The 144,179-nt window shown below is 28.2% G+C and overlaps 4 protein-coding genes across 14 annotated transcripts in view; 2 read left to right on the top strand and 2 right to left on the bottom strand.

Moving 5' to 3' along the window:
* Nucleotides 1-23,707, top strand: part of LOC107438548 (mucin-3A) — a 138,190-nt gene extending 114,483 nt beyond the window's left edge. For 4 of the 5 annotated variants that reach the window (XM_071177640.1, XM_043039615.2, XM_043039616.2 and 1 more), the window contains 13 exons: nt 393-509; nt 1,328-1,447; nt 3,031-3,153; nt 4,652-4,883; nt 5,905-6,065; nt 7,659-7,842; nt 8,601-8,884; nt 9,541-9,686; nt 10,921-13,429; nt 14,577-14,760; nt 17,248-17,519; nt 19,704-19,846; nt 20,911-23,707. In XM_071177640.1, the coding sequence (XP_071033741.1) occupies nt 393-509; nt 1,328-1,447; nt 3,031-3,153; nt 4,652-4,883; nt 5,905-6,065; nt 7,659-7,842; nt 8,601-8,884; nt 9,541-9,686; nt 10,921-13,429; nt 14,577-14,760; nt 17,248-17,519; nt 19,704-19,846; nt 20,911-21,075 (4,640 nt within the window). In that variant the 3' untranslated portion in view covers nt 21,076-23,707. The remainder of the gene's footprint in view (nt 1-392; nt 510-1,327; nt 1,448-3,030; nt 3,154-4,651; nt 4,884-5,904; nt 6,066-7,658; nt 7,843-8,600; nt 8,885-9,540; nt 9,687-10,920; nt 13,430-14,576; nt 14,761-17,247; nt 17,520-19,703; nt 19,847-20,910) is intronic. The other variant, XM_043039613.2, reaches the window with a different exon arrangement.
* Nucleotides 23,708-26,969: 3,262 nt separating this feature from the next.
* On the bottom strand, nt 26,970-52,879 carry LOC107438549 (ras-related protein Rab-20). Its single transcript, XM_016050861.3, has 6 exons — nt 52,322-52,879; nt 35,942-36,035; nt 34,118-34,174; nt 32,272-32,384; nt 29,904-30,000; nt 26,970-27,681 (listed from the first exon to the last, which is right to left on the bottom strand). The coding sequence occupies exons 1-6, from the start codon at nt 52,348-52,350 to the stop codon at nt 27,430-27,432; spliced, it is 642 nt and encodes a 213-aa protein (XP_015906347.1). The 5' UTR covers nt 52,351-52,879; the 3' UTR covers nt 26,970-27,429.
* A 4,138-nt stretch (nt 52,880-57,017) lies between these two features.
* On the bottom strand, nt 57,018-105,556 carry LOC107438550 (PAS kinase). 7 transcript variants are annotated; one of them, XM_043039604.2, is made up of 19 exons: nt 105,418-105,556; nt 100,611-100,676; nt 86,446-86,698; nt 82,194-82,396; nt 78,834-78,992; nt 77,621-77,761; nt 75,572-75,715; nt 72,094-72,202; nt 71,763-71,926; nt 70,678-70,838; nt 68,632-69,452; nt 67,500-67,660; nt 65,607-65,756; nt 63,951-64,079; nt 61,964-62,098; nt 60,675-60,871; nt 59,723-59,856; nt 58,838-58,975; nt 57,018-57,816 (listed from the first exon to the last, which is right to left on the bottom strand). In XM_043039604.2, exons 2-19 carry the CDS (start codon nt 100,656-100,658, stop codon nt 57,647-57,649), a joined length of 3,417 nt encoding a protein of 1,138 aa, XP_042895538.1. In that variant the 5' UTR covers nt 100,659-100,676; nt 105,418-105,556; the 3' UTR covers nt 57,018-57,646. The 7 variants fall into 7 exon arrangements, with proteins under 7 accessions (XP_042895538.1, XP_042895539.1, XP_042895544.1 ...); XM_043039605.2 differs by having other exon boundaries at nt 105,315-105,553; XM_043039610.2 differs by lacking the exon at nt 86,446-86,698 and having other exon boundaries at nt 105,418-105,528.
* Nucleotides 105,557-105,766: 210 nt separating this feature from the next.
* On the top strand, nt 105,767-141,557 carry LOC107447890 (germ line transcription factor 1). The gene is made up of 24 exons (XM_043039602.2): nt 105,767-105,973; nt 106,081-106,185; nt 108,896-108,938; nt 110,825-110,863; nt 110,977-111,125; nt 111,251-111,331; nt 112,991-113,051; nt 114,922-115,031; nt 115,758-115,865; nt 118,397-118,576; nt 119,098-119,397; nt 122,985-123,207; nt 125,287-125,387; nt 125,468-125,582; nt 126,093-126,181; nt 127,593-127,730; nt 128,970-129,065; nt 129,231-129,329; nt 130,659-130,810; nt 133,166-133,283; nt 133,540-133,685; nt 137,320-137,533; nt 139,155-139,334; nt 141,396-141,557. The coding sequence occupies exons 1-24, from the start codon at nt 105,971-105,973 to the stop codon at nt 141,492-141,494; spliced, it is 2,949 nt and encodes a 982-aa protein (XP_042895536.1). The 5' UTR covers nt 105,767-105,970; the 3' UTR covers nt 141,495-141,557.
* The last annotated feature ends 2,622 nt before the right edge of the window (nt 141,558-144,179 follow it).

The raw sequence follows: 144,179 nt of genomic DNA, 5'->3' as shown, positions 1-144,179 counted from the left end.
TTCATTCTATTATTATTATTCTATTTATTCTATTATTATTCTTCTATTTATTCTATTATTCTTCTATTTATTCCATTATTCTTCTATTTTATTCAATTATTATTCTATTTATTCTATTATTATTATTCTATTTATTCTATTATTATTATTCTATTCATTCTATTATTCTTCTTCTATTCATTCTATTATTATTATTCTATTTATTCCATTATTATTATTCTATTCATTCTATTATTATTATTCTATTCATTCTATTATTATTCTTCTATTTATTCTATTCTTCTTCTTTTTATTCCATTATTCTTCTATTTTATTCTATTATTATTCTATTGTTGGCATTCTAGTATCTGCTAAGCATACTATGTACTAATATTATTTATTTGACATAACAGGCCAAGATAGTTGCCATTCGAATTTCATGTGCTCGAACTCAAGCACGTGTATTATGAGTGAGGCACGTTGCGATGGAATATGGGATTGTGACAATGGAACAGATGAAGAGAATTGCAGTATGTAAAATTATTTTCTATCAGGTTTTTCTTTTTATATTTCTAATTATAATTCCGGAAATCATGGGTTAGAATCTCCTTGCCGTCGAGCTAACCGTGGGAGGTTTTCGTTGATTTCCTTTTCATGAAACGCAAGTTAGCTCCCTCGAAAAGTCCTCCAGGAAGGCTAGTTTGTTCCAATACTAAATCCAGAAGCTGCCTTGTCTTCTAGATTGTGTTCAAAATTACAAGGCTACGAAGTTGAATTTAAAAAATCGCAAACTCAGAATTGGGTCGGCACAACCCAATTAAAAGATTAAATAAAACAAAATATTTCCATCATAACTTAGATTGTTAACTCTAAAGCACTAACATTATATTTGAAGCAACCTATGTTTAATAAGAACACCTAATGAGTTCAAATTTATTAATAGAATATTATTAATTAATAGTATTTTATTTATTTTGTGTCGATTGGATATATTCGGTGTCACGTGCTAATTCCACTGCTGTAGATAGATTTCTTTCATTCATTCTTATAAATGAGTAGTATAACTGGGTGCGTTTCTTAAAATTAAAATTCACGAATTTCGTTGTTGTAGATAGTTCATTCATTCTTATAGATGAGTAGTATAACTGAGTGCGTTTCTTAAAATTAAAATTCATTTATTTCACTGTTGTGGATAGATGATTTCTTTCATTCATTCTTATAGATGGGTAGTATAACTGTGTACGTTTCTTAAAATTAAAACAAATTGCGAAAGTATTCTGCTTATTCATTCTATTTATATTGCTCAGTTATGCATATAATGACTCTTTTTGCACTACACAATTTGCAGGACCAGCAGAGTGTGCCAAACATGAAGTTATGTGCTCGGATGGAAGTAAATGTATTAAACCTGTAGACATTTGTGACTGGAAGTATGACTGTAAAGACAGAAGTGATGAAGTTGGATGTGGTATGAATCAGTGCTAACGTATTATTTATGAAAAATATTAGGGTTATTTTATTTATCATAAATTAAGTTATAATTCATCATAATTATTATTTATAAAATTACGTGTGTTATGCAATCATTAATTTATGTGTGTCAGTAATGTATTTTACTATTTATTTTACGCATAAAAAATTGTTGGGGCAGTTTGTTCATATTATACGTATGTATGCTGCATCAATCTCTAACAAGGTCGAATGAATTGGTATTTGCATACATAAAGCACATATCTTTATGAAACAAATTATATAAGAATATTATTATTATCAGAATTTGAGAATGTTTGTTGAAATTTAAATGACTACGATTAGAGCTTGTCTTACGACACCTCATTTTAGCTACCACTTTATTCTTAGACAAATATACATTTCAACACTGTAACTTTAGGGATTTTTATCATCAAAAACTTTTTTGATACAAAAAAAAATATCTTAATCTCTTTTTCAAACTTTGAAACTAAAAATTTATGACAGATCTGTCAAGATAATTTGTTGAAATTCACTTCTGTGTGAAAATAAGTTTCAAAATTTTAGTTTTCTGGAAAAATTGCATAATTCACAATTTTTTCTCCCACAGAAAAAAATTTCAAGATTATAACAATTCCGGTGGCTTCTTCGCGGAATTTATTTAATAACTCTCTAAAATAAGATTTCAAATCTGAATTTCCCAAAAACTGCCAACAAACTGTTTCCTTTCATTTACAATTTTATTCTTTTTCAGACAAGCTTTTTTTAACTAAGTTTTGTGAGTAATAAAGGTAGAAATTTCAGAACACTATTGCAATATTATAGGAAGAAAAGTACACGAATAAGCTGTAACATTTTACATGCATAATAATGTTAAGAACCGATATTCTCAATCTATTCAATATTTATATTTTTTAAAACTTGTCAAAAATAAAGTTTATAAAAACAAAGGCTGCTCATCGAAGGTTGCAAATTAATATTTAAGCTATCGAATCGCTAGTGAGAGAAGCAAGGTAAAATCATTAAAACCAGTTTGATTGCCAGATGAAACTGAGAGGGGTTTTTCTTCAGTGTCGAATTCCTTACCAGTGATTCGATAGCATTTTTGTCTTATCTGCTCTTAAATATTAATGAGCGTGCTAATATTAATGCCCCTAATGTACATACGTTTTTTACTTAATTTTTGATAAAAAAAAACTCTCAAAATATGTATTAAGAGCGGTCATTACGAAATACCCAGTAAGCATGTGATATAGATAAGGGTCTTTAAAACGAGTTTGAATAGTTGATTTAGCATTTCATTTGCATCATTTTAAACTAATTTGGTTGCATACATCAAAAATAAATAGAAATAACTGGAAAAAAATTTAAATAAAAATCCTTTTATGTGAAATTTATCAATTTAAATGACATAAATTTTTCGTTGAATAAAATGAAAGTAATGTTATTTGAAATAAATTATAAATTTCAATAAAATAAAATTTTCAAGATGTTCGTAGATTATTTGAATTTGAATAACTCGAATTGAATTATTTTTTTATTTAATTTCATTTGAATTGAATTATCTTTTATTAATTTCAGTGGAGAGGACGACTTGTGAATCGAACGGAAAATTCTTCTGTGACGATGGACTTTGCATTCCTTGGTCTCTGAAATGCGATGGCGAATTTGACTGTAAAGACAAAGAGGATGAAGGAAATTGCAGTACGTAAATGATTTATTAATAAAGGTTCATCTCGAAAATGTAGTGTTAAGGCACAAAACTAGGAGAAATAATACAAAAATAATCATTTCTCAATTATTTACAAATTTGAATAAATTTATAAACCCGTGTTATTGCTGGTAAAGAGAATCCTTGGTTGGTATGTCAGTTAACAGCGCAACCTATAATTTAATGTCTTCTAATACTATGAATTACTATTCATTTTGTTAAGAAATTTAATATTAGGTTACTTTTTTAGGATTAAAAAATTGTTTAGTTCTAAGGAGGTGCCCAAGGTTCGAATTCCAGAGGTGGGTAGTTGATACGAATTCTACTAACGGCTCATACCGACCACAATGCAATACCGGCCACAATGTAAAATATCTTTGTTCTCATTCTAGCAACAAAGTCACTGTAGTACCAAGATTGCGCTCATTACACGTAGCTGTGTTTGTGTAAGGAGTTAAGGGGCAGGGAGTCATCAAACATACCCTTTGAGACGTGATGGCTCAGGGGATAGAGCGTTCGCCTTTCAATGAGGTAAACCGGGTTCGAATCCCGGTGATGGCTGGTCGATACGAATTCAACACCCGGCTTGCACCGACCACAGTGGTGACGTAAAATATCCTCGGTAATAGACGGATTATGGGTTAAAGTGCCCTTGCGGTCAGGTTAACCGTGGGAGGTTTTCGTGGCTTCCCTCTCCATGAAGCACAAATGCGGGTTCCATCAAAAAGTCCTCCACGAAGGCAAATTTCCCCTATTACTTGATACAGGAGCTGCCTTGTTTTCTAGATTGTGTTTAAAATTACAAGGTTACGAAGTTGAACATTGAAAATCGCAAACTCAGAATTGGGTTACGTGATTTCCCTCTCCATGTACAAACTACAAATGTGGTTTAGCTACATCAAAAGGTCCTGCACGAAAGCAAATTTATCCCAATACTCGATCCAGAAGTTTCCTCGTCTTCTGGATTGGGTTCAAAATTACAAGGCTACGGAGTTGAACATTGGTAGTCTTAAACCCGAAATTGGGTCAGCTGTTCAACGACGGTTATAAAATAAAATAAAAACATACTCTTTGTAAAGAGAGTAGGCCCCTCGAGGTTACTTGATTTCTCCACAATCCACACTTTTCCCCTCACCGTTACCATGGTTTCCTTAAATGCTCCCCCCCCCGTCCCAAATGTACTCCAACTTCTTACAGAAACATTCTATCGTGGGAAAAATAACAAAATTTGCTAAAATCATGGATACAGAAGTGGGGAAGAGCGTGAAGAGGGAAAACCTTTAGACCTGAAACCTTTAGTATATTGAGGGGAAGAAGCATTTCCCTGATTAAAATGCACTTTTTCTTGTTTGGAATTTTCTGTTGTATCACCACCCTGTGCGTTTCGCTTCAGGTGTAGCGAAAATAACTTTTTCTTTTTTAGTTCACTTCGAAAACATTTTATGTATTCGAAATCTTTCTTATCAATCATGATCTATTTTTTTCCACCAGCTTGTTTGAATGACGAGTTCCAATGTAGTGATGGTAAATGCTTGAAGAGTTCAAGTCGATGCGATGGACACAGGGATTGTCATGATGGAGACGACGAGATGGGCTGTGTCAATGTAGATGCGCAACACATGGTTACTACATATGAACCTTACTCTGGAACGTGGGCCATGCTCTGCGCAGAGGACTTCAATCTCGATGATGGACATTATCTTTGTCAAGAACTTGGTTTTGGGTAAGCGAACTAAAGTTACAATTTTTTTTTTAAATATACGTTTTATAACTAATTTTTATCGATTTGTTTCTTTCATTTTTAATTAAGAACTTGAATAAAGATGTTTTAATAATGACATACAGTATGTTCTATAATCATCGCTGTTAATATATATTTTCAAATTGCTTGCTAAATAGGAAGCATAAAAAAAAGGCAATTTCTTAATGCATGTGAAAATATCGCGTATGCGAATCCGGAGGTACAAACAAGCACATGACCACATGACTAATAACATACATATATTCCCAGGGAAAAGCAAAATCTAACAATACTACTGATGAAGACTGAAAACCTACTTGACCAATAGTCAAACAATAGAAAGACGAATGTTAGAAACATTTTTAAAGTTCATCTGTCAATGAACTGTTTTTGAGATTTTTCGAACCGCCTTTCTCACTAATTATTTGGTGAACTTTGTCGTGGCGGCTCAGATGATAGAGCATTCGCCTTCCAATAAGGTACTCCAGGTTCGGATCCCAGCGGTGGCTGGTTGATACGAATTTTTCTTCCGGCTCGCACAAACTACAGTGCTAACATAAAATATCCTCAGAAGTAGACGGATCATTGGTTAGAATCCCCTTACCACCGGTCTAACCATGGAAGGTTTTCGTGATTTTCCTCACCATGTAACGCAAATGAAGATTAGTTACATCAAAAAGACCTGCATGAAGGCTCATTTATTCCACTTCAAGTGTTCTCTAGTCTTCGAGGCTGGGTTCAAAATTATAAGAGTACGGAGTGGAACATTGATAATCGTAAACTCAGAATTGGGTCAACTGTTCAACGCCGATTATAAAATAAAACCTTGCCAGATTTTTTTTCCTTTCAAATATTGATTTGACATCTTATGTGCATACTTTTGCTTAACAATGATTCTAAAGGTATAAATTAAAGGCAGAAATCACGGTATAGATATATAAATAAAATAAATTTCAACACATCTTAGAATGAGATTTAAAAAAGAAAACATTTTGTATTGCAGGCATGCTCTGAAGGTAGATAAACTGCATGTATCATTTAACGGTACTTGGATGGCTATGAGGAGAGAAAATTTAACGGATGCATCCCTTTGGACTGAGAGAGTGTCTTTTGTAGAAAGCTGTACAAGCAGTTTAGCTGCCGAAGTGGAATGCCAAAAATTTGGTACTGTTTTAAATATTACTCATATGATTTTATTTTTTTTACTGCAGAGTTCTATACATTGAATATTTTAGATTTTCGCTCCTGATTTAATCACAAAAGTTATATCAATATTTGTAGTTGAAATTAATCAACAAAAGAATTTGAAATTTTCTTTTTATGATTTTAGTTCAAAATATATTTTCCTCATAACATTTTGCCTTCATTTTTATAACATTCTAATTACGTAAACAAATTTATTTAAAAGCTTAATTAGACGATTTTTAGTTTTTTAGAGTTTTTTTCCTTCTTTTTGATGCTACTTTCTTAAATTTTGTTGAAAGCAATTCTTAAAAGCTTTTCTTAAAGGCAATTTAAAACGTACGAAAAAATCCTGTATCTATAATATATATGATCTATTTTTTAAGAATTGTTTTAAAGCTAAACTGCGTGACTTTTGTATTACATTCTAGACCTCAGATGTGTTTATTTGTTTAAGTTTTTTCCTTCATATAGACATTTTGTATAGTTTTATTAATATTAAATTTACCACGATATATACACTTTACCTTCATTAAGTGATTAAACAATAGAAAATTATATTAAATAAGAATTTTTATGATAATGTTTAAAAAATATACAAAAAATGGCATAATTTTATTATAAATTTACCCAAAGAAATAAATGAGATATTCACAAGAGATTTGTAATTTTAAACATCTTTCACTCAAAGAAAAGTACTGGATACGATTTATAACTACAGTAAAATGACAGACGAGTTAAAAGCTGTTATGCTTCTCTAAAATCAATTTAGACCACAAATAATACATAAGAAAATAGTTTCTAAAGGAAAGTATATTTATAACTCCGGTAGCAGAAATGCTTCAGCACGGCAACGAGCACTGTAGATTATGAGAGCATGTGCAAATCATTTTTCAAGTTTTTAATTTAATATTTTTTTTATTAAGCCAAACCTAAAGAAAATCATTTTTAACTTCTAAATAATTAATTCGCGTTGTTTTTAATACATAACAAAATGTATTTGAAAATCTGCAGGAATAGACGCAATCGAAATATGATGACTCAAAATTTCCAACTAATTGACTTTAATTCGCTAGATTTTCGAAAAATAGAGAATTCAAATGACAAGAGAAAAACTTAATTTTCAATTTTTCCATTCATTTAAAATAGTCTAAAAGATTTTAATAAAAATAACAAATTTTTGACAGCATTTTTGTTTTTTGCGTACAATTTTTATCTTCTCAATATGCTCTAATATTGCAGTACACATGTTAGGTTAAGTCTAATTTTTACACTTATAATCTCTGTCTGACTGTGTTAGGGTCGGAGAAGAATTTAACTTTAAGATTGTACAGCAGGTTAGTTACGCAAATTCTGCTGCGGGGGTGATAACGAAACCAAATGGTGCTAGAATCTATACGCAAAACAAAGCGGAAAAAAAGGAACAGGAAAACAAAATTAAAAGTAATACTCTCCATGGCACCTAAGCATTCCGTCTCCTTTATTTATCTAATTTATACTCATATTAATTTATTAAAATAAAAAGATATGCATGTCTCTTATACAAATTGATGTGAACTGAATTTCAAATTTCAGCTTGTGGTGAATATACTGGTCTTCTTCACCGAAGAAAAAAGAGAGATATTCTTAGTTCCTCCACATCTAGTCAATGGCCATTTATTGGATATACATCAACATTCCGTTCTAATCGCGGATGCTTGTCTGAAATTCTCACACCGATTTGGCTTCTCACCTCAGCCGACTGTCTCCTGTCAATAAGGTATTCTTATTACTCTATTCTGACACAATATGCTAGTTTCCGAGAAGTGTATTTATATAATTAAATAAATAAATTATAAACGAATTCTGATAATATTATTAAGAATAAAAGAAACTACAACCTGAAGTTACTTGTGCTCGGATTCTAGGAAATAAAATCAGTAGATGCAAAATTTCTGAATATTTTTTTTGACTCTGTATCTTTTTCAATGTGAGTTTTTGCCTTGCGTAATTTTAAACAAGTACTTCACGTTTCTTTTTTCTCCAACAATTTCAAAATGTTGTTAGAAACTCAATTTAAGATAACCAAATATTTTAAATACAAATAAGTGAATTGTTTTATTATTTTGCTGCGGAATTTGCTTTATTAACGATCAATTTTGCAGAAAACCGCATTCCCACAACAGCCCCCGTTTTTGATCAGGCGTCATTGGAAGATTAAAGCTCCCCAATTCCAAGACCAACGGCAAGATGATCACAAAATTTGGTCACCTTTTGCGTACTTGCGGCCTTCTCTCCCCGATAAGCTTGTACCCATCGATCTGTATCTGGGCTGGATTCAAGTCGCCATCAAAAATAACTGAGAGTAAACTGAAACCTCAATTTCCAATTCTAATGAAGTACCCCACTTCTCAAAATGGCAAAACCCAGGAATATCGCAATTGTCACTTTTAGAATCCTAATTCTGCGGAATTTCCATTTTACATTTTTAAAAAAAAATTAATATTTATTTATTTATTTTATTTTATTTTTTTGCAGCAAAAACCCGTTCAACGGATCTGACTGGTACGTTCGAACTAACATCGGACAAAATACAGAATCAGGTTTAGCTCAGAACCATGAAGTTCTCAGAATGATACTGCATCCTCACTCCTCAAAATTCAGATCCCTCATCTTGAGAGATTACGATGTAGCTTTGGTTCGACTCAAGCATGCTCTCGTTTTTGTAAGCGATAAAATCGGAGCTATATGTCCCCCTGAAGAACAAGTTCCACCTGGAATTACTTGCTTTTCAGGAGTTTTGGGAACAGAAAAACCACGAGGTGAGTACATACCTTGCCTGCTCCACTAAAGCAGATACCATAATATTAGTACTTTAAACCATAATACGATACGGTGAAACTTAGTTGCAACCTTAATGAATTGCTAAACTGAACCATGTTTTCATTCTCATTCAAGTTGAACCATAAAATCGTATAATCAAAGTGGGGAAAAAAAGTGATTTTTAGGTAAACCTAGAATAAACCATGAGGTTTCGAATACCAAAGTTATTATTTTTTTCTTCAAAATATTGCGCAAACAAATAATGGTAATAAGATCACTCAGGATTACGCAGGGAAAAAGTAATCCAGTCATAATTACTTCACATTTTAATATTTTTCAAACATTTTTCCAGCATTTAAAACTTTATGGTTTACTCTAGTTTAACTTGGACTCACTTTTTCTTTTCCTTAAATTTCAAAATGCCAATGTAGATGAAACCAAATTCACCATAAAGAGTTTATCCCGCTGCATAGCTCCCTCTTAATAATACCGCTTGGATATTGTAATATCTGTCTGATATTGTATGATATCATTATATGGATATTAGTATTCTTTTGGTTAGCACGATCTAGGTTATAGTGCATTTGAACGAAAAAATGCTAGAAAAAAAAGAGAGTTAAACATGCATTTTGTTTAATGAAATTTTCTTTTTCAGCTCTTCCACCACCTGTCTTGTCCATCAATAGTTTGGCCCTGCAGATAATAGACAGGAAAAACTGCAATACCTTTGATCATTACAACAACTCAGTGAATCAAAGAATGCTCTGTACACAAAGCAGCGAAGGACATACCATTTGCGACGTAAGTCATTTCACTAATTATTCGTTACCTGTCTCGCAAAATTACACAAATCGATCGTTCTAAGTTAAGAGGCCTCTTCTCACACGACTAAACTCACCCGTGAGCGAGGTATCGACGGTAGAAGATAATGTCAAACATACTTTTGACCGACCTTTTTTGTCGATGGACTTGTTGTTTTGCAGATAAAAAAAAATGTTGTTTTTTTTTTAATTTATATATATATATATATATATAAACCTTTGTTTGTTATTTTTTACTTATTATTCTCCCCTCCCCCCTTTTTTTNTATATATATATATGTCACACGCCAAAGCCCGAAGCTCGGCCACTTCGCGAATTGGCCGGCCAGATCTGCCAAAGTGCGAAATAATTGATCGGCCATTTCGCGAAGTGGCCACGATGTTCAGGCCAAAACGCGATGTGCTCATTCAAGAATGCCCGGGCAAATGTATATCGGGCAGTGGCACTTAACTAGACCTAGTATATATTTCGGACATTTACCAAAGGTCTAGTCATACTAGGTCTAGTTAGGAGCCACTGCCCGGTATATCCTACACTGATGCTTTTTGAAGGTCAAGTGTCACTGCCCGGTATGAGCTACACTGATGTTTTTTAGGGTTCAGTGCCACTGTCCGGTATACCCTACACTGATATTTTAAGATTCAGTGCCACTGCCTGGTATATCCTACACTGATGTTTTTTTAAGGTTCAGTGTCACTGCACGGTATGCATTTGCCAGGTATTTATCTTTTAGTCTATCGTCAGTAAGCATTAAAATATCGAATAAATGAAATCTATCGTCAATAAGTATTAAAATATTGAATAAATGTAGTCTATCGTTAGTAAGTATTAAAATATCGAATAAATGTAATTATATCATCGAATAAATGTAATTATATCCGGCCAATTCCTGAAATCAAGAAACGATCGGTCATTGGCCAGCCACCCTCGGCCAATTCGCGATCTGGCCGACTTCGGGCTTTGGCCGTAACATAAGTAAGTAGGCATTGAGCAAGGTTCTTGTTTTTGAACCGAAACTTTAGTGTGTCAATTACTTTCATTTACGTTTAATTCACGTTTTTTTCACATCATCTAAGTAAAACATAAAATCAACGTACTTATATAACTTAAATAGTAATTTTATTATAATAAAAGCTTGCATTAAACTATGTTTTCATTTAAATAAATTTTACAAAATATATATTAATATGTTTATTTTTTATATATTATTTAGAATGATGAAGGTACTCCACTAATGTGCTTAACTGGCATCAACAAATGGTTCCTCGCTGGTATGCTTACATATCAAAGATACTGTGAGGTATACAGTAAACATCCAGCTGTCTTCTCTAACCTTTTCTCTATGAGGAAATATATTGATCAAGTGACAGGGCAAAAGCAGTACGAAATTCCATATGATAGTAATATTTATGTTATCATACCACCCACTACCCCAAGTCCAACCATACCTGAAACAACTACGGTTATATACACAACGACAGAAGCTCTCACAACTACAGAATTCCCAGAAACTGTTGCCATGAACGATACAGAAGATTACAACACAACCGAATCAGAAATTCCCACTGATTTTACCACATTATCTGAATTAAATGCAACTGAAACATTCTTTGAGAATGTAACAATGTTAACTCCAACATTTATTGAAGAAGTGAGAGGAGAAGAAGTTTTCACGCCACCAACTCACACTCTTGAAGTGAATGAGACTAACGAAACCCATACGACAATTTCAGATGAGGCGTTCAAATCGGAAGTTGAAGAGATGACAACTTTATCCCCACAAGTATTAAAAGAAGAATACGCGGTTGCCACACACAGTAACTTCAGTGAAAATACCACTTTGATGGATGAGTTTGAAAAAACTAACACGTCAGAAAGCGAATTTTTTGAAAATGTAACGCAGACTCTTACAGCTGAAGCCACAACTCTTCCTGCTGAAACAGAAACGACTGAAATCACTCACAATAACACAGGCGCATTAGTACTAGAGGCTGAAACTACTGAATTCCCAACCGATATGGAATCTATCACTGCCACAGAACCCGTAGAAACTGAATTCGATGCTAATTTTACAAGTAATAATTTTACAGAGGTGCCTTTCGCGAAAGTTCTAGAGCTACCTACGCTTAACAAGACCGTAACAGCTGAAATGAACTCTACAACTTTATCATCATCTTCCAACAATACATTGACCACTATATCCGATTTCACTGAAATGAATGTTGAGTCTACCACTTTAAATACTAATTATTCAGACATGTTAGAAGAATCTACCACGCTTATTGATACAGATATGACAACAACTGAAGCATCGGAGACTGAAACATTCATCTTCGATGTAGAACCAGATGAGGACTTAGCTATTGATGTGTTTACAAGCAAAGATGGCATTCGCGTAGAGTCTCCTGCTCGCATTGCCAATCTAGAAAGCACTGCTGTCTATAAAGAGCATTTATCACGAAGCAGAAATTTAGATGAATCTCATAATATATCTGACATAATTTATGATGTAAGGACAAGCCCAGTTACGGAAGTCACAATCAATGATGGCAATTTGACAGACTTAACACCACCAATGACAGAAAAACTAAATACTGGCGAAGGCTATGCCATTAAAGAGCATACAACAACACAGGGAAATGAAAATGAAAAACCTGAAGAAGCAACAACAATACCAGGTATTGGTGAAACAGATAAAACCACTACACCAGAAATTTACAAACATACACCACAATCATATCATGCCACAACTTTAAGCGAAGCAAAAACAACTAGCCTTCCTTATGATAAAGAAACGACATTCGTACCCCAGTTTGAAACCACTACAAATATGAATGAAATGGAAGCCGAAACAACAGTTTATGACACAGTGACTAATCCGACTATTTTACCGATGTTTGACACAACTGAAGTTACAAAGAAAGTTTCTCAACCTACACTCACTACAGTAGAATCTTTGCAAGGAAATGAAAGAAAACAAACACCAACTGAGATAACAAGTGCTGCTGAGACTCAGGTTAATGCTGTTACTTCTCCAAATACAGAAATTTCAACTTCTGCTGATAATTTTACGACATTAAGCGAAGGAATCGAAACAACAGTGGGTGTTTTGGAATCAGAAACACATCCAGTGACAGATTATGAAACCACTGTAGCAGGAACGCATGCAGTAACAGATTATGAGACAACTGTAGCAGAAACGCATACCGTTTCAAATTATGAAATTACTGTAACAGAAAAGAATCATTATGGCCGCCAGCCCGAATTTGCAAGGCTACTAAATGAAACAGAGACTCAATTAGGAGAAACAACTTTACCAACAACAGAATCACCCAATGAGACAGATTTTACAACCACACAGCTTATTGAAGGAAACTTTTCAATGATTGGAAGAGAAACAACAAGAAGTAATGATTCGTTAAGAAATGGGGAAACAACTGTAGCAGATACCAAAGAAAGTACTGTTACAGAAGAAAAAACACAGATAACTACATTTGTAAATATAGTCCGAAATATAACTACTCCTTCTCCGTTGATCACTTTTACAGAGATGCCAATAAATAATTTCCAAGAAAATAAATCCATCTTGACAACATCGAATCCAATAACTATTCCAGACATTGAATACATCGATAAAGCAATGCCAAGGAGTAATAATGAATCATTATTACTTCATTTACTCTCTGAAAAACTAACGATAGATGAAGAAGAAAGTGAAACAAGTAAGTTCTTCATTTAAAATATTAAATTATTTTTTTTTTATCATTTTTGGTTTATTAGAATAGTAATAATCATTTCAGATAAATAGTTTTATATCAGTATCTTGTAAAACAGTTGCACTTTCTCTTAGAACATAAACTAAAGGTATTTCCTCTTTCCAAGAAGAAGCTAATGTTCTTAAACTCTTATTCTTCTTGAACGCTTATTTATGACTGGACAATGTCTGTTCATAACGCTTTTTGTCTAGTATATGGATATAGAAATGTCCAGTTGTGGTTTTTTTGAATTAGAATAAGTCGCTCTATCGGTTTAAATCATATAGCATTATATATTCTTCATTGCAAATAATCACATCAAATAATACAAACTATAATTGTATATAGAGTATTAGTCAATATAAATCTATAGTTAGTATACTCAAAGGTAGGTACTTAATTTACGTCGTACTAGAGCTGCACAATGGGCTATTGGCGCCGGTTTGGGAAACATCCCTGAGGATGATTCGAAGACATGCCAACGCAATTTTGATCCTCTGTAGAGGGGATGGCTCCCCTGCTTTGGTAGCCCGACGACCTGCGCGTGAAGTCGAGCACTTTACAGTAGAACAGTTTAACGAGGACCGATACCACGCACCTTCGGTCCCTACGCAGGCTGATCAAAGTGGTCACCCACCCACTTACTGACCGCAGCTAGTGATGTTTGACTTCGGTGTTCTACCGGGAACCGTCTCTTTACGATCAGCCCACTGCGGAACAAAATTAATCGACTCGAATCAAAATTAATCTGATTAGCGAAAACTTAACCAAATAGAGATACATGGTTAATTTTATGAATAAAAAATAAATGTTCTATAAAATATGCTTCCTAATAGTAATTTTATCGAACTATTCACATAACAAGAATAAAATAGGTAAATTAAAAACAAAAAATATTGCTCTATAATAATCTACTGATTTCCATTTTAATACTGACAGTACAATTGGCGATTGTTATTACTGCATTGAGGTGAGTCGACTTAATTACGTAAAATCATGAAACTATTCAATTTCATATTAAAAATTACTTTAGTTCAGTTACTTAAGATTAATTATACCATATGTAAACATTAATTTTCAATATTACTTTTAATGAGATTATATCTTAAAACAGATTTCACAGGAAAATGTGGACAATGGAATCATGTTTATAATGAAACAAATTATAACAACACAAAGTTTTATGAAGAATGGCCGGCTCTAGGATACTTGCAACTAGTATCTCAACCAAAGATATGTGCAGCTACAATTTTGTCTTCACAATATGTTCTGGCATCATTGAATTGCCTAACATATGCGTAAGTTATTTAATATTTGGCTTTATTATTTATGGTTATAATTTATGAATGAATATAATCTTAGAATTTGTATATCTTACAATTTGAAGAGTTTATGTGTAAAGAGGACTCCATACCTCAGGAAAAACTTTACATTGCTACTTCTATTTCCTCTCATTTAACTAATTTAAAGTAAAGAAAAAGCGAGTTCAGACAAACATAGAATAAGCCAAGAAGTTTCAATTGCTTAAAAAAAAAAAATTTATAACAAAATGCAAACAAATTACTGGAAGAGAACTTTTGCGTAATGCTAAGTTATCTCCTCGTGATTTGCGTTATTTTGATATTTTGAAAATTTCTTTTCAGCTTCATGAAACTTCATGGTTTATTCTAGGTTTGTCTGAATTTGTTTTTTTTATACTATAAACGTTAAATTACTTATGGTGGTGAAAGAAAATTGGCGTTAAAAAGTTTTAGTTGTAGTACAGCGTCGTCCTCTTAAAAGAGCTCAGATTTTCAGATAAAAATTGAATATTAATTCATTTTCTGCAAGATCTTCAAATAAGGAGGTTTGCAATTAAAAAAAAAAGTTTGTAAGCAACGTCCTATTGTTTTCATACACCTTAAAGCTTATTTATTTTCTTTGAATTCACGAAAATTTCACTTGCACTCACTAAACAAACTCACTAACAAATTTGAATTTAAAGCTTTTATTTTAGATACATTGAAAAATTAATTATTCATCATGCCGATTTATCCTCTTTAGATTTTTTGAATCTGATTAAATCCTCCATAAATAAAAAAATTTTAATACTAAAAAATAAATAAATTTTCTTTAAATCAATAACCTATGCAACTAATTGTATTATATGGAATTTCAGAAATGGTAGCATTAATCATAATTACGCTAAATTTACTTCGATAATTTTAATTATATTAATTTACTCAAATTGAATATGGTACTCCACTATGTATGAAAAAAAAAACATTGGTATTGTTAATAATATTTGTTTTGTAATTACTAATTTTGGAAATCTATTATATATAATTCTCTTACGTGGCTCCCAAATTTTGGCTGAAGTACTTTGTACAACTAAATAAGATTCTTTTCACAACAGTNCAAAAGCTAGACGTTAAGAACGTATCCAATGAGCGAGCAAAGCGAGCATCGGATTGCGAAGCAATCCGAAATGAACTGCGAAAGCAATTCCGGGGGTTGGTGAGCGTTTGTTTTGTAATTACTAATTTTAGAAATAATTTATAATTCTCGTAAATTTTTAAAATTTTAACTTACTGTAATAGTTTATTATTTAAATTTGTTTTCAGCTTATGAATATAATTTATTTCATTATAATTAAAAGTCTTTGAGACCTTATGGAATTATAAATTTTTACATTTCGCTGATGTGAATGTTCCAGAAATTATTAAGGAAATATGTATATTAATCAAAGTAATTTCACTACCTTAATCACTATTTAAAAAGAAAAAAAAATATGAATTTTCATTTCATTGGGGAAAAAATATACACAGAAATTCGATTCAAAAAAAAATATGCATAATTTTGTTTTCGTTAATTTAAAGTTAGTCTATATAAAAAAACTCAATTTGCCACTAAGTCTAAGGCAGTCTGCTGCAATGGAAACAAGAAATAGAGCATTTTAAAGAGGGAAGCTTTAGTATAGACTGAAGAAAAATTATTCTTATACTCTCGCCGAGGAGTAAAAACCTGTCCTAAATATTGAGCCAACTTCCCTATAGTTTGCCTAAAATAAAAACTCCTCCAGACATTCGTTTGGACCTGTGGCAGTGACTATGGTAACGAGGTATGGCTATTTCAAGTAGGGGTGCGGGTCCCTGTTTTGAAGCGGTTTCGGGTCGGGAAGAGAAATCTTTTCGGTCTGTTGTGTCAGACCTAGAGTGAAGCTACCCTCTTTAAAATGCGCCATTCTTGGTTCCATAGCGCCAGACGGCTTCAGACTTTGTGGCGGGAGGAGTTCTTAACTTAGACAAACTATACTTGAAATCGCTCAACCTCGTATCCACAGTCCCCGCCACCACATTAGAAGAATAGCAAGGGGATTTCTTAATACAGACAGACAAATTTGTTATATTAACAAGTCGTTAATTATCATTTTATTATTGTTACAATTTAATGCAAAATTCCTTTTGATAATTACCATGTAGTCGTGATAAAAATTGCAATTCTGAAAGGGACATCATTTTTATAATTTGCTAAATATTGCTTAAAATTATGCTAACTAATTACATTAGGTCATTTATAATCAATCCTCGTTTTAAAAAAAATCATTAAAGAAATCAATTTCATTACAAAATTGTTCATTTCACGAGATATTCCACTGTTGGTCATGATAACTTTGAAATAACCACATACTTTATTTTTGCATGCTTCATTTCGCCTGGATGACTCAAGTAAGCCATATGTGAAGTACTTTATACACAAAATAAAATGTATCAAACTGAAATAACTAATTCTGTCATAATTTTCAGGGACGAAACACTGAATCCTGATAAATGGTCTTTTATTGCTGGCTTATATGACTCAATAACGAATGTGACTGGACAACAAACTCATCTTATAAGTGAGATTATTCCACACGTTGATGTCGGAATGGTGTTGATGTTCCAAGAGCACAATCTAGCTCTCGTAAAAGTGAAGGATACAATACGAATGACTAGGTATTCGCAAACTGCTTGTTTAGCAGAAGACATGGATCTGCAAGAGCAATGCTTTACCACGGGATGGAGTCAGGTTCCCTCAGGTAATATTACTTAATTATCATTCAAATTAATTAAATATTTAAGCATTAGTAATGCTTTATTTATGTCGCATTAGACCTAAGGCGATCTGGGAACATCTCTGAAGCATGACTTGCCATCACAATTTTGATCCTCTTTTTAGAGGACGACTAGCGTGCGAAGTTGAGCCCTTTATGGTAGAACAATTTAACAAAGATTATTAAATATTTAAACTACGGGTTCTTATTATAATACCTATAAACATTCTTTGAATTTTGTTCCTTCTAGGACGAAAATGAAAGAAATACTTGAATGTTTCATTGTGTCAGTTGAATAGCAGATAGAAAATTTGCTTCCGAGTTCTTAGGTTCATATCCCAACTATGACTTATTTATATACTACTCCCAAAAAGCTCAATCACATTAATACTTTTAAATATTCTTAGAAAATGAATCATGGGTCATTTGTACTATTACCATCGAGTTCACGCAAATTTGCTCTGATAGAATACCTCTCCTTTTAAATTGAGTTAAAATTACCAAGTCATCAAATTGAGCATTTGTTTGTTTAAAAAACACTATCGCAGCAGACAGTAGTAGGCCAAAGAAGTCTCAGATTTTAGTCTAAACAACTTTGAAATCAATGAGATAGGGTGGTAATGTGTTCTGCACGGTAAGAAAATTAACTTTAACTAATTAAGTAACAATCAATAAATCCTAGTTAAACTATACACCGGACTGCTCCTCCACAGTTAAAAAATAAAACAAAACTATCATATGAAATAGAGTGGTATACAAGTTATTGCTCAATGCAATGCTTATTTCCGAAGCAGGCCCAACCACAGCTGGAGGATTAGCCGGCCAGATGGTCGGCTGGTTAGCGTGCCTGACTGCGAAGCCAATGGCTGCGCAGTCAGGCACGCTAACCACCCGACAGGGCATGGATGTTTCTCTCTGTGTTGTTCTCTACTGTGTCATGTATGGATGTGGCCCACCTATAAAACGGGTATCTGTTGCAGTGAGGCGTGGGTAATGCTGCTCGCCTCCATGACTTAGGTTCACAGGTGCCCACTCGTGGTGCACTCTGGATAACGCTCTATCTGTTACAGCCTTCGTCTTTATCTATGAATAAATAGGGCCCGTATGAATGGCGGGCATCTATGGAACTGCTCTGCCCTCCAGAAGGCCCGCAATTCTTCTAGTTTCAAGACGTTCTCCGCCCCTGGAGATATTTCTTTATTATATTGGACTGCAAGACTTCTCATGCTCGAAAGAGCAAATGATGGACGTAATAAAAAAAAATGGTGCCCACTGGGTAACGCTAAACGAGTAACACTTCCGGTATCTTCCTAGGCGAAGAACGTTAAAGTTCAGCGCCTGCCGTCAGAAAAAAAGAAAACAGCTGGAAGATAAGCAACCAGTCTGAGCTAGTTGCAGTTCAAACTTAAAATTTCCTTAATATGCAGATAGTTTTATAGCTTTCTATTGGAGAGACCGTGACAGGTTTACAAAGAAAATTCTTTAAATAATACAACTGGATATTTGTTTCACTCGAAAAATCTTTGGAAAAAGCACATTTGTTATACTACTTACACAGATATAGATCTAAGCATTTACCACAGTAAATGCATTATTCTTTGAGGTCCATAAAATATTGTAACTATATCAAAAGGTAGTTATTATTACTGCAATGTCGTCTCACTGAATTTAGATTAAATTAATTAAAATCATAATCATTACTATAGTCTAATTACACACTGTCAATGATTATTTTAATGGTTTGAAGTTGTTTTGGTTAATAGCCTGTTTTACATTTAATTTTAGCGAAATTTGTTTTAGAAATGTAATAAAAAAAATTTCTAATGGACAAAACATACATTTTTTAGTGTTACGTTTTTCAAGTAAAATAATAATCACTTACATGTTATAGCCTAGAAGTATGCCGTCATCAATTATGCGAGGTGTTAGTTAAAATTGTGGGACCTAAAAACAAGAAATTCAAATAATTTTTTTTAAAAACCAATTCAATCTTCAATTTAAAAGGACATTTGAAATGAAGAATTATTTCCTCATAATTAACTACAAAAAATAACAAGTGATATTATAATTGACATCTTAAAAATTTTGTGACAAATTAACAACAAATAAAAGTAATTTAAAAATATTACATATCTTTAATGATAATACTTTTATTTCTTTGACTAATAGACGAGAAAGAGGAGGAATTTTATTCAGTTCCAGTCACTGTCATTCCACAAAGTGAATGCAACAACACTGCAAATTATAATGGTTTGCTGTTGGACACACTGATATGTGCCAGTCATGAAAACAGCAGTTATCCAACATGTCAAGTAAGTTGTTAAAACATTGCATAGTCTAATGAAATAACACTACTGCATATTAGTATTATTTTTTAAATTTAATTTTGTGATCAGTTACTGAGCAAAATTAGAAGTCTGCAAAAGTCTAAAATATGCTACAATAACGAAGAGAAAGTTATTCTTAACTCGCTATAAACAAATAATTTACATGCTGTGAGCCCAAGTTGGGCTAAGGCTCCATGATTTCAAGATCAAGGGCATAATTGTGATCAGCATTCTGTACAAACCGGTGCTAAGTAAGCCTCAAGCTGGCATTGAGGATCGAAACCCAGTCCTTTGCAATAACAGTTCAATGTCTTTAATCAATGAACAATTGCGGCTCACTTGTGCTAATAGCAAACTTTTTGTTGTATGCCACTCTAGTGACATTGAGCTTTTATTGTTCACTCATTTTTTTTATACTAACAAAAAATTTTTTTATGGAATTTATTACTATGATCTTATACAAAATTTGCTTGTATGGAAACAAGTACATTCTCACGGCAATATAAAAGGCCTGTCCTTTGCAATATAAATTGTTCTTTGCAATAACAGTTCAGTGCCTTTAATCAATGAATTATTGCGGCTCACTTGTCCTAATAGCAAACTTTTTGCTGTATGCCACTCTAGTAACATTGAGCTTTTATTGTTCCTATTTTTTTTTATACTAACAAAAAAAAATTTATGTAATTTATTGCTATAACCTTATACAAATTTTTTCTTGTATGGAAACAAGTACATTCTCAAGGCAATATAAGACCTGTTCTTTGCAATAACAGTTCAGTGCCTTTAATCAATGAACAATTGCAGCTCACTTGTCCTAATAGCAAATTTTTTGTTGTATGCCACTCTAGTGACATTGAGCTTTTATTGTTCACTCATTTTTTTTTATACTAACAAAAAAAATTTTTTATGTAATTTATTACTATAACCTTATACGAAATTTGCTTGCTTATACATTTTTATTCCAGTATGTAGAGGTGATATTTTTAAATTTCAAATGAATAAAATGATCCTTAATTTTCAAAATTTAAAAATTATTTTATGGTTTTTAGATGGATTACGGTTCACCACTGTTTTGTCTCAACAACAAGCATTGGGAATTGAAAGGTATTTTGGATTTTCCAGGACCATGTGATATTGTTCAGCCTGCTGTATATAACAGCATATCTAGTGCAAAAAGTTGGATCATGGGATACGTAGGAGACAAAAATCTCTAAGTGCTTCGAAAAATTTTTGAAAAAAGAATTAAGTCAAGAATTTCTAATTTGTGATAATATTTCAAAGATTTTTTTTCTTTTTTTTTGTGTTTTTACTATTGTGAAACAAGATATTAAAAATATACAATCAAGAATCTCCATTCGATTGTGAGATTGTCACTATTGTATTAGGAAGACATTTTTAATAATTTTTTTTTTAAGAAGCTGTGATTTTTTTCCCCCGCTGAGAATTGAAAACGTTTGGATCTGCGAAAACTTGTGAAGAAACAGATATGCACTCTTTCTCCAAATTTTCACATCAGTATCCAAGAGAAGTTAAAATTGCAGTTAAACTAGTCCTCTGCAGTTTCTGTAGTGATACGTCTAATTTCAAGCAGCTGTATCATCCGTCCATGTAAACGTTTCATCTGTGATGTTGAATGTAAGACAAAGATAGTAATTTAATAAATTTTGAAATGATTTTTTACTTTTTTAAAAAAAAATCAGCTTGTGTATATATTACCTAGTATGAACTTTATACGAAGTAGGTCACTATCAATTTTACTGTAAAAAGTTTTTCCTTTCTTTTTTTTTTTAAAAAAAATCTTTTGCTGTATTTTTCTGCAGTTTAGTTTCTTTTAATTATTTATGTATGTGCGTTTGTTTTTCAATAAGCTAAAGTTTTCTAGGAAGCTATGAAACATCAAAAAGTTCACTTAAAAAAATTTCTAACTTTTATCTTTATTATATGTGTATACTAAATACATGAATTTTGTTGCTTTAAATGTTAAAGCAACCTTATTGCATTTTAATAAGACATTTACTGTAGTGTAGTTGAACTACTATTTAAAATAACTTTAAAGTATTATTTAATTATAATGAATGTATTTCGTTCATTTTATTTACATGTGTTAACTTTAATGTTCTATAATTACAACTGAAGGACATATTCTGCGACCATAACGAGTCAGTTTTTTTTTTTCTCTGTTAAGTTTGGAAATTTATTTTATCAGTGATAATGAAATATTTCAATTAATTTTCTGTCTAATACATTCCCCTAAAATTATGTCTATTTTTTAAGGAAAATTTGTTTTCAAACCTTTGACATGCACGATTTCTCCTTTGCGTGAGGCTTATCACTGTTTCACAATAAATCAGTCAATTAAAACACTCTAATTCCCATAATTATTAGATAAGTGTGGATAAAATTCAATAGGGTTTAAAAACAATATGTTTTTTCTATGCATTTCTTCTTCTAAAATGCTATTACAACTGAAATACAAGCAATGTTTCTAAAGAAACTGAGGAACCATAGCATAAATGAAAGAAGGAGACACACATAGCTTCTACACATCTTTAGGAGACATCTTTAATGTTTTTTAATATTAACCACAATCTTGTAATAACTGTATTAAAGAACTGTTAAAAATAAATAACAAGTAAAACCATTATGTCATTGAATAATTTTAAAATATTTTCACCAAATATATACATATATGTTTTTTTCATTATCTTGTAATAACCATGTACATTTATTAACTAAATTGAACAATAACTATTAAAACAGTTATTTAAATGATTAATAGGAAAATCTTTGGGTTAGTAACTAATTTAAAATTATTTTCTGATATAATTGCTTGTTGTTTTTATTATCTTACTACAAGATTAATCATGTTCTTGTATTAACTATGCTAGAAATTATGAAAACAATGAGTTAATTAAACAATAGGAAAATCGTTCAGTTATTAACCAATTTAAAATTATTTTCACAGATTATTGCTTGTCCTTTCCATCATCTTGTATTAATTATATTCATAAATTAACTATAAGGACAGCAACTAAAATAAACCTATTAACAAAAAATTATTAGGTTATTAACCAATTTTAAATTATTTTTCATATATTATTGCCTGCCATTTCCATTATCATGTATTAACCTTGTTCTTGTATTAACTATGTTAGACGGTAACTAAAATAATGAATTGGTTAACAGGAAAATCATTAGGTTATTAACAAATTTTAAATTATTTTTACAAAATTGCATGTAGTTAACTAGTTATTGTTTCATCATTCTTATGTACAGCTCATTCACATACTTGCTCACTACATAATTATTTAGTCATTATTATTTCTTATTATTGTACACATATAAATGCATGTACTCTGTTGAATATGTTTAGTTTTGTTTGAAAGGTGTTGCTCACAAACGTCATATACTATTTTGTTACTATTTTAAAAAGTACACGAATTATCTGTTTTGGGAGTCTTCAAGGGTTAACTTTCATTGTTCTCATCAGACTAACATACTTTCATTAATTCATTTTATGAATTGCTGCTTGCTAATAGCATCTATATAATATACATTTCTTTGAGAATAATTTTGTTTAAATCTTTCCTTTTTTTAAAGAGCTGTTATGTAAATACTCTTTTGTTGTCAGCTTTGAACACACTGCTTCGTATTATGGTATGTTATGTAATTACTTGTTGCATGCAAATTGAAAAGATGAAAAGTTTTTTTTTATTGTATATTTATAAGTGATGTTTATGTGCCATTGTTGGATTCTAAGAAATTGTTAAATTCCTGAGGATTTTGTTGAAAATGCTTTAAATCATCAAATCACAGTCAATAAATAATGCTTTTTCACCTAGTCAATGATACGTCTAATTATCTCAATTGTGTTTAATCATGTTATTCTTTCAGATGAACCTCTTCTCATTAAACGAACTTGATAGCAATGACATAAATAATTATGTTTATAAATATCTATATTTTAACAAAGATTGTTTACAGATGCATGCATCCAATGTATTGATTTATAACTCAAGTTACACGTATTAACTGTTTAAGTTTACACTATATTACATTAAAACTAAAAGGGCTCCGACATATATATATAATTTTCGCATCCTAGAAGAAGCTTTTTTGTCAATTTTTAGTGCTCTACTGATATATATATATACATATATATACTTTCATTTTATAAAAAGAAAAGGAATACTATCTTCATAAGCGCAAGCTTGTCTATGACTCCAACATGATCATTTAATGATTATTATTGTAAAATCGGAATTTAATATATCAAAATATTTGCCCATCTAAGTAAAAATTATCAAAATTCGAATCAAAAATTAAATCAAATGCAAAACTTCCTTATCCAAAAATAATTTATTGCAAAATTTTAAAAAATTACTTATTTTATTTAATAACAAGAGTAAACATAAATTTTTTTAGTACCTTAAAATTAAAAAATCTTCTAACCGTTATTATTAAATTCTAAATAAGCATTAAAATTTGCAATTGGCATGTGTAATATCACATGCTGAAGAGGTGTCCGTGACAGAATTATAAAAATAGAATGTCCTAAGCCACAGTTGTCAGCAATCTTTACTCTAAAATCTTGCTTGCCCCCACTTAATCCCAATACAAGTCCCAATATCAAATGCAGTTTGTAAGCTGTACAGATTACTACCATGCTGAACTAAGTAACAATCCAACAAATCAATAACGAAAAAAAAAAAAAATGAAAGTGAATTTATTCCCTCTTGATGATTTTATGCTCATGAATAGTGCTACTAGTAATCGATGAGCTCTTGAATGCTGCGATCTGTGATCAATGAACTTTTGAGACTGGTGCTAGGTGAGATTAATATGTACTATAGATTTATATCTGCAGTGATCAGTGTTATGAGGCAACTCGTTTAGAGAACAATTGAGTGTCAGAAATGTATTTCTCGTTTTTATTTACATTTTATAAATGCTTTTGCTAGAAAATTATATGAATGAATTGCCTACACAAACTTAAAATTTACATATTTTTTAATTGTATGAAAGCAATAAAGATGAAATTCTAGGTAGTTAACATACCATTAAGTGTTGGTTAAGAAGTATTTGATAGTTTGCTTTAAAACTATAGAAATTTAGTTGAAGATGGATTTTAATATTGTTTAAGTTATTCATTAATTAATGTACACATTTTTTCCCCATTTAGTTAGAAAAGTTTTAGTTTTTCTGATAGTTTATTGCTTTGACATATTCTATTTCATTGGGAGATATCTTTTAAGTTGCTTTTTTGATTAAATGTACATTTGTATCCATGAGAAATAGAGGATTTATCAAGAAATTTTTTTTTCTCAAACTTTGGTATCTAAAATTTGTCTTGGTGGGGGGGGGGATATGTAATGTTCGTACATTAACATCATCATATGAGCCAATTCACTGCTGACGTTAATCACCAAAGTGCTATTTGTTTACAATGGAAATTATCCTTGTGTCTTGCAGTAAGCAGGAGGAATGTCATTGGTGTATCATCAACTACAATGTCAAGCCTTCTGATACTTTGTAATTTCCATTTCTTTAAAGTCTTCACTAAATTGCTTGCAGCTTATAAGGAAAATTTTCAAACATGATTTCCTACACATGCTGCTAACGATGAAAGATGTCCACCTTGATAATAAAGAAGAGTGTCAAGGACAACAAACTTGCCACTCTTAGAGGAGTTATCTTTTTAATACCACCAGAATAATGAAGTGTCTTACGAGACTTAAATTTACTCACAATTCTTCACAAGATTCTTACAAACAAATAATCGATAACTGCTTACTCTTGAGTAAAAATTAAATATAACTAATAATGTCTGTAAAACTAATACTGTTGATTGCTACTGTTAAATAAATAATCTCTTCAAATCTTTGGATTTGAGAGTTCTTGATCCAATTGTGAAACTTCATGCTTATACTACTAATAAGCAGTGGTTAAACTACTGTAGTCACAACTTTTTACATAGTTAATAGTGTAGTGCTCTACTTAAAATATATAGTTTTCTGGAAATCTTGATAGAAATAACAAGCATAATTAGAATTACACGTGTAATTAAAATTATGTCACATGTAATTAGAATTACATGAGTAATATGAATCAGGTTTGATGTTCCAGAGCAAATTTTTTCATAAAGCTTGGAAGCAGTGGTTTGTTTCATAGCTTTCTGTAAATCTTATGATAGAAATCACATGCGCAATTAGATTTCTTTATGATAATTGTTTCTATTTTCATAAACACGGAAGATGGCAGCTACTCTAAAGGTTCATGATGATAATATTGAACTGCTATGGTCAGCATATAATACTTATTTTAATTTAAACAAGAAGTAAAGCTTAAATTTATTAGATTTGTGTAAATTTTGCCCTTTAAACAAAAAGCTGTTGGTTTTAAGTCAACTCTTATTTGAACTTGCACATTTTGAAATGCCATACCTCCAAATGCAAATGTACACATGAAACACTAAGAGAAAATGTGTATATTATTCTAATAAAAAAGTAAGAGCATTAAAATACTCAATAAAACAGAGAATATATTATAATTTTCTGCCTTTTTTTAATTAAATATCTGTTGCTGTGAAAAGCATAAAAAGTCGAAAATTTAAAAAAAAATCTGTTTAGAATAACATTTTGGCTCATCATGAATAAATATATCTTAATTCCTGACAGTTAAATAAGCCAATTTATAAACTCAAAAATATTTTGAACACTAGCATAAATTAAATTTTCCCGCAAAGTTTATCTTTGAAAAGTAATGAACTAGTGACTACATTTTGGAAGTAGTCTAATAAAGCACAAAAAAAAAAGAATGAAAAGTAAAATATTAAAAATAACTTTATAAAAACTTCCAAATAGTATCAACACATTTGTAAAATTAAGCTATTTATCTTAAAAGTATAAAACAATGATAGCTATTAATAACACTGTAAAGAATAAAAGCTATATGATAATTTAAATAAAATTAACATTTAAATATATGAATTTTATAATTATTTTACCAAAATTAAAAATTCTATACTAACCGATAGTTAAAAGAAGTATGATGCATGATTAGCTAGTCAGCTATTTTTACAAAGCATAAGAAAAGAATGAAAAACAAAAACAGTGTAAATAATAAGTTTATAAATATATTCTTAACATTACAAACATACATTTATAAAAATACACTATTTTACGTCTTGTATAATATATCACAGCAATGAAACAAATCTCTTTCAAACTATATATATGGAAACATTAATATATAGAATTTTTCAATTGAGCATATTTTAAAAGACACAATTTCAAACATGATAAAATTTGTAGCTTAAACTATAAACAAGTTTTGCAAGTAAAAGAGAAAAATTACTTACTGTTACTTAGAGGATACATTATCTAAAATTATAGTATGATTTGAGAAGTTTTCATTCCGTCAATTTAACTGATTTCAACAGAATTTATAAAATTTAAAAACAATGTGTAATTCAATCCAAACATTGTTTTAAGTTTTGGCTCATGCTCTCAATCGCAAATGCAATTTCTCTTAAACAGAGGCACAAATAAAGCTTTAGTCTATATAAATCAAGAACAGCAAACAAATGTTGATTGTCTTTTTTCAATTTTGTCACTTATAGCTATACTGTCAATTTTTGTATTTTGTGGCCTGGGGTGCGAGCCCTTATCAGAGAAGAAATGTTCAAATACATATTCAAACATATCATCCACACTTGTTCCTGTTTTGCTGGAAGTTTCAAAGTAAGGAACTCTCATATTTGTGAAGTCTAAATGGGGATTGCTACTCTTAGCAAGATTAATTCCTTCTTCTACTGTTACCTGAAAAAATTAAAATGCATTTAGTGCATAAAATAAAACTAAAATTCAATTTTAAATTAATTAATACAAGGTGTTTTCAAAAAGTTAAGTGAATTGTCTCCTAAAATGAAAGAAACAGGGTATACAAACAAAAAAACATTACTTGCATTTGAAGGAAAAACTGTAACTATGAATGCAATTTCAATAGCAACGACTGGAAATCATCAGCTTTCTTTCAATATCATAATCATTTAAATTATTGAAAAACTAAATTTTTACTCCTTGCTTCCATGCTGTACAGTTTTAATAACATTTTATGCGCTTCTGCAGCAATTTTGTCTGATTCAGCATGATTAAAATCGCGATTTCAATCACCTAATCCTAATTAATTGAATCAAGTATTTTTTTAAAAATCAATGATTTAAGACAATTGATTTTTTCAAAAAAATTTTTATATTTTATTATTTATGAATATATTATTTAGGGTGTAATTTTTTTTAAAATGTGATTTTATTGATAATGAGGGTTCCATCCAAAGAAATAATGAAAAGAAAATGTATAGAAATTATTATATTTCATTATTATAATTATTATATTTCAATGTATAGTAATTATTATATTAAAATTTGAGACTAAAAGTGAATAAGAGTGGGTTAAAATTGTTAAATTATATTTTCCCATCAGTTCTGGTAATAAAACATATTTGATTTACCCTCATTTAGTGTTGCATTCAGTTCAATACAAGTGATATTAAAACTTATTAAATATGTAGATATCGCATATCAATAATGAAAAAGACTTATTTTGCCAAGAGAAACTTAAAATAACTTCTTTTCTTTAATATATTCTGATCAAAATTGATTCATTGGATATCTATCTGACAAATTGCCTCCCTGTCTTTAGTATGTTATTTTGAACAAAAACAACTATGATTATATTTTTTCAGTGATTAATTTGTAATAATTAAATAATAATTTTTAAAACAGTTTAGTTAGAATATGAGCTGTTTCAGCTATCCTATTGATTTTAAATAATATTAAGTTCCGTTTATACAATTTATCAGATGATTTAGACAGGTAAATACAAAAAATAAATCCGATTTAATTCTAATAAATTTGATTTTTTGCTTCTTTTTTTAAAAAAAAAATTATCTTTGCCAAACTTGATTTGGAGCAAAAACTTATGCTTACGTATTGCTTCATCTCATAGTTACATAGCATTTCACACTAAAAAAAAACATTCCTGCTTAATTGTCATGATTTAGTGCCCTCAAAAGCACTACTAGTTATGTCCTTCACTGCACCTTTGTGAATGCAACATTTTAACTTGTATGATTGATCAAATACAAGATTATTTCCTAAAGATGAAATTTTGCTTTGTTTTATGTATGTCAAAACTTTAATGAAAGCAAAATTGAATGTCTGTTCAACTACTTTGTTTTTAGAAACTCAGATCCTAATAATGCTAATTATTGATTCTCTCAGATTATGGACATATATAGCAGCATATAAGTTGATTTTGCTTAGAATTGATTTTATATAATTATCACAAATAAATTTATGATATTAACTCTACTCAACATTATATTTCAAAATATGCAACATAAAAATACTAAACTCCATCAGAATAAGATAGGTATCATGGCTATTACACTTGAATTTCAACAGATTCATAATACAACTCAATAACCAGAACTTTAAAATAGGTAATTTGGTATTATACCTTTGTCTTTTTGGGATTTTTTCACAAATACTGTTGTTATGACATAATTTATAATAATATTTTCCACATTATCTAAATTGGTATTCATCAATTTTAAACAAAAATAAAAGTTTAAAAAACAATCTTAAAGAAAATATATGTACAGAACTAAATTATCAATCAAAGAAAATGAAAAAATAATAACATTTCCTGGATAGAATAAAATGAATCCTTTGCTTCCAAGCTTTTTGAAGGGTATTAAGCTAACAAATTACATTTTTTATTGAAAAGTATGTCATAACATGAAAAGATATAGTAAGTAAAAATATGATATACTTAAAATGTAACAAACTATAGAATCTTAATCAGAATTTTGAGTAATAAAAGAGTTAATATTGTGGAGAAAAAAAAACCTAAATAGGACTCAAATTAAAAGTGCAATAAAATGTGAATTAGTTTACTATGGGGATACTTAATAATACTATTGTGATAAAATAATTATAAAATTATCACATAAAAAATTTTAAAAAACATATACTTACTCTGCGCTCTCGACTCTTCAATAGATCCCTTTTTGTGCCAACAACCACCTTTAATTTTGCAGAACTCACATTATTCAATATCGGAATGTAACGCTGACTGAAAAAAAAAAACATGCTTACATACATCAAAATTTATTATTTAAGATTTAAAAATAATTATACAGAACTGATTAGGATCTCTCATGAAAAAAATATATAATATTAAGCAAATACAGTGTAATTTAAACAATTCTGTAAATATAACAAAATTCTATAAGATTCATATACAAGCAGTAACAAACATCAATTTGGTTATAAAGCTAAGGAAAAAACATGAAAACAGTACTTTTAGTGCAGGTAAACACCCAAATCTATGATTTTCTGCCAACATTTGGATAGTTTTTCAAAGTCTTCGCAAATCCAAAAACAGATCAACCTCATTTCAGATCTCTGTGCTGAATCGAAGATATCACCAGTTGTATGGTAGCTGCAGATGCAAAGAAGTAGAAGTTTGAAGGAGCCAAGGGCTATATGATCAGTGGGACAAAGGACCCCATTCGAGTCTGTACAGATACCAGCTGATGAATGCAGATACATGAGTTCTTTCATTACTTTGAAGGAACAGTACCTTCCCGTGGAAGAACTCAGGTTGACATTTTGCTTTGATAGCAGAGTAGCATCTAGCTGTTCACCTTATTATCAATTGTTTTACCTTTTCCCGGACACTTTGAGGATAATACTATGACAATTCCACCAGATACAATGCATGATCATTTCGTTAATCAAATTGTGTTTTGCGATTCTACCAATGAACTCCTCAGTACAGACCCACCCCAAATCCACTTTTCATCACAAGTGACGACGGACCAGAGAGTTGCCCCTGCATTTATAGTCGAGCAGATTAGTGCAAGCCTAAACATATCTGTCTGTTTGAGTCAGATCTTGTGGCACCCAGTGATTAAACTCGTACATCTACTTTATACCAGGCATAATGCGATTAATGGACATGGCACTAACGTTTAATCCTCAGATAGCTCTCAAGTGATTGCAAACTGATTTTCTTCCACAATTATTTGCAGGTAAAGCACATCAACATCAGTAAGCCAGTCAAAGGGCTCTGCTTATTGAATGTCATAGTTCTTATTTTTGAACTTATGATACCAAAACTTCATAGTGTCATATGATACAACAGTAGTACCTAAAACTATACACATGATTCGGTGACATTCTGTAGCTGATTTTTTGCAATAGAACTGGGAAGTAAATGAAGGTTCGAATCTGGTAGCATTATAGTTCTATTTCAGACACCTTGTACTTAATTATAATGAAATATTTTTACAGATTTCACAATCCAGTGTTCTAAAGCAAGTCTCTTTCTTGCAAATGCCAAAAATTGACCGACAAAATATGAGCAAACACGTCAATGTGAAATGTTAGTGGTGACGAGAAATTTTCGATACAACTCGATATTTAAATTTTTAAAAAATAATGAATTAAGTTTAGTTTAATTACTAACACAAATCAATAGCACAAAGAATAAAATATTTAAATGAACTAATAATTTAAGTGCAGACCATGTAATAAGTACAAACAATAGTTACAAAAACATACTTTTCTTACATAATAAATTATAAATCTATTATTTATTATATAATAAATATTTCTAACTGAGAAAATGTTAAATAGTTTCACATAATAATAATTTGTAATTAGTATTTTTTCTATAACTTCTATCTTTTCTATAACAACTCTGTGAAAAAATAGAACTAAATAATTTATGTTGAGTCATAAATAACTTCTGATACTTTTTACACATCACTATCATGTGTTACGAAGATTTTTTAAATTATATGGATCTTAATTTAGAGCATAAACAACTCAAAGCTTATTTTTTTCTTTTAAAAAAAATAAATTCTCAAAACTAAACAGACATTTATTTTAAAAGCTTGTTTGTTATAAGCACTAGCATTTAAATCAATAAACATGTAACTGAATAAATAATTCAGAGTACAGTATTTTTATTTGAAGATGCAGTTTTGCAATAATTCATACAATGCCTCATCACACACTAAAATTTGCATTTTACCATATTAAATAACTTATTTTTCTTGGAGAGAAACAGAATTCTTGCATTTTAAGACATAAACATATATAATATTAATGTGACTTAATTTGCATGTGCTGATGCATTTCTTAAAACATACTTCCAGTGCAATAGAAACTGACTTTATCTGGCTATCCTAAGACTCTAAAATTTATAGTCTACACTATAATAAAAAACAAATGCATAATTTTCAGAAGAATATTTATTTAATACAACAATACCAATTCATCCTTCAAAAATAAAAACTATGGATCAGTAAAATAAAATTGTGATAAAAAAACTTACAGCAGAGTTTCAAAGCTTTTACGATCAAAAATATCAAAAACTAAGACTGCAGCAGAAGCATTACGATAGTAAAATGTGCTCAATCCAGCATATTTCTCTCCACCTGCTGTATCCTGTGCAACAGAAAAAAATTTAAGTTAAAATAAAAACGTTAGAGAAAAAAAAAATTTTTGAAATTAGCAGAGCTTTGTAATTTGACAGAAAAGGGTATAAGAAACTGGTATAGAGGTAAGGCACTTTCAAAGGATAGAGAATTGCCAAAAATTTCATCGTATGCCACTAAATCAGCTTCCCTACAATTACATTTCTTTTTGAAAAGCTCGCCATGTTGCTCGTCAAATCATTAAATCGTAGATATTTTTGAGCTTATTTGAAAGCAATAACTGACAATAATTATCCAAACACAAAAAATTAGCATAAAATTAAAATAATTTAGATAAAATGTAATAATTCAAGGTGCACAAATCATTTCTGGTAATAGATTGCTATGTGATTCTCAATCCTTTGAAAGTACTTTACTGAGTTAGAAATATTTCTAAAAAGAATAAATACCCATTGCTAGAAAATAACTCAATCTATATTATCAAATAAATAAATGTTCAAGAAGATAAATTCCTTCTTCGTAATATTCATCTGTGAGTAAAGGTATTATTGGAATGTGCTTAAAAAAATAAAACTTCCCCGTCTAAATTATTATGTACACGAAATTCGGTGTTTTTCTTGGGATAAACGTTTTCCTTAATTACCCTGCATGTCGGCCCATGCTCCATTTGGCAACATTGCTCCAACTCTCCAGTGTATTAAGTGGAAATCAGAAAGGAAAAAATTTACAAATATGTTATTTATCTCGTTATAAGTGTTTTGTGGGTCTACAAAAATGTATATTGCGTTTCAATTATTCTATGAGGTCCCTAAACAAAGAATAACATAAAATAAAAGACTAGAAATGGAGAAAAAACTACCTTCTATAACCTAACAAAAGGAGAAAATAAGTATGTCTTGTTTTTGAAATTAAAACCATACTTTTTACTATGATTACTAAAAAAAATACAAGAAATAGTGTAAAAAAATTATTAGAGGTTCTAGTTTTAAATAAAAAAAGATATCTATTTTCATTTGTACAGAAATTTCATGTTTATAAATTTCATGTTATAATTTCATGTTTATATATGTTCTTTTTTATTCTCTTATATTTTGGGAACAAAAATCGAAAGAAATTAGGTTTTTAAATTATTTTGCCAAATCTCAAAAAGTAATCTAAAAAAAAAAAAAAAGACTTGTTTAAAAAGGGAAAAAAGTAAAATTCTTAATTCTTAGCTTTAATTCTTAAGAGTCTTAGCTTGATCACAAAGGATTTTACTTTAATTTACAGAAATATCACAAAAATAGCAATAAAATTATGCAAAAATTTGTTCATTGAAAAAACCTAATAAAAAAATCTTCAAAATCCAAAACATTTTATCTGGTTAATATCTTCCTTCATGTTGATTTTCGTAAATGTAAAATAAATTTTGTGTGTCTTATGCAAGTTTAGCACCCATCAACAGAAACCTCAATGCATTACAACACTGTCTGGTGAATCTGCAACACATGAGAAACATTCTAAGATTTATCTGCAGAAATCGTAATTAGATATTTGTATTTACTATTTTTTATCCACAAGACAAAAATAAATTAAGGCACCTGCCGCCATAACACATTAATTTTGCTAGCAGTATTGAGCAAAATTTAGATTATGTTGAACATGCTGCACAGAAAAGAAAGAAAAAAACTACAGAAACCAGTAAACATTAACAATTTAAATAAAGTAAAGAGTAACACATATTTTGGAATTTTTGTTACATACCCATATGGCAATATTGTAATAGCCCCATGATTTTAAAACAAAGGCAGCTCCTATGGTCTGAAATAGACATTGATTGATATTTTGTAACATTTTCCAATACATATAACACATATGACATAACAGAGACAAGAAAATTATAAAAATCAAACCATACAAACAAAAACAAAAAAAAGTACTTTATTTCCTATAGGACATTTGCAATGAATTAAAAAACATTTGTATTGTATGCTAGTTGTAAAAAACACTTTACCCCGTTAGTTTTAAAGCAAAAAGAAAGAACAAAAAAACATTTTTTTACAAAATTAAGGAAAAAAGAAAGAAGAATGAAAATCATGATAAATAAGGTAAAATATCTCAAAGATCAATTCAGCTTTCAGATGGGAAAAAGATAAGATCTTTCCTTGAAGGATGCAATGAATAAATATATAAATACCAAAAAGTTCATTTCATATAGAACAAACATCCAATTATATATTTACAAATTTAGAAGGAAAAAAAATATGTTTATTGTCTGAAATGTTTAAATATATTTTCATAATATTTGATGTGCTGGTTTGGTTTCAAATAGAAAAACTGCTCTGCATCAGCTGTATTTTTGAAGATTCAACATAAAGACAGAAGAATAGTTTTCATATTTAAAACCAAAAGTATAGAAGTAAAAATATTTAAATAAATTTTCTCAATATTTGATGCATTGGTTTGGTTTCAAATAAGAAAACTGTTCTGCATCAGCTCTATTTTTGTAAATTCTATATAACTATTTAATGGGTTGCTTAATCTATAAAGAGCTTTGTTAAGTCAATAAAAGAAAAACAGAACAATTTTCATATTTAAAACCAGAGATATGGAGATTTAAAATGTTCAGCACGGAAGAAAATTTCGTATAATGCATAAATATTTGCACTGGATTCTGCGAAAGTAATATCTTTACATTCAATTATATTCTAATTTCACAGTTCAAAAGACAATTTCAACTTTTTGTCTTATATTTTGCTCTTATGTTTTGTTTTATATTTCAACTTTTTGTCTTACATTTTGTCTTATATTGAAATTTAATGCACTATTTTATTTAAAACTACATTTTATTATAACATTTAAGGAAATGAAGTTTAACAAATATCTGTGAGCAAAATATTCAAAACGAGCAAAACAATTTAAGCAACTTCTAATTAACATTTATGTTATACTTAGGTTTTTAATGTGAAATAGTATTCTCGATAAGTAACAAATGATAAGGATATTTTGACGGTATTTATAAAAAAATCAACTTCCTATTAGACAAATAATAACAAAATGTAAATAACAGTATTTCTCAATTATATGTAAAAAAATATTATACACATGTTTTTTCTTTCATTTCATCTTGAATAGTGCTTAGCAATGAACTTAATATGTAAATTATATCTCAAAATGTGAACTCTCTGAAAAATCTATCAAATGAAACAAAAATTGTTTTTAATAATTAGAAATAAATAAATTAGCAATTATATTGTTTAAAAGAAAAGGTAATATATATAGAATTAAATTTTAAACGCATTTGTTGATTACATAAAGCTGATTTACACCGAATTGTAAAAAAGCTTAGAAATTCTAATTTCGAGTAGAAATGTAATTTTAAATCGTTCTCTTTAATACTACGTTTATTTATTTACTATGATTGCAATATGATTAGAGCTTACTAGAGCAGAGCATCTTTGCAGCCGATAAATTCTTCAAACTTTTTTACTCAGCTAGCAATAACACTTCTTTCATAGCAAATAATATGCAGTCTAAAAGGTGAGGCACAATGACACCAATAAGTAAAATAAAATAATAAAATCTTACACTAACTGACTCTTGAAACTGTCTGTCAATATATCTAAGAACTAAGCAAGTCTTTCCAACAGATGCATCACCAACCATCACAACTTTTAAATCCCTAAAAAGAAAAACATTTTTCAGTTTCTATTCAAAGACTTTTAAACTGTCTATCAAAGCTGCTTTATTTCAATATAATTAGAGTCATGATCATAAAATCTGAGCCATTTTAATGTTTATAATTTGCACATACCATCTTGACTGCCCTTGAGAATTCTTTGTAAAACCCTAGTGAAAAAATTAAGTAAAAAAACCAGGCACATTGAGGGTCTACTAAAATCAATATCTAAAGCAGAAAAAAAAAAATTTCTAAACTGAGCATTCAATATTAGTTTTAAAAATTCGTGATGAGAAATGATTCTGAACTGAGAATCAATTTTTAGCTATGTTATTCAACATCCATTTACCATGCAAAAAAAAAAAAATTCTCGATTNGCAAAAAAAAAAAAAAATTCTCGATTATCAAGAAAAAAGATGTATTAGTATTTTAAAAAAAATAGTGTTTTGAAAAATTATTAATGCAAACACTGCCTTTTCGCATTTTTAAACTATTTTTAAAAAAATCACATTTCAACTAAAAGCCCACATTCTATTTGCAATAAACAATTCCATTTTTTAATGTATTTCATATAACACACTTGACTCATTTGTAAGCCAGCAATTTACTTTATTAAATCTAGAGTTGCTAGTCAGAAACACAACTTGAATGCATTGTAAACATAGGGTTCAACCTTGGCATCGAGAAGAAAAAAATCTACTTAAGGGGGGGACCCTAACCTGAATATTTCAAAAATTCGAAAAAAATTTCATTTCGTTTTTCGAATCTTTGTACTCTTCCTAATGTCTGTCTAAAACGATTTCTCAGTACCCAACTTCGTTTGGAAGTTATACCGGAAAATAGAGAGTCGTCGCTAAGCAGGTAGAAAGGCCCGTTCGGCCGGATTAGGAGGGACGACATTCTTTTTGTCTCATCCATTCTGTTGACTGCAAATAGAAACTTATTGTAGGTATTTCATTTATCGACCATTATATTTATGAAATTAAACGTTTTCCCCTACCATAAGTCAAAACTTTAAACGCGGCCTGGCCTAACGTTTTTCTCATGATCTATACAACGAAATAAGCTGTTCTTTATTTTAAATTACGTAAAAATATGTTCTTTAGAAAGTAGCAAAGGATTTTTGTGATATTTTTATATTTCGATTTTAAATTAGTATTTTAATGAATATTTTTTTAATGAAAAACTTAACTTTTTTTTTTTAAGTTGCCACCATTTTGGTAATTTTGTGAATATCAAAAAACCGCTATGCTACTTTTTAGATAATGTCTTTATGTTTCAGAAAATCTAAACAAAATCGTTTTTCTATGTTTCAGGACTTCTAAATCCATGAGGCCAGTGAGGTGCTACTTTTTGATGACCAGCCACACACGGAGCTGCTACCAACTTATTTTTTATTATTTTGTGAAAGAAAATTTTTTAAAATAGACTTAAATTGTAGCTAAATAACATTAAAAAGAAAAACAAGAAGTCTCTGCATTGACTCTATTACTTAAAAAAAATTCAAGAAAAACGTTAATATTTTACCATCTCAGGGTGGGGTCCCCCCTGAGAGGATTATAAGGGAGAACATTAAATATTGTTACCTAGACAAATGAAATATTGTTTCGTTTATTTTATGGAATGAAACCTAACACATGTCGAAAGGACTAACAGTTCAGAAGTTCTAAAAAAAAATTATGTAAAAAAGTTCTATTTTTGACTAGGATTTATTTAGACTTTTAACAATATCTAGACAACTTAAGTATTGTGTACATTTTTTATGATGAATAGAATGACACAAAACTCGAGTCTACAGGACAAGTAGTTTAGAAATCATTAGAGTTTCATTCATCAAACATTTATGTCTATATTTATCTTATCGAATTAAAGAGAGATTATTTTTTCATTAAGAACCGCTTAAGCTCAGTGAGCGAGGTAGTGCATTTATTCCTTATTAAGAGAAGTTTAACAGTCTTCAGCAAGGTAGAATTTTAATGTTTGGATATGGAAGTTAGGGCTGAAACTTCTTTACCATATATCGTTACCGTAAGGTGAATAAATAAAAAATTGTACATTTTAATTCATTAAAACTCTTATAACTTCTACATTATTCATCCTAGCGATCTGTTCATTCAATTATTCGTAGTAAAAAATAGGAAACAAAAAATTACACAAGCCTCTTGTGCATCCGAAAGACAAAAAATTGTACTTTTTACGCATAAAAATCTTGCACTCTCTTACCTACTAGAAATATTTTTTAACATAGTGCACTCCCGATTATCCGGGTTAATCACCGGAATAGGTCACACGGACAATCGAAAAACACGGATAATCCGAAAACTCCTTTTATTAAAGAAAAATTCAATATCAGTACATAAGATATCAAAATTACTGACATTTGCATGCATAACATCAAACTAGGAATTTTCCTTATTAAAAAATGTGTAATGCGTCTTCGCCATATATCGATACACATATTTTACGAACCGCAGTAATGTCACCGTAATCAAATCCTCCCATATATTCTAATAAAGTTTCCACAGAGCAGCAGAATGAGAAATTGTATTTTATTCATTTACTACATCTTCTGCATCAGTTACTATCATCACTATTTGATTTAACAACATAACGATGTCTTCATCAGTCAAATACTGGAAGCCAGGCTCACATGCATCACTTTGAAACCAATCTTCTAAATTTTCTTCATCAAGAATTTCGAAACCTTAGCTTGTTCGAGAATACTGTTATCATATTTTTCTTGAACATCTGAAGAAGATTGTTCATCAAGCGGTATGATCTTTCTCCAAGATCGTGATAACGTAGACGATTTTACCTTTGACCATTCTGCTGATGGTCCATATACTGCAATCCAATAACGAATATTGCTTCCAAAAACTTGGTAGTGTTATAACTTCATGAATCAAATTTTTTTAATCTTGAAAATGTTTCTCTTTTTATTTTTTGTGTGACTCCGGAATGAGCACGGATAATCTGCAAACCGGATAATCCGCGCACGGATAATCGAGAGTGTACTGTATTTACTTTTTCAATTATTGAGTTTAGTCTCATTCTAATCAACTGCTAGTAAATTACATAAGAAGCAATACTTTTACTTGTCTAGACAGCAACCACAGAGTCATAAATATGTACAAGTCGAGGATTGTAGATTTTGTACGCAATTTTCATTAGTCCTATCATCACGAATTTTGTCTCATATGAGTTATATGATCCGATATTGGATTCAGCATCAAAAAATACATCCGAAACAATGCCTCATTTGTCTAAGTAGCAAAATTTATGCCTCCCTCTTCCCCTCTCGCTATAAAAATGACAGGCTAGATCCTGCAACATTTAATCACTTACTAAAGAGTTGTATAGTTTTCTGTTGAGAAGAACTTTTTTTTATGTCCGGGGTTTGAGGATTTTCGATCTATTTTTAATTGATATGGGGGTTTTAGTTTGAAGAGCTGTCTTATAGTGGCAAAGGTATCAGTGAGGAAATGCTAAAAAATCAAAAATTTTATGCACATTTTTTTCAAACTTTCCATCAAACTGCATTTGGTGTGAAATTCTTTTAACTATGAAGACTTTAAAGTAAACTTAAATTCATAACATAATTCCATGCTAAACAAACATAAAATTAAAAAGCTAATTACAAAATACAAACACTAAGCAACATATGTATTCATTTTTATTCTATTTAAAATTTAAATATACATTCATAAAAATTCAAGAACTTCAAATTTTTACAAAAAAATAAATAAATAAAAGATAATACAAATTCATAAAAAAAACCGGATTTTATTGAAAAATCATTACGAGTACAGTGATACCCCCAGGTACCCATCCACAACATTCCCGCTAAAGAGTTTTATTGTGGTTTACAAACTTATTTACCTATATAAACCTTTAAATAGTGCTTCCCCCTCCCCTTTTGTAATTATTATATTGACCTGGTCAATAAAGAAAATGGGAAAATTGTTTTAACAGTAAACTAAATTAGTTTATTTTTTAAAAAAAATTAAATGGAAAAATAATGAAAAAAGAAATTTTTAAAAAAGGTTCTTTTCCATTTCGTCGGCACAAGTGGTAGAGTTGCCAATGCAATGTTAGCAGGTGCAAGTAAATTAAACTTTTTTTTTTCTTTCTCTTCTTTTTTTTTGAGTTACCTTCTTAAATAAGTAAATAAAATAGCTGTATTTACTTGCGCCAGCAAAATCAAAAAGCACAACAAAAAAAAATCTACTCTAGAAATTATTCAGCTAAAAAAGGGTTAAACCCTTGTCCCATTCCATGAGGTACAAAGGCAAACAAAACTTTAACCAGGTGTTTACACATTAAACAACTTTGTACATATCTTTAATTTTATTTAGCATTTATCATGCTTACAGAACTCTCATTTAAAATTTATTTTAAAAAATTATATATTTAAAATTTAATCTCTAAACTTTCCTGCTACATCAATTTTAATTATCAGAAGCATTCTTAGAAGTCTATTTATCATTAAAACTTCTAATGGTTAATACAGTGTTAGATTACGATTAATCTAGTAGGAGATAACAGCTTCCGAAATACATTTAATTCGGGTATTATCTTTTCTAGAACTCTGAAGGTCTTGTATAATGACGTCAAAGCAGAGTGAGTGACGTTTGTGAAAATTTGTTTTGTCAACAAAGAGCTTGATTTATATGCACGTCAATAAGGATTTGCCTGTGTAAAACTGTGAGTCAAGTTTAATGACATTGGGAATACCAGGCAGTGAATGGTATCCTGTTTGTGTGTCATTTAAAGTAAATTTTGAAAGGTTTACCCAGGGTGCGTAGCTAAATTATTCAACAAAAAATAAGCACATTTTAACCACTTTTCCAGCACTCAAAAAATATTTTTAACCACTTTGGAAAGTTTTTGACAATTGACGGTTTTATCTTGTTTTAACCGTCATGTCAAAAAAAAAAAAAAAAAACTTTTTGGTATTGTTTTTTACTACATCAGGGATCCGTCCAGACATTCTGTGAAAAGTCCGATTTTCGTGAAGTTGTGAAAATATTATTCACATTCTTTCAACCAGGGTCCTGCTTTTATGAATTTGTACAAATAGAGTCCGGTTATTGCAAAAAACTTTTTCAAGGAGGTTTTAAATTGTAAATAGATACAAGATTATGCTCAGCACTGTAAAATTATAATAAAAAAAAAACTAAATTTTCAAAAATAAACAGCAATTGCTGCTTCTAAATTAGAGATGCAACATACAAATATTTGGTATTTAGCCTATACTGCTGAACGCAGAATATGGAAGAATCGTCTAATAATGGAAGAATCGTCTGCCGAAAACAAAACTTAATTCGTTTACATTCATCTTTTTTTGTTTTCTGCTCTGGGAAGGGTTTATTCAATTAACAAAACAATAATGAAGATAAACAAATTTGTGAAGGGTCCAATTAAAAGAAAAATCATTTTGTGAAGGGTCCAATTAAAAGAAAAATCATTTTGTGAATGGTCCGTTTTTATGAAAAGATATTTTGTGAAGGGTCCGTTAACGGACCCAAATTTCTTCTAAACAGACCTCTGACTATTGTCAAAAATCATGAAATTTTGAATCATGTAAAACGAAAGGCGTTTTCATAAGCAACGGATTGACAATACACCGAAATAGATTGGGGTTAAATTAATTGTGAAAATTTTGAATAGAACAATGAGAACTGTGTCTTTTTTCATAATTCGAAGCGAAAATCAAATAGTAAAGGAAAAATCTCATTTTGAAAAAGGGAAAATTGAGCACTTTTTAAAAACACCTAATGAAAAAAAGCACCTTTAATAAAGTGACCACATTTTTATTGAGACAAAGCGGGACAAATGGGATGAAATGAGAATTACAATTTAGTCAAACTTTCAACACAGCACAATATATATATAAAAATACGAATAAATGTTTGCAAAAATATTTTCAACATCAACTGAAAGTAAGTCGGATGCTGTTTAAATAGTATAGGTATAGAATGTGCGTTGCACAACATACTCCAATATTTTTTTGCTTCAAATGTTCGTTAAGTTTCGTAAAAACGTTATTGATGCCTCTTCTAGCTTTTCCACCAAAATTTACGTTAGTGTTATCAGCACAATGGGCAATAATTTTATTGTTTAAATTATTCTTTTTTAAAATAGTACTTATTAAATCAAAAATTATTTGTGAAGTTTCATCAGGCAATGAAACAAAATCTAATATTCTAATTTTAATTCCTGTTTCTGGATCAAAAAATCTAACACCTGTGGGAAATAATTTTAAATCTTTGTGGTTGGAAGCATCAGAATATATGGATATAAATGCGCATTTTTCTAATTCTTTCTGCAATTGTGAAAACGAATATGGTGAAAAAACATTACAAATAATTGCTTCGGTTTTTGTCCTTGCACATGCATATTTTTTGTCGTATAATGTTTTGATCACTTGCGACGTACAATCCATTGATCTGAAACTTTGATTGTGGTTTATGGTGCGGAAAGCAAATAGCCCTTCCGCTAATGCTAGCTGTTTTTCCGTGTTGCTAAAGCTAGCACTGCGAAAAAACTGTTCCATTTTAGATGAGGAAGCGGCATTATTAAAAAATCTTTTGTGCCTCTTTGTCGCTAGATGTTTAGTAATATCGTTTTTTCCACCATGTGAGACCGAAAATTCAGCATTGCGTTTATCACACAGTACCATATAGTCTATTTTGGTACTTTTAATAAATGGAAATTCTCTGCTTAGCTCTTCATTAAATTTGCATCCTCTTTTTTTACTCATCTTTTATTTTGTGGGTAAATACTAGAAATAAATAAAAAAATTATTACAAAGGCTAAAAAAGAGTATTAAATTTTACCTTATTGACCGTTACTTTGTGGCGACTATTGCTCAACCTTTGTCAATCAAATAATGAGTCAAACCGAACGTCAAATTGAAAACAACAAACCGCACTGTCTAACGGCAGTCCGCACTTATCTGAATTAAGCCGAGACGTAAAGACAATGATCGCACACCACCGAGTAAATCTAACTTGGTACATTGCCTAATTTAGTTTACTCTGCACGCATTTTATGTGTTTTTTATGTATTTTTTATTTCTTTATATTCACCATAATACTTAATAAATAATAGGAATATATTTTTACAGTACATTTAAAATAAAAAATGCAGATATTTTCTAAAAAGCGGGACATTTTTAAAAATCGGCGGGACGCGGGACAGTCCACCAAAAAGCGGGACTGTCCCGCCAAAATCGGGACGTGTGGTCACTTTAACCTTTAAGGGATTTTAAAAAACGAAAATCGAAAATAAGCACGTTACGCACCCTGTTTTCAAAACTTTAGAATGAAGTAAAAAAAGGAGCAACTGATATTTTTATGGACGAAGACTGGATATGAAATCTATAAAGAAGAGAGAGAGGTCATAAAGATGAGTAACCGGAAATATAATAAATCTGCATTCTATATCAGACATGTAAAATTAGAAGTTCTTAATTGTTTATCAATTAATTATTAATTCGACAAATTGCAAAAGCAGAAGAATAAAAAATTTCTAAACACTTCGACAAAAATGATTAAAGGGAAAACATCTACATACTAAGTAAAAAATAATAAATAAACGAAATTCCAAAACTTATTTTTACATCAAAAAAATAAAAATTTCAAAATCGTTTCGTGCATTTTAATATAATAGGGCTCAAACGATGCACAAATTTTTAATTAAAAGTCGTTGTCGAAGGTGATTTTAAACTACGATTTGCATAAATTTTGTAAAATTTGCAAAGTTTATGTCTTGAAGACAGAAAAATTATTTAAAAAAAAGAACAATTATTCCTAGTGGATTGCATTGAAAGTAAAAATGGCGAACTTTAGACTTAATGTATCAAGTTTTCACATTAAAAGTTAGTTTGGTCGGCTTTGAAAAATCGAATTTTAAAAGGAAACAACAAAAAAAAAATGTAAGATTAAGTTCTAACGAAAATATTATTAAACACAAAAATGAAACAAAAAATCAATGAATCAGATGTGTAGAAACTGAGAAAATTTTATCATATTTCCGAGACACTGTCATAAATATTACTATTCTGTGCAACATGACTTCGTCAATTTTCATCGAAATTTTGACAGTTTTAAATTTCGATTTCCTTTTTCAGTTGCAATAAAAACTCAAATTTTTTTTCACCAAAGAAATAAATTATTTAGTGATAGTAAAGTTATTTCTAAATAATGCATTAATATTTTAAATAACTATTTTAGTATTCTTTATTTCAAGTGTACATTGATCACTGTCTTACGGGAAATTTATAATAAAAGCAAATGTACCTTATTAATAAGCTAATTTGCCATTTAATTATTGTAAAACTGTAGCTAAATATCATTATCATAAAATGTTTCAGAATTAGGAAATATCTTGTGTCACTTTATAATGCAATAAAGAAAAAATCACTTTAAGTTTCAGGCCTTAAATCCCGAATAATGATCAAAACAAAAATCTTAATAGATTATAATATTAATATATAATATTGGAGTATAATATAATGGAGTATATATTGAGTATAATATGGAGAAAGGGTGATAAATAGATACCACAGCTAAACACTGTTAAATTAATGATAAATAAAAATTTACAGGTAATGAATACCGTTCTAACTTTTATCAATTTCATAAAACTGATTAATAAAAAGGACAAACAAAAATTTACATATAAATGCCATTCTGTCTTTTATCAATTTTACAACAATTGGGTACTTGCACTCCAAGAAGAAGACCTCTCATACCCACACATGTGAACACATACCACACATTTTGCTGATAAAGATTAGCGCCTGCTAATCTTTATCAGCAAAATAGCGAATTAAAGTTGAGCTAAGTTTCTTTCTCATCTTCTTCTTTTACTTAACATAGTTTTATTATTTGTCTATGTATTTTATTGTAAGCGTTATATATATTTTTTTGTTTTGTGTACCTGGTAACTTCGATGCATAATTACTAGTAGTTCATGTTCCACAGGGCTTCGCGCCTGTCTTTGTTAAGTCTCTATATAAATATTATAGAAAGAATCTTTGTAAAAGAATTTTAGAGTGCGTCACTTAAGAGAACTGATACTTGCGGGCTTGGCTTACTCGAAATAGAAAGGAAAGAACAGTTGATAACGTAAACAAATGACACGTTTCAACAACCAATAAGGATCGAGATATACCCACACTTCGCCACTTGCATATATCCCATTATCTATTTAAGGTATACAGAGAAATATTTGATATTAAATACAATCAGTAGATAAAATGTAAAATGAAGAACAGTTTCAAAATATGATATCGGAAAAAATTATCTTGATGCTTCTGGGAACAAGCTATTTGAGTGGGGAAAGGAATAATTTGTCCGATTCAAGCATTGTTCGAATCAGAAGAAAAGAACTCATGTTACTGAATATTCTGTCACTGTTTATCTCTTTGCGGTTGCAACCGTTCTCAGAATAGTAATAAGTAAAGTGAAAATGTGTAACGAGTATTTGTGCCGAGTGCAATAACACCTGTAAGCAATTTTTTCAGAGAAAAAAGAATTTCCTCAATTTTAGAAATAATTTTGTGACAAAAATGTAAAAAAAATATTTAAAAAAAAACAATGCAAAATGTAGTTGCAACAGCAAAGGCCCGTTCCACACCCGTTCGGAGAACCCCTGACATCTTTTAATGATTTTATGGAGAATGGTGAATTTATAATTTAATCTGGGAACACTTGACACTCTAAACTTTTTAATCCTTAATTTTCTTTTTCTAATTGCATTTTTTGAAGGGGAAATATTTTTTTCTTAGAGGGATATTTTAAGGTATTGTTAAGTCATAACTCGAGATTACATGTCACGACATTAGTTTCTGCGAGGTTGCCCTTTAAAGACCCTCACAGATATCTCTATAGATCACAATAATTCATTTTTTTCGTCAATCAAATTTAACCCACTTGAATGAAATATTTTTTATGGGCATGTGTGTTTGCTCCAGTTCTCCAAACCCATAACACGATCGCTTGCGCATGAAAATCGGCAGCAGATCGCAACAGGAACACTTTCGCAACTACTGAATTAAAGCAACGATAAAGAACACACGCCTAACTTTTTTTGGTAAATTTTTAAATCTCTATGACTACCTCTAAATTCCAGAATCTGATAAGGTAGAGATTCGAACATTCTTTAACACACGTCTTATATTCCCATACTCGAGTTTTATAGATAAGACAGATCACTTTTTCCTAGAACATTTTTGAATACACGGTAATGAAGCCATTTTGCCAAAAAAATAAAAAAAATTGCGGAAATTCGGTAACTATGTAGACAATTGTAAATTATGCATCTTCGAACAATTTATTAAGACATCTTAATCATTTTCGCCCTTTGCACAATATTAATTATATTTTACAGAAAGCTCATCATCAATCATCTGCAAACGAAGTTTGAGTACTCTCGGCATAATTAAAAATAAAATTTTATCACTGAAGATCTATACAGATATCGTTTGCAAATTTTATTCCTATAGAGCAAAAAAAATTAAATTACAATAAAATTGCAGTTTTCTTTGTTTATATCAAGTCTGTTCTTATTAAGCTAATGTTTCTATTCATTCTACTTCATTTTTGCAAACTATGACCTATTTATTACTTCGAAAGCGATTTTCATAAGGAAATACTAACCACAGTAGAATTATAATTTTCTGTAATTGCGTACTCAAAATTAAAGGTGAATTTTCTGACATCTTAAAATTTCGAATTAGTTTTAGAAATATAAAAATTTTCTACTTTTTATTTTATTTTAATATATCATCTAAGTGCCGTGTGAGTGTGAAACTCTTTCCTCTTTTCGGCTTTGCTGATGTTTTCATACATTTGCAAGAAATTGTTTCTCAATTTGTACATTAGCGATTTCAATTTTTAAACGTATATATTAGAGATTAATATACGCTTATCCTAAAATTTTACCGGGTCCGTCTCCGCATACTCTGTAAAAATTGAAATTGTTACCCAGTCGGTTCTTTATTTGTTATCCTGCTGATTCCCGGCAAAATTTGGCTTGACGGACAAAAATTTGGATTAACGACTTTTTCGCTTTTCTGATGAATTTTATCTTCGTTGTTGTTGGTCGTAATTATAAAGCAAGCTTTTATTTATTTTAAAATTTTTTACTCTAACTAAAAAGAATATATATGTTACCGGCAAAGTATGAAACGACGGCATTGTATAGAATGCCGGATGTTTTTAGGCAAAGTATGAAATGTGAGAAGTATTACATACTTTCCCTAGCCATTGTATAGAATGCTTAGGCATTCTATAGCATGCCAAATGCTATTTAGCAAAGTATGAAATAAACGTCCTGATGAGGTTATTATGATGTGCATGTTACTGTGAATGACCGAAATCGGTGGTTGTTGACTTTCACCGGTGAATGTTGACAATCACATAGTCGCTTTGGTGAATGTCCGAAATATTTATTACATCCCATTTGATATTAATTTATTCGTGGATATAATTACATTTATTCGATATTTTAATTCTTACTGACGATAGATTTGAAGACACATCAGTGTTTGGAGTATCGGGCAAATGTATACCGGACAGTGGCACTAGAGCTAGTATATATTTCAGACATTTACCAAAGGTCTAGTCATACTAGGTCTAGTTAAGTGCCATTGCCCGGTATACATTTGCCCGATACTCTAAACACTGCTGTTTCTTCTAATCTGTCGTCAGTAAATATTAAAGTATCGAATAAATGTAATCAGTAAGTATTAAAATATCGAATAAATGTAATTATACCCATGAATAAATTAATATCAAATCGGATGATGTTTTGAATGACATTTTGACGAATCGGAGATGCATTTCATACTTTGCCGGCTAATTTTAGGCATTCTATATAATGCCGGATTTCATACTTTGCCGGTAACATATATAAATAAATAAAATTAAAAAAATTGAATCAAGTTTTCATTTTTTATTTAAGAAATTGTCAAACAAGACAGCGTTATAATATTTATGCAAAATATAATAAAAATATTATAATTTTTCTGTCGAACAAATATTTTACAAGATATAGTTTCGTTTACATAATTAAAAATATTTTTATTTTTAGCTTTTTGTTAATTTAATATAAAATAAATTTTATGTAAGAAATTTGTGATGAATGTTTGAATATAGAATAATTAATGTAAAGCTTTACTATGAAGTGTAGTAGATAAATAGTGGATTTAATAATTAAATTTTCATTTGATTAACTTAAGTTTTTGATAGTATTGGTTAAAATATTTTTAATAGCTTTATTAAAAATATTTTAACAAAGAACTAAACACTAAATGAAAAATGTTTTAACTATCGGGGTTTAATTTATGATTATTCGATGAGAAGAAACATAATTTACGTGCAATGGGATCTACTTTAGTACAACTTCATAAATTTCTCGATATTCGGTATGAAATTGTATCTTACAATGTTGAAATGAAGATTCATAAAACGGCGCTGTTTTAAAACGCGGAAATTTTGTCACCATTGCTGAAAACTTTCAACTGTTACCAAAAAAGAAAAAAAATCTGCCTTTACAAATCCCCTAGTCTTTTACAAATTCCGGAGTGGAAGGAAAAAAAATCATTTTTACTCTTTTTCTTACCAACGCAAACGCGATTTAAAATTACATTCATGATCTAAAAATCACTCATCGCCATTCCTATTTACGCTATTTAAGATCGCGCATTGTGTTTCGTATTTACTAGATTTTATATCAAATACCGCGTTTCGTATTCACGCGATTTAAAAGCCACTATTAGGATTCGTGCTCAAGTGTTAAATTAAATATCGAAATTTAACTCAAAAATTATACATCGTATAATTCGTACTCAAGCGATTTGAAAATGAACTATCGAGATTCGTATTCACGCTATTTTAAAATCAAACATTAAGATTCGCAACGTAATTTTAGAATCAAACATAGAGATTCGTAATTTTAAAATTAAATGTCGGGATTCGTATTCGCGTGATTTAAAAATCACACATTGAGATTCATGCTCACACAATTAATATAAATAAAATCTCGCATCAGTATTTTTATTAAAACATTGATAAGATTCTGTGGATAAATGCCTCCTGCTCACACTTTTTTCTTGCTCGAATTTCAATTATTTAAAAAACGTTTTTGAAAATAGAATTTTTGGATTTCTATTTTCAGCTCTTTTGATTTTTTGCCAAACGTATCCATGCATTATGAATTAATAAAAAGTTATATAAAAATTAAAAAGAATCTGATTAACAAACAAATTTTGCCAAAACATGGTGGAGATGAAAGGGTTGAAACAAGTTACCATAATCAACCAATTGCTAATAATCAATCAATTGCTGGATTTACTGAGATTTTGTGTTCGCAGAAAATTTTTCATTTTATCCTAGTCTGGTTTTATTTATTAATTATTTATCTCATACAATTATAGCAAGTTTTTTTTCCACCTCCACCAGCTTAAACCCAGAGTGCTGAATAGTGTTTTTTTTTCCATACTTAGAGAAGTTATGAGTTTTCGGCAAGGTAGAATCGATTTGGACGTTTGGACTGCAACTTCTGAGAGTGGTGTAAGCATTCAGAAGTTTCCCTAGTAAGTTTCATCTCACAAACAACACATAGTCCAAAATTTAGATTTTTAACTGAGTGGGAGACTTGGTGATAAGTTACTGCTTTGCCTTTTAGATATACAGATACATTTCAAAAAGAATATTATATTTCTTATTATCTTTTGAAAAAAGACCACTTGTTTTTGAAGGTTAAGACAATCGATGAAGAAATTTGTTTCAATTCTCTGTTGAATCATTACTAAATCAATTTACAGATTCCATTTTTTTACCTAACCATGAAGTATTTATTTCTGGGACTAACATAAGAAAAGTATTGACTACAAAACTAACATAACTATATTAAGAATTTGAATGACACCAGAAAAATATAGAAAGATTTTTATTCAATATTATGGAAAAGAGCCGAAAGTTCTTAACATAGATTTTTAAAAAAGTTCCTAGTTGCACATAGAAAATTATATGTTTAAAACAGCAATGGACTGACTATTTACCCTTACAGTGGTCAGAAATAGTGCACTACAAGTAGTGAAACTACTGTAGTCGCTGTTTTTTTTTTTTTNTTTTTTTTTTTTTTTTTTTTTTTTTTTTTTTTTTTTTTTGTAGTGTAGAGTGATTCTTTTTTAATAAAAGTCGTGCTATAAAAAAAAATCTAATTCATAGCAAATCCAAACAACTACTTTTAACGTTAGTTTAGAAAAGAAACACTGTTCTAACTAATTTTTAGAATTTGATGGGTACAAATCTTCGCACGTCTGTCAATAGATGCAAATGACACTCTGGTTGCAGCTGAGTGCTAACAGAAATCTGGTATTTAAAATCATGAATATCTAATATTTAAACTAGCCATTATGAAAAATAGATAATTAATCATTTTGGTTACACTTTCACATGTGAATGGACATTTGTGAAACATTAATGTTATTTCGAAATGGAACATATTTTCGATCTACTTAATTTCTTAGAGGAAATAAAAGAGCATTAAACAATTTAAAAATTACAAGTAATTTGATAATTTTGCATTTCTTAAATTAAATATTCTCTTTCGAAAAAAGGCATCGAAAGTTGAAGATTAAATGAACAAATTCAAGAAAATGTTTTGGAACTGGCTCATGAATAAATATTTCCTAATTATTCCTTTATATTTAATCTAAGCCAATTTCTTATTAAAAAACATTTTGAACATAGGTGTAGCTTAAGTTCCAGCAAAGTTGGTCTACTCTTAAGTTGGTCTTAAGTTGATCAAAGTTGGTCTACTTTGGAATTGTAGTAACTACTTCACCACTTTAAAGTAGTGAAGTAGTTACTACAATTCCAAAGTAGTTTGCAGTCACTTCATTTAAAAAAAAAAAGTAATACCAGCTGCAGTTGACTAAATTTTTAACTAATTAGTTGTAGTAAACTACAAAAAAATATTAGTTTTTCTGACCACTGGCTATTTACTGCAAACATCTGACAATCACTAGATTTCCACATATGGATAAGCAACCTGTGGCCCTAGAAATGTCATTGTGGCCCCCACCCTAATTTTCTATAAAAAATTTATTATTCAAACTTACAAAATATACCATTAATAAAACCTACAATATTACATGCACACTTTGTAAATATCATAGATAATTTGCTGTACTTAGTCTAAAATATTTAAAACAATTCAATATCCTTATGCTACTTAACTTATGCCTTACAAATGATAATGTCCACACAAGTAGATAAAATAGAGTCATATTTTAAAAATTAGCATTAAATTAGATGGTATGTTCAGTATCAGAAATTTAATTAAGCTATTCTGTGGGAGTTCTTACATCATATGATAAAATACTTTCTAACAAACATTTTTTTTATAACTGTAATGAGCTTATATTAATTATTACTTAAGTTTTATTATATATGACTAATCCTAACTATTTATCAACTTTTAAATAATGACCTCTATGCTGATTACAATAACTGAGGGAAAATCTCACTATGAAAAAAAATCTGTTTTTTGAAATGAATTCATTAAAAGTCTCTCAACATCAGAGTTATTAAAAAGTTTGTAAATGCATTAAAATTATTCATTGATTTGAACAATTTTTCATCTAGGTGGAAATATCCAGCTAATGTAGCAATTTCTTTAAAAAAAGATTAATAATTTTTTAAATATTTGTCTATTATTAAATATAATGGTGCTCACTTCATCTTGATGTATCACTAATATAATTTAAAATCAAGGCTTTGATTCATGTTTTAAAGTACATAAAAATGTGGGGTTTTTTTTCCTTCTCAAAAGAACTTTAAAATAAGTCCAGTACTAAAAATTAAAGATGGACCATAGGTCCAAAAACCACTAAAAAATAGTTTCATTTGTGTTTTTGTCTCAGAATAGCATATATCATAATAATTTTAACAATACAAATTTTTGCAATGTAATCCCTTCTCTAGATTCATCTTATAAACTTTTCAAGAATTTAATAGACATGTAAACAAACCAGTGAATATATGCACAGAGTAGTAATATCTTAACTAATTAGTACCTCATAAGAGGTTAAATGTTCGGAGTTCTACAGCCTGTCTTCTATTTTCTGAACTCAAAATTATTAAGTTTTCAAATAAATAAACAAAATAATAAGAGATATATCCAGTATTTCATTAAAATAAAAATTATACATTTCACTTAGAAATTTAATAATAAAGATAACAGTATAAGAAAATTTATAATTGACTTACGCCTTATTCTTCAAATGAATTTCTGACATATTCTTTCGTAAAAATTCCAAATAGTGTGTGAAAATTCAGCTTAGTAAAGTTTTTCTCTTAATTCGGTTTATCAATAAAAATTTTAAAATATAGCTATGATTTTTTTCCTGCACAAAAAAAAAATCAAGCATGCAAAAGCCGATGAGTAAAGTCGATAAACGGCAGCAAACGATAAATAAAAACATGCACTCACAAATCACAAATAAATAACTAGATAAGCTAACAGACAACTGAAGACTTTCACTTTGGCTTTGGCGCTTGCTACTGATAATTTGGCGCAAAACTTCGCCAAGTACAAACCATCATTTACAAAATAAAAGGTTATGAAATACAGTCCAATTTCATAAAACTAAACTGGAATACATTAAATTCCTTCTAACCTAATAGAACAAAAAATTTTGCATAATCTTTAACACTTTTGAAAGAAAGAAAAGAAGAAATTAAATTATTCACAATATTTACAATTGACGGAAGATTCGCTGATTCGCCAAACGTAGAAACTTAGTTGTTGCCAACCCTCATTCAAAAGATTTCCAGCTGTTCCTGCTTGTAACCAAAGCACTTGTAATAACTATGAAATATGAAAATAAACTTCTACTTCTACTTAGTATTTTTCTCGGAAGTTGAAGATATTTGTAGCCCCTAAATTTCAATTTTGTAACTTTCAATGACAATAATATATAATTTTGCAATTTTGTTGACGTTACAGGAATTAAATCTTTATGAGTTTTTGTAAAAAAAATTTCAGTGGCTTCAATGTTTTTAAATAATCATCTTTTGCACGAAAATATTTATAAATTTTATATTATTAATGTAATTTTCCAAGTTCGAAAGCTTGGTTGAAAAAAAATTTTGCGATATTAATAAAATAAATCGATAAATAAAGTGATTGTAATAAAATCTGCATGACCAATATTTCCTTGCTATTGTTTTTTTTTTACGATCTATAGATTTATTAGTAATGAAAATATTTTATTACTTATTCGCTACTAAAAAACTGGGAAAAAAGGTTAGAATACTGGTAATGACTGAAATGTGTTAGCTTTGTAATTCTTACTTTCGGGGGAAAAGAAAAATATGTTCTTTATTCTGCGATTATTTTTGTTTTAATACAGTTTCTATAATAATTTTCGTTGACAAGTACTAAGACAAAAACAAAATCAGTCGGATTGTATGCAAAAACCAAGTTTTATGTATTATTTTCTGGGTACGGGTGAGCATTAGTGGTGTCCACTATACAGCGTATCAAGGTTGCCTGATTTCTCACCCTTTTACACTTTTCCCCTCTCAATTATCCTGGTTCCACCACATCTGGCTTTTTTCCTACCGTAGTAATTAGATGTAATAAACTGACGCAAAAAAAGAACCAAGATTTAAAAAAAACATGGTAGCAGAGAGAGAAAAGGGGTGGAGAAATCGCTTACATTTAAGACGCTTATTCTTTTTGAAACGAATATAAATATAAAAATTTATTAAAAAAAAAACCCACCTATTAATATTATGACAAATTGTTTGTGTTTTGTATATAAAATTTTATTATATATTATTTTCTTTTTCATTCATTAAAGTTACATTAGCATTATTATTACGAATTATATTTTTTATTTACTTATTGATAGCAATAAAGGTCAGAATAAGTCAAATGTAGCTACAGTGTAATTGCTTCCCAACCTGTAGTACGCCAGATATGTAATAAATATGTGCAATGCTAATACATGTTTTTCCAAAAAAACACAATATGTATTTCTATTAAACTAGTAAAAAACAAACAATCCTTTTCAATGAGATGAAGTTTAGAGATAAATATTTGACAAGCAAGTATGGTCTAATCTAAAACAGAGTCCATAGCCAATTTTTTAAAAACAAAAAACATGTATTTTTCAAGCATTCAAAAAAAAAACTTTTCTTTTGAATACACAAGGGGGAATTTGTGTGTATCCAAAGTGTGTTTCTAATAAATGCATTTATATCGGATAATCATCCTGGTGATAGATGTTTGAAGGTGGATACAACATTCTACATGTACCTGTCTGGTACTGGGAGTGGGAGCACACCACAGTGGTGCAGTGACTTGAAGAGTACACCAAGGAGGAAGTGCACAGTTTATTTAATTTTTGGATGGGCGAAAGGAACAAAACTATGCGACATTCATCGTGAATCAGTGCAGGTCTCCGGAGAGAGTGTTACATCGCAGAAACAAGAGTTCTTGTGGTGAAACGCGTTTGCAAATGGTAGTAGTACTGTAACAGATGCTGACAGACCATCAACTTCTTTTACCAACACGAATGTGGCTATCATTGGTGCCTTGATTCATGATGACAGACGAGTAAGACTGTACAACAACAATGAATATCTCATATGGTTCAGTGAGCAGTATCGTTCATGGCCAACTAGGTTTCACAAAAGTTTGCGTTCTCTGGACGGAGGATAGCAATTTCCCTCACACATTATACAGACAAAGGAAATTCCTTCCTTGGCATCATTGCTGATGATGAAATGCCTGTGTCCCTATGAACATCTGATTACGAACCTCAGGGCATGACACAGAAACATCCATCGTTACCACAGGCCAATAAATGCAAGACAACAACATATGCCCAGAAAACAATGGCCACTGCTGTCTCAATGCTGATCTTGTTAAATTTCTCGAACAAGTTATAAACATTAGTGCAGACGTCTACTGTCAAACTATAGATGAGCGTGTTGTTGTTGCATCTAATCCCCAAGAGGTCCATCCAATTAGACCAAATTCATAAGTCCAAAAAGTCTAAAAACAGATGAGGTTTTGAAAAAACCTCGTCGATCTTAAAATCGATTCAGTTTAAATACAGGGGAAAGTGTTACAGTTTCCGTTGGCCAATAGTGATCTGGAACACCGGAACTAGAATACTGATTTAGCTCCATAGTTTCACCTGCTAGTATTAGCTGGGCATAATGGAATAACTTTCGTCTAGGGTGGCCCTACCAGGAGCTGAGCTCCCGACGTACTGCACCCATTGACACCCCCTCGCCACAGTCAGGCAGCTAGCAGGACTTGAAGGGGATAGATAAGCTTAAAGCAGGCATGCAGCAAAAACGGTGAGGAGGCACTTTCGGAGGGCGCTTTATTATAGCACAATAACGAACGCCTTAATACAACCATACACACACACTCCAGGGGTTCAAGCGGGAAATTCTCGACCATCCACATTATCGCCCTGATTTAGCCCCTTCAGATTACCATTTCATTGGCATCTTAAAGAAACACCTCCATAGGCAGCATACACTGCAAGAGTCACAATATGCTACACTTTTCTGGTTATAGATCCTGGCACAAGAGTTCTTTGAAAGGGGCATGAATAAGTTGAAATAAATGTTTAGACCACTTCTTCAAGCATAAGAGTTCTCTATGCATCGTATTTCTGTCCATTACACATTTACCTTACTCTATGATTTGGTTCAGTATTTCTTGTAAATAAAAATTTTGAAATGAAAATACAATAATTATTTAAATTAAACATTTCTGCCAGAAGTAAAAGTATATAGTGCTGATATTTATGTTATTTAACAAATCTAATTATTGAATTGAATTTTTAAATTCAATTTTTTTAATCAAATAAAAAATAAATTATATTATTTCGAATTGACAAATCTGAATCACATCACATTTCTTACTGCTTTTGTTAAAAATAATCTTCAATTCATGCTTATTTAGCAATTAAAAAAAAATTTTTTTCTTTAAAAATACTAAAATTTTTAATTACAAATCCAGTAAAAAAAATATAGTATAAAAAAAATTCTGAAATATTTTATAAAGTTAGAAAACAGCTCCTTGTGCACACACAAACCGTGGTTCAAAAGTTTCAATTACTATCTTTATTAAATAAAATGAATAAAAGGGAGACAAAAAATTTAAATTTGTGAAGCTAATTGTTAAACTGCTCTGGATCCCTATGAAAATGCTTAATTAGTGAATGATTTGGTACTGATATGTAAACAGAACACAGTGACATCAGCTTGCTTGTGACAAAAACTGATGCTTCACCAGCAGAAAGAAAAAACAAGACAGAAAAATAACGTTTCCTTTAAAAAATTGGGAAATACATATGACAATGTTTGATTGGTCCCCTTATTCAGAAAAATTCGAGATTTTTTTATTCCATTTCTTAAAGTGGGATATGAAGCCTAAAATCTGGAATATCTCAAAAAATATAGCAACAATGCATTTGTAAGAGCAAGAATCCTTCTCACTGAATATAGTTTAGTTTACATGCATGAGAAACTGCAAGCAATTCATCCAACTCGTAAAATGATCGGTGCTGTTCTGTTCTAAACAACCTGTTTGAATAAATTGTGAAAACTTCGATCAGAACATTGTGAAAAACATGTTTTTGACACGGTAAAGACAACTATCATTTTTGAAAAAAAGAAAAACAAGCACTTTTTACAGACACCCAATAGAAAAACATCTTTTAGGGTTTTTAAAGAATGAAAATCAAAAGTAGGTACTTTTTAAAAATGCTATTCACCCTGCAAAAGAATATCTAGAGATACTTTGCTTCGGCTCTAATGTCCATGGCATTCCTTCATTTTTAAAATTTATGAAATTTTTCCTGTTGAACTCTTTAAAAAATTTATTTAGGCACCTTTAAATATGTTCAAACAAAATTCATAGAAAACTCCATCATACATACTAAAAATATTTTATTAGCATTAAATATAATGAAATATTACAAATAATAAATACTACAGAGAAGGAACAATAACTCTGCTCATGATATGATGTAAGATAAAATCAGCTCAAATGAAATGGAAGCACAAATGGTATTTACAGAGTAACAGTATCTGCAACACAATCAGGGTACATTTTCATACACACTCAACAATATATAGTTATTGAAAACATCCAAATAAATAATTACAAATAACACGTCTGAAAGGCTATAGCATTTGAGCAGTACAGTTGTTTAAGACACTAATTATTATTTTGGTCAAGAGTTAATTAACAGATTTAGCGAGTGTATTTTATTTATTACTAAAAAAGTTAATACAGGCACAAATTGTAGTTTCTAACCTTTTTAGTGATTGGAACAGAAAAATATATATATATTGCTACACATTTGATAAGGCATATATTTTGGCACTTAGTGACAATTCAATTATGTCTTTTTTAGAGTTTTAAGAAAACTGTGTAAACTTTCTAGAATATTATAAACATCTACTTATCAATTGTAAAGCAAACTAGAGCCCAATTGGGAAAAGCCAAGTAGAGTGAGTGTTAGAGCATATCTACAATAATAAATAGACGATCCAAGTTCATGAAAAACTGTCCCCACTTTCACTCAAAGAATTCGATAGATCATTCATTTTAATACTTGCTCCTTTCATTAAATTTGAGAGATCTGAATCAATAGAATTGCTTTCATCGTAATCATTTTCACTTTCAGAGAAGGTTATATACTTGACAGGATACAACTCATCTTCACCTAGGAGTGTAAAAAAAATCAAAATTAGTCACAAAATATTTTTGTGATATCTTTTATGTTTTGGACTACATATTTCTCAAAAATATTCAACTGGGTATGTATTGGACTAAAAAGGTCTTTTTTCTCCATTAGCAACATAAAAAATGTGTAGGGAATTCAGATTATTTCATGATACCAAGGATCCATCGAGTTTCAACTTCTATTGTTTGTATATCTGTTAGTGTTTTGTTTCTCAATCATCTGGATAAGAGATGGAGATTTCTTCAGGGCGAAAAAGTTTTTTATATTTGTATTTTTTCATTTTCACTAGGCAAAGATTAACTAATAGATATATTATTGCAATAAATAATTATAAATATAAATTAAAAGTTTATACAAAGGACATAGTTTTATAGATAATTATAATTAATTTATAGATGAAGCGTAGTTATTAGAAAATTGTTAATTTCAAGAACAATAAATTATTCACTTTGAAAGTCATCAGCTACTTACATTAATGCCAATATAAAGATTCATTATTTTCAAAGTTTGCATGTTTTATCTAAGTTTTGTCTGAAAAAATGCATTATTTCCAAATAATTCAAGTTCTCCTCTGGAGGCTCCTTTTATAAGTTTTGAAGAAGAAAAAAAAACAGACTGTAATATTTACACTGTTTTAAACTATTTCTTAAAATGGAAAATTGTATTTGTCAAAGAAAAAAATTTAACAATATAATAAAGTGTAATAAGTTTATTTAAAAAAAGATTAAATTTATTATAAATTTTTTCCAACATACCAAAGTATTATAAAATACTTTATGATGTATAGCTATCACAAAGCAAATCAACAATTTTAAATTTTTATTTAGATGAGAAAAAAAAAACACAGAATTTAATTTATTTTTTGTAAACTTTAGATTCAAAGCAAACCTTCTATTAATGAGTTTTATTAACTTTTTTCCAAAGGCTATTTTTAAAATTAAATAATAAGAAAGAGAAAACATACAATTTAATGTTATTTAAGAAATGTTAATTTACTCACTAGCAGTAACAACTTCAGAAAATTTGTAATCTGCAATTAATATGGGTTGATTAATCCAAGGGTGATTCTCAAGTACAGACAAAGTGCACCTTTTCTTTGGATCAGGTTCCAACAAGTGTTTTATTAAACCAGATAAACCTAATAATGAAAATACATTATTTACAAAAACCATTAATTTCATTTTAGGCATAATAAACAAACTCAGCATCTAGATGGAAGATACGCAATAACTACATGTTCTGCTTTCCAATATCAAAGAAATCTTGATAATATAACAGGGTTGCTACAGAAAAAATGGGCCCTAATACTAAACCCTGGATGGTGGTTCAAACACAGGATATTATAGTATTGCGTTATATATGGAACAACAACACCCATGCCTCCTGTGAGTTCTTAAAAATAAATTTAATTAAGTTAATTTATTAAGCCTCTGTGATAGAGGATCAAAGAAATTTGCATTAAAAAACATTAATGAATTGAAAGAAGTTATGAAACACTATTCCAATACACTTCTTAAACAAGAATAAACAATCAGAAATCCACCCACAATTCTATCAGTTATGGAGGAATCTAGCAACCAAATACCCCTTTCCAATTAAAAGTTTAATGGCATGCTACGGTTCAGTGAAATTTGGCACCATGCCAAATGGGCGAAAACGAAACTTTTGCGTAGAAAATGCATTCTACGGGAAATATTGGTGCTAAAATGGTATACTTGTTTCTCAAACTTGAGTACATGATTTTAAGGTACTAAGGCACCTTTCAAGCGGAAAAAAAACTTTAAAAACCTTGTAAAGCTTAACTTTCAAAATCTAACTTTTTTAAGCCTAATTTTATTCTACCATCATAGAATAAAATGTAACTCAAGATAAAAATATTCATTACTTTCAGAGATTTCACGGTCAACAGTGTATTCTCCTTTTAAAATTTCATCCGCACCAACAAATGGATTTTGTCCAAGAACTAAGGTAAAAAGTGTGACACCCAGTGAAAACATTTCTAACTCAGGACCACGATACCTGGAACAAATAAAAGTATTATTATAATACAACATAAGTTTTATGTAAAACTATAAACACAATGTAATAAAATAAAGTTTTAAAATTCTGTGGGTTTCAAATAGACTAAAACAGAGAAAATAAATTTCATTTTTGTTAGTATTGAGAAAAAAATATGCAAACACGAAGAGGCATCACTTTTGAAAGACATAGGAAGGGATTTTCAGTTGTGATAGGATTTTCTAACAAAAGTGATACATCCTACGTTTTTAGTTTTAGGTGCAACAAAAATAAATTTATTTTCCTCCCTAAAAACTTATTAAAAACAAGGTATTTGGTTTTTCCTTTCTTTTTTAATTTGATGATTTTCTTCTTTATGGTTTTGTGTTTATTGAACTATTATGTCAAAACGTATTTGAAATTTAAACTGATAATAAATTTAATTTGACAATTAATAAGTTCTCCTTTTATGTGTCAGATAATGACTAAAATTTTTGTCTTCAGGCATTCTAATTAATTGGAAAGTAGTTAGAATTTTGACTGATGATGAATTCTATTAGGGCCAGTAAATAATGATAAATGCTGCACATAACTGTCAGGAGATTATTGAAGCTTGAATTGCCATTAGACACAGAGCTCTTGTAAAGATTTGAGTTCTCTAGCAAATTGGGAAGTGGTGAAAATTTTCAGACTCCAAACACAAGGGCACAGAAGTGAGTTTATACATATGTTGTAAAAAATTTGTTTCAAAAAGAAAAGGTATTAAAATTCTAATTTTATAATAGTGCAAAATTATTTAACTGCAAAGAGGAAATTCAGATGATAAAATAATTACTTACTTTTCTCCCTTCAAGACCTCAGGACTACAATATTCAGTTGTACCGCAAAATACACTGAATAGATCATCTCCCATAAATGCTGCTGAACCAAAGTCAATAAGTTTGACATTGAATTTTTCATCAATAATTGCATTTTCATCCTTTATATCTCTATGCAAAATGTTTAGATCATGTAAGTAGCTGACAGCAGACACCATCTAGATCAGATATAAATATTAATTATTCATTTAAGATGAAACAACATTTTAAAGTCTACAGAATTTTTTACAAAATTTTTTTATAATTAAAATTATAAATGATTTAAATGTTGGATGGGCGCATATCCTCTTAGTGTTCAAAAAATGCTCTTTGACTTGTCTACGGTATAAAATAAATTTTAAAAACTTATTTTTGCCTTTTCAGCTTTTATGTTCAGAGAAGTTTTTATGCGATATGATTCATCATAAGAAACAGTTTTAATGCCTAATAATAGACTGAGAATCCAGGATAAGTGTCCAGGTCCAGAAAGGCAAATTTAAGATATTTTGCAACTTGATCAGTGGCTAGTTGTAGCATTTTCCACAGAGGCCACTTTTTTCCAAAATATGAAACATTTAAAGATTACATACATTATAAAAAAAAACTGTTTATATTTATAATGTATGGCAATTTTTAAAATGTGGTAAATATTACATGGTTAATTTCTAAAAGGAAGGAAAAATTATAAGAAACAAGTGTGGAATAAAGTAAATTTCAGAATGTTATAGAACATTCATAATAATTCCATATTTGTTAATTAATAATAATAATAAATGGATAACTTTTTCCACAGCAAATGTGGCGACTGGTAGACAAATGTTTTAGTTGTCCTTTATTGTCTTTTAGTTGCCCTATGGCTGGTGGTGACTATTTATTTTAACCTATAGACATCAGAATAGGCAGAGTAGTCATCCTGAACTATCTTCATGAATTAGCTTCTTACTGAATTAAATTGACTTTCGACTTTCTGAATCAAATTTACTTTCAACTTTCTGAATCAAACCAGATGGGTTTTTGGTAGAGGAAACCTCTACCTTTCTTAAGAGGAATTCAAGATTTTAATCAACAATTTTTAATTATGCATTTTTTTAATCTGGAAGTCACTTTTCTACAAGATCAGTTTTTAAAAAAAACAGCACTCACAGTTTCAAGGGACCACACAAATGTTACATAATACCTTCATCACTTTTAGTGAGATGTAACAGAACTTAGTTTATAATATAAAAATTTAAACAAATAAATAATAACACATAAATAATTAAGAATCATACCTGTCTAAATATGTAACTTGCCAGTGCTTCATCCATTTTTGGATTACGTTCAATAAATTCAAATAAATCCATCCCACTACCATGTTTCTCCATAATCATATGAAAGCACTGGTCATTTTCAAAAACATCAACAACCTATATAATTAGAAATAGAACATATAGAATAAAAGCATTCGTACATTAAAATTAATAGTACAATATTAAAGCTACTTCTCTTAGAAACATTTTTTAAAAAATAAAGCTTGTCTCTATTAAAATAATGTAAGAAAATGCCCTTAAAAAAACACAATGTTGACTCTCTTAAAACAACTTTAATAGTTAGCAACAGATCATTCTACAAAATAATAGTTAACTTATAACAGGCAATAAGCTAACAAAACAATAAATAAAATTTTTTCTAGAATAGGAGTCAGTACCTGATTTATCATAACGCCACCTCACATGCCTTATCCCTTCAACCCCAATCAGAGCCAGATTTAGAGCTGACCACTGAGGTCCTAAATCATGCTTTGTTAGGAACCATAACATGACCAAAATTTCAGTATTTAACTTATACATCAGGCATATTTTGGAGTACAAGGGCACAGTTTGATTAATTTTTTTTTAAAAAATTAGCTCTTCCTCAGTTACCTATGCATGAAAAACATGACTTGTGATGGGCATGATCTTGGGGTATGTGCTGACTGACTTATGATGAAAAGAGGCACAAAATGACGAAAATAGAAAACAAACCTATCACAAGCGCTGAGTTTAAAACGAAATTTTTTATTCCCTTACTGATACAGCAATAGTTTGTTCTGTGAAAAAAAAAAGGGTTTCTGTTTCTCCAAAAAACCCTTTTTTTTATTTGATACAAGATTTGGATTTCTCTTTTTAAATAAATAAAAAAAACGAGTTCTTTTTTCCCTTTCAAATTTCTTTTCTACTAAAAGTAATTTTTTCAAAAAAATCCCAGAGGTTCTTTTAAATTAGGGATATCAGGACAAAGTGCGAAAAATCAAGACAATATTAATATGATAATGGATAACCACTGATAATATAAACTATTCTTGATAGTGCATAACACTTTTATTACAAAGGCTTTAAATAGAACATGAGTTGATTTACAGGCTAATTATTCATATATTTTTTATTTAGGTGCTTCATTCAATAGCTTATTTAGAGTCAAATTATGCATTTGAAAAAGAAAAAAAACACATTTGGCACACTTAAAAGAAGTTATATGGCTAAATTTGAGCAAGAGAGTTATCTACTTTATCTTACAAACTCATTTTTCCCCTTGCTATACCCAAAAATAGTAACAAAGTCATGAAATGTAACGTGCATATTTATAGCCTTAAATAATTAAAGTTACAGATAAAGAATATTTATGACACATGTCAATTATTTGTTTGATGCAGTTATTTCATTTTGTTTCTTTATTCAATTTTTTAAAAGATTATAACCCATAAACAGATAAATAGATATTAAAAATAAAACCAATCAGAACAAATATTATTCCCTTTAATTCATTGAGAATTTGGAAATAAGTCATTTCACCAGTTATTTTTTCTGCAAAAAAAGTTTCAATCCCTTATTATTCAACAAGAGAGTTAAAAAGAAATTTCTATACAAACTACATCAAATGTGAAATGCTCCATTGATTATTAGATTGATTTTCTCAGATTAAGAAATAAATTCTGGTCTAGAGAGGCAATAGAAAAGATCTTTTGTTGACTGAGATGCACACTCACGTATTTAATAGATGAGGTTATTGTGTTTTGCTAAATCTTCAGTTAGTTCATCAAATTTTTCTTTTTAAGCTATTTGAGATTATTATTTAGATTTAACTATATTTGAATAATAGGCTAATAAAAAATAGTATTTATTCAAACAGAGCCAAAACTATAAAAGTAATGCTACAAAAATAAAATTTATTTAAACAATATAATATTCATAAAAAAGCAATGACAATGTCAAGATAGAAAGATAAATAATTTTAACTTACTTTTACAATATTTGGGTGCTCAATAGTTGTAAGAAGACTTATTTCCAGGGGAACTCTTTTATTCAGTTTATTATCAAAAACCCATGCATCCTTGTACACTTCAGATTTTCTTATGAACTTTGCAATAACCTAAAAATATTTATTAAAAAATAGCTTTATCAAAAGTTTAATACAGCAAAACCTTCAATATCTTAACCTCTTTCATTTCAAAACCTTCATTAAATGCAGTAGTTTTTCTACGATTCCTTTTTTATAATTAGTCTAGCTTCTTCTCTATATTCCCTACCTATTGTACGAGCATACTGTGCACAAAAAAAGGAACAAACTGAATTACTTTTGATCTAATGATCACCCTAATAGTTATAAAAATAATAATCCTAATAGTTCATGGGAGTGACCCCAAATATGCTAACTAATTAGTGCAGCCAATATTATAAGTTACATAATCAGGCACAGAAAAACAAACTTTGAAAGAGTATAACATACTAAAAAATTTAACACAATAAGTTTAATTTAGCAACAATTGTTAAAAATTTAAAAGTCGTAAAAAATTTATTAATTATTTAATTAATTTTATTTATATTAACACAAACATATCATTTACTTATTTCTGAAAATATTTTTAAGGAACTTGAAAATTAAAAAATTTAAAAAAAAATATAAATTAAATATAAAAAAACTACAGTAGGGAACCGATTATCCGGAACGATCGGGACCATCCCTATTCCGGATAACTGATTTTTCCGGTTTTCTGAATCGCTACAAAAAGCCGTTTTTTTATTGTTAAACCCAACTAAAAAAATTTTTTTGGGGGGAAATAATCTTAAAAAGAAGAAAAAACGATGAAGTAATACACTAATGATTATTTCCAAAATGATGGTAATGTTACGGTGGTTTACAGACACAAAACTACTACTATTAATTATAACCAGTGATCGTTTATTTTATGCATATATTGTCGAATTAATTTACATACCTCAACTATTTAAAATACTTAAATTAACAATGCTCTAATCAAATACAAATTTAAAAAACAAATTAAATTAATTAAAAGGCTTTGATTGGTAACAAATAAACTAATTGGCATGGAGAGAACTTACCCATACTGATGTTCATATTGGAAGTTGGTGAACCTCAAAATGACTCGGTTCTACTCTCTCTACTTCTTCTGCTACTGTTTTTGTTGATCTTTTATACTAAACTTTTTGCAAGATAAAACTATTGCTAAATTCTGGAAAGGTCACACAAGAGATCAAACTTGGACTATAGACTTCTGATTAACCCTTTCCGACACGTATTTCTTAACTTTAATCAAGAGAGTTTATTTGTATTTGCTTAAGTTCTATGTACTAATGGAAGTTTCCACAGTATTTTAAATCTAATCAATTATTTTGCAATTTACGATAAATCTATTTTAAATGTTTTATTGTGATTCTGAATTAAGTGACGATAAGCGTCACAGTAAGGTGAACATCTTTCAAAAAAGAAAGAAAAATCCTAAAATCTTATAAGGAAAAAAAAATTTTGTTTAAAAAATGGCGGGAAAATGTATCGAATTTCGTTCCGGTTTTTTGGTTTTCCGGTTTTCTGATTTCCGGATAACGGGTTCTGTACTGTATAAACGTAACATATATAGGCAACATAAAAATGACCTACCAAAAGCCCATCAATCTTTCTGTAAGCTTTTTTGATACATCCAAAAGCACCTTTTCCTAAATGCTGTACCACTGTATAATGTTCAGAAAAAGGGCCAGCAATGTAATCTTTCTCAAGTAGCATAGAGCTATTGACGGATGATCCACTTTCCTGTGCAATTTGAAACTCATTAGAAAATTATATATGGCTTAAACATTTAGATTCTATTTAATTTATTTAAACAAAGCATTACAAAAAGCTACAAAATATGCAAGACAAGGATGAAAATACTGTGTGAAAACCTTGAAGCAATAATGTGATATGGGTATTCGAAGTTAGTGAATAATTTTAGTGCTATCTCTGCAATCTTAATTTGCTTTAAAACAGTTCATTGCAACAATCGCTGCATCTTTGAAGAAAATTAGGGCAGGCAATAATTTTGTCTATTAAAAATTATAATTAGAAATTTAGTTAATTGCGTTTCCCCTAAAGTTTGCGCTAATTTTGAAGGAAAATTAAAACATATCCCTATTAAAATTTGAAACTTTTTTTCCTGTTAGTCAAGCAGAAAAAAATAAAACTTTTTTTATTATTTTTAGGTGTTGAAAAATAGACAACATAAAAATAATAGATGAAGTTTTTTAATTTTTGGTGATTTATCACTTGTGCTTGGCTAATCAAAAAGTAACTAAACTTTGTAAGAAAAATATTTATTAAAAAATATTAGCGATAAACTGTTCAACTATCATTAGGACAATTTATTCTAAAATCCTCAGTCAACTTTTTTTAAATTATTCAAAATAAATTTTTCCTAATAGTGATCTTACATATTTTTTTCAGCTTTGAAATGTTTTCGGTGATTTAAAAAAATAATTTTCGTTATCGTAGTTAAGTGTTATTACTTTTCAAGATATTTAAGAAAGAATTTTTATTCCTGTCTAAAAGTGAATAACTTTACAGCAGAGAGTTTTTTTTTTCTTCTGCAGAGTGATTTCACACTGTTGAAATTTTGTTTTCTAATCATAGAACTGTAGTTGTAATTTTTTTCACTCATTATGAGTAAATTCTTAAAAAAATATAAATATATTTGTGAAAGAAAATGGGGGGAAAATACTTATTCACATTTAAACATAGTTAATTAAACATAACTAAATTATTAGCTAAAACAAGTGTGTACCCACTTTAAGGTATTTCCAAGTGACATTTATAACATACAATCCATAATGAACCAACATAATAGTTTTAGAAAAATAAATTAAGAACTGAACCACTAGCAGTTTGTGTAAAAACTGGAATGCAATTTTTATATAATTACAGTGAAGAAAATCACATTTGGAGAAAAAATTAAAAATAAAACAAGGAAGCTTTATCAGTTTTAACAAGTTGTCAAATTTTGCCATTAAGAAAATACCTATACACAAATTAAAAGTATTTTTTTTTCCGAATTAAAATGCAAAAATTAAAAAAAAAAATTGTAACAGAATCAATTAAGTTTGTGGTTATATTTTTTTAAACAGCTACATAAACAACAAAATTCATACTCAATTGACTTCATGTTTAAGCTCACCAACGTTTTTTATAAATAAATATAAAGAAAATTTATTGGTTCCAACAGGTACTGAGATCAAATAATTCTTCAATGATAGAGAACTCTGAAATTATTGAAATCATAAGAATTTTTTATGAAAGTAATCCTTAATGCTGTAAAGTTATTCACTTTACACTATTTAGTGAAATATTGACTAATTAATATTTCACTAAAATATCTTTTATTATAAGTAAAACGTTTGGTTTAGAAATAATTCAAAATGTTTGTGAACATTTGGAAAAAAGTTGATAATGAACTGAACCTTAACTTAGAATAACATTCAATTGAGTAAATACATTCAAGAAAAATAACAAATGTAAGCTAACCTCAGTACCAGATTGTGAAGTTCCTGAGGATTCAAAATGGCTGCTGTTAGTTTTATTAACTGGAGAACCTTCCTTGATTTCTTCAGGATCACGAGACACCCATATACAGTATAAGAATTTCCCAGTGTCCAAAATAACTTTTTTTACACAATATTCAATAGCTAAAAGAACATACAACAATTGAATAATAAGAAAAAGTGAGTAGACACATGAAATGAAGTTAATTAAATGATTAAAAAAAGTGTGTATAAAAAAAATTATGGTAAGTTTTATTAATTAAAAGTAATAAAATAGAGTTAAGCTCTTTATGGTGCCAACTGCAATCGAGATGGTACCAAAATGCAACATTCCCATTCCAGAAGCTGTTTCCCAGTTTTAGCCTTAGAGTTCGCTTCTTTCAGAAATTGTTTAAATATTAGTTTATTTTCTTTTCAAAATGGTCAACCACTTTAACGAACCCAATGTAGTACAGGATCTGTTACTTATTTTTGTTTGGTATAAAGCTTACCACAAAATTTTATTCAGCAATATTATTAATATCAGCATATTGAAACAAAATAACATATACCTGTTATGTTCGACTTTTAATAAAAAAATATTTTTGTGATAAGAACTGTAGTATGAGTGTTTTTTTGCAACATAAGGTACATACATATTATTTCGTCCCTCATTTTCACCAACTCCATGCCTAAGTCATTTTGGTGTCTTTCAAACTTATTTTACGAAGTAATTGGTTATAAAATATTTAGAAAATACAAAGATAACTTATTGCAAAAAATGAGATATTTAATTTGAACTATTTCTAAGTTTGTTTTCAGATTTGGCATATACTAACCCAAACTAATTATTTCAAATATTGTGATAAAATTATGTAGTAATCCAATTTGGATTAAATCAAATGAAAAAAAATGTTTTACTAACAATGAAAGTAAGAAAAAACGTTAGTTAAAAATCAGGCTGAAGTTATTTAAATCAGTTAATGAAAAATTATCATTTTTAATCAAATAAGATTATGAAAATAGATTTAAAAAATCATTAAATTAAAAAAAAAGCTTAACTTGTTTCCTTAAACGGATAATGTCATTTAGCAGTTTACAAAGTCTAATTTATTTTCAACAACATAAAACATTACCTAAATCTGTGCCTTCCTTATGCCTGCCAATGCCTATATACACACCATCTGGAATACTTTGGTTAGAGAGATCATGTGAAGATTTAGAGTTTTGACTGTTATGTATTGGAGTCGAAACTTTCATGCTGAATGCTCTAGAATTAACACAATCGGAAGAATGCTTTTCCAAAGCATGTGTATTCTCATATTTGCAGTCACAGGGAAAAGGCGAATGTATTTTTTTATCATCAAAAGAAACATCTTTTCTCAATTCACTTTCTGAACATACATCATCCTCGCTGTCATATGATTCACTCTCACTCTCAGAGTGTCCGCTTTTTGAATCATCAGATTCACTATCAAAACTATCACCTTCTTCCTCTCTATCACTGCAAACAGCCTTTGTCAGCACTATCGAACAGTCCGGACTATCCTTACCATCTGAAAATTCTAAAACATTAGCATTTATATCAGATTCTGCAAAACTATTTGTGCCAGAGTGAATAGTGTCTTGAGATTCGCTGCAAGACATTTGCCTTGAACTATTGCCATGAGATGATGTAGATTGCTCTTCATTTTTAACCATATCACAGTTAGCGCTATCCTCAAATGTAGAATGAAGGGAGGATTGTTTGAAGTTTTTATCTGGAGAGTCTTCATTATTTGAAGAATGATCAGTAGATGATAAATTTGATGAACCCACAGGCAGTTTTATATTATCACTGTCTTGGAAGTCTTCAAAGTTTAAGGAATGTCCTGAAGATAAACTGTTTCTTGATAGTGGGCTAAACGCAAGGTCTATATCTTCATCATTAAGAGGTCTCCCTAAAGGATTAATAGGCCTAGTGAAGAAATGAGTAAAAAAAATTATTTTAAACAACAAAATATAATGATTATAAATTATAGTTCTTAATAAATTGTATAAAAAATTATTGCTGTAATTAAAATACACAGAAGATAATACTAAAAAATTTTTGAAATATATTAGAACAAAAGAAAAAGTAAGGAACCACCTTTCCAAACTAGTTATAAGAAATAAATTAAAAGTACAATAATATATGTAACATTAACAAAATTCAAATTAGCACAATTTCAAGATGTTTTACATGCTTTATTCTATAAAAAGTAACACTGATGTGTTCTTTTTTTTTTTTAAATATTTGCTGCAAACAACAAAATTTTATAACTCATGGTAATTAAGAGGAAGCAGACTTATTTTTAACAGATTATTACAAAAATTCTTAAAATTATAACAAAATGATTAAAAATAATTAGATTACAGCAATTATAACAGATAATTAAGAAAATAATTTTATTTAAGTTTAAAAATTTTTATAGACGGGGAGATAATTTGTCAGTTAGATATTCAATGAACAATAAATTAGTTTAGATAAGAATACATCAAAGAAAACAGAACTGGGCAGAACAAATCCTTCTTTAAAATTGTTAAAGACTAACTACATACTTAATATATTTTAAAAGTATTTAAAGTATTCAAATGAACATAAAACTAAATGGATATAACTCAAAATTGTTTATTTCTAGCAAATTCTTTTACACATAGCTAATGGAATTATAATTTAAAAGTTTAACCTCTGATCCACTTTCAGTCTCTAATTATTTATTAGTCTATTTTGAAAAATAATAATTTACACTTTGATTATTATTATTATTTATTTTTGTTAAAACCTCCATTATCAATAAAATCAGACTTTAACACGAATTACACCCTAAAAAATATATTTGTATAAATATACTTAATGATTTTTTTTTAAAAATTGGTATAAATCGATGATTTTCTCAAAAAATATAAGTAAATAAAAGTCACAGTTGATTTAAATCCAAAATTACAATTTAAAAAAAAGTGCTTTAAATCGTTATTTTTAACATGATTTAGATCAGGCCAACCCTATATTGCAGGATCACTTTAATTTACTAACAAGCAATTATACTTTTACTTTAATAAATGATTATATCAGTTTTCGGATTAAAAGGTTCGAATTATTTATAAGCAATCTCTATAGTGTAAATAATATGTAAACTAGCACTAATAAATCTAGTGTTAACCTGGGAGGATCTGGAACAAATGAGTCAGCAGTGGTGCGTCCGTCAGAATTACAGCATTTAGCATTTGAGTCATCATCATCATCAAAAGGAGGAAGAGCAACAGAATTTGTATCCAGGTATTCAATGTCATCATAGAATGTAGGTATCAACACAGAAATATCCTAAATTAACAAAAAGTCAAAAATTTAAGAATTATATGTATAAGCAATAAATTTTTATCGATTTATTATTAAGCTGTTGGGTATAACTGCGCTTTTCCACTTTAAATGACAAGTAAATATTATTTAATTTATCTAAATATTATTACAAATTTAAAACTTATTTCATCGATCTAAAACTTTTTAACAAAGATCTAAAACAAATATGCATAATTTACCTCTCCAACAAGTTTGCTTTGATAGTATCCAAACAACATCATAGAAAAAGTTGCATAATATTTAATTTAATTTAAATAATACTAGGAGACTTCGCCCCCTGTTCACTGGCGCTAGCCATCCCCCGGAACTGCTCTCGCAGTTCATTTCGGATGGCTTCGCAATCCAATGCTCGCTCATTGGATACGTTCTTAACGTCTAGCTTTTGTATACTTTTCTGAATACTGAAGTTCCGAAAACTTTTCACTGTAGAAAATTCTAAACCTGTACATTTCAATATTAATTTGAAATTGCAAACAGTTCACATATTTTGTTTAATCACATTATTGTAAATTTCAGTTGTTGAGAAAAGTAACTGTTGTAAGTTTTGCTTTAAAGTCTTTCCCACCAGAGGACTAAAGCCATGTATTGTAAAACAATATGAAATAGTAGTCTGCCATTGGACGCCGGATGTAAAGCATCGGCTTCGATGAAGATAATTTTGTATTTTTAATTCTCTGAAGGGCGNTTAACAAATAAAAATATCTAAAACAAATATGAATATTTTACCTTTCCAACAAGTTCGATTTGAGAGTATCCTAACAACATCATAGAAAAATTTGTATAATAATATTCAATTTATCTAAATATTATTACAAATTTAAAACTTATTGCATCGATCTAAAACTTTTTAACAAATAAAAATATCTAAAACAAATATGCATATTTTACCTCTCCAACAAGTTCGCTTTGAGCGTATCCAAACAACATCATAGAAAAATTTGTATTACAACTGTGAATAGATCCATTGGGTAAAATAGTGATCATTCCACTAATAGTGCTGAAAACTGAAACAGTTCCTTCATAAGCTGGTAATTCAGATCTAAGCTGATCACCTACAAAGAGTAAGAAAAAGGGAATAAAAACTTTAAAAAAAGTACGCTGCATATTAAAAAAATTTCAGAATCTCTAATAATATCTTTTGTACAAAAAATAAATAAATCATTAAAAAATGAATAGCAAAAGATAAAATAAGAACCCATAATTAAAATTTATGAAGTACCTGAGAAGGATTCGAGGCTTTCGTCTACTGAGCAATGCTTTATATTAATGTTGAGTGGAAATTTAAAGTTGTCCTTCGTTTTGCCTGTAGTACAAATTTTAAGGCAACTCTAAAAGGAAAAGTGTAATTAGAAAACTGATACATTACAACAGTAAATTAATATTGTTTTAATTTCACAATACATGAGATCTATACTTATACTTATGGGCTTTTGTATCTTAGGTTTCTTTACTGCATCAGTTTTATGGAGATTATGTAGCATAGCTTTTTGAATGGAGATTTAAAACAATAATATTAAAATATATTATTTTCTAGAAATTTTAAACTCTTAACTAGAAGGTAAGCCTAAACCAATTTCACATATAATTTAATTTCGGTCAACATTCTTGCTGCTAATCTAGTTTGTTTTTTGCCCTTTTAAGTATATTATAATTTTTTTTCTTCATAATTTTCTTTCATTGCCGGAGTTAATCTAATTCTTAAGAAAAAAAAGAGTTTCTTATTGTATTGGTTTGCATATTGAAGACAGTTTACTTTGTTTAAAACAAAATAAAAAAAGACCATAATGTTTTACCCCACACAAAATAAAAATATGAAGGAAAAATTAATAATTAATTTTTAAGAAAAGGGCTCACATTCACTTTGAATATTCTATTAGGTAAGTTTACTCACAGGAAAAAAGAAAAAAAAAATAGGTTACGGGCATTTGGTAAAAATATGTTGCCAGAAAATTTAAAGATGAGAACTGAATCATTACATTTTGTTGATAAAAGGAGGCCATTAAAAAAGTTTAAATGAAATCCCTTGCCAACAATAATTGCCTAAAAAAATGCCTAGGCATATATGTTCTCATTGATAAAGATCTTGGCAGCAATTTATTTAGAACATACAAATTCATATAACTCAAAACAAGCTATAATCTATAAAATAGAGGCTATAATAAAATACGGATAAGTATAACTGCTCAAAATAAAAATTATGACAAAAAAGATATTTTTTTTTGAAAAAAAAAAAACATACTTTTAATTTTAAGCATTAAAACATTTATACATGTGATTAAAATGTTCAATAATAAATTGTTCATTTTTACATAAAAAAATATTTCCAGTCATTATTTTTTAGTACAAAAATCTTTTATGCAGAATTATAAAATTTTCACAGAAAATGGGAAAATGAAATTAGAAGAACACATTTTGTTTTTGAAATCCTATTATCATATTAATATAAATTAGTTTCAGCTATTCTTGTGATTTTTCCTTCTTAAAAATACTTTTGAAATACAAAATTCTTTTTAAATTTACAGTATTCAAAGTAATATCTCACTTGGTAGAGTAGAATGTTATCCTATACTTGGAAGTTTAAGAAACAACTTTAAAAGTACTCATTCAGAATGCTCTTTAACTCTGATGAAAGAGTTTTCTTGATGACCTTGTTCTTTCGACAAATTTTGCGATTTCTCCAACCTTATACACATTTTTTATTCCATCCCAAAGTAACCCCTCGCTTGTTATAATGTAATTCTCTACTTGGAAGTTGAAATTTCTAAAACCACTTTTAATTTTCTCATTTGGAATGCTTATCTTGACATTGGAGTTCTTTTAATGACTTTCATCTTTAAATTTTTTTCCCAGAGGTTGAGGAGATGAATCCTTTACCGTGTTCATTGGGTAAATCCCTTGCTCGTTTTTTGTTTACAAAACTGTTTAAAGAGTTTCAAGAAAATTTAAGACACTGAGAAATTCAAAATTGAACAAAAGAGGATTTCAAAAGTTGTTTCTGTAACTCTCTTATACTGAATATAGAACTTCGAAGCTTATTTTCAATATTTTTAAAATGCAATATCAATGATCATTGGGCAATATTAATCCATAAAAATTAATGGTTTACATTCTAATATAGCCTTCATAAGCTCCTTTCTGTGTTAAGTTTTTTAAATTTATTTTATCATTTAGAAAATCAGCTTTTGTAGAAATCCATACCATTTTACTTATATACCAAGTTAATTTACACAATGATGACTGCAAATGACAGCATTCCTTTACAGTGTGTCATATTTCACTTCTCTATGCTTATCAGTTTTATCCATATTGTTGAACCTATCCTTAAGTAGCAGATTTTTCTCATACTCCCTGATATAGAAACAAGCCTCTCTTCTTCCCTTTCCCTAAGCTTGCTCTAAAACTAGTTAACCTGGTCCCCTGCTGAATTTTTGGAATTTTCGTATTTCTACGAATCACTCTTTCCTCCACACTTTACAAAGTGTATGTTTGAATCACTCTGTTCTCTACACTTTCTTCACAAATCACCCTTTAGCAATCAAGAGGGGAAACAATGTAATTCGTTTTACAGCTGCTCTCTACATATTCTTACATTATCGATTTGAGACAAGACTTTTATTTCAAAAGCTGTGAAAATGGAGAATTCTGCAAAGTGGAAAGCATTTTTTTGATAGAGGACAAAGTTAAAATTATCAAAGAAATTGAAAATAAAACCAATCAATCGGCACTGTGCAAGCATCATCTATATCTGAAGTAAAATGAGCAGAAAATATACTGACTATGTTTTTTTCTACAAAAAATGTGGATCTGAAAATCTTGAATTTTTCGCATATTGTAAATAAGAAAATTGATGAATTCTACTTTTCATAAAATGTAAAATCCTGACCAATTTTTATCTTAGTATTTTTCTCCTTAATTTTTGTTTTATTATCTATTTAGCTTGTTAATAATTTTATAAACAAATTATGTAAAAATCACAATTACTATTTTCAATAATTCAACTACCATACACTAAAAAATATTTTTTTTAAATTTTGGATATTATGAACCATTATTTATAGTGAACATATTACAGGGTCTGCAGACGGTTTCACCACAGCGTAGTTTGACAATATTTTTCTAAGCATTAAAATTTTGCCAAAGCAGAATTAATGTATCTTTCATAAAATTATTAATTTACATGAACAATCTGAGCAAGCTCTTATTACATTTATGAAAAGTTTTTATTACTCAATTTGTTGTTTACATAGAGTTTTGATGCATGACTTAAAGAGAGTGATTTGAATTTTCTAAAATAAAAAATACAACTCAAAAGTAACTGTCTTTAACTAGTTTATAGTAAAATATTTAAATGAATAATTGCTTTAATTGATATTTTTTCATAATGTACTTTTCTAGCTCATGCCATTATAAAGAGTTCAGTGCTATGAAAGAAATCTAATATTTTTTATGTAAATATACATTGTAAACAAATTTATTCAATAATTTTGCACATGTTTTTCGAATTAAAAAAAAAGAGCAACTTGGTTTGTATAGAATTATTTTGACAAACTTAAATTATTTTTTAAACTGCCAAAATTATAAGGAAATGAAATTCAAACAAAATTATTACAAGTTATTCAAAATTTAATTTATTTTTAATAATAACAGATTAGAGCATAAAATGCATATGAATGCACCTGTAATGGAAAAATCCTTACTTCTGAAATAACACCTTCTTGCTGATTTTCCCATTCTAACTCCAGAGAAGGAATAAACTCTTTAATATTTGAATTAAGTACTTGATCAGAAGTTTCATAACCATACAAATTAGCAAAGCTTACATCACAATCAAATATTGTGCCCTATAAAAAATAAAACAAGATAAATAAAAGAAAAAAACCATCTAAACAAAAATACTGTATGAAACAGACAAATCATTATCTCTATTTTTAATTTGTCTAAAGTGGAGTATTAACCCACTGGTGGTTTAGCAAATGGGCGAAATTGGGAAAATGTTTCTCCCCAATACACCAGTTTTCAATCTAATAACGCGGGAAAACCGGTTTTGGTGTGCGGAGAAGACTGCTGGTTAAAATACTACTTTTTACATGCCGAACCGTCAGTGGGTTAAGAGTATTTTTCAATCAAAATATGAGTCTAACAAAGTTAACCAACACTTGAGTTTTCGTAAAGCAGGGTTTTTGTAAAGAGAGCATTTGAAACAAAATGCTAACGGACACAGAATTTTTTTTTTTTTNATTTAATTTTTTTTTTTTTTTTTTTTTTTTTTTTTTTTGCCAAAGCATTTTACAAAATTTTATTCAAATAATAATTTTAAAAAAAAGACAAGAAAACTATGAAGAGTATGTCAGATTGCATTTTTCTTGGCATAAATATGCTGAATCTATTGTTATTTTATAAATTAATAGAACATACTAAATGATACAAACTGATTTTTAATTACAAACTTGCATGCATCTTCAACATGCACCTATCTTTATGATTCTGGCATGAAGAGTAATTTTTTTCAAGTGAAAATTTTTTTCTCCCTAATATGCTTTAAAAAAACACACCTACATTGTTAAAACAAAGGAGATATTTAGTAAAAAAAATTATAATATATTTCTGAAATCAAATTTGTAGGATAAAATGTCTGGTGGCAATTCTAGAATTTGTAAATATCTAAACAATTTTATACTTGCAAAGATAGAACGAACTAGATTAATAAGATATAGCATCAAAACCATAGCTTGATTAGCCACTTGCTTAAAAAATTTTATGATTCATATACATTAATCTTGATTTTTGCAAAAAAATTAAACTATTCAGTTTTATATGAAATCAGATTTTGGGAGTGATTTTTTTTAAATTCACTTTTGTAAGAATTTAGGCATGATCAGTTGGATTTTTCATTTCTGATGAAAATACCAAGATAAGTTATGCTGCACCTAACACTTAGTCAATATTTAAAGTACAAGTGAAATTTTTGGGGAGTATCCTTTTTCTATAAGATTTCAAGAAGTATCGTTCATGATTCATAAACAGAATTTCATCCAGGCTTTGAAAAAAATTTATTATTTTATTTAATTATTATTATTTTATTTTATTATTATCTTATTTAATTTTTATTATTATCAGATGACATGCAACTTTAATATTAATTGACATGCAATTTAAATGTAATAAAATCTTGTAATAATAATCTTTATAATAATCTTGTAATAATATATCTTATAATAATCTTGTAATAATCTTTAATGTAAATCAATAAATATAAAACAAATTTTAAAAATAATAAATGTAATTGAAGTATTTAAGTAAAACTTTAAAAATACCTAAAATCTTCAGAAATATTTTTTAAAATATGCATAAAATAAAACAATAAACCAATTTAAATGTCACATTATAAAATTAACTACTTGTAAAATGAATTTTTATTTAATTTAAGATAGTGCATAGATGCAATATAAGCACCTGACACATGATTAAGAGAATAAAAAGGCAATTTAAATTTGACTGATTTGATTATTTTCAAACCCTGATTTAATCTTCAAACTAATGGATTAAAAGGGCTTCTTTCTACCCTTCTTTAAATAAACATAAGTTCAAGTTTACAATCCAGTACAGTTGCTTTTGAAGCACTGTAATGTCATACCATCACAGAACTAGATGAAAAAACGCTACAAAACACTGCATTTTTAAGGGTGCCTAAGTAGGCTGCAAAAGGTTGCTTATTATTATTTTTAGTCTTAATCAAGCTATCTTACCGTTAAATCAAATTTAACAGTTCCCATTAGTCGCTCAACAGGCTCCATAATTACCAGACATCTAAACTCAGAAGCTGTAGATATTTGTCTAGCCCAGACAGAGACAGGCACAGTTTCCTTGATGTTTGTTACTAAATTCATCTATAAATATAAATGGACATTATTCAGTTATAACAAAAAATAAACAGGGTTGGAAAAACAAAACAATTTTTTTTTTTAATTCAGAGCAATCTTACATATTTTTGTGGGGAGAAGAAAAAAAACCCAAAATGTATATTCAATTCTTGGAACAAAATTTTATAATAGAATGTACTTCATTTCAAAATATTTATACAGATTTTATTTTAAAATATAAAAAGTAAAAATCTAAAACATTTAATATTTAATTGTAAATTAATTGAATGTTATCATAAGTTTACTGTAATAAGTAATTGCATGAGTACTAATAAAATAATAAAAAATCATTTAATAAAACAATCTAAAAATTGCAGGTTGTATTAGTAATAAACACACAAAGCTTTAAAAAAGAGATAGAGAGAAAAAAAAGGACTAAATTATAGAAATTGTTTCTTTTTAGATAATTTTTGTTGAGCTAATTGTTGATAAAAAAAAATTGGGATATACTAAATGCTAAGTAATAATTTATACCAATTTAAAACATACAAATTAAAATAAAGTATGTTTATATCAATCTTAGTCTTGAACCTTTCACTTTGTCCATTATTGAAATATAATCTGGATGCAAGTGAGAAAAAGCTATGTAAAACCATTATGATTAAAATAAGATTGATTGTGATCTTTCTTTAAAATTTTTAAAATTGCTTTTAATCTTTAAGAAAAACAATAATGAGTAACAAGGGAGAAAACTGGTTTTCTTGCAGCGAAATGAAAATACTACAGCAACAGACTAAAATGTAAAGATTTGCATTTAAAACATTTAAGAGGAAAATTTTTTTTTAGTTGCATATGATACCTTATAAATCTGAAACACCCTTTTACTTACTTAAAAAGAAAGTTATTTGTACTTTTAAGTCACTACTTGCTTTTCATAGACAAAAATTACTTTATTTATTACTTATTTTTAAATCATAACAATTTATATAAATTTTTTAGACCTGCTGTAAGAAGGAGAAATGTTTTAGCAAAATATATAGTGACATTTACCTATCTTGTATTCTTATATAGTAATTCAAAATATATGCAAGCACATTACCACTTTTCCAGAAAAAAGAACTATTTCCCCATTTGGCTTCAAGTCTGCTTCACTAAATAAGTTTTGGTCATCTGAAGAAAGTAAAAAATCCTTAAGTTTGAAAGCGTTTATTTCATCTAAACCAAGTAAAGTAAAGGCTCTATGATTAGCAGTCAAGATCTGGAAAGAAAAAAAAATGGGAATCTTACAAATAAATCAAGAACATTAAAATAAGTTGTGTCATTGTGCATATAGTGTTTCGGGTGCAAAAACTTATTTTGCAGTTGCATATTTCAACACAAAAGTAGATGGTGATCAAAAATGTTTCTTAAAACTTTTATTGGAATATCTGCACATTAAAGCCAGTCACATTCAAATTAAGCACAAAGACAATCTCTTTTTTTTTCTTATCAAGTATGTCAAGTACCTTATGTATTGACACCATATTAAATAAGAAAAACAAATAAGCACAAGTATAAAGAAAGAAAAAAACCTTGAAATTGAATTTAGTAAAATGCAGTATTTGGATGAAAGAAATTAGAATAATCAAAGTTCTAGGGCAGTGATTCTCAACCTTTTTTTGTTGCGGCACACTTTTAACGATTTCGAAATTTGACGGCACACAATGAAAAAAATTAGATTAAAAGTTGTTTAATTACCTATAAAACACTGGGTTAAATAGTTTGTGATAATAATTTTGAATGTGAAATAAAATAATACGTACTACAAAAGCACATTTATTAAGGGATTAATTATTTCTTTCGACCAATTTTTTTTAGTTAGTAACAGTTATTTATTTTTTTGCCAGTTATTAATTGTTAGTTTGTTTTCTATAGTTATTAACTGTTAGTTTTTTTAACATTAACTGCAACTTTTTTGTGATTTCTTGTTAACAAGTTTTTTTGCTAATTTTTAATTGTTAGTTAATTTTTGTTAGTTATCCTCTGTTAATTTGTTTCTTATATATTTGTTTTTTTTTTTTTAGTTATCCTTTGTTAATTTGTTTATTAATTGCATAGCTTACTTTAATGATTAGCTCTTACAACATTTTTTAAAATTGTGTGTCATATACAATTTAAACACTTCCATCTTATTTTAAGATTGTCAGAAAAAAGACAATCGCCGACAAAGTTGTTCACGCGATTAAAGGCATGGAAAAATTATAAAAAGTATATATATATATATACACTTTTATTTAATTCAAACTTTACTCATAATAAAAAAAAGTATTATAATTTTTATGTTATCATTTCTAATATTTAGCGGCACATTTTAAGAATTTGGTGGCACAAAAGTGCCGCGGCACAGTGGTTGAGAATCACTGTTCTAGTGCATTTACTTAGTTAATTTTTTACATTTTTCATGCCTGAGATAAAAAACTTCTGAGCAGATAAAATTACAAATTATATGTTTTGATTCAATCAAGATTGGTTTTTTAAAGAAAAGTTATTAAGTAATTAAGAAACGATTTAAAAGGCAATCACAATTTTTATGACTATTAGAAATAATGATCAAAGGTTTGTTATTAAAAACTTCAGAGGGCTCGTTTTTCTTATTTTCAAATTTGAAAATTTTTTTCTAGGATAATTAAGTTTTCTGTTTCTCTCTTTATGTATATATATGTATCAGGAGTCTGTCTAGGTTTTTCTGAGAGGTACCTATTTTGTGAAAATTTAGACATAATTTGCGAAAAATTAAAAATTATATAAAAAAATCAACACAAAAATGTGGATTTATCGTTTTTTAGGGGATACAAAAATAAAATTTTAAGAAAAAGTTTTTTGTGAAACTACCGTTTTTCCTAAAGTTGAATTTGTCAAGGTACCGCTAAACGGTAGTAAATTTGGCCTGGACAGACCCCTGTATATATATATATTGAACTGTTGACTAGATTGCTATAACTTTATAAATAATGAATAGATTAAAACAATATTTTTGGAGCAATTTAAAATTATTATGTAAATTTACAAAATTATTTACGTAAAATTTAAAAAAAATTGCTTAAACCTGCACAATATAAGAATTTGAGGTAGCTTTTTTATGCTGCGCATGCGTGAAGAAAATATTTTTCTTAATTTTGTAGTGAATCATATTTGGTAACCAAAGAAAAAAGGTTGATTTAGATAGATTTAGGTCAGTAGTTTTGAACTTACCTAAGTTTTGTTTTACCTAAGAAGATTTTGTACTTTTTGAAAGAAAGTTCAAAACGATCTAGAGTTTTCCTAAAATTTCCTTTTGTACTATTAAAACAAGATTTATTAAAAATGAGACCGGCATTGTTTGGGATCCTCCATAAAAGTATGTTTTCTTTTGCATGTTTCCTTTCCTCATACCATTACATTTTGGATTTCTTACAATTATTGTATTAAATTTTGTTTTATGAAACAAAAACAAAAAAATTGTGGAAAAATCCTGATCCTTTTAAGCTTTCTTTTAAAAAGTACAAACACTACTTACAAAATTGCTTGAAACTTTTTAAATTTTTAAGATATTCAAATCAAACTTTTTTCATTAGTCGCCAAATATGATTCACTACAAAATTAAAAAGGAAAAAAAAATTTGTTTTAATTTTTTCTCCACATGCACAGTATAAAAGAACTATTTTAAATAATTATATTTCACACAGTTTGCAAGGAATTTTTCTTTAAATTTGAACGAAATAATTTTGTAGTTAATTTTAAATTGCAAAAAAATATTGTTTCAAATTATTTATTATTCATAAATATATAGCAAAAAAAAAAGGGCAAAAGAAATGTATATATGAAGCCAAAAAATGCATACAGCAAAAAAAAAAATTAAGGTACAAAAAATTTGTTTCTTATTAAAATGTCGATATCTCCATAAACATTTACTCTAAGCATTAGCAACTACATTACAAATAGCAACTTAAGTAATTAATGCAAGTTACAAGCTTATTACTTATCTGGCACAAGGTGTTTAAAAATACTTGTTTTCTTTTGTAATTTATTGTCAGTCTCCCAAACCTTTAAATCTTATTGCTATGTATGAAAAATCGCAAGAACTAAACATATTGAAAGTTATAAATTAATCCTTTAAGTATTTCTTTAGAAACTTAAAAAAATGTTAAAAACTCAAACTGCCTTATCCATTACTGTAGGGTAGGGTAGTGCGTATGTATATACACACACACATATATTACTACATATGAATATAAAATTCTAAAAACATCCTCTTTTTCTTTTTTAGTTTTAGATTTTTAACTTTTATTTTAAACTTTAAATTAAAATTTGCATCTAATTTCTCAAAACGATTATATTTTAATAAATTATATGTTACATGTGAATTTAGAAAAGGTTTAAATTTTCAAAGAAGAGAATTTTTGTCGCAACTTTCAGTCGGTTTATATAAATTTTACAATACCTGTGTGGTACGGGCATCAATCGTTAAAACTGCTTTACTCGGGTTATGAAGAAATGAATGTAAATTCTTCTTTAAAGACACAGATGTGTTCAATATATATTTATATAGCATCCAACTACCATCAAAGTGTTTATTTTTAAGTGTGTCACTTTCATGCTGACGATATTTTGGGATAGAAAAGCTGATACTGTTTATATCATCACCTGGAAAAAAAATAAAAAAAATTATTAAGCAAAACAATAGGCTAAGTTCAAATTCTTCATATTAGAAATATAAAAATCCCTTTAACAATGTACTCAAATTCATATCCAACACTATCAAAATGATCCAAACTTATAAGAACATACATAACATCTGAACATCTGCATAGTTGAATTTCAGAATAAAAAATCATGCAAATAAGATGCTTAGTGCTAAATGTGAAATACTTAAAAGTTAATGTCACAAGAGAAAAATATGTAAAATATTAATAATAAAAAATTAGTATTACACTTAAGGGTTGACAAGGATAAAAAATAATTACATAAATTTCGGCAGATAAAAATTATTGTTAGAGGTCAATCACACTTGATGCTGAATCCAAAAGTAAATAAACAATGAAATCACTGTTGTGAGTTACTAATAATAGCATAATTATAATACATTTTATTTTTGTTACAACTGCAAAAAATAAACTAGTAAAGCACAAAAATAAATCAGCTAATAATAGGCATTGATCACTCATCGTTTTAACAAGGTTCTTGGCTAGAGATTTATTTGCATTNAACTACGAAAATCGGATCTATCTGGAGCGCGGGTAAAAAATTCGGAAAATCTTATCTGCTGCGTGTAAAAGGAGAGAAAATAGCTAAAATAGGCAAAAATGAGAAAGGATTGGTAGCTATGTAGTTTGAATTTTCTGTTTCTCTTTGAAAATCGGTGAATTTTCTGAAAAAGCGAAATACTTATATAAAAAAAGTGAAATTTTTAGAAAATCTGAATTTTTGATAAAAAAGCTGAAATTTAAGAGATAAAAGTGAAAAAAGCGGAAATCCGCTAAAAAGCGGAAAAATCTCATCCCTGAACAAGGTTCTTGGCTGGAGATTTATTTGCATTAATTATATATTGCATAGTTTATACAACATTCACAATATTACTTTTAATCATAAAAATAATCTGTAATAATTTTTTTTTAAATTTAATAAGAGTAAAACCAGTTTGTTTTGCAGAAAAATATCCAGGTTCAACTCTGATTAAAATTTGGGGTCAACAGTTAAATTTTCTGAATAATTGAAATATAATAAATAAAATCTCTTAATAATTTAATATTGTTTTGTTTAAAACTAAATTGGATTCAACATAAATCATACAATCATTTAGTAAAGTAAACAGCAAGAACAGATAGTTAAATATAAAGAATAACAAATAATTGTGCAGCAAAAATATTGCAGAATTCATTTATTTAAACATTTTATTTCTTTTTTCAAAATATTACCTTTTTTATGAATATCAAACTATTGTCCACTTAAAAAAAGTTAATTTAAATAATATTTCATTTTATTATCACAGAATCACTATTCAGCTTCAGATTGTAAGAACAAAAATTGACTATTTATAAGTATTGAGTGCTATGTATGAGTGCCCAAAAAACAGCCAACATCAAGTGTCAGATATAATAGAAAATAACTTCAATTTGCAAATTTAGAATAATTAATACTCAATCTAGCAATAGAAATGTAACTATAAAAGAATAATTTTGTATTTTGTCATTGTAAACAGTGGCCCCCATCCCTCCCCCAAAAAAAATTTGCTAACTTCCCCCTTTCATGTTAGCTTGTTCGAAATAGTGCTACTTTACTTGCATTGCCAGTTGCTTCTTTTATTTATGTACCTAAAAAAAAATTATCTCGTCTAAATTCCCCCCAAACTATTCGTTTTATTTAGTGTAAATACCCCCCCCCAAGCTTTAAGTGGGCGCATCGTGCGCCCACCTTCCCCCTTAATGGGGGCCCCTGATTGCAAACAAAAATTTTTTTTTATAATTTCAGTCAAATAAAAAACGTTATATTAAAAAAAAAACTATATCGTCAAAAAAATTTTAAAAACAACAACAAAAAACATTCACTGTCAGATGGTTATTTTTCAGAAATTTCATTAATGCCTTTCATGGTTTCAGTCATATAAAAAGCTAAATACCAAAACAAAAGATGTCATAATATATTTCCAAAACTTATTGAAAGCAATTCAAAAAAGGTCAGTCAGACAGCAATTCATCAGAAATTTTAAAATTGCTGGTAGATTTGAAGAAGAAAATTGGTTTGATTAGACCTAAACATGTAAAAACTAACAATGCCACACACACACAAAAAAAAGGCAAAATATATAAATTAAATATATTTCTTCAAATGTGAAAAATTCTATAGCTCAACATTAAAAAATAAAAAAAATAAATAAATCCATTTTGAACTACAAATCAAACAATGTTTATTCAACATAATGTATAAAAACAATTGCATTGTGGAAATATACAATTTAAAAGTTAAATTTTAGGCAAGGCAAAGTGGTTTAGGCAAACCAGTTTTAGGCAAAGGAAGTATTGAAGGTTCAGGAAGGAGGTACAATTTCTTGACCAATAGCATCATGACAGTGACAACATTGCATACAGCCTTTTTCTCTCAGATTTGCTAATTAACAGTGACTAGAGGTAAGCGTTTTCGACGAATTTTTGAATTTTAAAATGGCTTACCCCCGAAAGTTTTGCTTCAGGTTCCTGAATAAGATGCAATTTTTCAGTTAAACAATTTTTAAATATTCCCAGTCGTGTTAAAATTTTGACTTTTCCAAGTTTTTCATTTAAAATTTTACATTTTTGCTGAACACAGCATTAAAACTTCTGGCTGAAATTTTCATTGAGTTTTAAAACCCTGAATTTGATATTAAATAATGGACACACTCATATAATTTTTTATACCCCTCACCAGTTTTGAAAACCAGAATTCTAGTTTTTAATTTAAAGGCAAAGTACTCCATTTCAGCAGGATAGTCAGTGTTTCAAAGCTAAAAGCGACTTGTCCACCCACCAAAGGATTTTAAATCTTTTTATTTTGAATTTGTGCAGAATAAAACACTATTTACCTAATTAACTATAAGCTATAATTATAAATTTTAATTATGATTTGATTTTAAAGCTGTTTTTATTTTTTAAACTTTTTCCTTAAATGAATTTTTGGAATTTAATGAAGCAACAATCAATGCAATTGCACCATACGAAGAAATTCAAAACTTCAATTTTAGAAACATTTAGGAAAGAAATCATGGCTAGTAAAGAAAAAATAATGGCTATCAATTTTGAAGAAAAAAAATTTATGGCTTCTACTTTCTGGGACAGACAAAGGCATTCTTCTGGTTGACTTCATGCTGCCCTGCACCACAATTAATGCAAGTGCATATTTCACAATTTTAAGACTTCTCAGAAAGGTTATTCAAAACAAATAGAATTAAAAGAGAATATATAATATTCATATAATTAAAAATAATAATATAATTAAAAATGATATAACTAAAAATGAGCATAAAAAATTCAGGCAATAAATCAAAACAAGGTAAAATGGCTCAATTTACAAAATATAATATTTTTATTTTGTGTTTGTAAATTTTCAAACATGTATATTGATTTAGTAGATTTTATTATATAAGAAAATGTATAGAGCACATCAGTTTTTATGTTATTTCATGAATTTAAAATTTATCGAAAATGCAAAATTAAGACAATCTAATACGGATACTCATTTATCTGAAGATTATTTTTGGGGATAAATTCCAGGTCTTTACTTCATTACGTGATAGTCATGTATGACATTGTCACCGAACAATGGACAAAAACTTCAAATAATCAAATAGACAAGATAGAATTTGTGTGGGCAATTTTTAATAATTACTAAAAGCAGTTACGATTACAGTCCCACAAAATGTAGTTAATAATATACAGCATATATCTTTTCAGCAGTTGCCACTTTAAATATATTAAGAATGCATTACAACAACTTGTCTATAAGTTTATCTATAAATCATCTGTAAATGTTGCCCGTGTCAAGGTAAAGAATCTTTTTTTTTCTGAGTGCAGAGATAGACTATGTAAAAAAGGATGAAAATTAGTATAGTAGATTTCAGCAATTTTAAATCAGTAATAGCAGTTCCACAAGAAATTTAGAGCACAGTATCATTTCAGCAGTTGCCACCTTAAATGTATACAAAATGTATTAAAATAACTTGCCTCTAAACTTGTCTATAGAACATCTGTGAACATTGCCCATATCAAAGCATTGATTCCCATTTTCTGGGGCTGTGCGTACACCAGGAAAAGATTGATTATGTAAAAAAGAATCAGTTGGATGAGGCGAAAGGCCAAATTCTTTTGCTCTTTGATGACGGATGCTTTCTGCTTCCAAAGGAGAATGATAATAAGCTTTGGTTAGCCTACTACAAGATTTTGTGCTTGGCTCTAATACTCTACATTGCAAAGGTGCCTAAAATAATATGGAGTATTAAAATATTGGCTAACAAAGAAGGTACCCACAGTGCCACTTACAATTCACATACATTTATTTATAAATATACTGAGCACTTTTAAGCATAAGATAATGACGCGGGAAGACAATTGAATCAACTTCGTAATATTGAGATGGTTGAATTTTAATTTCTTTTACAAGCATTACATAACTGTTACAAACATTTCAAAATAAAAACTAGGAAAATTTTTTTGCAGATGAATTACAGAGCAAAATAATAACACTCAGATAAGAAAATTTATTAAATAAAATAAAGTCTCTAGGGCACATTTTAAACAAACATTAAAAACAATGCAAAGATTCTTATTTTATTAAGTATAAATCGTGAAAGCTTTTTTTTTATTGAAACATACAAACAACTTTTAAAATATTTTTATAGAAATTTCTGTAGAATCATTTGGAAAAAAAAAAATTCTCCTCTTAATTTTTAATGGAATTTTTATATTTTTGACGAAAATTAGACTTTTCTTTTTCTATTTTATAACCAACATTGAACATTTAACAGAATCTGAATCATCATCATCAGTCTTCAATCAACTATCATTGATCCTTGTAATTTTGAACCCAACTTATAAGACAATGGAACTTCTTGATCAAGCACTGGAACAAACAAGCCTTCGTGTTGAACTTTCGGATGGAACTAACCCATAATTGCGTTATATGGAGATGAAAACCTCAAAAACCACCCACCATTAATTCAACAGCAATGGAATTCTAACACATGATCTATCAACCACTGAGGATATTTTACGTCTGTACTGTGATTGGTGCGAGCCGGGAGCAGAATTCATGTTAGCCAGCCACAACTGGGATCTGAACATAAACCACCACATTGGGAGGCGAACGTTCTATCCTCTGAGCCACCGCAGCTTAAAAATGAGGTGTACTCCGAAAAATAAGAGGACTCACAGCAACAATATGGTATGGTAACTTTAAAGCAATGTGTATTCAAGTAAAACAATTTACAGCTATAAAAATTTAATAGAACAAAAAAATTATAAATATGTGACAAAATTTAGTTAAACATACTGACTCTTTAATCAACTTGTTAAAATTATTTGGAGTGACAAAATACTTTTAATGTAAAAAATCTCCTTCCACACGAATCTTGCCTCCACAAATTTATGAATTCTGAAGGATCAAAATTTAAAATGGAAACATTGGATGATGATTACTGAAAATTTTCTTTATTTGTCAGAAAGATTGAGGGTGACTAAGATATTTTTAATTATTGAGGAGTACATACACCCACCCCCACCAACCCATAATCATTGTCTTAGGCTAGAAAGTATTTATATATATAAAAAAATCATTATGATTGGGAAAACAGAACAGTGGATACCTTCCATGTAAGATCTAATCATGCAAACAAAAAATGTGTTATGATGCTCACTAAATTCTAATGTGCAATCTATTACCACTAGAAGCAATTACGACTAACACTAATAAAAAATTGAAAAAGTATAAAGAATCAAAGGAAAACTAACTTGAAGGAGAAGTAATATACAAAAATTATTTTTTTAGTGATCAGAAACTTTTGAATGCATTTTACAGACCTAGTCCACTTGAAACAGCAACATTTTTTTACATTTGTAAACTTTAACCCAATCACATTTTCAAACAGATTGAAATGTTTTAAACACTGCATTACAATGCTGTATTAAAAAATAAAATATCATAAACATTCAAAACTTTGTCTATGAAATTCCTTATTAAAAAAAAAACAAGGTTCCATCTAAAATTCCGTAATATATATTTTTGGTACAAAATTATGCTTTACTTTTTTAATAGAATCAAGAACACACTTTTTAATAATTGCATGTCATTTTTTAGCTGTTTTATGAACCCCCCCCCTTCTTTTCAAATTTTCACATGTAGGTACTCGTATTTAACATATGTAAATAAAATCATTGTTTTTTTTTTCTTTCTGTTTCATTGATTTAAAAAGAGTAAATAAACGCTTAGTATTTAAAAAAAAAAAGAAAAAAGAAACACTTTCATAAATTATAAAATTTGTAACTCAAAGAAATTTTAATAAAGCAGCTGACACAATCGCACTTCAGAACGACTTTACATAAATAAGTACGGGGAAACAAAGAACAATAAAAACAAAGTTGATAATTTTTCTATAATATGGAACAAACCTTTATCGTTATAACAACGAATTTGACAATTCCTTAATTCTTCAATACACTATAGAATTTGTAAGTGGTAAAAATTCGGAGTTTCGAAAATAAATAATAATGGTGACAAAAAAAGCACTCAGAATAACTTTACATAACTTAGTAGGAACGGGAAACGAAGAACAAAAACACTGAATTTTAAAACAAAGAACAAACCTTTAAAATGTACCAACAAATGTAACGATTCCTTAATTCCTCTTTTGAATACAACATTCCATATTGAACACCTGGAAGTTGATTCAACGGCACGACTCTAAGCAAAGCAGGAAAAACACGAGGCAGGGGGAAAACTACGCTTACGTTATGGCGATGAAGTTAGGCTTAAAAACGCGATCAATAAAACTACACCCATACTGAAAATTCTCCACGCAAGAACGAAGAGGGGAGTTCAATAGAAACGAATTCTAAAAAGACGCATTAAGACAATAGTATTTACCATGGAAACCTTTTCTGAGAAAAACCGACTACAATAAATAATCTGAAAATAACATTACTATATCAGATATTTTCTCCGAATACAGGGTTCAATGTCGCCGAAAAGGAAATAAATAGAAAACTCAGGTCTTAAAACAAACTTTTTTCAAGAATGTTTTTAGAAAAAAGAATTGATTAAATGCGCACGAACAAAATTTTATTATGGTTAAAATTCTATATCGATAAATGTATTTTTGCTTTAATTTAACAATCAGGTAAAATTAGCGTTCTTAAACTTTCCGTAGCTTGAAGTTAAAAAAACTACATATATATATACTACCAAAAATTTTAAAAATACTTTCTTTAGAGAGTAAAACAAAAAAAAGTAAATGGATCAAAACCAACATAAAAAGACGCTTGAATTATGAATGATTGTGAAATAAAACGAAAATATACTCATTATTTTATCCCGGTTTAATGTGCCACGCATAAAACTAAGAAAACAGAAAATACGCATTTTTTTAAATCCTACACTGAATAGAAAAAAAAAAAATCTGTATGTATACAAAAATACCGTTTTTTTTTAATAATTAAAAAAAAAAAACCATTTTTTGTCGCGATAAAATTTTTCCATGACAGTAAAGATTAACGCATATAAAAACTTAAAATATTTTTAATTACTTAATCCCTTCGCAGTTTAATTTTTATACATTAAATCTGAAATAATCGCAGTTTTAAACAACAAAAAACAGACCTGAAAATGCTGTTGATGCTATTGCGATTCGCAATAAATTACTTTTTTCAAAACTTTTACGCATTATTACCAAATTTTTATTAAATCGCTTTCGTGTTTTCGAAGGGTAGCATTGGTAGGTTTCGAAATTGAAATAATAAAATGCTGTTGCATTTTTTTTTAACTCCTATTGTTTTTTTATTGATACAAAATTTTGACCTATTTCAAACAAGCAAGACAACTCAATCAAACCTCTTTTTAAACTATGCGCTGATTTCAATTGTTTTCTGACCACTACAAGCATAATTTTTCGTTAACAGAAATACTACTTTCGGTTAATAATCAACTAAAATCCTGACTAACAAATAACCTGAATCTTCACTAGTGTTCTAGATCTGACGAAAATACAAATTTTTATAGTTTTCCGACCACTACAAGGTGAATTTATCAGTCATTGAAATTTATCGTAATTTGAAATTTCAACTATTTTCTACTCATACTCGAACTTTAAATATATCTTCACGATGGATAAAAGTTTCTGGCAGATATAAGCAAAAAATGATGTTTCAACCGTTTTTCAACTAGATAAAAATGCTCAAATTTCAACTGAAGCTCTGCGTCAGATTCCAATACGAGTTTCAATTGCTACCTAAATGGTGCAAGCAAAATTTATTACCATTATATCAAAGAAATAATCGTGAATCTAAAATTAAAAAAAATCGTCATTCGTCAGCGTTATTTGTATGTCTATTTCATTAGTTAAACTTAATTACATGAAAAGCAAAAATTTAACGATTGAACTGTGCAATGCTATGCACTATCAACAATAAATTCAATAACTCAAATTCGTGATTATAATAATAAACAAAAATTTAAAAAAATAAAATAAAAACAAGTTCTGCAATGTTTATGTTTACTCATAATTTTGAATATTAATAGGCATTTGATTCATAAAAGGTAGTTAAAAGATTTTTAATTAATTTAAAAACAGAGTACTGACTAAAAATAAACTCAACATTTAAGAATAATAAATAAATAAATAAACAGCAAACAGATTATATATGAGGTATTATGTATTAGTAACTTATTCAAATATTCAAGAAGCAATCTTTCACAAAATTCTATTTCAACAGGGATTTTTTTTTTTTTTTTGACAACTTACTTAATTTAAGGGAATTTTCTAAAATGTACAAAATTTTTTATTCAACCAGTAGAAGAGGAGAAACTGGCAAAATCTAGTTTACTGGAAAATCCAGTAGAGTCGGCAACTATGAATCTTATGCATATATTTCTTAATTACGAAGCTATAAATATTCATACGCTAAGTTGAACTAAAATTTAAAATCATCCAAAAAGATGTCTTCGTTAATTTAAAAAAAAAAAAAAACTAACTACGCTATTAAAATTCAGAGCAAAAAGTCTTTAATGCGCAATACAAAATTCCTGAAATTTACCCTTTCATATTTCTACAATATGTAATGAAGATAAAATAAAATATTAAAAAAAATATTTCAATTCGAATTCGTTAATTTTAAAATCAATAATATTATGAATATTACAAGTTACAAAATAAGCTTGTGAAAACAACAAATATCCTAAGAGTAAACTGTAAATTTAACTAATTAATTCGAATTATTCCCTTTTAACCAAAAAAAAAAAAAAAAANAAAAAAAAAAAAAAAAAAAAAAAAATCAAGGTCTCTATCCAATGAATAAATATGCATACAAAAAAGAGATCTAAAATATGCCTTTAATTCGTAATAATAATAAAATTGATTAAAAACAGAATATTAAATTCACAAAAACAACTAATTTAAATTTTAATACGTCATACAAAAATCGGTATTTCAAATTAGTAATTCAACTTCTTGCACTTGTTACTTACTTATGCATTTATTAAGTTGAATTAAAAAAGATCCCCTCATTAATTTAAAAAACTAACTAGGCTATTAAAATTCACCAAAATAAAAAAGTTACAAACGTTATTGCAGGTCGTCAAATATTTTTTTCAAAATTCAATCCATATACATTTAATTGAATTTAACAATACAATAATCCCAACATTATTAATTAAGAAACGCTAAAAAATAAAGTAATCAATGTTCGAACATCTTGATGGTAACATAACATAATTTATTTTACTCTGTCAAACAATAAAATATAGTCATTTCCCCTTTATTTAGAACAAACGAAATCATTAAGTCAATACTCAAAAAACAAATACTGTTAAACGCAGTGAAGATTACAAGATACTAAATATTTACTATTTGTAACAGTCACGTGTAGAACACGTGTTTTTCACTTTTTATCAATTTATAAATATTTACCCTTTTAAAATAATTACGTTCAAATAAATTTACTTACCCATTGTAAATAACTCAGACCAACTACTCAATTAAAGAAAGTTTTTTAATCAACTAAATTTCACGAATGCTTAAAAAATCATAAGTTCGCTTTCTTTCTAAACAAACACTATGCTTTTGAATCAAGCATATTGATCACGTGATCAGAAAAGGGCAAGAGATAGCTCCAACCCCGCTATTTCTACGGGGTATCTTTAACAAAAGCATTCATTGTTTCCCTTCTGTATTCACCGGTTTACAACAGAGCGGGAAGATTTCGAAGAATTCCTTATTCTTTCTTTCCTTCTTTATTTATTTTTTATAGTTGACCCTTAGCAAAAAGTAAGAACAGTCAAACTCTACCCGTATATTATTGGAATATACCGATTTTTAAATTTTATAAATACGTTATATAATACGTTACAATACTATTTGTCATTATCAGCACAAATAATGGCAAGATTTATAACATACTAGCGTATTTTATGGCGTTATTTTTTTCATAAATACGTTATAATACTACTAATCGCTTTCAATACAAATAAGAATACAAGGATAACATATGTGACAGTATATTTTTATTTAAGTATTTTGTTCTTCAATCAAGCTTATATATTTCGTTAGAGCTAAGTAAAAAAAATATGGTTTCCTTGAAAAACACCACCGAAGTTGGAAGATTCTTATGTGTTGCAATGTACTCCTTTCCCATACTCTGAATTAATATCAGCAATACTTCTAAAATTTTAAATTTCGAATTTTTTTTTAATACTTCATTTTAAACGCTAAAGCTGCCAGAAAGTGCAAAGAAGTTACAATTTTTGGAAAAGCTCAGGGCAGTGTATACTTTTCTCTGACTATAAATTTAGACTATACTATACTGTCAATTTAGAAAAAGAAGGAAAATAAAAAAATTTTCGAGTAAGCACAACTAAAAAATTTAGCTGAAATACTAAGTTTAAGGTTACATAAATAAAAACGATAATGGAATTCACAAATGGATGAAATTGTCAATTTAACGTTTTTCGTTTGTGGCTTCCTATTTTCAACAATTTGCACCACAATCCGTTAAATATAACTTGTGGAACATTATTTTGGCACGGATAGAACTAAAACCAGTGCAACAGAAAATACAGCGATGATTAATTTTTGAACCATGAATTTATTTTCTGTTGCATAAGATCTTTTTTTTTTTCACTCTGTATTTTGTAGTTTTTAATTAGTGTTGAATGACAATGCATTGACCAGAGAATATTAACATAAAAAAATTAAAGTGTGATAAATACTTTCAATAATAAGTTAGTGCTCCGAGAAATATTAACCCCACATTTCCAGGTGAATTATCATACTTGCTTAATTCTCCCGTTTTTGTCGAAACATGCTTTCTCAATAATTCAAGCAATAGAATCTTATATGCTTTACCATTTTTTTTATTTAATTAATTTAATTTGTTATAATTTTAATTAACACTTCATAAAAACAATTTAAATAAATATAAAATACAATCATTGAATGCTGGTTAAATTAAATAAGATAAGGTAGTTAAGTTTGCTTCTGCTGCACTACCATTTATTACATAGGTTCCCAAAAGGTGTTCCACGGAACCCTAAGGTTCCATGAAAGGGAAAAAGATTTCTGAGAGTAAGGACTTGCTTTTACCTCATAGTAATGATTTTTGAAAACCTAAATTTATAATTAGATGAAATTAATAATCGATTATTTATTTAATATTTCGGTTCTCTTTATAAAATTAAAGTAAAATGCCAATGGAAAAAAAAAAGGTTTTTTTTAATTTTATCTTGAATAAAATGTGAAATAGACCTGCATTTATGAAAAATTGCATTAGTATTTCTCATCACGCTTTTGAAATCAAAATAAAATAACTAAATTCATTAATAGAGAAATTTTTTTTCTTAGTAACTACTTCAACATCTATAGCAGTTGTTTTAACTTCCAGTTTAATGAAAACCATAATTTAGCTTATTTGTTTCATTTTCATCTTAATGTATTTACACCAAAAACAAATTTAAAATTAAATTGGATACAGCTCCAGGAGTGCGAAATCAACTGTCAGATATAAAACATAATTTAACAATACTAATGAACTTAACTATGAAAAAAAAAATTACATTCCGCCTATCGATAACTATTTTCTAAACAATGTACTTTTAAATGGTTATTATGCTCGCAAATGTTTTTATACCTATACTTTATTATGTGCAAAGTCTAGGTTCTGTAGAAAAATGTTTGAGGTTTCGAAAAACATTTGGGAACCGCTGATTTAATATATTGGGGGGCGTTAAGACTTCCAGGATTGCATCTACGATTATGTAAATTAAACGAAATTTATGAAGCAAAATAAATAAAAATATTATATATCATGGAAGAAACACTTTCATTTTTTTTTCATTTCTTAAATTTCTCAAGAAATATTTTAAAAAATTATTTTGTAAATTCAGAGATGTTTATTTAATGCGAATTTTCATACTTAGCAAAAAATTTAAAGCTTTTAGAGGTTTGAGAGACCTACAAAATTATGAAAAAACTTTTTAAATTTTTTTTATGCATATGCGCAGCATAAAATAACTAATTTAAATACTCATATCTTTTGCAGTAATTAACGAATTCTTCTTTTAAATTTCAAATCAACAATTTTGTAATTCATTTTAAATTTTGTTTAATTCCATTAAATATCAGTTATAGTAAAAAAAAAAAAAAAAAAAAAAAAAAAAAAAAAAAAAAAACGTAAGGCAAAAAGCAAAAAAAATCATTTAATGTCCATACACATAGTCCATAAATATTTACTCTAGGTTTGCAAAACTTTATGCAGGCATTAAAAATAACTAAAATAATCGATGCAAGTTTTTTACTTGATTTTCTGGCAAAGAGTGTTCAAATATACTTGTTTCCTTTCGTAATTTATTGTAGGTCTTCCAAACCGTTGAAAGATTTAAATTTTATTGCTAAGCATGAAAAATCGCACGAACTTAACATCTCTAAAGTTACAAAAATAACCTTTAAATATTTCTTGAGAAATTCAAAAAAATTTCAAAAACTGAAAGTGTCTCTTTCATTATTGTAGGGGTAGCGATTTCGCTTGTAACAAGCTTGAAGGAACCGCAATATTTTCTAATTACAACCGTAAAATAAATAAATAAAAAATAAATAAAAGAGAAAACTAGCTGTTTAAAAGAAAGAGATTGTGAAAAAAATCATAAAAGTATCACGTAGTACTAATGCAGTACTTACTCAATTCATTTTTTATTTCTATACAGTATAAAATAAGTTAATTGATTTGTTTTTAACTGCCTCTTTGTTATGCTCTTGTTCTTCGAATTAGACTCATGGTACAAAAAACATCGTCAACATTAAAAAGGATTTCGTCGATCCGAAAAATATCAAAAGGTAAATATTTTTAAGAAGGAATTAACTGAGCTGGTAGGATAAAATTTAGTCGAAAATTTATGATTCAACGAAAATATAGCTCGTTTTGCTAAAACCGGGATATCTCGTTAAAAGCGCGCTATGCTCCAATCGACTAATTCTAACATTGTACCACCAACAAAGTATTTCCGATTTCTTCGCGGCCAACTCATTAACGCAACCGATTTCTCTGGTCGCAATTAAATTTGAAAGTTTCGGTCTTTTCAGAAGGAATTTATTTATATCAGGGGTTTCCAACTTACGTGAGGCCGGGGGCCACAATTAAAAACACAAATCAAATGGCGGGTCGCAACTTCATCAAAATTTTATGTAGGACTCTTTTAAGAATTGAAGAAATATCTCTTTGAGGTCTTTGAAGGATAATTAAATATTACTGTCAGATTTTTACCAAGTTGTACAAATTGCACCCATGTATTAAACAATTAATGTGCAACAGATATCTAATTGTTAAGATATAAAACTTTAAAAAGGTTGGTATTAAAACTTACATAGTAGCACACAAAATGTTCCATGACAAAATTGAGGTTTGTCTGCTGCAACCACCAGAGAATAGATATTTAAATTTTAAATTTACAAATGTGTGTGAGAATATTCTCGTCCAAAATGAGTGGTTTTAAAAAGTTAAATCGGAGAATTTCTTCGAGAAAATTTCTGATACACACATGCTAAATTATATTCACAAAATACAAAAAAATGAAATAAAAATGAGCAACATACACGATTATTTTTGTATTTGAATAAATATTTTCTTGGATGCAAAACCTGAGAATTTTTTTTGCACCGTTGGTATGATAAATTTCACAGAAACGAAGAAATTGGGTTTTTATTAACGAGAAAAGTATTTTAAACGCATATAGATTTTTTACGAAAATTGTCAGCAAAAAAATGACAAGACAACTAATATATTTTAGTTCGCGGGGCACAAAAAAAGGCTTCGCTGGCCGGATGCGGTCCCCGGAGCGCCAGTTGGAAAGCATTGATTTATATAATCTAAAAATTTGTTTTTTTTTTTTTTTTTTTTTTTTACAAAAATATCCATATTTTTATAAATATTTAAGATAGACATACTAGATCTTATCCAGTAATTGCAAATAAAAATCAAAGTAGTCGATAAAAGTTACAAGTTTATTGCTAGCTTTTCTAGCATAGGTTGTTTAAAGGAACTTGTTTACCTTAATTATTTATTATCGATCCCTCAAAATTCTGAAAGCTTTAAATCTTTTTGCTTAGTTTGTTAAATCGCAAGAACTAAACAACTTTCAAGTTACAAAATAATGCTCTGAGTATTTCATGAGAATTTGAAAAAAAATTTCAAGAACTGTAAGTATCTCTTCTTTTATTGTAGGACAGTGTATATATATTTTATGCCATTATTTAGCTTAAGTTTCAGAAATATCTCATCATCTCTAATTATTTGCAGAACTTATATAAATATTAATGATCAGCAAAGAAATATTGCATTTTAACAAATAACATCAAAAAATTAAATTTTTTTCAATTAAGAAGACAATTCACCCTAAAAATATCTGGTGTTAAGCCCACATGATTAAATAAGGTGACTTCATTCATCGCTATATTTAAAAGTACATTTTCTGAAATTAACATATAATATATGTACTTGTAAAATTTTGAGATCTTAGAATATAAAAATTTTAACTATTCTTTCGAAATTAATCAAATGTATTAGATGTTTAATATTAAATTGAAACTTTAAATTGTATATTAGTAAAATTAATAATTTAAAAAGGATATCAAAAGTAAGAATAATAATATCAATATGAGAGCTTAACTTAATAAATTATTTTTGGAATCAATCAAATATGCACAGTGTTTAATCTCTGTAAGAAATTTTAATACGTGCATTACTACAATTAATAAACTAAACTAAACTCAGTGGAGCAACAGCCAATAGAGGGCCAGGCCCTATTATGCCCAACTCAGTTTTCTTGACCTTGGGCTCTTGGGTTGACCTGGGGTGCATGAGCAGCGATGTTCCGGTCAGGTGGTCAGCCGAAGGCGGAACCCTCAGTGTTTATTTAGCTCCCAAGCACGCTTGGTACTCATTTATCGACCCACTGAAGGTGGTGGAAGGCTCAGTCAANTTACTTTAATAAATGTTCAAAATCATAAAATAAATGTGCAAACACAGTATCTAATAGAGTTTTATTTTAATTAACAGAAAATTACTTTTATGGAGGTCGATGGAGATTTCGAAAAATTATGTAGGGGTCGATGATCAAAAAAGTTTGGCAACCCCTGGTATAGAGAAAGAAAATATGCAAAAGAAAACATAGTTTTAAATTCATACCTCAAAAAAAAAAAAAAAAAAAAAAAAAAAANAAAAAAAAAAATTAGGGGGGGGGGTGATCCCTCATAATGGCGGTTTCATTTTTAATAAATATTGTTTACTAGTAAAAGATAAAATTTGTGGATAAACCCATATTGTTTTGAGCTTTCTTTTATAAATTCCAAAACCACTTAGAAAATTGCTTGAAATTTTTTTAATTTTTAAGATATTCAAATAAAGCTTTTATCATTAGTTTCCAAATACGATTCCCTACAAAATTATGAAAAAACTTTTTTATTTTTTTTATGCGTATGAGCAGCATAAAAGAACTAGTTTAAATACTCATATCTTGCGCAGTAATTAAAGATTTTTTTTTCTAAAATTTAAATCAACAATTTTGTAATTAATTTAAAATTTTTTTTAATTCCATTGAATGTTTATGAAGTTATAGCAAAAAATAAAAAAACGTAAGGCAAAATTTCTTTTTATAAAATTGTCCATACCTCCATAAATATTTACTCTAGGTTGGAAAAACTTTATGGAGTTATTAAAAATAACAACTTAAGTAATCGATGTAAGTTTTTTACTTGATTTTCTGGCATAGAGTGTTCAAAAATACTTGTTTCCTTTCGTAATTTTCTGTAGGTCTTTCAAACCGTTGAAAGATTTAAATTTTATTGCTAAGCATGAAAAATCGCACGAATTAAACATCTCTAATGTTACAAAAATAATCCCTTAAATATTTCTAGAGAAATTTTAAAAAATGTCAAAAACTGAAAGCCCGACAGCTAAAATTAACAAGCCCGAAGGAACCGCAATATTTGCTCGTTACAACCGTAAAATAAATAAATAAAAGAGAAAACTCGCTGGTTAAAAGAAAAGAGGTATAGAAAAAAAACCATAAAAGTTAACACATACTTCTAATGTAGTACTTACTTAATTTATTTTTTATTTCTATACAGTATAAAATAAGTTAATTGATTTGTTTTAAACTGCCTCTCTGTTATGCTCTTGTTCTTCGAATTAGACTCATAGTACAAAAAACATCGTTAACATTAAAAAGGATTTCGTCGATCCAAAAAATATCAAAAAGGAATATTTTTACGAAGGAATTAACTGAGCTGGTAGGATAAAATTTAGTCGAAAATTTATGATTCAAAGAAAATATAGCTCGTTTTGCTAAAACCTGGATATCTCCCTAAAAGCGCGCTATGCTCCAAAAGACTAACTTTAACATTGTACCAACAAAGTATTTCCGATGATTTCTTGGGGGGGAAAAATTATATATATATATATATATATAATCTTATATTTTATAAGATGTTTTTTATAGTTTATGAGATTATATATATATATTAATTATTATTAAACTGTAACTTTTAAAAGTAGTAAATTTGAGTTTAACTGCTTAATAAAAAAAATGACCTATGCTAGGGGGGGGGGACGAATGAGGGGGGGGGAACGAAATTTGGGAAACAAATTTGCATATTTTAAATTATTGGTAAATATTATAATTTATTTCGTTATGCTATAATTTTTTCTCACTTTTAATAGTTTTTTGATGCAAAAAAAAATTTCGAGTGCAGTAAAATTATAATTTTTTTGCAGCCTTGTACTATCATGTCAGAATATAAGATAGATTTTGTCCTTTCTTTAAAATTTTGAATTAATTTTATCGCAATCAAATTTGTTTTTATTTTTTTAGAGGATCTGCCTCTATTTAATAACAAATATTAGGTTGATTGTTTTAATTGGTGGACAGAATATTGATATTTTCTTCTATTTAAGATATGCTATCAACTTGACCTTGCCTCAATCAAAAAAAAAAAAAAAAAAATTCCGCTGGAGAAAGTTTTTCCATTTTCTTTATATTTTTTTTCACCACCGATTAATTTTCTCCTTCCGCTTGTCTCTTCTCTTAATTAAAAGTAACTACAGAACCTACGTATTTAGCTGGAATAATCACATTTTTTAACCATTTCAAGCACATTGTTGGCCATTTATTGGCCGTTGTTACCTACGGCGATAATACCGAATTCATTTACTTCAGATTAACACGAGAATGAGCTGTAAATCTACAATATCAATTTTTTTTAAAAAGATAATTTTAACAAAGAAAAAAATATTGATTTACTTAATGGTCCATTTAGTGACACAGATAGTTTAAGTATTTAAAAAAGGTGTTAATTAGTTCTTTTAAAGTATATGAACAGTCATAAAAAAAGGTTAACAAAAATTTAAATCGTCAAATAAAATAACTTCCTATGATTTAAAAACTAAGCAAAACCAAAGATTAACTCATTACTACTTACTAAAATTCGAAATATACAAAATAAGTTCAATCATTCAAATTACATTTATAGAGTATTAAATTAAATATTGTTTCAAACATATTTATTAAGAAAGTAAGTATGTATTTTAGTTAAGAGTAAAAAGTTAAACTAATTTTAAAAGTGAAATAATATACTTACAAATGGAGTTCTATGGGAAGAGTTTACTGTAAATCTGCTTCCATTCATCTTTGAAACATGAAATATCTACAAAATAATCAGCTTACATTCATTACAGTATACAGACAAAAATATTTTATTAAAAATTAATTTTCAATGTGTGAATGCTGCACAAATTCTTCAAGGCTTTACCAAGTGCTTGATTCAAAAAATCTGGGGTAAAAGAGCCTAAACATCTAGGAAAATGTGAAGACATGAATATCTGATTAAATTAAAGTGTTCAGTGGCCACAAGAAGAGGGAGAAAACTAAAAAATGAAGTTAATTGAATAATCCCAAGAAACTAAAGAGGAAAGATAGATTCGATGATACAAAAAAATAGTTTTCTTTAAAGAAATATTATGATATTAACAGAAGCCAATATGTTTTGAGCCCTCAAAAATAGGGGCCTCAAAAATATATTTTCAAGATTCACCAGACACGAATGAGGTAAACAAAGAGCATCTGAAACATTGAATAGTCTCTGTTTTAAATTTCTTTTGTTTTCCTCGTTCATGTCTGGTGAATTTTGAGAATGGACGCTTATTTTTGAGCGCTCAAAACATGTCAACTTGTATTACCATCTTCATATTTTTGTGAAACAAATGAAGTTTTATATTATCAAGTATGAAACATGAAGTATTCAAGTTATTAAAATCAAATGGTGGTATGAACTAGCAAGTCTAGCACAAAAACAAAAAATGAAGGAGAAATAAAATCATTAAGTGCCTCGGTGCCACTAGTGCCTCAGGATCATTAAACCATTATTTTCTTGAATGAAAACCATGAAGAGAATAAAATCAGAGATTCCGCTTACAGAATGTCCGAAATTATCCTAGATATGACAATGTATTGTATTGCATTGTTAAGTGTTGGTATGTTTAGTATTAAGGGCACATAATTTTTCCTCTCCTCTCAAGAAAATTTGTGAATAACCATTTCTCGTGATACAGGTTTTTGTGATAGGTTCAACTATAACTACTTTCTTGTTTTGAATGTCTTAATGTTTTGTCTATTAATAGATGAAGCAATTATAAATGTGGGTACTAAGAGATAGACGAAAAGAGAATCTATCTTCTGCTCTTTCCTCATGGAGGCTGTTTTTCCCTTTACATTTTGTTTCAGTTTTTAAAGAACAATTAGTTAATTTGTTTAAAATTTTGTAATTTTTGAATATTTTGATTTTTTTTTTTTTTTGAAAAAGAACTTTATTTAGTTTAAAAGGTCTTTAATTCATTTTTTAAACTTTCTTTTACTGTTTATTCATTAAAATGAAAAAAAAATTGAAAAGATAAAACTTATTTTTTAAATTTTTATTGTTAAACAATTTTAGCAATTAAAACATTTGAAATTTTTGTCTTAATAAATTGCACTAGTTTCACTATGATTTTGTTTCTAAAATTGTCTTTTGATCATTACAATTTATTTTTAAAAAAATAAATTAAGTAAATAACAAGTTTTTTAAAAAAATCTGTTTTTAAAAAACTTTCTCATTTTTTTACTTCCATTCTTTTCTTTTTAGGTTTGTTCTTTTGGAAGCATGGTTGCATACTATCCAGTTTTCAATTAGACTTATTTCATTCTATTCTTAATGAAGTGTTATTATCATAATCAGTATAGTGAATGNAATGTGTTGTTGTGATTATTACTTGTACCCTGGAATTATTAACATCACAATGTGATTCTTATAATGTAAATTAAAGATTTTATTAAAAAAATATTGTGTGTTGCTCCTTTCTTTGGTAATATTAATAAGGTAATTGAAATTTGTTTTGTATTATTTTTATTACCATATAAGTCAGTAATTTAAGAAAAAAAAATCTAATTTAAATACACACACTATATCGTGTGTTTTTCTTTAAATTGAATCATAATATAGGGTTCAGCACAAATAAATTATCCAATTTTAAATATTTATAGTTTTGTAACTATTTCACATTTTACAAAAAATTATTTATTGTTCAGATATAGAGTGTTCGATTTGTGATCCTTATATTGCTTGACGAACTTCTAATCTGTACTCAAGTTTGTTCCACCCAACTTGTAGTTTTATGCTGTCAATGGTTTCTCATGCATGTGTTCTTTTAGCTCCACTTTGAGTGCGTGTCACTGTTTATACAAAAATCCAGAGACCTTACTCTGATCTCTTTTTATTGGGTTATGTCAAATGCTCTGTTTATAAATCATCTAAATGAAAATACTGCAAGAATCTACAGAACATATTTCTGTTGCGTTAGAAACCATTAAAAATGTAAAACTTCAAAAGTGTGGACCGAACTCAGGTATTCTGCTAGACATAATTAACTACACATTCTTAAGACCCATTCCGACCAGGGTTTCCAAATTTCTGGCTTCTTTTTATTAAAAGTGAGTCCCTATTTAAAATATGAGTTCTCTACTTTTTTTTCCATCTATTAATGTGCATAATCGTAATTATTCTATTGATTGAGAAATAAAGTGAAGGATTTTAAAGCAAGTAAACAGTTATATTTCAAGGCTTTTAATTAGGACAGATAAAACACCTGCATTATGACTTAGAATTATTCCAATTCACTTTAGCCATTAATAAAAGATAAATTTTATTATTTTTATCTTCAAAATATGGTTGAAATTTTGTTAATGTGCTATTTTTTTTCCCTCACAGAATTATGGACCCTTGGGATGCGATATTTGACCTCTGCAATTTTTAGCTTATTTGATACATTGTAGTGCATAAATAGAATTGCTACTACTTGATTACAGATTAGGTGTTTGTCCCATAACATAAGATTTGCACATTAAACTGAAAAAAAAAGAAACATGGTATATTTTTCTTTGATTTTATTATCACTTATTGTATCACTGAAATAGTTTCAAAAATATGAATAATTTTAATTTCCTCTCTTATTTATTTTAACCATGTATAAATAGTCATAAATTAAACAGAGATATTTGGAACCTAATTATAAGAAAACTACAGATTAAATAATATTAATTCTATAATCTTTTGTCAAGAATCAAGATTCTATAAATAAATATTTCAATAAATTTATTTTAATTTTAATAATTTTTTTAAAAATAATTAATTTAATTTTAAAGGATTAAATTTTATTAAATTATTGTTTTTGAAACTAAGTAAACTTTGTAATGTGTAATTTGATTCTAAAACTTCAACTTTATTTTCAAAATTGCTAATTTGCTTTAAAACTAACTTTTTGAAGCTAAATCATTGCTAAATTAATTTCTAATTTTGAGTTATATAATATTTTAAATTACAGTAAAGTATATATATCTTTTAAAGCATATATAGTTATTTGGAGGTAATTATAAGTCAGGGGTCTGTCTAGGTTTTTCTGAGAGGTACCTATTTTGTGAAATTTTAGAATTAATTTGTGAAAAATTAAAAATTATATTAAAAAATCAACACAAAAATATGGTAAAAATATGAATTTATCGTTTCTTAAGGGATGCAAAAATATAATTTTAAGAAAAAGTATTTTGTGAAACTACTGTTTTTCCTACAGTTGAATTTGTGAAGGTACGGCTAAACGGTAGTAAATTCGGCCTGGACAGACCCCTGATTATATACTTAATAATTATAGATAATTTCGTTTTCTCTTCTCTATAAGTAATATTTGAAGATATGTTGAAATACTCTTTTCAACATTCTTTTTTTTTCTTCAATGAAACTGGGAAACCTTATATCGATTAAAGTGTACCAACCAAATTACTCAAGGGGCCACTGACCCTTACCTTCATTCTAGTTATAAGGTTTTCTATTATACATTCCTATATGGCTAACACATGAATTAGAAAATGGGCACTTAAATTGGATCATATTATAAAACATCAGAAATGCTTAATACTTTCAGTAAGTCATTTTTATTTTTAATTACAGAGCAATAAAAAATGAGAGGGGCCAAAACGGCTACAGCTGTTTTTCTAGTGTTACAGCATTTTCAGAGCTAGTTAGCAGAAAAAATCTAGATGTCGGGTGGCCCTGTGGCAGATTTTTTGTGGAGCTATATGCGACAAAACTCTCTTGCACTAATATCTTTTAGCAAGGTACTTTTAATAATAACAAACATCTATGTTACTAATATAAAATAACAAAACAAGTTTTCATTGAATTTTGTGACTGGGGGCATAAATTTTATTTTTTTCAAATATATCTTATTCCTAGTCATAAAATATGCAAAATAACATATTTTACTTTCTAAAGTTAAATATAAATAATTTACCTTAAAAAAAAAATTACAAGACCATTTTTAGAAAAAAAATATTGGACATTTAGGTATATCAAAATTCAACCTAATTACTTGCCCAGTCATGAGGTTATCTTAATTAAATTACCTGATTTTCACCTGATCATTGTGGCCACCCTGTGAAGTTGTAAAGTATTGTTTATGTCATGATACATTTAGGAAACAAAAATTCAATTTCTGAGTATCTTTAGATTTATATATTAATATAAATACAGAAAACCTCTTTAAGATGAAAAAATTTTGGATGTAAAAAATTGGATTTCTCTGAACAATTCGATTTACAGAAATGAGATTTTTACACACCATAAGAAATAGTAATTTTTTAATTTGCAAAAAAAAAAAAATGTAAACGAAGGAAAACCAATTAAGTATTATATATAAATCCAACACAATTTTTGGAAAAAGAAGACAATTAAAACGTTTAAAACAGTAGTTGAACATACCAATATGTACACCAACAAAAAAATAATAAGACAATAGTTTTATCTAGGAATGAAATTAGGGGAAGTAAATAATAATTCTACAATGTTTTTGTTGAGGAATTACCTGAACCTCAGGTTAGCTTCAAAAAAATCTTACTGTCAACAAAACGGTACTGTGGAAACAAAAACGAATAAAAAATGTCAAATTTTCAAAACTTGACAAATTTACCGCGATGGCTCTTGCCAGATTCAATGCTACTGGCAGTTATAGTTTTAAAAAATAAAAAAAATTTTAATGAAAATAATTCAAAATAATTTAATGAAAACTTCAATTAAATTAGATTTTAATTAAATGAAATTAATAAAAATTTAGAAGAAGACAAAGAAGATACGAAAAATAAAATGATTTATTGGTTCGAATGATTTCAACTCATTCAAAGCGAATATTTGAAGAATGTATATATATTTCAAACGAAAACCGAAAAACTGGTAATCTTTAACTTGAGTATCGAAATTTTAAAGTTGTATTCGTAATGGCAACATTATGAGTAAACAAACCAAAAATGCGCGCTAGGTTCTCTTTAAGCTAAAAAATAATGTTTGACAGGTGTAATTAATTAATTTTAATTCCCAAGTTTTTAATTAGTTATAAATTGTTTTTAAATTAAGTTATAGCAATGGTGAGACATTTTATTAAATTGTCGTAGATTTTATTAACATGAGAAACAAATCTTTTTTTTTATGGTATTCTTGTTTTCTATTGTTAATTTCAAATTTTATTTGTTAGGATATTAGAAAGTGGTTAGTTTCTTCTAAGCCAAAGGATTCTTCATCAAATACTGGAAACAAGAAAGATCGACCAAAGAAGGCTGAAGATTCTCCTTCGTCATCAGTAAGCATTGCCTACTCTCAAACCTGTCGAAGGCTTTGAGATATAGAATTTTTTTATCACAATTTTAATTGAGTTTTTTTTTTTTTTTTATTCATGTTAGTAACATTTCGGTTTCGATACCAGCGTCAAAATATTGGCCAAACTTTGACGATTTTCGGGCAGCGGCTCTCTAGAAACTGAAAAAACAAATTTCACAAGGGGACCAACTCGAAGGATATAACTCGTAACCCCTCCTTACAGGGATGATTTCCGTATCGTAATTTGCGGCAGAATAATCGCCAGTCTTGGCAACTTCCGGGCAGCAGCCCAAGAAACATCACAGAAAGGGAGCAACGTGAAAGTTATAACTTGTAGCCATCCCCAGGAAACATATACATGTTTTATTTTAAAGAAAATGTGTAAGTTTGAAATCCATTTGGCACTTTGGTGATTGTAGTTGGCGCGATTGATCACGATACGGAAATATCCCAGTCCTGACTACTTCCTTGCAGCAGCCTGCAGGAAACTAATAAAAACATCAAAAGTGAGATCAAAGCAAAGGGTATAACTTGTAACCCCCCGACAAATCCCTACATGTTTATTTCAAAAAATTTGCAATCATTTGACGGCTGTAGTTAGTGCAATTCGGTATTCGGAAATATCCTATTAATATTAACGTATGTATGCATTATAATTGTATACAGTTTTATTTACTCTCTTTTCCGTGCAATGCTTTCACTGCTGACACTTTTTCGGATACTTGTTTGTTTCTGTGGGGCGTAAACCTGTTAACTCGTGGCCGCCTCTATTAGTATTTTAAGTCCTAATACCTACTTCTTAATATTAAGCATCTTTGGTATCAATAATGACATGGTGATCTATTTTTAATTTCTATTCCTCCCTAAGGAAGTACCCATATTTAGCTGCCAAGTTTTCAATTTTTCTTTTTGATTGGTTTATTTACTTGGGAGATTTCTAATCTACAAAATCAGAGAAAAATTAACAATTATAGTAGTTTTGCTACTTGTAGTGCACTACGTCCGACCACTATATTTAGGTAACATGCTGTATAACGTACCTTAAGTTAACTTGACACTCTTGGATCATAATTCTAAAGAGTAATATTCAAAACTTCTTGGTATGTTGTTAATTTCGTGGCCATTATTTTATCTTCTATTTTATTTTTTATCATTTTACTTCTGCCCATGGTACACTATATATATTTGTATTCCGAGTTCTACCTGAGAATTAAAAGGGGCAAGGTGCTTCCTCTCACTTACAGCCATAAAATTTATCAAAATATGTAACATTATGTTACAACTGAATTTGGTTATTAATTTTTAATTTACTCACTTATGCTATTTTACATGTATGTTTTACAAAGTAATTTACATTTAGTATCAAAGTAATCGAAAAATTTGAAGTTTTTGAAAAATAATTAAAAGTAAGCTAAAAGACAATCTCTGTGTATAAAATTTATTCTTAAGAAGTAAATAAAATAAAAAAGAATTAATTGATTAACAAAATTAAGGTTGTTTTTTTTATAATTTAAACTAAAAATTATGAGAAAATAAACATTTAAAAATGTTTTTTAAAAAAAATTAATGGCAAAGTTTAAAATCACTAAAAAATTCTTCAATGTACCCCAACTTTCAATGAAAGATGTGAATATCTCTTGTGCTGAATGTCATGCTAATTTTATCTAGACAACGTAAAAAAATCTTACTAAAATGAAGGAATGAAATTAAAGTTGAATAATTATCAATAATTGAATAAATCAGAAGTGAACTTTTCACTAAATCAGATGGTTAAAAAGCAAATTTTTTCTGAAAAAATAGAATAAAAAGGCAGTGTTTTTAAGAGTTTCTTCGTTAATTAATTAATTACAAAGTTTAAAATTAACTTAAATTTATTACTTCATTATTTAAACTTTAAAAATAAGCCAAGTTATTCTTTCAGATATGAACTTTCATGGTTTAAAATAATTTTCAGACTTTGGCTTTTGATGAGAGATTGATTTTTGATGATTAAAATATGTAAATTAAGACATTAAGGGGAAAAATCTATTTTGCTCCATTGATTTATGTTTAATTCCTTGCTTTTAGAGGGAATCAAAGATTGTAACAAAGATATAATTATTTTATGTACCTTCACATTCATGTTTGGTTTATTTTAAACTAGCATAAGCTTACAAAGCTCTGACTAATCCTCTGAAAAACAGTGTTTTTTAACAGCTTAAAGAAACTAATCTCTCAGTCTAGTCTGTCTTATCATGGATGCCACACAGGACTCTAATTTTCAGGGGAGTTAAAATTAAAATACACAGTCACAATTGTTCTCTAACATAAGAAAAAAAATTCATATGTTTGCTAAATATCTGCAAAAGATTCATTATTTTATCTCCTTATTTTTGACTTTGATGAATTTAAATCAGTAATTGTGTATGCAAATTTTGTTTAATTTTTTTTTAAATATTTTGGGGGACTTTAAGAGAATTCTAATTATTGAGGGAGATATATATATACCCTTTACCTCGACCAATCCATGTGTTTATTGCATGTTTTAGAACAAAATAAATTATCAAATTCACATTAAAGATTTTATATTTTCCGATTTGAATTAATAGAGTTTTGTTATGCAATATGAATACAATTCTATATACAGAAATTTTGTACTAAAATTTCTGTAAGCTAATTAATTTGTTATCGTATATATATGTTTGAATTTTCAGGGAAATGCTAAACATTCTAAAAAGCGGCGAATAATTGAATCAGGTAATAGTATTGTTTTGAAACTCTTTTTGTTGAATTTTTTTTTTATTTCCTTATAGTGCATTTTCATTTTATCTATATTATTATTCTTTTTTAATGTGTTACAGGGTTGGCAAGATTTTGCCGCAGGTGGAAAAAACCATGGTAAATACCGGTAAAAACTGTCCTGGCAAAAACAGGTTTTTGCCAAGCAAAGTGGCAAAAACCTATATTTTCCAAGATGAGAGGACAAAAACACATTTTTGATACAAAATTATTCCTAAAATTGAAATATATACTATGAATATAAATAATTACAAAAAAATTAACAAAACTATTATTCCATAATTAAATGATAATGTATCATTTTAGTAGTTTAAAACATTATTGATTGGAAAATTTGTGATTATTCTCTTTTTTCCAGTGAAATGAACTTATTTTAAATTAATACAAATATAATTTAAAGCATAAAATATCTATCAACATGTGTAGTTAATTATTGTACAAATAATAATTTTTTATAATAAATAATAGTATTATACAAATAATAATATTTAGTTGTAAAAAAACATTTATTTTAGGATTCTAAAATGAAAAGAGATCAAGAACTTTCAATCTTTTAAAAATTATTACCCTTAGGTATATTAATTATTAATATGTTAAAAATAATTTTTTCATGTAATGTATCAAAATTATTATTTCTTATGATTGATTTAAATTTGTTTCCAGTATTTTGTAATAATATTTAATCAGCAATTTAGATAATTTGGTTTTTGCCGGTTTTTACCAGGTTTTTGCCATTGTCTTGGCAAAAACTCCAACCCTGATATGTTATGATTATCTTTTTTAATAATTGTTGATGTTAGCCATACAAAGGTTTCTTGCTATAGTGGATACTCAAGATATATCTTGTTTTGACACTTACAGAAGCCCACATTAGTTTAATTCCATTGTAATTAATAAAAAGTTCGTAAATTTTGGACCAAAAATCCATTGTGTATAAAATAATAAGAAAGGTTTTCATCACATTAAGGAAGGAATGTGAACGTCATCACATTAAGGAAGGAATGTGAACGTCAAAAAAGCATTTATAATGAAAATAGTCTCTTGTTATTGCGGAATTATGAATACTGTTCTATGGTATCCTTAGAAAATAAATCAGAGAAGGGTTGTTACCATATTAATAAAATTTTCAAAATATGGGTGCTTAAATTATTCGCTAAAAAAAAAATTTTTTTTTCTTTGTTGTTTAATAAATTTATATATGGTTTATTCAAATTCAAAAGGAAAAGAAATATTGCTCTAAAACCACTTAAAAAATAATAGTGTTTACTTATTTTAATATATTGAAATGATATTTTTTATAAGGGTTAGGTCAAATGCAATATTTTACTATTACAATTTTTTTAATGAACATGGTGTAAATAAAGATTAGAAGAGTTTTTATATCTTGTGAAAGGGTAATAAAATGTTTTTACATATAAGGGCATGATAATATTTTTATCTTTGTGCAAAACATATCAACTACATTTTTAAATTTCATTTCTTAACATTTAAAAGACGCCTTATATAGATAAAAAATGTACAACTACTAACTCTACTAGTTAATATGTTTTTTCTGCTGTAAAAAATCACATTCTTAATATGAATTATGATGCAGTTTAGAAAAAGAAAGTGTTTTATTTATTTTAACTAATTACTTGTTACAAGTATTAACTTATGAATTTGTAACAAATTAATCGAAAATAACTATGTGAATGTAACTGTATTAGCATGAAGTTACAATTTCTTTAAAGTTAAAATTTAAATCAATTTCTTTAAATCAACTTAATTCCTTAATAAAAATGAAATAATTTCAAAATAATCCCTTAATTTCATTTTGTAAATAAAAATTTTTATGTATGTTTCAGACTCAGATGAAGAACCTATTCCTCAAAAAGAAAAAGCAAGTAAGTTTTACTACAATGCATTATAATTTTAATTATATTGTCTTCTACTTAATTTTTTCACACTTAATGCATTTTTAAAAATCAGGCTTTTAATATTTTTTTTTTTAACTTAGGTAATAAAAATAAAAGTCCCAAAGCTAGAGAAAATGGTAAAAATAGTTCTAAGCCTCCAAAAGCATCATTCAAAGAAGTTACGGCTTCAGACTTTTTTGGTTCTGAATCAGTTTCAACCACCAACAAGAAGACTAAATCTCCTAAAAAGGTAAAAAAAAACTTATGAATAGTGTTTCTCTTTTATTTTTTTCAAATTTCTGATTATAATCTTTAAATTGATAAATTTTACAGTGATATTAGCTTTTAAACTAACAATGTTAAATTAATCTTTAGAAAACAAATGATATTAGTCTTCACGAAGATGAAGAATTTGAAGCAACCCTCAAGCAGTTGAATAATGTAAAACCAATAAAGGTAAGCAAATTGCACAGAAGTAGAGTCTATGCTCTTCAGTACAACCCCACTATTACAGTGACTCTTCTATTATAAAAACTCATGCATAAAGTCCCCTTTGCTATTCCATAGATGCCAAGCTATTTGAATGTGCATGAGAACATTTGCACTGTACTGTTTATTCCAATGTAGGGCATGAAATTCAGTCTAAAAAAATTTTTAAACCATTATTTCGTTAGCTGTTACCACACAATAAATGTTAAACACCTTGAATTCCCTTTTGATAGAGAAAGAGTAACATGATTCTAAATAAATCCAAGTAGTGGTGATTTATGGTCATTCATAATCTGTGTAACTTTCTTTTCAAAGGAAACAACAGATTATTAATTACACTATTCTTGTTTTTTCTTTTTATTTCATAGTAGTCATTGAACAGTCAACACAATTTTGAGTTCTTGACTAACTCCATAGCCTTATAATTTTAAGCCCAATCCAGAAGACAAGGGAACTCCTGGAATAAGTATTCAGAAAAATTTGCCTTTGTGGAGGACTTTTCGCGTCACATAGTGAGAAAAACCACAAACACATCGAACGATTAGCCGGATGGCAAGGGCCCCATGATCCATCTACCACTGATTAATGTTTTATGTCAGCACTGTGATTGGTGCAAGCCAGGTGCAGAATTCGTATCAACCTGCCATAGCTGGAATTGAAACCTAGATCACCTCATTAGAAGGCAAGAGCTCTTTTTCCTGAGCCACTGCGACTCCACATTCTTGTTTAAAACTTGTATTTTCCTTATCTCTTTGTGATCCTTAATGTTTCATCTTCGCAGTTATCTTGGCATATGTTATTTAGAAAAAATGGTATTCTCGAACCAGCATATTATTTAAATGCATTTTTAACCCATGCGGTATTATTTTAAATGATGCTTTTAATGTGTTTATATTAATATAAAAATTTTATTTTTTCTAATTCTTCTTTTAGTTTTCAAATTCTTGTTAAAGAAAAACATTGATTTGTTATAATTTATCAAAAAATTTATTAACTATAAGTAAATATACGGTATTTTTTTGTACTCACTATATAACAACCTCACATCCAAACGTCCATTTTCGCTTGTGTCATGAGGGACATTATATTGAAAGTCGACTGTATTTCTTATATATGTGTTCTTGTTAGAAGAATAAAATTCATTTGCTATTGTGGCATTTTTTTGAAAAAATTTTAAATTTTTTGTTATGCTTCTGAAGAGTTTGTTGACAGTAAGCGCATTGTTGGTAAGTTGAATAATACAATTATCTAAATGTATAAACCTTTAAAATTCATGGATTGATAATGCTTTAAATCAGGCACTGGGGATTCAAATTTTGCGATGTAGCTTATAAGAAGATTATTCACTAAATTAAATTTCTAAATGTTTAATTCTTATTAAGTAAACTAAAGTTCAGTCATCTTCATTAAGCACTTAACTTGAAATTTTTGTATGCTTTTAAAAAAACAGGGGGCTTGTATCTGATGTTCAAATTATATGAACTTAACGCATGCAGTTCTGGAGTTATAAGCGAAACACACTCAAACAAACATAGTTTTCCTTTTATCATCATAGATATTATTTAAATTCGTATTTTATGCAAAAATTTATATTTATTTTATTTACCTTTTTTTTCATCTTTATAGAAAGATTCACAAGAAAAAAAGAAGCCTGATCCTGTTTCTGCCAAAAAAGACAATAAAAAAGGTATACTTTACGGTAAACGTTTCAAAATTCCAAACTTAAAATTAATTTATTTTTTATGAAATCATCTATGAGAAATTTGTCTCTGTAAATAAACTTTACCTGATATCATTAACAAAATAATAATAAAATGATAGATGATATTTTTTTTACTTTGAAGAAGTTATTCGAAACTATTTTTTCTTCTCTGCTTTCTACTTCTAACTTTTTTTATTTGAAGAAATTTCTAATTTAAAGCTGGAATTTTTTGGGGGGGAGCTTATAATTGTTTGATTAATACCGTAGTATTTAAAACATTCATTTTTGTTTCAGGTAAGTAATATGCAGTTCAGTATTGTGTGTTATTTTTCAAAAATTTTAATTATTTTTCAAAGGTTTTTGGTTTAAACTGGAAATTAAACTGCAAGAAGAAAAATTATTTTACTGTTACTAAGGAGTTTAGCTGCTTCTACCCTCATAAACTTAAACTCAAATTATAAGCTGCTCATTTAAAAAATTTAATTAATAAATTCTATTGATCTTATGCGATCTTCATTTTTGTGTTATTTCATTGTACAGTAGGGAACCGATTATCCGGAACGATCGGGACCATCGCTATTCGGGATAACCGATTTTTCCGGTTTTCTGAATCGCTACAAAAAGCCGTTTTTTTTACTGTTAAACCCAACTAAGAAAAAAATTTGGAAATAGTCTTAAAAAGAAGAAAAAACAATGAAGTAATACACTAATGATTATTTCCAAAATGATGGTTAGGTAAACATCTTTCAAAGTAGAAAGAAAAATCCTATGAGGGAAGAAAAATTTTTTTTTGAAAATGGCGGGAAAATTTATCGAATTTCGTTCCGGTTTTTTAGTTTTCTGATTTCTGGATAACGGATTCTGTACTGTAATATAAAAGTATAACATATGATAAAAACAATTTGTAAATCAAGTATCTTATTATTTTTTCCACCTCTTTATTTTGCATTTTCTTAAAAATTTAAGAATGTGTTCTCAGTTTAATTTCCTTTATTACTAATTTTTAATGAAAATAGTGCAATTTACTATTTTTCAGAGGTGTGCTAACTTTCCTAACTAGCTAACAGTACTTAGAAGTACAATAACACAGAAATATATACCGTTATCATTTATGAAATTCAACTTAGCACAATTTTAAGGTGTATTATGTAAGGTGTATTATATTATGTATTTTATGAAGGTATAAAATATTAATTAAATTATGCATACATTTCTATTGAATTAAAAAAAGGAAACATTTAGATAAAGGTACTAAATTAAAAATTACGTAACACTGAAACTTAATACTTCATCATAAAATGGTAAAATAAATTGAAAACTTGGAATTAATATTCTAATTTTTGGTTAAATTGGAATAAATCCTGTTACTTTTTTATCATCCTGCATTGAAACCACTAGTAATTTTTGTCACAGCACATTCGTTTGCTTTTCAATAAAAAGAAAAATTAAATTTCAAAATACTTTATTGGGAGAAGAAAAGATGAAATATCTGTTTTATTACTATTTATTTATTTATATCAAATCGTTTTTGCACTTTTATTGCTAGAATTGTTTAAGGCCTACTTAATGTTTGATTAAGGGCAAACAACAAAATTTCATTATCTTGGTAGTTAAAGAAAAAAAGCCTGTTTTAAAAGCATTTATAACGGGAATTCTCAAAAATTTTTATTTTTTTACTCAACCATAAGATCCTAATCTTGACTATGAAACTGTAATAATTACAAATAAATCATAATATGCAATTGGCATCTTTTAGTTTATCAATAGTTTACTTAATTATGAATTTTGTTTACGTACTTTTTCCCTACCTGTTCACTGTTTCAGATCTGCTGTTTTTAATCTATGTTTATTTTAGGAAATTCCTTGCCCACCAAAAGAAAGGCCAACTCTGTTACTTCCCCTAAAGTGGAAATTATCCCTAATCCTAAAGCTCCTCCTAAAAAAAAGATAATTATTGATAGTAAGGTAATGATTCATTGTTTTTAAATATTTATTTTTATGTCTTTGTTTCTTTAAGTTGTGTGATCTGTTCGTTTCTTAATTTATCAATGACCTTTTCAATGAAAAGTTTAATGTTTTTTTTTTATTCATTATGGAGTTCTTTTTTGAGTTTGAAATAAATAATATGTGTTCAATTTATTACTGTTAAAAAAAATGAATTGTAATTTGATAACATTAAACTGTTTTCTATTTTGTTTCAAATTTTATTTTTAAATGTTTTAGTTGTTTAAAGAGAGCTAAATAAATACATTCTAAACTACAATATAATTTAAACTATTATACATTTAAAACTGAAACACTATGTTTTCTAAATTTTTTATCTACAACTTTTCTTATATTTCCTAGCATTAAACCTATTTAATTTTTTTTTTGTTAATTTGTTTTACAAACCAAAGTTTAAATTTTTATGTTATGTTATTTATTCATATATATATATATATATTATTATTATCTATTACATATTTTGCGAAATTCCTCAAAAAATAGTTTCTAATGATTCTTTTTTATGTCTGTCAAAAATATTATTGTAAAATTAAATTTTTCACAAAAATAATTAATTGCTATTAATTTGCAAACCACGCTCATTTAAGTGGGGGAGGTGTTTCACTTCAAATACTGGTAGCATAATGTGCTAAATACTACTTTTTAAATTTTGAATGTTTTTATAAAATTATTTCTTTTCTTGATAAGGATGAAAAACCAGCTGCTAAAAAACCTAGAAATAGTGGTGCTGCTAATTATGCAAGTTATCTTAACCGTGAAGGTCCTAAAGCGCTGGGATCTAAAGAAATTCCCGAGGTATTATCACATTCTCTAATAGCATTTAGTTTAAATATATGTGTTAATGCATTCTTAATTTTAGTTATCAATAAGGCGTAGTCTAGTAAATTGTTAATTGGTTTTTTAATACTTCTCTTATATGTTTGTTAATTTATATTTTGTATCCTGGTTCTTATAAAAATCCATGAAATTACTGCGACCATGACGATTTTATTGTAAGATAATATTTGTTAAAGCAGGAAATGAACAAGAAAATATAAGTTGTAGGACAATTGAATATAACCATTTAACAACTAAGCTAACATCTAATAAGTGATGAAAATACTACTAGATAAATTTAACTGCAAATTAACTTCATTTTACTGTGCGATGTGTGTTGTGTGATTCACAAATGAAAATTATTGCATCAAGCAATTTGCTAACTTACCACAGATTTTCTATAATTTCTATTGTTTTTAGCTCCACTATAGGATTAGGAAAAGTTGTGAACTACAGAAAAGTCTGATACACTCCGCTATCTTCTATTTGTTTTTCCTCTTTTTAGTCTTTTACTTACTGGTGCAATTTTTTTTTTATTTAAGGTTTCAAATTACTTTTATTAAATATTTTTTTTTTAATTTGCTGACAACCCTCATTTTGCAGTAAACAGATGAACATATTTATTTGTTTAATAATTAAATTTTATTATTCTCCCATTGCTTTGTTATCTCTGATTCTTTCAGCCATGTGATTCTTCCACTAATTCACAAAATCCCGCAAATCTCAAACCCATTGGCTCGTGGATTTCCATTCGCAGATCAATAATTTATATTTCAGCAAAATTTTATCAAAAATTCGTTAACCTTATTTCCTTACCTATGCAAAATTTAGTTAGCGTAACATTTATTTCGCCCTTACCGGCGCTTTCTTTTTTTTCTTGATTAGATTCATTCATGTACCATAAAAATTTTTTTACCCTGATTTCTTGGAGATGATACAGGATAAAGAAAGTTTAATAACTTTGGCTAGAATCAATGAACTACAAGCTTAAAGTTTACAATCTAAAAAGTAATTCAGAAATAGAAAACATTAGTTTGAAAAAAATTTGGGTGTTTTTTTTTAAACTTATATTTTAATGAGTAGCAATTTTGATTCGTAACAGAAGAGTTATTTAATCAATTTGATATATTTATCATCTTTTTTATTTAGCAACAATCAGATCAAACTGATTTTTGATATGTTACGACATGAAATTTTCTAATCATGCATTTCAATAATTTCTTTTCAACGCTTCCGATATCTTCGTAAATCCGCGTTCCCATCTTTCTTTTTTTTTTCTCTTCCATCTTTTGCAATTGATACAATTTATTTTCTCATGGTTTTTTAAATTTTGATATTATTACTGTTGAAAAATATAAAGTCCAGAGTGTAAACACATAAATGAGCAGTGTTTTCCAATGTGTTGTGTCACTTCCTGGAGGAAGATGTGTCACTTCCTACTATGTCACTTCCTGCTGTGTCACAGCTTGAAGGAATTTGGTGTTTATAGTTATAGTTAGTTATGTTCTCCTCTTGGTGGAGTGATGTATAGCTTGTTAAGTGTAGTTTTTGTCTTTGTTATCATTTTATCTGTTTTTCAGTAAACTTAATCTTTAAAATGGCTATGCAGCCTTTCTGTGAGTTGAATGCTTTATTTTAATAGTTTAAAAGATGTCTGCTACTGAACAAGTTTGATTTGTTTCTACAAGAATTGCGAGACACGAAATTTGATTCACGCATTTGAGTTATAATTTTTTGATGCCCTCAATTTGCGTTGAAACCATTGTTAATCAAAGTGATGTTTCGATTGTTTTATCGGCTATTGGAAAAATTTAACTTATGGATTATCTGTTAAATGTTAAATTTTTCCTCTTAATTATTAAAGCTGAAAAGCATTTAACTTAGAATATGATGCTTATTTTTATTATTGTTATTATTTTAAAATTTCCAATACTTTGAGGGAGCTGAAGGTAGTCTTGCTAGATTAACTTTCATTATTACTGGTGTATTGAAATCAGTTGAACGTGATTATTTGAAGGTTTTCTTATCTGTGATTCATAGCTTTTGTATAATTAAATTTTAACCCATATCTTATTGTTTGAAAAGATTTAACTTACGGATTATCAAATAAATATTCCGTTTTTTTTCTTTTAAGAAATTCAAAAGCTTTTAGCTGAGTATATGTTTGTTTTTTTAAAAGCTTTCAATTTTTTTAAAGAAGCTGAAGGTTGTTTTGCCAGATTAACTTCTAATATTACTGGTGTGTTGGAATCAATTAAACATGATCAATGAAATATTTTATTATCTCTGATTTTTAGCCTTTATATAATCTTAAAGCATATTTTATTTTTTCAAAAATGTTCCCTACAGATTATCAGTTAAATATTCAATTTTTCTTTTTAAATAGTAAAAATTAAAAAACTTATCGAAAAAATTGAAAAATTTTTAGCTTAGTGTTTTTTTTTTTTTTTTTTTTTTTTTTTTTTTTTTTTTTTNTTTTTTTTTTGTTTTTTTTTAACTTTTGATACTAGGGAGCTGAAGGTTGTCTTGCTGGATTAACTTTCATTATTACTGGTGTATTAGAGTCAATTGAACGTGATGAAGGAAAAGCTCTTGTTGAAAAGTATGGAGGAAAAGTTATGACAACTATTACCAAAAATACGAAATACATTATAATAGGTAGAGATGCTGGGGCTAGCAAACTAGAAAAGGTAAGCATTCATTCAAACAATAATTCAACTTTATTATACATAATTTTAGGTAGTGCCTTGATTTTTACATTTGCATTTTTTGACATTTTTTCTCCGATAGGGCGTTTTTAAGCATTTAGAGTATTTCTTTTTTTTTTTCTATTATTATTATTTCTTTTATTTGAACTTATTTTTATTACATTAAATCTTAAAGCAAGAATAAAATGTTCAGGAGTCAGTTTATTTTCCTTTTTTTATTAGTCCTATTGCATTTATTTCAAACTTTAATGAACGTGAACATATATTGCAATGTTTTAAGTATTTTAATATGAATGAGCATAATTTTAAAGAGAAACACATTGTTTTAATGTTTTTACTAAGAAATAAGGCATTTATTAAGGGCACTTTTATGAAATTTTAAGGGCATCAAAATCTGAGCTTTACTTTAGTATGTATCTTTTTTAAATTATTTTTTTACAAAAAAATTTTATTAATTAGTATAAGTCTATTTGTTAATAAACTTTTGTGTTTCATATTTCAAGGCAGAAAAATTTGGTACGATACAGCTTGATGAAGATGGACTTCTTGATTTAATTCGAACTCGTCCTGGAAAAGATGGAGTGGTTGCATCAAAATCTGTTAAAAAAGAAAAATTAGAAAAAGCCAGCGCATCATCAACTGAAAATTCTGATGTGCCTAAAGATTCATTAGAGGCATCATTCCTTGAAGATGATGACGATATGGATTTATTTGATGAGTCACCACTTATTGAAACCAAAGAGGCTGTAAATAAAATTGTGAAAAAAGACAATTCTGTGGAAGAACTTCCTGAACCCAAGAAAGTATGCTATTTTTTTGATACCTTCATGTAATGACTACCTTTAATATATATTTTTAATGTACATCTGCAGAGTTAAAAATAATATGAAAAAGTATGCACATTACAGGAGTTAAATCAATATTTAAATAAGAAAAAAGCAAAAATACTTTTAAAATTTGTCAAATTAATGAGAGAGGTGAGATGATTATCTGATGAAACTCTGAAATGTGTGTTATAATTGCTTTTCAATTATTTTCTGATTTCTCGGCCACAGCAAGTTTTGATCTTACTGCAGTAGAAATTGGTTATATTTTATAGTGTTTTTCTTTTAAGTATTAATTTGCAACCTGTAATATTTGTTTTGATTATTTTAATGAGGTGACTTTTATTAAACACTCTGTGTAATAAATAAACATATATATGTATGTATATATATGGTTTATATCTGCAATAAAAATTTAAAGGTTGAATAGCACACCACCTAGGTATTCATTTAGTAGTCCAAAAACTTAATATGGTAGAGACAAACTTGAAGAAAAAAATCTAATATACCAATTACATAATTCATGTTATGGTGAACAACAAAAATTATTAATTATCATCTCTAACACATTAAAACTAGGGTTTGTTATCCTATAATGATTGAAGATTAGTATTTATTAAAATTAAGTGAAAAGAGCTGAAATAATGTTGGTAAATATATTGAACATACAGATTAAAATGCTGAAACCAAATAAATAAAGGAAGTAAGAAGTTACAAAATATTATATGAAAAATTAATTATCTAAAAATTGTAAATAAAGTCAATTCTAAAAGAGCAAAAAATATTGTTTTATAGTTAAATAATTATGTTGTCAGTACTCGAATATAAAGCTCAGAATAACATGTAAATTTGAACATCTAAATTTTTTTGTACCAGACACTTTTATTTATTCCATTTGAAAAAATTTGAAGCTTAAAAATAACAAATTTGTAAGTAATTTGGAGAATTACATTTAAATAAATCATAAACCTTTAACAAAATAGGAACTCGTTTTAAATAATCTGCAAACAAATGTCTACTCTTTTCATTTCAAAGCTGCCTTTTCACATGGAAAAACTAAAAGATCTGGTCCTTCTACACAAAATTTGATAAGGCAGTCGATGGTTTTATTAGATAACCTATTTTTTAATTTTGTTTTTATTCTGTTTTATTTAACTGAAAAGGCTCTTATGCATAATTAAAATTCAAAAAATATATTAATATTATCGCTCATAAATGCTGACCACAAAGCATTTAGTGTTTCTAGTACAACATTTAAAAGTAATATGAAGCCAATTTTGTTTCCTTTTTTCAGTTTTCTTTAAGAGGCTCACTGCAACACAATCAGAATCATTTTCTGAAATATATTCCAAAGTCATTAAAAGATCTTTATATGACTTAAAAAGTTTTTTTTAGAAAGTTTTTTGTTCTTTACACTGTCATTAATAACTAAATTATGTCTGAGTAACACAGTGAATAGTAAACAATCTTAGATTTGGTTAATATTTTGAGAAATGCGGCAACTTTAAGCTCAGAAATTATATTACTTATTTATTTTATTGAAAGTATAACATATTTTATCTGTTAGCTTAAACTAATAATTTTTCTGTCTAAAAATATTGTCTCACTCAATAAGATTTAGTAAGCAGCTGCATGCTGTCTTACCAGTACCAGGGAAAGTAAGGAGCTTGTGATCTGTTTTTGTTTACATTCATATTGAAAACACCATCCATTCGCAACCTAGAACCTACAGATAGAACAATAAAATTAGATTAATAAATTTTTTTATGCATTAAATGGGATGCAAAAAACTACTCATCATTACTATTTAATAAATTTTAAACATATCTCAAAGCAATAAATTTGTCTCCTATGGATATGATTTGAGAGGCATTAGTGTAACATTTGGCAAATTTTTAGAATTTCTGAATATTATTTTTCATCACAGATTTAATAAAAACTAATAATCTCAGCTCTTGAAGATTATTTTTTTATCTCAGATTTAGAAAATAACCCTAAAATATTACTAACAAATCAATTTGTTTTTGGTTCTTAACATAATTCATTTGCCTATCTGCAGATACATAAGTGAAAAAGAAAGTTATAATCCAAATAATGTTCTTTAATTGACTAAAATTTCAGATCTTAAAAATGCTAATTATGTACAAAAGATAAATTTAGTCTAATTTTTGCAATAATATCCTCTTTTTGACACTGTTATGGTTGCACACAAATTTGAATCCATGAAGATTGTGCTGCAGATTGCGTCTGTAAATTCTGCTATTGGGTATATATTACAGATTTTGTTTTATGACTCAATATAAGTGTTACATTTAATCCCTTAAGGTCTATAACTTTTTGTCAACCCATGTTATTTTTTAAAAGTTTTTTTTTATTTGATTGTTACTAATAATTATGTTTTTGAACTAGTAAACCATCTTTGTTTCTCAAATTCGTCTTTTGCATTTAGTATATACCTTTCCTCTTTTTTCTATGAAAAAAAGTATGTTTGCTACATTTAAGTTAATTGGAAGCATTATCTTTCATATATTCTTAATGTTTTCCAAGAACTGACTTTTTTTAATTTTATTTTTAGTAGATGAGCTGAATGTTTTGTGTAAGCTTCATATTAAGTATAGATATTATTTGAAACTTAATAGGTTTTATAATTTTTATAATAGTAAATTATTTACTTTATATAAAGGCAAAATTGCAAATTTAAATCAGACTGAAGTGTCTTTCTTCTGTTGCGTTGGAAAAAAAAAAAAACTAAATTAAGTCCTTGTATAATTTTTTTTTTCCTTTGAAAACTAAATTGAGTCCTTATATGATTTTTTTTTTTTTTGACAAAATGTTTAGATGATAAATAATGCTTATTGAAAGTTATTAACTGCAGTTACTAGGAACATTATTAATTTAAGAATAGATAAATTTTTTGCTTTTTGGCTTATATTTATTATGATGTGATATTATTTCCTATTTATCAAAGTTTGACCTTAAAGTATACCATAGAATGAAATTTTTCAATAAAATGCTCTGAGGAGATTCTAATTCTGTTGTTCTTTCAGATTTGAATAGCAATGTTCTTCTCACTCTGTATAGCTTTTTTTCTTATTAACTAAAAAATTTTTTTTTTATTGATGAAAAAAATAAAGTTAAAATAAATTTCTTGAAACGAAATAGAATATAGAACTTCAATAGTATATTAAACAAAATTGCCTCAGTAATTTATTAGTAGAAATGATAATAAGTGGGTGAAATAATTTATATTGTCTTATTAGTTGGTTATTATTATTATTGGTTTTTAAATGTAATATGTCTTTATCACATTTAAGATGGCATGTAAGCATATTAATTATTCATTTGAATGATGTTTCCTCTACAGCTAAAACATCACTAAGAAACAAGATTGATATGCTTATGTGTCATCTCCCATTTAATTCAGAACATACTTAATCAGATAACAGCTTCCTTATCATTTTGTGTTTGTTTTTCATTTCACTTCTCATTATTTTTTCTAACAGCGTTTTCTATTTTTATTTCAGAGCTGATATAGATTTTAAAAAAAGAATTTTTTCTATTTTTAGAAAAATGTAGTACCAGAAAAAAAGGAAATTGATGCTGATATGAAAAACACAATAGTAAAATCTGATAGTCCTTTATCTTTATCAATGTGGGTAGATAAATACAAGCCTTCTAACATTAAGCAGGTAATAGGTCAGCAAGGAGATAAAAGCAATGCTAAGAAACTCTTGCATTGGTTAGTCAATTGGAGAAAAAATAGGAGATTAAACAAAAAAGCAATACCAGGTAATAGAAGAAATTGTTTTTCTCTAGTTTTCTTTATTATTATTTTTTAGTTTGTTTAGATTTAAATTAAAACATTAACTTTTATTTGCTAATTGACATATTAACTTTATTTAGACAAGATGCGAGTTGATATAAATTTGTTAGCAAAAAATTATTATCTTGTAATGTATTTTGTATTTTGCTTATTTATGGAATGACTTTTGAAACAATTCTTTGTCTGAAATACTTATCTAAACAGTTCATTAATGCCTAGACATTTACAGTTATTGCACTCATATGAAATTAGATTAAATTAATTCAAAATGTTTGTAATAAAAATGATTAATTTGTTTTTAAAAAATTATAAATTATATATATCTTATATATTTTGCAGTACATATATTTTTTAAAAAAAATTTTTATTGTATATTCTTTGCTGAAAACTTAATATTGTTGCTATAATAGGCCAGCAATGCTATTTATAAAGTTTTTCTTTTTCAAGTTTAAAAATACTTTTGAATTTTTTTTTTTCATTCCACTTATATTTTTAGCTGTGAAATTATCATAACTCACATGTGAAAGGTTCGATCTACAGTTAAGACCCTTTTTAACTGATAGTAATTAGCCTAACTTCGTAGGGTCAAGCTTCTTTACCACTGCAATCGGTTCATTGATTGGCTGTTCGACAGCAAGAGTTCGTTGATAATTTTTTTATATGCATATATATTGTTTCACCTTTAGGTGTTCTGCGGAAAATTTCAAATTACTCTGAAAGGTGTGGACAAAAAATTTTTCTTACAAGCATTACAAGGGGGGGGGGAATATTATACCCCATTGCAAGATACGAAAAGACCATTGCGGTATAGGATTTAAGAAATCATCCCCAACTGCATATAGTTCTGTTTTATTTCATAATCAAATTAAACAAATATGCTTTCAAAGCAATCTAAAAGTTTTTAAAAGTTAAACAGGTTAGCCAGAAATTTTATTTATGCTACCTTTCACAATAAATATTATTGATTTATTAAAAAAAAAAGGTTATAGTTTTGTCGTCTTACTTAAATCCTGGACTTAGTGACATATTTTGATAAATAAGGAGAACATTAGTTCTTGAAAAATGAACAACTATATGATGTTGCAAGAATTACATAGATTGAATTTGATTGAAATTTTATTTATGCTACTTTTCACAATAAATATTATTGATTTATTTTAAAAAAAAAGGTTATAGTTTTGTAGTCTTACTTAAATCCTGGACTTAGTGACATATTTTGATAAATAAGGAGAACATTAGTTCTTGAAAAAAGAACAACTATTTGATGTTGCAAGAATTACATAGATTGAATTTGATTGGACCATTAAAAATGGAGCATCTTATGCTGACATTTTCTTAACAAATAAAATGGGATATAAGGAATTTTTTCCTTTGTTTCTTTCTAGATGAAAATCATGTGCAGGAGACAATATGTGTAATTATTCATCAATTTAGTTATGTGAACCGAAAGACGCATATTTGTTGCAATTTTTAGATATAATTTTTATTAACTGATTATTGTTGTTAATAGCTGTTATTAATTAAGAATGTAAGCAAAAAGGAGGTTATGCAATGTCATTTCAAGAGTTGGTGATATTAATATACATTTGCTCTGTGAGCTTGGCATCCGTTGGTGAATCCTTTCCAAACAAGCTTTCTCCATGAGGAAAATGTTTTTTTTTTTTTTATGGTTCCCAGGAAGAATTAAATTAGNTTTTTTTTTTTTTTTAACTTGAAACAGAGTATTGTTTTCTGGGATTGTTTTGAATATTTTAACTAACTCCTAAATTTTTACAAAGATTTCTTTTGTATATCTTCTTATGTAATGATAAAAGAGAAACCATCATATAGTGCTGTAAAGCACATGAGTTAAAAGATCAGATCTTTTATTTATTTTATCTGTGTTTCTAATTAATATCTAATACTTTATTTACTGAGCTTTTTAAAACAATTTCTTACTAATTGTCATATATTGTTTATCATTTTCCTTTATAGTTTCAAATTTTAATTAAATAAATGTCTATAGTTTCTTTTTAAAATTATTGTTTTCATAACTTTTTTCTAAGGCCGTTTCAATGCTAATGATGATGGCTCTGGTTTCAAAGCTGCACTGCTCTCTGGTCCTCCTGGTGTGGGCAAAACAACAACAGCTCAGTTGGTGTGCAAAGTATGTCTTTAAGGCAATCAGACTATAATTTATTTTTTTTAAAAAATAAGAAAAAGTGAATGTAAGTTAATTCATTATAGGAATCTGGTTATGATTTCTTTGAACTCAATGCTTCGGATACTCGATCAAAGAAAACCTTGCAGCAAATGGTTTCTCAGTTGTTAGGCAATCAAACTTTGGCGGATTGTTTTAAAGGTAAGATAATATTCAATATACTTCTATAAAGATCAATAAAAAATGAACTTAAAAAGTGTTATTTACTTCCACTGCAGATTTTTCATAATAAATCATTAGTGAGCATATTCTATTTTAAGTGCTTAATAGCTGCTTATTCTTTGCAGAAAGAATTGAATATGCACCCTATTTTATTTTTAATAAACTTTTTTTTAATTCATATAATGGCTTGCTTATATTTGTTCAGTACTTAGAATCTAACTTCTTTGAAAATTTCTGATTTTTGCAGTTCATTAAAGGCTCTTTTACTGTTAAAAAATTATTTAAAAAAATATCAATCATTTCATTGTAAATTTTTAATAGTACAAAGAAAAAAAAATTTATTTTTTTTCTTACCTCAGAAATTGTTTTACAATTACGGAAAAACATTAGCATCCTTTATGCTAAAATCCTTTTTTTTAAGTGTACATAATGGATTTTCTTTGCTTTAGACTTTAATTAAATTTACCCACATTATGTGCTTTTAATTAGATGATGCTGGTAAAGTTTCAAGCAATCATGTAATTATTATGGATGAAGTCGATGGGATGGCTGGAAATGAAGATAGAGGCGGAATGATGGTACGTGAGTTTCATTTTTTTGATTTAATCGCTTGATAATTGAATTTTTGCTGACTTTTAAATGGTCTCATGATATTGCCATATACTGCAGTTGGTGTGGTGGATTAACTGCTTCCAATTTTTTTGAAAAAAGAAATGCAAAAAATCAACATATTTTTTTTAAATTTCATTAATAAATGTAAGGAACTAAAACAAAACGTAATACACAAGTTTTAAGCTGAAATTTATATTTTTTTATGTTTAAAAAGCATTTAATTTACCATTAATTAAGTCAGTTTACCATCCTTAGTTATCTCGGGCAAATGTAAAAATTTAAAGATGCACCTTTTTTTTTACTCTTTTTTTTTATGTAAATTCAACAACCATCGTATATGTGATCGCATAAAGCACATGTGCAGTCCCGCAATCCAACTACAAAACTTGACAAACTTCCAAGCAGATTCTTTTTTTTTTTTTTGTACTTCCGACCAAGTAAAAACGTGATAAAAGAACACGTGCTGACAAATTCTACTACATCCGAGTTTTCTCAGTATAATAAATACTTGCGATATATACCCAAGTTAACTGAAAATAATCAGGGAATTAGTTAAGTCTCCACAGTTTGAAATTTTCTCTAATATGATCCAGTTTCAGATTGGTTAAGGACTGACTGAATTATGAAAATATCTTTACAGTCAACCTCTTTTTTTTTTTTTTTTAAATCTTTTAAAGTCTTTGTTTAATAAATTTTTAATATGAATTTTCAATTTTTTGTAGCAACATCAGAAATGATTTTACTTTTAAATGTGAATATTTTCTTTAATTACTATTTTCATAAAATATTTTAGTATGTGTGTGCTTTTATTTTCATATTTTGTATTTTTTGCTTGACATATTTTTTTTTTTTTAATGTGCTTTTCACACTATTGAATTTATATATTTTACTTTGGATGTCATGATGCAATATTAGAAAGCACTTTATTTTGCAGATATAATCATGTGAGCTGATGACGAGATTATATCTTTTATTTTATTTTTCAGCTTTGTTTTTTTTTTCGTTTTATATATTTATTTTTTTTAAATCATTTATTCATAATTTTTCTTCTCTTTAAAAATATTTTTCCTTGTTTTTTTCTCTTGTTAAAAAGCTATATATATATATATGTGTGTATATATATAGCTTTTTAACTACCCAGGTAATACAACAACTTTAAAAACATTTCAAAAACTTATATGGATAGCAGACATGCTTAGAATTGCTCCAAAAAAATAATAAAGTTTTTTTTTTTCGTATATAATTTTTCTAGTATACTTCCTAACTGACGAATTAAAATTTACATACTCAAGAGCATATATAGTTTTATTACCTAATTCTAAAAAGTAAATTGACATTGTGCTTATAATTTTTTAAGTGAATATTTTGTTGTTACAGGAACTGATTGGTTTCATTAAAGCATCTAAAGTTCCTATTATTTGTATCTGCAATGACAGAAATCATACGAAAATCAGGTCGCTAAGTAACCATTGTTTTGATTTAAGATTCCAAAGGCCAAGGGTTGAGCAAATCAAGGTAATGTATCATTATTTACTTTGCCAGTATCTGTTTCTATATAATTTTAATTTACCATTTTAGAAAAAATTACTTCATGTTATAAAATAAAATTTTAAAAAATTGGCATCTACTAACATTAGGGTGAAAGTTGAGTAGTTTAAAAAAGTTACCATTCTTGTTTTTATAGCTATATGTTTCAGAATGTCTCATAATGCCATCAATTATATTTTCATAAAGTTTATTTGTTAGCTGAGAACCCAACAAAGCTTGGCAATAGTTACCAAGTTTTATCATCCATGCATCAGCTGGTTATTTGTTTGACCTTTGTAGTATTTTTATTTATGCTTGCTACGTTTATAAGAAAAATGAAGCATATGGTGAAAACATATTGACGTTAACATTTAGATTTTCAAATTATAATTAAAAAAACTATCCTTTGTTATCATTGGATGGATAGTTGTAATGATCCTTTTTAACAGTTTCAAAGCTAGGTGACCATTTTGTCAATGAGATTTTAATTCAGTACCCAGCTGAGAAATAATTAGCTATTACTCTTTGTGCAATATTACAATTATTTATTCATTAAATCTAATTAATTATTATTTTGAATTTTCTTTATTTGTTGATAATTTCTGGGCAGTTATATTTTTCTTTATGTTGCTGTAATTTCAATGGATTTTCTAAGTTTAAAATTTTGGATCTTAAATTTATCTCTGAAAATGAATCGTGTAGGTTTGATTTCTTATTTAGGATTAATATGCTTTTTATTTTGCCTGCTTATTTGCTCTTCAGTTGGTATCGTCCTTTTAAAAAGTAACCTGTCTCACTGTACATTCTATGTAATTTAGTTCCTTAAGCTCCTCTCTTAATTTTTATTCAAACTAATTGACACCAAATAACCACCTTAATTTTAAAAACAAAACTATACAGCAGTACCATTCATATTAATGTTATGAGTTATGTATGCTAAAAATAAAAAATAAAATACATGCAAAACATGTTTTATTCCTTTCCAATAAATGATTGGTTTAGTATACATTAAAAACTTTGATCCAGTGCTACATTATTTATTTATTTTATATTATTAACTTAATACAGTGTTTATTTTAAACTTTTCTAATTGTGAAAATTTATTTAAATATTTATTGAGTATGTTTTGTTAGCACTAGTTTCATAAATTTTATTAAATTATGACTTAAATAGAGTTTATTCGTGTACAATATTTCTAAGAAGGTATCACAACATTGTCTGTTTTAGGCTGCCATGATGTCAATAGCTTTTAAAGAACATATAAAAGTATCTCCTGAAGCTCTTCAAGATGTTATAGTGGCTTCAAATCAAGATGTGCGCCAGGTAAATTAATATATCAATTATATTTATTAATTATTATTTTTTATTATATTTATTAATTATTATTTTTTATTATATTTATTAATTATTATTTTTTATTATCTTCTGCCATAATATTTCTCCAAATTTTCTTAATAGATTTTCAACATTTTTTTTTTTTTGTTTTAGGTCCTACACAATATGTCAATGTGGAGTGCAAAATCGAAAGGTTTAACTTCTGAACAAACAAAAGCAGATATTGGGCGTGGAACGAAACACATAAAAATGGTACAAAAAAAAAGCTTTTTTTTTTCTTTTAACTGTACATTTATGTAAAGTTTGAAAGATATACAACAGGGATGCATAGCCTTTTTTTTTATTGTCTACCACGAAAATTAAAAAATCCTCATTGTTTAGTTTTTGTTGCTAAAAAAGAATTTTGGGAGCCAAGATAAGTAAGGTAAAATTGTAAAAACGTAAGGTTTATTTAAATCCTTATTATTGGTGGCAGGTATGTACTAAGTAAAGTGTAAAATTTGTAAGAAATTGCATTTCCTTGCAAACAATGAACTTTTGACCATAAAAAACCATATTGTGCAAACAAATTCAAGCTTACTTTTAAATATGTTAAAAATATAATATTCTTTTTTCATTTTTTAATTCATTGTTCTTAATTCATTTTTTTAAACAAAAAAAATTCCCTTTTTTTTTCCTATTAAAATTAAAAATTAGCAGGGTTTAAGTATTGAACTTTGAAAACCAGTTTTTACTCATGAGGACATAGGTTGTACATCCCTGATATATATATATATTTCTTTTACAAAATTTAGCATGTTTTGTAATTTTGTTTTATATTATGTTTTCAAGATACAAACAAAACTGCTTATTGTACCAAAATTCTTTTTGTCTTTTTATTGAACAAGGAGTGATGCAGAAATTGTTGTAGAATACTTAGACAATGTGTATATTTCTGAATGAATATTATAACAAAACCAGCAAAAAAAAAAATTTAATAAGTTTTGGAGTGTTCAATATAATTTTTACTCCTGTATTAAAAATTTTTAATGTTTTAAAGACATTTATCCATACATTTTTGCTATTAAAAAACTACCCTTATGAATGAACTAGATTTATCATTTTATAATTATTCTCTGTCTCTATCACTATTTGTTAAAAAAAAGGGGGGCATTGTTTTCTCTAGTACAATGTGGCAAATTGCCTCAGTTTTGTAAATTTTCTCTTATTTTGTCATTTATGTGTATTATTAAGCCACTTTTTCTAATTGATTTTTGAACTGTGTTCTTTAAAATGTGAGTTAAATGTAAAAATAGAATCATATTCTTTTGCTGTATTTTTGTTGTTGCATAGCAGGTGTTCAGCAAATGAAAATATTTTTCATAATATGTCTTCCTCTTACAGTTACAATTAGGGAAAAGTTCGATCTTATCTCTGCATAATTAATGTAACGAAATTTTATAATAGTTCAATTCTCACTAATGGCTGTATTTGTGTCTTTAAACCTTTCTACAACAATCAAAATGAAAGTTTTTTTTTTTTAATTTAAAGTTTTTTTTTTAATTTTAATGTTTTATATATTCATTGAATTATTTCTTTTAGGGCCCTTTTGATGTATTAAGAGAAGTTTTTGCAATTGGCAACAATCCAAAGGCTACTATTATGGATAAATCAGATTTATTCTTCCATGATTATTCTTTGTCTCCATTATTTGTACAAGAAAATTATGTCCATGTCATTCCTACTGAAGCTCAGTATGTCTTCTTAATATGTGAATTAATTTTGTCTATATTTTGAAATGTTAAATCATTTGTTTCAGTGGTTAAAGAGGTAACAAACTACTTCAAAGTGCTAGTTTTAATTATTATCTGACAAGTGAAGAGTAAAAACATACCCTTTCTATCAATTCTATTGCTCCATGGAAATTTTATAAGCTAACCCAGTAAAAGCTCTTTCAATCTTAGTGTGTAGCATCATTACCATCGGCCTAAATTTTTCTGTTGTCTTTAACGGCATCCTGATGAACCTCAAATCATTTTATGCAGGATGTCTCATCTCCAGGGTTGCAAACATAAAGGAGTAACAGAATGTGATAATGTAGAATATGATGAATCTTTTTTGCATTAGAACATAGGTTTAAGAAATGCAGAAGGTCTAAAGAGGACATTTTGATGGTAAATTAAAGAAAACGGTAAAGTAAAATGTACACTTATATCTTTAACATTGCCTATAAACATAATTTTTTATGTTAGAGCAGACTTTCTGCAACCGAACTTAACTGTCAAAGGGGGGGGGTGAATGCAATAGGAAAATTCTAAGTATACTTTTAATCCTCTTTACTTAATTTTCACAACTAACTGATGATGGGTATTTACTTTATTGGGCAGTATTTTTCGATGCCTGTAAAATACAGGACCATCACCTAATATGAACTTGAGATACTAATCCTGCAGTAATTGAGATTCTCCTTAGTTTTTCTGACAAAATTATATCAATATGGTTTTGCCTTCAGTAGTTTTTGAAACATATTTAATTTAAATGTATACATTTGTCTGTTTTTAATTTTGACTAATAGCTTTGTTTTTGTACAATTTACGTGATAAATATCATATAAATCAGTTTTCATCATTATAAACTATAATGAAATTAAATTCTAAAAATTGACAAATGTGCTGTTTTAAATTACTGATTCAAAACAACAAATCGCAATTTTTTTTAATTTGAAATCTTAAGGAAATTTCATAAAAGTTCTGAAACTTATCGAGCTCTAGTTCTCCTAATCGAATAAAATGATTCCTCTATTTTTAACCTTTTTTGAAAAATATTGTGCTGCCAAATAATTATTATATTATCAAAAGTTTAAATACACAAAAACATCAAGAAATCAAAAATTTTGCCTTGTGGCCAAGGTGGTGTGGTTAAGGCCTCTTAAAAGCAAAGTTTGAAGTGTGAATTGTATTAAAATGTGAAATGTATTAAAAAAATACTGAAAAGAAAAATTTCAAAAGCCATAATTTTTAAACTGTATTCGTAATCTTGTAATTAGTTTGCTCGAAATTTTGCATTGTACCATAAAATATCATATCAGTGGACATGCTAAAAAATAAATAAAAAAATCACTACCCGTATTGTAAACTTCAATATCCATCAAAGAGTATCTGAATTTACTGTTAAAGAGTACCCTTTAGCTGTTGCACTGAGCATTTGAGTCATGTATTGAGTCCTCCTCCACTTCTATGGCAATAAGTGTTTGAGTTTATTTCATCATGTTCTATTGTGTACTTAAGGTTTGTCACCCTACTGTTGAAACACCTTGTACAGGGGTTAAAAAATACCATCCCTCCTTCAACATACAAGAAATCATTTTTTTTTTTAAANATGGCAATAAGTGTTGGAGTTTATTTCATCATGTTCTATTGTGTACTTAAGGTTTGTCACCCTACTGTTGAAACCCCTTGTACAGGGATTAAAAAAAAAACATCCCTCCTTCAACGCACAAGAAATCATTTTTTTTTTTTTAAATTATAGTATTTTCCTAAAAGAAAAAAGCCTATTTACTAGATTGGAAAACAGAACCCAGCCAAACAATGTCATTAACATAACTTATTTATGATATCCTTGTTTCCATTGCCTTTCAATATGTTTATGTTATGGTTGTTCTTCTTGTGTTACAGTATATAAAAGTTGTATTGCATGTGATATTGTATAACTAATAATAATGAACTCTGTTCTTATTCCAAAGTCCTAGTAAAACTTTCAGCAAAATACAGTACATCTGATCACTTTATTTTAAGATAATATTGCATTTTTAATTTTAGAAAACAAAAATCGTGTAGGCTGCCTCATGTTTCATAATCTTTCTTCCAGTCATTTTAAATTTTTATAGACCCTAAATACCAACCAAGAAAGTCAAAATTATGTGAAATCACATCACATTTCGAAAATCTTCATTTAGAAATTTTTTTTCCATCTGATGAATAAGCATTATTGATACCGAAACTGGAGCGAAAGTTTTGTCAATTGTTTTATTACCAAGTTATTGTTTATTTGTCGATAGTTTTACAGCTTTTGATTTCTTTAAATATTCTCAAGTTTATTTCCTTTTATAGGGGTAATAAGAAAAAGCATCTTAGGTTACTCAGTGCTGCTGCTGACAGCATATGCATAGGAGACATGATTGATCGCCAAATTAGAAATCAGAATAGTTGGTCACTCCTACCCACTCAGGTAAAGTTCAGCATCCAAACTTTTAAAAATGTTCAAACACTTGATAGTTAGTTCTGTTTAATCTTTCTTTATAAGACCAAATTCAGAAACAAATTTCTGCTCTGTTTAAAAATCTGTTCTGTTTTTCAAATCAGTAGAAATATTCTGAGTGAAAATTCAAGTTCTTTCAGTTTAACTGGTTAGTTAATTTTCAGTAGAATTTAATATTTGTTTTATTGTAAGAATAATGGAATTTAATATGTATTTGTTTTCTTAGGCAATATTTGCTAGTGTTGTTCCTGGTGAATTGCTTAAGGGACATTTAAAGCAAATGATTAATTTTCCAGCATGGCTGGGGAAGAATTCTAATCATAAGCATATGGACAGAGTTTTGCAAGAACTTCATGTGCATATGCGAATGAGGTAAATTTTGTTTGCTATTGAATTTGTGAATTAATTTCTTCTTCTTTACTCTATTATTATTCATCATTATAACTATATATTTATTACAAATTCATTATTATAAATCTACTTCTTTACTTTCTATTTCTTTACTCAAGTGAAAAACCTGATATTAATTTAGTTTTACATAGCTTTCAATTCTCTCCCTTTTTAAAAAAAAAAAAAAATTTAAAAAGTGGTTTCTTGATTTTTGTCCTAGATTTTGCCATCTTCTGAAAATGTGCATATTTACCTTTTTTCTATCAAAAATTTTTAACATTTATAAAAATTAACTTTTACAATAAAATATCTATTTTAAAAATTAAAAAAAATTCTTATACTAAGAACTATGTACTGAAAATGTTTTAATCATAGTTATTAAAATTTTAAAAACTAGATAATATGAAATAGCATGTTTTGAAAAAATTTCTTATTATATTTACTAATTTTTATTAAAAATTTTCACATTCTTGTTGTATGAAATTTTTGCATTAAATTAAGAGAGACCTTTTTTTTATGAAAATAAATAGCTGACTAAAAAAGTTATGAAAAATTTGTACAGTACACTCTCGATTACCCATGCGCGGATTATTCGTGCTCATTCCGGAGTCACACAAAAAATATAAAGAGAAACATTTTCAAGATTAAAAGTATTTGATTCATAAAGTTATAACACTACCAAATTTTTTGAAGCAATATTCGTTATTGGATTGCAGTATATGGAATATCAGCAGCATGGTCAAAGGTAAAATCGTCTACGTTATCACGATCTTGGAGGAAGATCATACCGCTTGATGAACAATCCTCTTCAGATGTTCAAGAAAAATATGATAACAGTATTCTCGAACAAGCAAAAGAAATCTAAGGTTTTGAAATTCTTGATGAAGAAAATTTAGAAGATTGGTTTCAAAGTGATGCATGTGAGTCTGGCTTCCAGTATTTGATTGATGAAGACATCGTTATGTTGTTAAATCAAATAGTGATGATAGTAACTGATGCAGAAGGTGTACTAAATGAATGAAATACAATTTCTCATTCTGCTGCTCTGTAGAAACTTTATTAGATTATATGGGAGGATTTGATTACAGTGACATTACTGCAGTTCGTAAAATATGTGTATCGATATATGGCGAAGACGCATTACACATTTTTTAATAAGGAAAATTCCTAGTTTGATGTTATGCATGCAAATGTCAGTAATTTTTATATTTTTTGTACTGATATTGAATTTTTCTTTAATAAAGGAGTTTTCGGATTATCCGTGTTTTTCGATTGTGCGACCTGTCCCGGTGATTAACCCGGATAATCGGGAGTGCACTGTATTTAGTTTTGAAAAAATTTCAGTAATCTTGTTTTTCTGTTGCGTAATGCAAAAAAGTCTTATTTTTATTTAGAAATTTTTGACAACTAAATTTTTTTTATTGTTTCTATTTATTTCTTTTATGAAGTTAGTTGTTTAATTATTCTCTTAGTATCTTTAGGTGTTTTTTGGATTCAATGTCTCTACGACATGCTAAAATTAATAAAATAAAAAGTGGCACTTATGTAACAATCATCCATTTTGGATTAACTGATGCTCCGTAATAGGAGGAACTACTGTAACAGAGATTTACCTTTTCTGAAATAAAACAGAATAAACAGATCCACTATCAGCATTTTTCATTCCATGAAATTTATTGAATTTCTTTATATTCTTTATTTATGGTTTATTTGATGAATAGTAGTAGCCTGCTTCAGTCCAGCAACAGAAATAAAAATTCCTCATCAGTGACATAATGCATTGATAAAATGTTTTAAGGCTTTTCACTTGATTTGTTTTTATTCATAACTTTAATATTCTCCTTTGATTTAAAAAAAGTTGAGTGATAAATAGATTTTTAAATATTCTACATTTTCTTGTGTTATTGATTTTTTTCCTTGTTTATCAGAAATAACTTTTTTTTGCTTATAAAATCATGCATTTATTTGAAATTAATTTTTATTTCTAGTGATTTGTTTCATTTAGCATTTTATTTATAACATTAGTTTGTAATGTTCCATCAATCAACAAATTCAAAAGTGTCATTCTATTGACATTACTAGTCAAAATTTAAGGTTTTCGTTTATAGCTTTTTTGGTAGTTGTGCAGGGATTCATCAGGGGGCAGAGCTGTCTCAATATACATCTTAAGTAGATATTTAGCATATATTTTTCGTTTTGAGTCATTTTTAATAGTTAATATTAAATTTTAAGTGGTTTGCTTCAGTGTTATGTAAATTAGATGGAATAAATATGCCTGTTTCTCCCTCTCTTCTCCTCTAATCAGTTAATCCGCTGCAGTGGTCTGTGCAGCAATCAGGCAGATGCTTCTAGATGAATATCTGAAAGATAGATCCTAAGTTTGTCTTTCCTGTATACAAAATATTTTGTCCTTATTAGTCCTGACTCATCTTAGTGTACTGATGGCTAACAGCTCAAATTTTAAATGTATAAAAAATCTTTTTGATACTTTTTAAGATGTTTTTTTACATTTAGAATTTTTTTTTTAACTTTTACTTTTGATTCACATTTAGGCTTAAAGATAATTCCATAGCTGCCAACTTTTCTGCATTTTCTGTACTGAGCCTCATTTCTTAAGCACTTTGAAAATATGCATTGAAATTTTGTACCTTCTTAAATCTACTTAAGTATATGTGTGTGAGGATGGGCTTTCATGTCTTGCTCAGACAGTGATGGTGAGAATTTTTGCTGTACTTCAGTCTGATTGATGTTATAGGTCATTAAATGATGCAAAATGTAAGATGTTAAGCATCTGATAATACGAAAGAAGGATCATATTTTTTTTTTCTACTTCAAATTTACTTACTTATCCTCTTTGTGTGGAATAGGCACATAAGACCTAGAGTCTTTTTCTCCACACACTCCTGTCTTTAGCCAGGCAAAGCGCTTCTTCCCATCCCATTAATCCTGCTCTACTAAGATCTTCCTTAATTCATCTTTGCCATGCTAGTCTCGGTCTCCCTCTTTTCTCTTTTCGTCAGACGCCCATGAGCTTGCAAAATTTGCCGGATTGTTTCTATCTGTTCTTAGTATAACTTTAAATTGAGGTAATTGTGTTAAAACACTATATAACTAACGATATATTTCAATAACTGTACTGTTGATTCTTTGAATAAGGAAGAAAATTGAAACCACGTAAAACATTCCACATTTTAAGTCATTTCTTCTGTAATTTTAGCGTTAATCTTCTTCCTTTTAAAATATATGGATAGGCAGGTGTGTGATTCTAATAATAAATTATAGGCAGTAAGTAATTAGACACACGTAACATTTTTATTTATAGTCTGTTATGTATGATTGATTTTTTTTTTCATGGGAATAACTGGTAATAAAACAGATGTTAGTTTAAAATACCTACCTCTTCTTAGTTGTTTTAGAATACTTAATTGAAAGTTAATAAAATATTCCGCGTTTTAAACAATTTCTTGTTGTAATTTTATCGTGAATCTTCTTCCTTTTAAAATAAAAGGATTTACAGGTATGTGATTCTAATAATAATTAGTAGTAGTAAATAATTTACAGACATGACATTTTTTTGTTGTATCTTATGTATAACTGATTTTTTTTTCTTCGTCAGAATAACTGGTAATAAAACAGATGTTGCTTTAGAATATCTACCTCTTCTAAAGCGCGCATTGACCAAGCCGTTGATAGAAAGAGAATCTGAAGGTATTCCTGATGTTTTAAAAATTATGGAAAATTACTTTCTCTTAAGAGAAGATTTTGACAGCATTATTGATTTATCTCTTTGGCCTAACCAAACTGACCCAAGAACAAAAATAATCACAAAGGTATGTTCTTTTTCATATTTATTTGGGTTTAAACTAGTTGGTAGATGATACTAAATAGCATAACATAAGTTTTATTTATATTGATAAAATATATTTAACTATGCATTGTAACCTAGAAAATCCCAACTTCTTAAATCTGAAAAACCTCCCAAACTCATAAAAAAAAAATTTATAATCATGATAAGAAAAAAATCAATTTAAAAAAGGGGCAAGATAGGTAAGTTCACATACTGAAAAATTGTTGCGAACGGAGTGCCAGTTTAAAAAATAATTAATCAAATGTGTGTTTTAAAATTTATTTACAGTAATAATGTTGCATTAAGAAATATCAGGATTTTTAAAGCTGTAGAAATCCATATGAATTACAACTCGAAAAATGGTTGAAAAAGTTCCTGAATATGCAATGAAATTGAACTGAATGAAAAGAATAATCAAATGCTCTATTCAAAAAAAAAAGTTTTTGGAATAATATCTTATTAAAAATATTGGGATTTTAAACACCATTTGAAGAAAGTTTATTGTAATAACTTTCAATAAGTAATCAGCAAGACTAAGTGAATTTACAATTGAACCATCGCATATTTAGATTATTGAAAAGAAATAACTCAATTGTGTTGTATTGTCATATTAAAAAAATTTTTAGATTTTAATTGTGGAAATCTGTAGAATAACGCTAAAGAAGACTAAAAACGCTAATGGATTTATAATGGAATTTATGGCCTTTTAAGTAAAATATCTAAAATTCTGAAATTATTGTATTGTTTGTAATATTTAGAATAAAGGTAATTTGGGTCATATTAATGCGGCTTTTTTTGTAATTTGCTGAAATGTTCCTGATTAAGTTTTCCATTTTTTTAAAATTAATTCTGCTACCTGAATTATTATTTTTTTATTTCTTTTTTTTTTTAACCACTGCATCGAATTACACTCGAGCAAGAATAAATCATTTTTTTCCTGGTTCAATTACCTTATTGGCTTCAAATTGATAGATATTCAGTTAAAATATCTATTTTGTTAAGTTCCATAATAACATTTAAAATGCTAAAATGTTTAGCATAAAAAATTTATCAGTAATATACAAAGTTAGATCCCATAAATTATCAAAATTGTTTTCTTTGTGAAGTTATGTTTTTTGTACATTATTTATAAACTGGCTATTATAAAACAATCCATTGCAATTATTTAAGGACCAATTATTTCATTTTTGCATTCCAGGTGGAAAGTGTATTTGCTAGAGCTGCAATTTGCTAAAACCTTCTTGATTAAGTCTTGCAATTTTTTTTCTGTCATCTGAAATCCTTTTTCTATCAGAACATCAAATTTTACTCTAACATGAATAGATATTTCAATCTATTTTTTCTTTATTCAAAAAGTTAATTTGCTTCAAGTTGACTGATGTTCAGTTGTCAATATCTTCTTCGTTAAACTTTTGTTTTAGAATACAAAAACTTTTAGTGTAAAAAATGATTGATAACATACAAAGTTAATTACGATAAATTAATCATCAGCATTTTTTTTTTTTAGTGAACCTATCCTTTTTGTATATTATTTATAAATTGGTTATTATAAAGCAATCCATTTCAATTATTTAAGGACCAATTATTTCACTTTTGCATTCCAGGTGAAGAGTGCATTTACTAGAGCCTACAATAAAGAAAGTGGTAAAAATCCATACGCTATCACTAATGTCAAAAAGAAGAAGGGAGCTTCCAAAGATGTTGAGGATGGACTTGATGAGGATAACGATGTGGTGTCTGAGGAAGAGGAAGACGAGGACATTGAGAAAGATGCAATGATTAAAGTAATTTTTTTGAACTGTAACACTCCGCACAGAAAATTCTCTAATAAGATACATCTGGCATGTAGTCTAAATTTTCTTAACCTGTAACGGAGTAAACTATTTTCAATTATTTACACTCTAATATGTAATGTTTTTTTTCCCAATGGTTTATTGGCCATTGATACAAGTTTGCAATCTACTAGTTTTATTTAATTTTATTACCGTCCTTGAGCAGCCAACCCAATTTAGGGTTTACGACTACCAATGTTGAACTCCTGGATCAAGTATAGGGAAAAATTTGCCTCATATAGGACTTTTTATTGGAACTAATCCGCATTTGTATTACATGAAGAGGAAAACCACCCATGATTACCCTGGCGGCAAGGGGACTCTAACCCATGATCTTCCTACCTCTGATGTTAATCTTTTTGTCACGTCAGCACTGTGGTCGGTGCAAGCCGGGTGCGGAATTTGAATCGACCAGCCATTGCAGGGATTCCAACCAAATCTATCATCAGCTCAATCTACTAGTTTGGAAATATTTTTTTAAACCACTGGAAAAAAAATATATCACTTATTAGATAGCTTTCTCTATTCAGTGTCTGCAGTTTTTCTGTTTATTGCCTATTCATTTTTGTGACTTAGTTCATAGTAGAAGCAACAAGATGTAACCTTTCTTTACCTCTATCATGATTACAATACTTGTTTCTAATAACAGTTGTAAAATTAATGGTTATAGGATAAATTTTTACGCTTGTTTCAACAACAAGCTGCATGAAATAAAAAATTATGGTTCTAATATAAAGTCTGTAGTTTTGTGCATATACTCAAAACAATTGTAAAATTAAGGGTTATAAAATAAACTTTTAAACTTGCAGTGAAACAATATATTAACATAAATCCTGAATTAGGAATTTGCACGGTAATTAAGAAAGCTACAAAAAGGTATATATTTTCTTGTAGACATGTTGTGAATTTGCTTTTATTAGTCTCCTTTTTCAACTTAAAATTTCATCATTTGTCACTTTTTTCTAAGTTTATGCACTTGTAGTTATTTAAATAGTGTGACCATCCAAAAATAATTTTTTTCATTATAATTTTGCTACTGCTTATTTTAATTTATGTATGAACAGTAAGAATGTACTAAAGTGACAAATATTTGTTTCATTTAAATTTTAAATAAAGAATAGTGTAGATCCAGTTAGACGTTAATAACCAAACAATTAATGGCAAAACTTGAAATTAAATTCAAATATTGGGTAGTGCATTATATATTTTCAACCTACAACAAAGAGAAAAAACGATAATTTTCTTGTAAATTCAGATTTTTGATTATTCAAATATTTTTATAGTCCTTGAGTTTGTATTAAAAATTGCCTTCTGTATTTTGAAATAAACTAAAAAAAATTTACTGCATTTATTCAATTTTTTATTTACAATTGTGTTTATTCTCCACTGAGAGCAAACACTAAAGAAATTTTTTTATGCTTAATGTTACACTTCATGCAAAATTGAAAGTACTTTTCATAGTGATATGTCTGTTGCACTATTTTTCTCACTTGTATTCCTAAATCACTCAAAACCATATTTTTGACTTTGTCCATCATTTTTGAGAAAGCCACTTCCCCTGGACTTTTTAAACAGTGTTCATCATTTAAGGATGTATGGCCTTGTTAAAACATATTTATCTAACTTTAACCTTTCACAAACGAAGGAGCGGGTATACCATGAACTTCATCCAAATCGACTTTCTTCCGGTGTTAAACCTTTTAAATGGTTGTGTTTAATAACCACATGAAAATCATTTCTTTCCACATTTCCTGAATCAACTAAAGTTTGTTTTTTCAATTGACTATGACAATGAAACTTATTGTCAACAATAATGTTTAATGATGCTTACTAAAAACAAAAACCTTTTTTAAAATTAGGAACGTCAAATTTTGTATTTTCTGAGGATTGATTGAGGAAAGTCCTCGAACTTTCTATGTGGCATAATTTAAAATTTTCCTATAATTTTATCCTTTCCCTTTTTTTTAATTTTAGTCAGAGACATCTTTAGCATTATATTTTCCAATATTTCAGGTGAAAAAACCTACCAAAAAATCTGCAGCAGACAGCAGTGAACCATCAACATCTAAGGATAAAAAGAAGAATCCCTCGAAGAGAGGAAAAGCCAAATGATTCACTGTGTATATAGTTTTAAGTTGTATATTTGTTTCAAAATAAAAAAAAATGTATTTTTTTTCCCTGCTTCTTTCTTTTTATGTTTGAGCTGTCTCAGAAAAAACATCGCAAATGTTAAAAAAAATATATATATTATTTTGCTGTTATTATTATTATTAATGTGCTGTTAGAAATTAAATACAAACAGTCTGTTTGTGGTCGTGGAGGTTTAGCTCCACAATTTTATATCAAACGGCATGATTGTGATAATGTGGCCAGCATTGTGCACAGGCCACCTTTACTTGGCTGGCAAGCTAGTATATATCGATCTGTGAAGCTGGGTGTCCTTCAGGATTGAATTCCAGTCCTTCACAATGACAGTTCCGAACCTTAACCACTGAACCATCGCTCCCAAAAAAACAGTTTCAGTTAGTATATAAATTCTGATAGTATTCAAATGCATAATGTCAGTAATTTTAATGTAAATAAAAAAAAAAAAATTGTGAAGCGTCTTTTGAATGAAGTGTTTAACAGCAAAATTTTATGTCAATAGAGTTGAAAAACGTTTCTTACATTAAGACTAGAAGCATTGCAAAAAGTAACTACTATTTTCGGTTTTGGTTAAAAAATAAGATCGTTTGAAAACGAGGTATTATAGTTTCTGATTTGTAAATTTAAACCAGGGTTGGCCAAACTGGGGAACTTTAATCAGCTTAGAATGATTTAAAACCAGTGTGGCTCTTTAGTTTTTATTAAATTTACTCTATTTCTTTTTTCTAGATATTTGATTAACCAAGGAAGAGTAAAAAATGCAGTAAACAAAGTAATAGAAATTCATCATAAAAGTACTAGTTTAAATGACTTAACTATAGCACTAATTTTACACTTGATATTATTGAAGAAAACAATAGAGGTAGCCTATAAAATTGAAAACAAAACATCTGGACACATATATTTCAATGAAATAGCATTGTACTTTTTAAACCTTTTTCCAATTCTTAAGAATATATTTTGACCCTGCGCTCAATGGCACAAGATTTCAAGAATGAAGCTCTTGTAAAGAAAAAGTGCTAAGTGTCTAATTAGCACTCATGTAAAGGAATTTTTCTTGTGACCCTGAAATGATCACCACTCAGCTGAAATTCAGAGAAAAATTCCGTTTTACAACTTCTTAAATCCAGGTCAAATATTTATAATGATGTGAAGAATTTGTGTATCTCTCTTATTACTCCTGAACCGTTAATGTTAGCGTACTAAACTTTGAACAATGTGTGAAGGGGCCTAAAATTTGTTCAGAATTTTCTATTCCATTGTTCAGGAGGGGTGCTTAAAAAATTGACTTTTTTTTCATTGGTTAAGAAGTAACAATTGATAAAAATAAAAAGCAGACGGGTTTTTTTTCTAATGTTTTACATAGTGATGTATACTAGGTTATAACTTACATTAATCAAGCGTTTTTTGATATTTATATCATTTAACTCAAGTGGAAGTATAGGTGGACTACGTCACAAAATTAGTATTTCTAAAGTTATATGAAATCACATGCTTCTTTTGTTTATCGTTATGCTTTAAAAAGTGTTTATAAAAAACCGAATAATTAAAAATCAACTGTTAGTGGAGTAAATAAAATATATGTACTGAAAAAGATAATTAATAGATTAATGTTTCAAAGTTTTTTAGGAGATGTGTAAAAAATTTTCATACTACTAATCATGCTATTGATGCTTAATTTCGAATAATCTATGTACTAAAGAACGAAATTAATGGGGAAATAGTACTTATTCGTTAAATAAAGAATCGTTCTGTAAGTAACGGTAATAATGCTTAATTCTGGTAATTGGTACAGTTTTAATAGGTACCAAATATAAGTATAATTGGCAACTGTTAAACTGCATTAATACTGTATAGTTTTAATATACAGATAAACTTTTTTTACGGTTTCACGTAAGGAATAAGTACCAGAGAAAATCGCTAGATTGCAGTAAATATTGCCAATCACGTGTTAGCCCCGAGCAACAGCATCATGCCAAATGATACTGAATACTGGTAAATCTTAACTTTGATGGGATGAACTTCTAAAAACGTGTTTTGCTTAATCTAATAAAGTAAAGCCACTAGGAAGGACAAAATAAATTAGATTAAAAAAAATTGAGTCATTTTAGCTTTATTAAATTGATGAATGTCTTTCAATTTCGGTATTGTTATTGATTTTTTATTTTTCACCCAGTTCGAAAAACTATTAAAACTAAAGTATATTATTCATCTTGTTTTTAACACAAAGGACGCATAATCGATAATTTATTTATGTATTTTTTCCGTTGTATAAACGAACTATTTTAACATTACGTAAAGAATGAACTAAGAACAATGTAATGATTTATAAACGAGATTTTAAACGATGCTTTACAGTACAAATGTACATGAATAAACAGAGTATTTATTTATAATGTCTATATTCAGATGTCTATATCCACAAATTTCAATAGCGTTTCTTACAGAACAATCTGTATAATGAATGTTTAGTTGTAAAAGGTTTTATATAACCGAGAGTTTCAGTGTTTTTAAAATTTGCGTTTCAGTCAGTTCCTTTATCGAATTTTACTTGTCTTAATCATATTATTCTAGTACTGATACATAAAACGTTTAGGTGAAGGACCCTATGTTTTCAGAGTGCCGAAAATCGTATCTCCTTTTAAGCTCGTG

Source organism: Parasteatoda tepidariorum, chromosome 2 (assembly GCF_043381705.1).
Source record: "Parasteatoda tepidariorum isolate YZ-2023 chromosome 2, CAS_Ptep_4.0, whole genome shotgun sequence".
NCBI classification, from domain to species: domain Eukaryota; kingdom Metazoa; phylum Arthropoda; class Arachnida; order Araneae; family Theridiidae; genus Parasteatoda; species Parasteatoda tepidariorum.
Note: the sequence above shows the minus strand (reverse complement) of the source record. Positions and strands in the feature narration are given on the sequence as shown.

Bases quoted from the DNA above. Each gene is read 5' to 3' on its own strand.
- LOC107438549 (XM_016050861.3), bottom strand. From the start codon at position 52,350: ATGTCAGAAATTCATTTGAAGAATAAGGC. The intron at 34,175-35,941 runs GTAAGATTTTAT...TGTCTATTTCAG, and splicing joins AGTTTCAAGAGTCAGTTAGT to ACCATAGGAGCTGCCTTTGT. The intron at 30,001-32,271 runs GTAAGTTTTTTT...TTTTTTTTTCAG, and splicing joins AAAAGCTTTGAAACTCTGCT to TCAGCGTTACATTCCGATAT.
- LOC107438550 (XM_043039603.2), bottom strand. From the start codon at position 89,136: ATGTTGTATTCAAAAGAGGAATTAAGGAATCGTTACATTTGTTGGTAC. The intron at 78,993-82,193 runs GTATTGTAAAAT...TTTTCTTTCCAG, and splicing joins TTGATGCCCGTACCACACAG to ATCTTGACTGCTAATCATAG. The intron at 58,976-59,722 runs GTAATGAATATT...TTTCATTATTAG, and splicing joins TGACCGTGAAATCTCTGAAA to GTTTATCTGGTTTAATAAAA.
- LOC107447890 (XM_043039602.2), top strand. The intron at 126,182-127,592 runs GTACGTGAGTTT...TTGTTGTTACAG, and splicing joins AAGATAGAGGCGGAATGATG to GAACTGATTGGTTTCATTAA. The intron at 139,335-141,395 runs GTAATTTTTTTG...CCAATATTTCAG, and splicing joins AGAAAGATGCAATGATTAAA to GTGAAAAAACCTACCAAAAA.